The 144,179-nt window shown below is 36.7% G+C and overlaps 6 protein-coding genes across 37 annotated transcripts in view; 5 read left to right on the top strand and 1 right to left on the bottom strand.

Annotated features, from left to right (window-relative positions):
* LOC110447620 (F-actin-uncapping protein LRRC16A-like) overlaps positions 1-55,895 on the bottom strand; it is an 85,894-nt gene extending 29,999 nt beyond the window's left edge. For 20 of the 26 annotated variants that reach the window (XM_021493427.1, XM_021493430.1, XM_021493435.1 and 17 more), the window contains exons 1-27: positions 55,730-55,895; positions 53,571-53,668; positions 34,618-34,668; positions 33,508-33,567; positions 32,829-32,956; positions 32,508-32,673; positions 29,375-29,448; positions 28,383-28,458; positions 27,571-27,662; positions 26,506-26,600; positions 25,717-25,907; positions 23,759-23,836; positions 22,834-23,021; positions 20,526-20,677; positions 19,927-20,026; positions 18,837-18,891; positions 18,185-18,288; positions 17,331-17,468; positions 16,925-17,018; positions 16,495-16,593; positions 15,850-15,978; positions 10,007-10,123; positions 9,148-9,210; positions 7,294-7,403; positions 5,162-5,249; positions 4,185-4,355; positions 2,795-2,830 (exon numbers count right to left, since the gene is read on the bottom strand). In XM_021493427.1, coding sequence (XP_021349102.1) covers positions 2,795-2,830; positions 4,185-4,355; positions 5,162-5,249; positions 7,294-7,403; positions 9,148-9,210; positions 10,007-10,123; positions 15,850-15,978; positions 16,495-16,593; positions 16,925-17,018; positions 17,331-17,468; positions 18,185-18,288; positions 18,837-18,891; positions 19,927-20,026; positions 20,526-20,677; positions 22,834-23,021; positions 23,759-23,836; positions 25,717-25,907; positions 26,506-26,600; positions 27,571-27,662; positions 28,383-28,458; positions 29,375-29,448; positions 32,508-32,673; positions 32,829-32,956; positions 33,508-33,567; positions 34,618-34,668; positions 53,571-53,668; positions 55,730-55,763 — 2,787 coding nt within the window. In that variant the 5' untranslated portion in view covers positions 55,764-55,895. The remainder of the gene's footprint in view (positions 1-2,794; positions 2,831-4,184; positions 4,356-5,161; positions 5,250-7,293; positions 7,404-9,147; positions 9,211-10,006; positions 10,124-15,849; positions 15,979-16,494; positions 16,594-16,924; positions 17,019-17,330; positions 17,469-18,184; positions 18,289-18,836; positions 18,892-19,926; positions 20,027-20,525; positions 20,678-22,833; positions 23,022-23,758; positions 23,837-25,716; positions 25,908-26,505; positions 26,601-27,570; positions 27,663-28,382; positions 28,459-29,374; positions 29,449-32,507; positions 32,674-32,828; positions 32,957-33,507; positions 33,568-34,617; positions 34,669-53,570; positions 53,669-55,729) is intronic. The other 6 variants (XM_021493443.1, XM_021493447.1, XM_021493453.1 and 3 more) reach the window with 1 other exon arrangement.
* Positions 55,896-71,595: 15,700 nt separating this feature from the next.
* Positions 71,596-81,495, top strand: LOC110447623 (D-aspartate oxidase-like). 4 transcript variants are annotated; one of them, XM_021493455.1, is made up of 11 exons: positions 71,596-71,701; positions 75,297-75,509; positions 75,856-75,970; positions 76,380-76,462; positions 77,280-77,345; positions 77,793-77,847; positions 78,268-78,372; positions 78,628-78,689; positions 79,288-79,405; positions 79,751-79,849; positions 80,623-81,495. In XM_021493455.1, the coding sequence occupies exons 2-11, from the start codon at positions 75,313-75,315 to the stop codon at positions 80,737-80,739; spliced, it is 1,017 nt and encodes a 338-aa protein (XP_021349130.1). In that variant the 5' UTR covers positions 71,596-71,701; positions 75,297-75,312; the 3' UTR covers positions 80,740-81,495. The 4 variants fall into 4 exon arrangements, with proteins under 4 accessions (XP_021349130.1, XP_021349132.1, XP_021349131.1 ...); XM_021493457.1 differs by having other exon boundaries at positions 71,597-71,689; XM_021493456.1 differs by lacking the exon at positions 71,596-71,701 and adding an exon at positions 72,045-72,130.
* A 2,329-nt stretch (positions 81,496-83,824) lies between these two features.
* LOC110447624 (D-aspartate oxidase-like) lies at positions 83,825-90,244 on the top strand. Its single transcript, XM_021493459.1, has 10 exons — positions 83,825-84,055; positions 85,129-85,243; positions 85,392-85,477; positions 86,515-86,580; positions 87,628-87,682; positions 88,095-88,196; positions 88,594-88,655; positions 89,051-89,168; positions 89,695-89,793; positions 90,026-90,244. Exons 1-10 carry the CDS (start codon positions 83,862-83,864, stop codon positions 90,140-90,142), a joined length of 1,014 nt encoding a protein of 337 aa, XP_021349134.1. The 5' UTR covers positions 83,825-83,861; the 3' UTR covers positions 90,143-90,244.
* A 2,872-nt stretch (positions 90,245-93,116) lies between these two features.
* On the top strand, positions 93,117-107,228 carry LOC110447619 (D-aspartate oxidase-like). Of its 4 annotated transcripts, XM_021493425.1 has the most exons (13): positions 93,117-93,177; positions 98,587-98,653; positions 100,107-100,346; positions 102,262-102,376; positions 102,548-102,633; positions 103,254-103,319; positions 103,775-103,829; positions 104,464-104,565; positions 105,130-105,191; positions 105,703-105,820; positions 106,159-106,192; positions 106,543-106,641; positions 106,809-106,901. In XM_021493425.1, the coding sequence occupies exons 3-13, from the start codon at positions 100,153-100,155 to the stop codon at positions 106,817-106,819; spliced, it is 942 nt and encodes a 313-aa protein (XP_021349100.1). In that variant the 5' UTR covers positions 93,117-93,177; positions 98,587-98,653; positions 100,107-100,152; the 3' UTR covers positions 106,820-106,901. The 4 variants fall into 4 exon arrangements, with proteins under 4 accessions (XP_021349100.1, XP_021349098.1, XP_021349101.1 ...); XM_021493423.1 differs by lacking the exon at positions 106,159-106,192 and having other exon boundaries at positions 106,809-107,228; XM_021493424.1 differs by lacking the exons at positions 93,117-93,177; positions 106,159-106,192 and adding an exon at positions 95,784-98,263 and having other exon boundaries at positions 106,809-107,228.
* Positions 107,229-107,232: 4 nt separating this feature from the next.
* Positions 107,233-133,862, top strand: LOC110447632. Its single transcript, XM_021493472.1, has 21 exons — positions 107,233-109,011; positions 111,217-111,506; positions 113,062-113,176; positions 113,352-113,437; positions 113,827-113,892; positions 114,560-114,614; positions 114,923-115,024; positions 115,534-115,595; positions 115,862-115,979; positions 116,730-116,828; positions 122,818-122,965; positions 124,512-124,719; positions 128,176-128,290; positions 128,740-128,822; positions 129,195-129,260; positions 129,622-129,676; positions 129,969-130,070; positions 130,545-130,606; positions 130,752-130,869; positions 131,773-131,871; positions 132,219-133,862. The coding sequence occupies exons 2-21, from the start codon at positions 111,313-111,315 to the stop codon at positions 132,333-132,335; spliced, it is 2,070 nt and encodes a 689-aa protein (XP_021349147.1). The 5' UTR covers positions 107,233-109,011; positions 111,217-111,312; the 3' UTR covers positions 132,336-133,862.
* A 1,339-nt stretch (positions 133,863-135,201) lies between these two features.
* LOC110447609 (heat shock factor protein 5-like) lies at positions 135,202-140,955 on the top strand. Its single transcript, XM_021493405.1, has 3 exons — positions 135,202-135,710; positions 138,799-139,651; positions 140,135-140,955. The coding sequence occupies exons 1-3, from the start codon at positions 135,264-135,266 to the stop codon at positions 140,233-140,235; spliced, it is 1,401 nt and encodes a 466-aa protein (XP_021349080.1). The 5' UTR covers positions 135,202-135,263; the 3' UTR covers positions 140,236-140,955.
* Positions 140,956-144,179: the final 3,224 nt, after the last annotated feature.

Raw genomic sequence — 144,179 nt, 5'->3', positions numbered from 1 at the left:
ATGAAGGACTAGATACCAGATATCCTGATGAATGACTAGATGCCAAATATCCTGATGAATGACTAGAGACCGGATATCCTGATGAATGACTAGATACCAGATATCCTGATGAAGGACTAGATACCAGATATCCTGATGAATGACTAGCTACAAGATATCCTGATGAATGACTAGATACCAGGTATCCTGATGAATGACTAGATACCAGATATCCTGATGAATGACTAGATTCCAGATATCCTGATGAATGACTAGAGGACAAATATCCTGATGAATGACTAGATACCAGGTATCCTGATGAATGACTAGATACCAGATTCCCTGATGAATGACTAGATACCAGATATCCTGATGAATGACTAGATGCCAAATATCCTGATGAATGACTAGAGGCCGGATATCCTGATGAATGACTAGATACCAGATATCATGATGAATGAGTAGAGGCCGGATATCCTGATGGATGACTAGATACCAGATATCCTGATGAATGACTAGATACAAAATATCCTGATGAATGACTAGATACCAGATACCCTGATTAATGACTAGATACCAGATATCATGATGAATGACTAGATACCAGATACCCTGATTAATGACTAGATACCAGATATCATGATGAATGAGTAGAGGCCGGATATCCTGATGGATGACTAGATACCAGATATCCTGATGAATGACTAGATACCAGATACCCTGATGAATGACTAGATACCAGATATCATGATGAATGACTAGAGGAGTAGAGGCCGGATATCCTGATGGATACCAGATATCCTGATGAATGACTAGAGGCCAAATATCCTGACAAATGACTAGAGGCCAAATATCCTGATGAATGACTAGAGGCCAAATATCCTGATGAATGACTAGATACCAGATATCCTGATGAATGACTAGAGCCCAAATATCCTGATGAATGACTATAGCTCAGATATTCTGACACTTATAAGACTAGAGGGGCAGACAACTTGATGACATATTGTTATTGCTGCTGAATTAGCTATAGATGGTTGCTGAGTTGAATCCATATATTCAGTTTGTAAAGACAATTTCATTTTTTTTCTTTTATTGATTTTGATGAAAATAAGAAACAGAATGATATGGATCCTGAATGATATGGAACATGACTGAGATTATATCTGCAAACAAGAGGCCCATGGGCCTTAACGGTCACCTGAGTCTATAGTATTTATTTTTGTTGTTGAAATATGTACCAATTTGAGTAAAAAATAGTATAATGTTAACTTAACTTTGTCAGGACCATGAGCTGATCATTCCTAGACCAATTTTAAGTGAGATCGGCCTATTAGAACTTAGTAGCAAAATAGCGGCCATGGCAGCCAAATTGTATTTCTGATTGACCCGAAAAATAACAACACTTTGTCAGGACCATGATTCGATCATTCCTACAAAGTTTCAGTTCAATCGGCCAAGTAGATCTTTACTTTAAGTTTGAAATAGTTTTCCAAAATGGCAGCCGTGGTGGCCATATTGGATTTCTGATCGACCCGAAAAATAACAACACTTTGTCAGGACCATGAGGCGATCATTCCTACCAACTTTCAGTTCAATCGGCCCAGCAGAACTTGACTTTAAGTTTGAAATGTAAAATGTTAACGGACGACGGACGACGGACGACGGACGACGGACGACGTACGACGGACGACGGACGACGGACGACGACGGACGAAAACGGATAGCAATAGGTCACTTGAGCTAAAGCTCAGGTGACCTAAAAAGCATATATGGAATCATGTCAGCCGAGCATTTATCTCATGCTATACACTGTATATATTATACTTGACAACATGTAAATAAAGATACCATGAGACATACAGTAGCAACTTGTCAAAATGTCAATGAAAGAGCTGTACAATTCCAAGTGTTTGTATTAATAAAACTATTAAGTTTCTCTGTAAGGATTTTTTTTATACAACTCTATGCATGAAAGTTTGTTCAATTATTTTTATATATTTCTCTTAAATTTGAAATTTCATAGAATTCTTTTTTAGTTTTGTAGTATGTTTTTAAAAGAAATAAAACGTAGGAAAAAAGAGTTGTACACTCTTGAATTCAATAAGCGTCTGGCCAGGGTCAACCATGCACTGTATGACTATAGACATGTGTTTAATAGGGAAATATCTGTAAATTTTGTATACTCATATGCAGTACAAAGTGTGATTATAATCTAGTGGAAAATCGTCATCTAGAAACATCAATTCCTTAAAACATTTCCAGAAAAACACATTTTCCAGGATGCAGAAACAGGAACTGTAACAGAAAGTGTTTCTGTTATATAATGTAAGTGTCTGGACAGGGAGTGTTCTACCTTCAAGCACACTCTCTATACTGTACCCTGGCAACAATCTACAGGTGCAAATATACAATTGTGATACAAGCATGCCAGTTTATAGTATTGATAATGATATTATATTCATGGCACAATAAAATCTTAGTTATACAAAGTGTTTTAATTTTGCAGGGTCAAACTTTCTTGTAACAAATTTGAAGTGAATCAACCCAGTGGGACTTCATGTTGACTAAGCAGAGGAGAACAACACCAGAGGACGCTTGTCCAGGACGTGTACTTAGTCTTTAATATAGCAGGCCTCAAAATGGAATTAAATTACTGTAAAGCTGTCACTGGATCTCAATTTTAACAGCTGCTGTATTAGTAGTAGTATTAGCTTTTTCGCTGTCAGAGAGATGAATTATTTTTTCGCTGTCAGAGAGATGAATTATTTTCAGAGAAGAAAAAAAAGAAACGCTTGATGAATTTGATATCTACCCAGGTGTTTTCAGTTCCGTCACACCAGAACGTGAGCTACAGTACAATGTATATAGTTATTTATTGTTTTCTGAGCTACAGTACAATGTATACAGTTATTTATAGTTTTCCTCACAAACAGTACATCAACCAACATATACTGTATAACATGAAATGTTTGTTGTGTATAAACTTGCGTTGTTTTTGTGGTTGCTATGGATATATATACAACGAATATTTCTACTACTTGAAAGTATGTACACAACGGTAATGTGAAAATTATATGAACCTGAAGTAATTGTAGTTATAAAATGTACGCATTTTCGCGGCTTTACAATTCCGGATTTCATCAGAACGTGTTCCTATTCTAGTTTACATACCAATTTCACATTTCGTGTGATATTGACACAGCGATTTGATTTCACAGACGAATATTTTAAGATACTTGAACAATTCATTTAAAATAGTAAAATTATGTATTTACTAAAATTGACATGTGTTATCAATCTGTTTTATAAATGTCATTTATTATTGATTAAGTATGTGATCAATCAAGTGAAACGGTAGGCCTACAAAGCGTCGCGAGATCAGGTCAGGGTCCCACCGTAGTTATATTCACTTTACCTCTGTGATAATTATTTTATTTACTTGACATGAACAGAGAAGTATGATGAGTGTGACTCTTTGTCATTTTAAAATATACCGCAAATGTGTTATGGTGTTAGACCAATGATTCTCGGAAAGGTGGATATATTTCGTTGTACATGGCTAACCACGAAAATTAATACAGTTCTTACGGGTTAACTACGAAAGTTTGTACCCACAAAATAACTTGAAAGCTCCAAACCATGAAAGAAAGTACACACGAACATTCCATGTTATGCAGTATACCTAAAGAAAATTTAAAAAAATCTTACATTGTTCTGTTTAACTCATTCACCCCTGAAGACACATTTGAACTCTTCCAACTCAAACATTGGAATGGTATCATTATGAAACTTCAGGGGTGAATAAGCTAAAACACATTCAAGGAACAAGTCCCCTAAACAACTAGGTTTAAGGGGCTTTAATTATTCAATACTGGAGAGGTTATTTTAGCAAAAATATTTCAAAACAATTTGAACATTTTTTTCTGGGATATCTTTTTCCCGAAAACCAAAATACATGTATACCATACAAATGTCATTATATCTACACATTCTGTACAGGGCATGTCTATTACAGCCTTTACTACGTCTTGAAGAATTCGACTTTCAGTCTTAAATGAAATATCATATCCCTTGGGTTGATGAATCGCTGCATTGACATCAATAATGATCAATACTGTAGAGATTTGGGTCAGATATACGATGAAAAAACATTGAGTATTGGGCGAAGAGATGAAGAGACTGGGGCAGATATTGATATATACCATTGGGGAGGAGTCCACTTTGAGTGAGATCTTTTCTTGACTACCAGTATCTGGCTTCTCCTTGCCCTCGTCCAATTTCTCCTCCACATCCTTGCCTTCCAAATCTTCCTTCTTAGACTCACGTTGACTCTTCATAGATGTGCTGCTCTTCATCACATTTAGGTGGTTCGTCTGCAGACAAAGGTCATGGACAAAAAAAATCAATGTAAAGGTTATGGAATAGAAAAATTCAACATATAAATCATGGATAAAAAAAATCAATGTAAAGGTTATGGAATGGAAAAATTCAACATATAAATCATGTACTGAAAACTCTCAACGTTAAGGTCATGTACTGAAAACTCTCAACGTAAAGGTCACGTACTGAAAACTCTCAACGTAAAGGGCATGTACTGAAAACTCTCAACATAAAGGTCACGTACTGTAAACTCTCAACGTAAAGTTCACGTACTGAAAACTCTCAACGGAAAGGTCATGTACTGAAAACTCTCAACGTTAAGGTCATGTACTGAAAACTCTCAACGTTAAGGTCATGTACTGAAAACTCTCAACGTTAAGGTCATGTACTGAAAACTCTCAACGTTAAGGTCATGTACTGAAAACTCTCAACGTTAAGGTCATGTACTGAAAACTCTCAACGTTAAGGTCATGTACTGAAAACTCTCAACGTAAAGGTCACGTACTGAAAACTCTCAACATAAAGGTCACGTACTGAAAACTCTCAACGTAAAGTTCACGTACTGAAAACTCTCAACGTAAAGGTCATGTACTGAAAACTCTCAACGTAAAGGTCATGTACTGAAAACTCTCAACGTTAAGGTCATGTACTGAAAACTCTCAACGTAAAGGTCATGTACTGAAAACTCTCAACGTTAAGGTCATGTACTGAAAACTCTCAACGTAAAGGTCATGAATTGAAAACTCAACATAGAGGTCATGAATTAAAAACTCTCTTATGCAAAATTACAAATACATACCAGTGTTTTGTGACTTGATGACAGGGAGTCTATAACCTCATCCATCACTTTGTCAGAGACATGGGTAGCTACCACTAAATTCAGCTCGCTGTAACAGTAAAGTTTAAAGATGAGTCACTGTTAACTTTATCAGAGACGTGGGTAGCTACCACTAAATTTAGCTTGCTGTAAAAGTATTGTTTAAACATGAGTCACTGTAAACTTTGTATTTACTTGACATGTAGTCAGGGAACTCTACAGAGCCATTATATAATTATGTAAAATGAGTATAGGCCTAGACCCCAAGGTTAGAGAATATATGTCCTGTTAGTGATGACTACATTCCCGGGGCCTGTAAGAAATTGTCTACCAGGTCGGTTCATGTGTATGGTCTTTTTGGATAGTCTACAGAGTGTGGTCATGGTGGTGGTCAGATACTGAAGAAACATAACGTCAATTATTTATAGAAAAGTTGTGTTTATGTGGATTGTAAAACTATTTGGATCTAAGAGAAACTTCAAAAAGAAATGTTCTTTCCTTAAAATACCAAAGAAATATGAGACACAGTTTCCTTTCCCGTCTACACAAGACAGATCAAAACCTACCTTATCTTGTCACTACCTTTTAGAAATGTTTGACATATCAGAACCTATCTTAGTTTGTTAAATATCTCTGTTTCTACACTGTCTAAGATATGTTTGACAGATCAGACATCACTCACCTAAGTTTGTTAAATAGCTCTGTTTCTACACTAGTACTGTCTAGGATATGTTTGACACACATCACTCACCTTAGCTTGTTAAATATCTCTGTTTCTACACTGTCTAAGATATGTTTGACAGATCATGACATCACCCACCTTAATTAGCTTGTTAAATATCTCTGTTTCTGCACTGTCTCACATCGCTCACCTTAGTTTGTTAAATATCTCTGTTTCTACACTGTCTAAGATATGTTTGACAGATCATGACATCACCCACCTTAATTAGCTTGTTAAATATCTCTGTTTCTGCACTGTCTCACATCGCTCACCTTAGTTTGTTAAATATCTCTGTTTCTACACTGTCGAAGATATGTTTGACACACATCGCCCATCTTAGTTTGTTAAATATCTCTGTTTCTACACTGTCTAAGATATGTTTGACACACATCGCCCACCTTAGTTTGTTAAATATCTCTGTTTCTACACTGTCTATGATATGTTTGACAGATCAGACATCACCCACCTTAGCTTGTTAAATATCTCTGTTTCTACACTAAGATATGTTTGACAGATCATGACATCACCCACCTTAATTAGCTTCTTAAATATCTCTGTTTCTACACTGTCTCACATCACCCACCTTAGTTTGTTAAAGATCTCTGTTTCTACACTGTCTATGATATGTTTGACAGATCAGCCATCACCCACCTTAGCTTGTTAAATATCTCTGTTTCTACACTAAGATATGTTTGACAGATCATGACATCACCCACCTTAATTAGCTTGTTAAATATCTCTGTTTCTGCACTGTCTCACATCGCTCACCTTAGTTTGTTAAATATCTCTGTTTCTACACTGGCTAAGATATGTTTGACACACATCGCCCATCTTAGTTTGTTAAATATCTCTGTTTCTGCCCTGTCTAAGATATGTTTGACACACATCGCCCATCTTAGTTTGTTAAATATCTCTGTTTCTGCACTGTCTAAGATATGTTTGACACACATCGCCCACCTTAGTTTGGTAAATATCTCTGTTTCTACACTGTCGAAGATATGTTTGACAGATCAGACATCACCCACCTTACCTTGTTAAATATCTCTGTTTCTACACTGTCTAAGACATGTTTGACACACATCGCCCACCTTAGCTTGTTAAATATCTCTGTTTCTACTCTGTCTCACATCGCCCACCTTAGTTTGTTAAATATCTCTGTTTTTACACTGTCTAAGATATGTTTGACACACATCGCCCACCTTAGTTTGTTAAATATCTCTGTTTTTACACTGTCTAAGATATGTTTGACACACATCGCCCACCTTAGTTTGTTAAATATCTCTGTTTCTACACTGTCTATGATATGTTTGACACACATCGCCCACCTTAGCTTGTTAAATATCTGTGTTTCTACACTGTCTATGATATGTTTGACAGATCAGACATCACCTACCTTAGCTTGTTAAATATCTCTGTTTCCACACTGTCCAAGATATGTTTGGTAAAATCTTTAGGAAGTGAGCTTCTCTCTGCACAATTGGTTTCCAAGTCAGAAAGCAACTCCTTTGTAAAGAAAAAGAAGATAAATGAATGCTTATATTTCAGAAAAGATTGGATCTCATGCCATTTAACATACTTCATTTTGTGACATTTTTCTGACTTTTCATAAACAAGAGGCCAGATGAGCCTGTATCGCTCACCTGGTATTAATCTAAAACTTGTAAACTTAAAAGTGATCTAAAATAAAGCTACAGGCAAACTATTAGTATTTATGACTATAAGTCATTCAAAAGAACCTCTTCGGGCAATGTGAGCTAAAAACTAATAAAGCTTGTATTTATTATTTGTATATGATACCAACTTAAAACAAGAGATCCCAGAGGGATCTTGGCACCCACCATTGTACCATCTTCATTAGTTCTTTGTTAGTTTGATCTTTTCTCTAATCTGTTTGATCGAGTCATGTTAACAGTAAATGCACCTTGAGCTAACTTTTGATCTAAACTTAATACTGATGTGTATGAAAGCCAAACTTCAAAGTGAGTTTGTCATTTCACATATTTACTAGTACAGTACTTAATGTGAATGAAATAGAATCGATCATTGCAATATGATAAAGATCTGTTTAGTTCTTCCTTTAGCCATTTTGTTTTTATGATCAGTTTCAAAATATAACATGCACAACGAGGGATCAAGGGGAACCTACATATCAAATTTGAGAAATATCCCTCAATTTGTTCCTGAGAAATAGTACTAATTTAAAAAAATCGAAGATGGCTGTCGGTAGGCCATTTTGTTTAACTGATCAGTTTCAAAAGTAAACATGAACAATAAAGGATAGTGGGGAACCTGCATTGGCTGGCACCTAAAAAAATTGGGGGCGATTACAATTTTTGAAGCACTGGCCCAAATGACATATTGGTGGACCAAATAATTTTGGAAGAAATATTTCCACATCATTGAACACAAATGCTTCAGCACCATTCAGGTCTTCTCAAAAAGAAATAAACAAAACTTGCACCTCAAAGAAGACACCCTGGCAGTATTTATATAGAAAATCAGAAAAAAAATCATAACATTTTCTAAATCACGGACAGTTTGATTCAAATCGAAGTAATGACAACTGAAAAATGTACTGCCCCCTCCCCCCCCCCCAGCTAATGTGGAAGGGACTATAATTTCTTTTATTCATTAATTTTTCAACAGTAGCTCAAACAATTTTTGTTGGGCCAGTGACTACCTCACTTTTGACAACTTTTATTAACTCGAGCAAGACTTTAACCGCCATTGGGGAGCAAGCGACCGTCCATTTCAGGCACTGTTGCACAATAAGGGAACAAGGGGAACCTACATATAAAATTTGAGAAAGATCCTTCCCGTACTTCCCGAGAAATAGCAATAACAAACTTTCACTATCAAAATCCAAGATGGCTGCCTGTCGGCCATGTTGTTTATCTGATCAGTCTCAAAAGTTGCCCTGCACAGCTAAGGACCAAGGGGAACCTACATATAAAATTTGAGAAAGATCCCACTGGTACTTCTGGAGAAATACCGATAACAAGAATTGGACGGACCACGGACTGATTTGAATAGCCCACCATCATCTGATGGTGGGCTAAAAACAAAATTGACTTAACTTGATTGTTTTATGAATAAAAAGCATTTATTGTGTGATTGTATCAGACAATTAGAAAATGAATAGTGCTATAAAGATTGGTCAATTTCATATGTAGGAGTTTCTTTATTCTGAAATCAATTTTTATGACAAGAGTCAAGACAAAGACAAAACATTGAGTGCTTTACTTACCTTATTAGCCATGACAGAAGCACACTGGTTACTTGTACATTCAAACATGTCTTCAACAGTTTTCTGTTTCAACATAGAAACAATACATATATTGATGAAGATCTTTATACAAATCTTTGAACATTCATCAAAGACTTTGAATACAAAATTGAAATATCTGTTTTTAAAGATTATGCACTGACAAAAATAACCTTTCAATACAGACTAGCAGTTTCAGGTATTTTATGCATAGAATTAAAATAAAATGATCAAAATATAAAATCATATATTCCTTTAATGTATAGATTACCATTTGTCAATCTCACAATATTTTCTAACATGAAATCATTATCCATGGGAAAATCAACAAAACCTAAAACTAAAATCCTGAGACACAGTCAGATTTGTGCCTGTAGCCTGTATATGAGACACAGTCACATTTGTGCCTGTAGCCTGTGTATGAAACACAGTCAGATTTGTGCCTGTAGCCTGTGTATGAGACACAGTCAGATTTGTGCCTGTAGCCTGTATATGAGACACAGTCAGATTTGTGCCTGTAGCCTGTATATGAGACACAGTCAGATTTGTGCCTGTAGCCTGTATATGAGACACAGTCAGATTTGTGTCTGTAGCCTGTATATGAGACACAGTCAGATTTGTGCCTGTAGCCTGTATATGAGACACAGTCACATTTGTGCCTGTAGCCTGTGTATGAAACACAGTCAGATTTGTGCCTGTAGCCTGTGTATGAGACACAGTCAGATTTGTGTCTGTAGCCTGTATATGAGACACAGTCAGATTTGTGCATGTAGCCTGTATATGAGACTCATTAAGAGCCCCTCCTTCTCCCTACAAGAGACAGAGCATAGCAATGACATACCTTCATGTGTTTCTCCAGCACCTGCCTCAAAGTGTCGGACATCTCCTTCAGACATGCCTCCACCGGGTTGCCCGTTGACAGCGACTTGTTGGCAATTACTTGTAATTGTGGCAGCAACTGTACCAGAAATACAACACAAATGACATTTTTTAGGCAAATTATTTTTACTATTATCTCATTTACATTCATCATGTTTGTCTCTCCCCCTTTGTAAAGTGACATTAACATTTGCATTATGAAAATTACAAGATAAACATATTTTTTATTATAATTTCCAGAATTATACAATAATGAGCTTCATAAAATACACCATGGTTTTTAAAATTTAGTTCTACCGTTTTATCTTCCATATAACCTATGTAATTAAAGTGATTCCTTTTCATATCACTTACTTTGATTGACCTCTACATAATATCATGTTGTTCAAAAAGAAACCATCTATCCACTGTTTCATGCCATTGAGCAATTAAGGATTAAAGGTTAAAGTCATTGAAAAGCTGACTAATAAAACTATTAAGCTGACTGAAAATTTGATGTGCCTTGTATGTGTTTGGAGTAACCTTTGTTAACTACATGTGCCTGGTAATTCTGTAGAGTTTTTCTGCATGTAATGGATGTGCCCTACACCTATTTGTAATGTGAGACCCTTAACCTGACCTGTTTGGGGTGTGAGACCCTTAACCTGATGTGCCTGTACCTGTTTGGAGTGTCAGACCCTTAACCTGACCAGTTTGGGGTGTGAGACCCTTAAATATAACCTGATATGCATGTACCTGTTTGGAGTGTTAGACCCTTAACCTGATATGTGCCTGTACCTGTTTGGGGTGTGAGACCCCTAACCTGACCTGTTTGGGGTGTGTGACCCTTAACCTGATATGCCTGTAACTGGTTGGAGTGTGAGACCCTTAACCTGATATGCCTTTAAATGTTTGGAGTGTGAAACCCTTAACTGATATGCCTGTACCTGTTTGGAGTGTGAGACCTTTAACATGATATCCTTAACATGATATGCCTGTACCTGTTTGGAGTGTGAGACCCTTAACCTTATATGCCTGTACCTGTTTGGAGTGTGAGACCTTTAACATGATATGCCTGTTTGGAGTGTGAAACCCTTAACCTGATATGCCTGTACCTGTTTGGAGTGTGAGACCCTTAACCTTATATGCCTGTACCTGTTTGGAGTGTGAGACCCTTAACCTTATATGCCTGTACCTGTTTGGAGTGTGAGACCCTTAACCTGATATGCCTTTAAATGTTTGGAGTGTGAAACCCTTAACTGATATGCCTGTAACTGTTTGGAGTGTGAGACCCTTAACATGATATGCCTCTACCTGTTTGGAGTGTGAAACCCTTAACATGATATGCATGTACCTGTTTGGAGTGTGAAACTCTTAACATGATATGCCTATTTGGAGTGTGAAATCATTAACCTGATATACCTGTGCCTGTTTGGAGTGTGAGATCCTTAACCTGATATGCCTATACCTGTTTGGCGTGGGAGACCCTTAACATGATACGCCTGTACCTGTTTGGAGTGAGAGACCCTTAACATGATGCCTGTACCTGTGTGGAGTGTGAGACCCTTAGCATGATATGCCTATTTGGAGTGGGAAACCCTTAACAAGATATGCATGTTTGGAGTGTGAGACCCTTAACATGATGCCTGTACCTGTTTGGAGGGTGAGACCCTTAATCTGATATGCCTGTACCTGTTTGGAGTGTGAAACTCTTAACATGATATGCCTATTTGGAGTGTGAAACCCTTAACCTGATATACCTGTACCTGTTTGGAGTGTGAGACCTTTAACCTGATATACCTGTACCTGTTTGGAGTGTGAGACCCTTAACATGATATGTTTGGGGTGTGAGGTCCTTAACCTGATGTGCCTGTACCTGTTTGGAGTGTGAAACCCTTAACCTGACCAGTTTTGGGTGTGAGACCCTTAACATGATATGCCTGTACCTGTTTGGAGTGTGAGACCCTTAACATGATATACCTGTACCTGTTTGGAGTGTGAGACCCTTAACCTGATATACCTGTACCTGTTTGGAGTGTGTGACCCCTAACCTGACCTGTTTGGGGTGTGAGACCCTTAACATGATATGCCTGTACCTGTTTGGAGTGTGAAACCCTTAACCTGATATACCTGTACCTGTTTGGAGTGTGAGACCTTTCACCTGATATACCTGTACCTGTTTGGAGTGTGAGACCCTTAACATGATAAACCTGTACCTGTTTTGGGTGTGTGACCCTTAACCTGATATGCCTGTACCTGTTTGGAGTGTGAGACCCTTAACATGATATACCTGTACCTGTTTGGAGTGTGAGAACCTTAACATGATAAACCTGTACCTGTTTTGGGTGCGTGACCCTTAACCTGATATGCCTGTAACTGTTTGGAGTGTGAGACCCTTAACCTGATATGCCTGTAACTGTTTGGAGTGTGAGACCCTTAACCTGATATACCTGTTTGGAGTGTGAGACCTTTAACATGATATGCCTGTTTGGAGTGTGAGACCCTTAACCTGATATGCATGTACCTGTTTGGAGTGTGAGACCCTTAACCTGATATGCATGTACCTGTTTGGGGTGGGTGACCCTTAACCTGATATGCATGTACCTGTTTGGAGTGTGTGACCCTTAACCTGATATGCATGTACCTGTTTGGAGTGTGTGACCCTTAACATGATATTCATGTACCTGTTACGAGTGTGAGACCCTTAACATGATATGCATGTACCTGTTTGGGGTGTGTGACCCTTAACCTGATATGCATGTACCTGTTTGGCGTGTGTGACCCTTAACATGATATGCATGTACCTGTTTGGAGTGTGAAACCCTTAACCTGATATGCCTGTTTGGGGTGTGAGACCCTTAACCTGATATGCATGTACCTGTTTGGAGTGTGTGACCCTTAACATGATATGCATGTACCTGTTTGGAGTGTGAAACCCTTAACAAGATATGCATGTTTGGAGTGTGAGACCTTTAACATGATATGCCTGTTTGGAGTGTGAAACCCTGAACCTGATATGCCTGTACCTGTTTGGAGTGTGAGACCTTTGACATGATATGCCTGTACCTGTTTGGAGTGTGAGTCCCTTAACATGATATGCATGTACCTGTTTGGAGTGTGAAACCCTTAACATGATATGCACATGATATGCCTGTACCTGTTTGGAGTGTGAGTCCCTTAACATGATATGCATGTACCTGTTTGGAGTGTGTAACCCTTAACATGATATGCCTGTTTGGAGTGTGAAACCCTGAACCTGATATGCCTGTACCTGTTTGGAGTGTGATATGCATGTACCTGTTTTGGGTGTGTGACCCTTAACCTGATATGCCTGTAACTGTTTGGAGTGTGAGACCCTTAACATGATATGCCTGTTTGGAGTGTGAGACTTTTAACATGATATGCCTGTTTGGAGTGTGAAACCCTTACCCTGATATGCCTGTACCTGTTTGGAGTGTGACACCCTTAACATGATATGCATGTACCTGTTTGGAGTGTGAGACCCTTAACATGATATGCCTGTTTGGAGTGTGAAACCCTGAACCTGATATGCCTGTACCTGTTTGGAGTGTGAAACCCTTAACATGATATGCCTGTTTGGAGTGTGAAACCCTGAACCTGATATGCCTGTACCTGTTTGGAGTGTGAAGCCCTTAACCTGATATACCTGTTTGGAGTGTGAAACCCTTGTTTGGAGTGTGAGACCCTTAACCTGATATGCCTGTAACTGTTTGGAGTGTGAGACCCTTAACATGATATGCATGTACCTGTTTGGAGTGTGACACCCTTAACATGATATGCATGTACCTGTTTGGAGTGTGAAACCCTTATCCTGATGTGCCTGTTTGGGGTGTGAGACCCTTAACCTGATATGCATGTACCTGTTTGGAGCGTGTGACCCTTAACATGATATGCATGTACCTGTTTGGAGTGTGAAACCCTTAACATGATATGCACATGATATGCCTGTACCTGTTTGGAGTGTGAGTCCCTTAACATGATATGCATGTACCTGTTTGGAGTGTGAAACCCTTATCCTGATGTGCCTGTTTGGGGTGTGAGACCCTTAACCTGATATGCATGTACCTGTTTTGGGTGTGTGACCCTTAACCTGATATGCATGTACCTGTTTGGAGTGTGTGACCCTTAACATGATGAGTGTGAGACCTTTAACCTGATATACCTGTAATATGCCTGTACCTGTTTGGAGTGTGAGACCTTTGACATGATATGCCTGTACCTGTTTGGAGTGTGAGTCCCTTAACATGATATGCATGTACCTGTTTGGAGTGTGAAACCCTTAACAAGATATGCATGTTTGGAGTGTGAGACCTTTAACATATATACCTGACCTGTTTGGGGTGTGTGACCCTTAACCTGATATGCATGTACCTGTTTTGGGTGTGTGACCCTTAACCTGATATGCCTGTAACTGTTTGGAGTGTGAGACCCTTAACCTGATATACCTGTTTGGCGCGTGAGACCCTTAACCTGATATACCTGTTTGGAGTGTGAAACCCTAAACCTGATATATCTGTTTGGAGTGTGAAACCCTTAACCTGATATGCCTGTTTGGGGTGTGAGACCCTTAACCTGATATGCATGTACCTGTTTGGAGCGTGTGACCCTTAACATGATATGCATGTACCTGTTTGGAGTGTGTAACCCTTAACATGATATGCCTGTTTGGAGTGTGAAACCCTTACCCTGATATGCCTGTACCTGTTTGGAGTGTGACACCCTTAACATGATATGCATGTACCTGTTTGGAGTGTGAAACCCTTAACATGATATGCCTGTTTGGAGTGTGAGACCTTTAACATGATATGCCTGTTTGGAGTGTGAAACCCTTAACCTGATATGCCTGTACCTGTTGGGAGTGTGAAACCCTTAACCTGATATACCTGTACATGTTTGGAGTGTGAGACCCTTAACCTGATATGCCTGTAACTGTTTGGAGTGTGAGACCCTTAACCTGATATACCTGTACATGTTTGGAGTGTGAAACCCTCAACCTGATATACCTGTTTGAGTGTGAAACCTTTAACCTGATATGCCTGCACCTGTTTGGAGTGTGAAACCCTTAACCTGATATGACTGTACCTGTTTGGAGTGTGAAACCCTTAACATGATATGCCTGTTTAGAGTGTGAGACCTTTAACATGATATGCCTGTACCTGTTTGGAGTGTGAGACCTTTAACCTGATATGCCTGTACCTGTTTGGAGTGTGAAGCCCTTAACCTGATATGCCTGTACCTGTTTGGAGTGGGAAACCCTTAACCTGATATACCTGTACATGTTTGGAGTGTGAAACCCTTAACCTGATATCCCTGTACATGTTTGGAGTGTGAAACCCTTAACCTGATATGCCTGTTTGGAGTGTGTGACCCTTAACATGATATGCATGTACCTGTTTGGAGTGTGAAACCCTTAACCTGATATACCTGTACATGTTTGGAGTGTGAAACCCTTAACCTGATATACCTGTTTGAGTGTGAAACCTTTAACCTGATATGCCTGTACCTGTTTGGAGTGTGAAACCCTTAACCTGACATACCTGTTGGGAGTGTGAACCCCTTAACCTGACATACCTGTTTGGAGTGTGCAACCCTTAACCTGATATGCCTGGACCTGTTTGGAGTGTGAATCCCTTAACCTGCTATACCTGTACATGTTTGGAGAGTGAAACCCCTAACCTGATATACCTGTACCTGTTTGGAGTGTGAATCCCTTAACCTGCTATACCTGTACATGTTTGGAGAGTGAAACCCCTAACCTGATATACCTGTTCGGAGTGTGAAACCCTTAACCTGATATGCCTGTACCTGTTTGGAGTTGCCTGCATCCTTAATAAGGCTGTTGGCCATGTCCATGTCTGACTGGAAGTCTTCTGTGTTACCACGGTCTAGGGCATTCACTGTGTCCTGGTTCTGTACCACCAGTCTGTCCATCATCTGTAAAGGTCAAGGTCAATAAAAGGTCATCAGAGCAAAATCATCTTCTAAATAACTTTTACATCAACACAGATATAATACATGTTGATTGTGTTTCACATGTTATTGCATTTCACATGTTATTGTGCTTCACATGTTTTTGTGCTTCATATTATGTTATTGTGCTTCAGATGTTGATTGTGTTTCACATGCAGACTGTTCCGCATGTAAACTGTAGTTCTTCTCATGTTCATCGTCTCACAGGTACACTGCTATATATTATGTAGACTGTGATTTAAACATAGATTTGTAGAATTTGTGACTGCTTATCTCTTGAATCAATGCTAAGACATCTTGCAATAGGAAAGTGATCATGAAGATATCAAATTTGTAGAATTACAATTTGAAGAAGATAGTTACCTTAAACAATATATGATTGAACAATAACTAATTGAGAAAGATGTGGATATAACCATTATATGATTCTTAAATCTTACTTCTGATCACTTGTGGTTTGATGTTAAGAGATGACCATACCTGTTGGGTGGAACTGACCAGGAACCCCTGTTGCATCCTGAAGCCTTGGTCAGATGAATACTTCTGTGGACTGTGGTTTCGTTGTAGTAACATCTCAATCTGATAAACACAAAAAATAAATCCTAATTAGGTAAAAAACCTTAAACAGATCTCACACTAGTTGTTTCACACTTGCACTTAACAATTAGGAACAAATCAAATGAGATCAGCTTTTGAATCGGCCTGTTATTGATTTGCCGAGTGGAATAAAGTTAACATTGTTGACAGGCCTTGGCAGCACACCTGTGAAGACCATCATTTAATCTTCACAGTTCCATCAAAATGTTCCTGATGGTACGTAGCAGCAATTTAAGTCTATAGCTATGGGGTCAAGTCTCGAAGTCATACACTTTAAACCTGAAACACTGTAGAAAAATCTTTCTAAAAGTACCTTCTGTAGTGCCGACTCTGTTCTCTCTGGATGTTGCTTCAGGGCAGGACCTGCATCATTGATGGGGGTTGGCATCTTTTTCAGTGTGTAGTTTCTAATAACAGGTTGCAAAAACAAATTGATAACATATGTACATTTGTAAATTAAACAATGCACTGTCTTTAAAGATACACTTTAAGTAATGATACACTCAATCAATTTGCATACAATCAAATTTCATGCAAATCAAACCCACTAGATATCATTCATAAAACAAAACAAAAATACAACTTGCTTTATGTACTTTTTGTAATTTATCTTTTCCAAAGAGTTAGAAAAGAGACAAACACAGATCCTGATATGGCCAGGATAAAGATCTTTTGACAAGAGTCGAGGCAAAGGAATTACATATCAACACCATTCTTACTTTTCTAGAGCCCCAGCAATATCCTCAAAGCCTTGTACAGTGGTTGCATTCTTGTCCCACATAATTGTCCGTAGCTTGGTGTTTATTTGTAATGCCTTGGATAACATCCTTGCTCCAAAGTCTCCCATGTTGTTCCCACTGTACAAATAAAATCCATTCATAATGTCAACAGGTAAATGGTCACTATGGAAACCAACTGATGTAAATGGTTACAACTAGAATACTGACAGGTCAGCAAGGGCCCGCTGTATGCCTGACAGTGTATCTCCCGTATAGAATACTGACAGGTCAGCAAGGGCCCGCTGTATGCCTGCCTGACAGTGTATCTCCCGTATAAGCACCAAGCAAGAGCAAGTGATCATCGACTGTTCAGAAAGGACCATGCAGTAACAATACATTTTTGACAGTATATGCCCTGTTCTATTTTAAAGTAACAGCAACGTTGACCTTAAGACTTTCTAAAGCCCTTGAAAAATGTACCAACTTTTAAAATTTCAGAAAATTTGGTTTTGTGTAAGGAAGGGCCTTATATGATGTATTTTTCACAGTATATTCCCGTTTCCATTTTTTAGAAATAGCGACCTTGACTTTCAGAATTTTTCAAACCACTATTGCACATCTGCATATAATTACAGTGTATCATCATGAACAATTTCAGAAAGTTTGACCTTCTGTAAGCTAGGCCCTTATATTATCTGATGTATTTTTGACAGTATATTCCCGCTTCTATTATTGGTTCAACATACTTTACTGTAATCAACAGAGAACTGCTATTTCTTTGTTCAGATTAGCCCCCTTTACAGATTATACGCTAGCTTTACAGTATTAATTTCCCAGATTGTCCAATCACATACCTGATGTCTATTTCCACCAAAGTAAGGTTACTGCCGAGAGAATTGAGTATCGTAGCTATGCTACCCTTCAACTTGGAATCCGCTAACGATAAAGACGCCAAATGCTGTCAAATGTAAACAATTTAGCATTCAGATTTTATATTGATTTTATTATTTTCTTAATTTGCTTACATTGTAAATTCTGTCTGTACAATTAATTTGATCAGCTATGATACAAATACCTTACCAAATAAAGACTTACTGGATTGAACATCTGAAACTGTGGCCTGGAGTACTACAAAAGGTTCATGACAGTGAAAACATACTGCATTATTGTTGTAAACGAGTGTGACACTGAACATAGGTTAGACCGCAACGAATGTTGTAGCCAGTGAGACATGACAAAAACTGACACCATCACTGCACATTTGTACGGTAAAAACTGACATCATCACTGCACATTTGTACGGTAAAAACCGACATCATCGCTGCACATTTGTACAGTAAAAAATGACACCATCACTGTATATTTGTACGGTAAAAACTGACACAATCACTGCACATTTGTACGGTAAAATCTGACACAATCACTGCACATTTGTACGGTAAAAACTGACACAATCACTGCACATTTGTATTTTGCCCTCCTTATGGGAAAACATATGTCACTTACAGAGTCTTCATCCTGAATGAGTTGAACAATGGCATCAAGAACACCAGGCAGATTCCTGGGAACAGAAAGTGAAATATCATTATCATATCTATAGAACCTGGTTCAATCACACTTCATGTTTCCGATTTTATTTTATCAAATACTGTAATTTTGTGAATTAAACTATTGAAGTTTTTATTTATGGTACAACTTCTGTGCAACTCTGTTATACAATAACTCCTTTTTCCAAAAATCCATATAAGAAAAAAAGTTTAAAACAGGAATTTTTTGACTGATGCCCGTATTACTGCCAAAACAGTAACTTAGAATTGGAAATAGTTCCTTCCACCATGACAATTAGCTTTGATAAATCATCTCTGAAAGATAAACCATACATTTAGGGACTTTTATGAAAAAATATGTATGATATAAACAAAATATAATCATCAACCGTGTTCTTATTGTAATACAGCCGGGCTAGCTAGACTGGGATTCCAACCCTGGACTGCAGCTGTTATACTAACGCTCAAACGATTGAGCTATCTGGTCAATGGAAGTGTCCAGGCCAGACTGTGATACATTATTTTCATTAGAAGTTATGGGGGCTCTACTTTGAGCAACAGTGCAATGGGACAGGGATCAAATAATAACCCTTCACATCGCCGTTTTTATTGCCAAATTGAAAAAGAATAAAACGAAAATGTGTTAAAAAAACATTGCGCAAAAAAAATCCAGATTTGACTATTGGTTTCAAAAACGGTATCTCGTTCTCGCTTAAATGAAACGGCACAATTGACATCAAGCGTCTTGCTGACAATGGCATGGCCTGGCAGCTAATTTCAGTACAGTTCAACAGCGCTTTTACCATGAAATGTCATCGGTGGGTACAGTCATGCTATGGCTGTACCTTTGCCGATCTATACAAGAAAATGGTAAAAAAAAGTGCCTCCCTCATCACTTTCATGAGAGCTAAAAAAGCAAAATAAAATCCACCCTCCCACATCATTTTCTGAAAAGATTGGCCTGAGAAACTAATAAATAGTTTTGTATGGCCTGAACTACACTAGAATGCAAAGGGAAACAAATTCAATAGGTTATCTGTCAGCCGTACCTGGGTCTGATGTGGTCAAAGTTACGGCCAATGGCCAGGTGTTTAAGAGCTCTGTTGTTCCCGATCCAGTTGAGCAAGCTGATGAGACTCTGGTCCAGACCTGAAAACCAAACACATGGCAATTACATTTGTGTATAGTCTACTGCCAGTCCTAATGACAGACTAGTGCAAACAACTTCATTTGTCAATATTAAAAGTGCTTTATGATAAATTTGAAGTTTACTTTACGGTCAAACAGTATCAAACTTATCCGTGTCCTAATAGTGAAGGGTGTAATGGTCTGTGGCTCATCATCACAAGCAGACAACAAAACAACCATGTGCTTAATGGTGGTTTATTAAGGTGCAGTTTCCCACAATGCACTTCAGGTACATACTGAAAGCTGGAGCAGTATGTTAACATTCGGATATAACTGTAATACGCTTATACACAACAGAGGGCTAGTGATCCTAGACGGTCAGATACTTTAACAAATAGGCCACTGTGGCCCCTCCCTCATACAAGGGCAATCAATATATATCATTGGTGATGACAGAAAAATTGTCATTAATCTATGATACAATATAAAACTAAAAACAGAACTTTTTGAGAAGAATTACCGTTGTTGCTGAGGTCTAGACTTTTGAGACAGGCTATGTTACCGATACAGCTCTCCAGTACAGAAGCCCCCTGGGACATGAGCTCGTTACTGCTGAGGTCCAGGTGTACAGCACTCAAGTTTATATTACTGCCTATTCCTAACAGCAATTCCCTGAAATAAAGAGTCCATGCATGCATTTTAATCCTCATCTAGTTCTTGCTCCCCTTCACCACCTCCCATCTAATGTAATAAAGATATCCTGTTTAATTACATAGGCTGATTTTGATAAAGCCTTGCAAGGCCAACATTTGCAGGTCCGCCATGATTTATACCCAAAAATGTTATATTTAAAAACGGACAAATCAGTTGTTCCGCATGTGCTAGAAACAGAATTTGATCATAAAATGACAAGTGTAAGTCTAGGTTTGTTTGATGAACATGCATATGTCTGTGTGAGTAATATGTATGTACCGGATGTAAGACGACACGAGCAGTACAACAAATGGATTCAAATACAGCACTTGTCCAGTGATGAAATATCACAATATGGTGTCAGATTGAGGCAAGTGCAAGGACTTCCTGGTAGTAAAAAGGAACTGTAACATTGATTAGACCTGATGGCAGGCCAGGCCTCAGAGAAATTTGATTGCATTCGACTAGGCGGATGGAACGATTGGAATATGAGGTTCAAGCATTACAGGACCACAACCAAACTGCACAAGGATGAAGATTCAGTTCAGATAAGTGCATTGATTTATGTCATGGGCAATCAGGCAGATCATATAATTAAAACTTTGGTGTTCGATGTGGCCGGAGATGAGGAGGATTTCAAGAAAGTTATTGAAAAATCTAATAGCTATTTTATTCCGAAACGGACATTATACACGAACATGCATGCTTCTGCATAAGGAGCCAGGCTCCCGGTGAGTCTGTGGAGGTGTTCGTCAGGGCATTGCATGAAATTGCAGAAGGACAGGGTTGTTAAAAAGTCTTATGAAAAGGGAACTTGTTTGCGTTGTGGATGCAGTAAGGGACATGATAAATGCCCTGCTACAGGAAGGCGCTTTAGGTTGTGTAATAAGATGGATCACTTTGTGTGCTGCTGGTGGTCGAAAAAGGGCGTTGCTGTAAAAGAAGTGACAGAGCAGGAGGAATTCTTTCTCAGAGCCATAACCTCATGCTACAGTTATGAAACAGCATGGGAGGTGAAACTTAAAGTAGGTAACACACCCATAACATTCAAGATTGATACCGGGGCAGACATTACTGTTCTCTCTCAAGCGACAAACAACAAGCTTAAGCTTAATCAACAACCAGCGTTGAGTCCCATCGGTTCCATACTTCAGGGTCCAGGAGGAGGAGTCCTTCCATCCCTACGTAGATTTGAATGCCATGCTTAGCAGAAGGGGAGACAATTCAAATTCCCAATATGTGTGATTGGTGGAGCTAGCTCCAGTTACTTACTAGGAAGGAGTGTTACAAACCAAATGGGACTAGTAATGAGAGTTGAAGCTGTTACTGATGACCTGTTTGGACCAACAGGACTGCTGGCGTATGAGCCAGTCAGGATACAGTTAAAGGAGCACGCATCTCCTTATCGTATTAGCACCTCAAGGTGTGTTCCATTTCCCTTACTCAAAAGAGGAACTTAACCGGATGGAGCTAAGATGTTCTCCAAGTTAGATGCCAGCAGCGGATTTTATCAAATACCTCTGGATGAAGGTAGTACGGGCTCACGACCATCATCACTCTATTTGGATGATTTCCTTTCTGTGAGGCTATCATAGATGACACATTGATCTATGGGAAGACCAGGGAGGAACATGATGAAGGTCAAGGTCCTAGACAGAATACGAGCATCAGGCCTTAAGCTAAACAAGGACAAGTGCGAGTTTGGAAAGTCCAAACATGAGTACTTTGGTCATGTGGTGAGTGGGGACAGCATCGGTACAAATCCTGGACGCATGGAAGCAATAAGAGGATTGGACACTCCGAAAGATTTAACAGAGCTGAGAAGAGTTGTTGGTATGATCAACTACCTGGGAAAATTTATTCCCAGCTTTTAACAACCATCATGCATCCCATGACAGATGTACTTAAATCTGACATCGTGTGGCACTTGTCCATTGATGATTTAATGAAATATCACAACATCGCATAAACAAACAGGTTCATGATTTTTAAAATTCATATCCTGAAATAATATTACACCTAGAGTGAAACTTCGATTTTCTAGATTCCGATGATTTTTGAAATGAAGTTTCCATGTTGCCTTACTTTTTGATCGACTTAATTGAGTGTCTTAATTCAGTGGTTAAGAGTCTTACCTGAGCGGTTCGTTTGGAAGTTTGCAGCCAGACAGATTTAAGTGCTGCAGGTCGTACACACTAGCAAAGAACTGTTTCCATGATGGTGGAGGCGATACTTCCTTAACTTTCTTGGAGGTGAAGCTGTTCCTTGCCAGGCTGAGATGTGTTAGGGTGGCACAGCAACCCCGCAATAACGGCCCAAACAGCTGGAGAGACAAACAAGATCATCGTTATCTTCAATCAGATTCATCAGTTTAGAAATATGTAATATCACTGTTTTACTTTCTTCACAAGCAATGTACATATTAAATGTGTTGCAATATGTTTCAAGCCATAACTTGACAAAAGGACCAGTCGGTCTTGAAACGTGTATATTGTTTGCATAGAAAGTAAAACTGATATTAAGATCATTGTAATCTAATGGTTTTGGGATATTCAGTAAACCTAATTAGTTGTTAATTACCTTAGTATTTTAAGTTTCCTATGATACAATAAATTCAACACTAGACAATTTTGCATTTAAAACCCTAATGGCAAAAGTTTATCAGGGGAAGATATTAACAATATTTGTTTGAATGTGTTGTTCAAGTTGCTTTCATAAAGTGTCTTTCCAAATATTTTTAATATACCTGTATCCATATACAACAATAAATTTGGCACACACAATAACTCTGCTGACGGCTGAAATCGAAGAATAAACAATCCCTGTCTGGAGGTCTGAAATGAGTTGCACTGCACTGCAGGTGGTCTCTTATTACAGGTTTAGTTCAAAATGAAATAACTTCAACAAGAAGATTTAAAGTGGGGTCTTTACACAGATGGTCTGTTGGAGGTGGTCACATGTCAGAGCAATTTGGTCTGTTATTGTTTCATAGTAACACACAGCCACTAAAATGTGTCAGAAAGACAGGAATTATGAATGTAACCAAACCAAACCACCTACGTTTTCCAAGGCACAGTCTATACCCGACAAGTCCAAACGCGTGAGTGTGTTGGGACTGGCCAGAAAGTGGTACAGTTTCTGAAATACAAATATAAACATTAGCAATGTCAAGGGTTAACAAGTTAGTGTCAAAAAGATAATCGTAAAACTGACGGTAAACAGTCAAAGGTAAATAAACAGGAAGAAATTCATTGAATTCCAACATGTCTGATGAACAATAGGTGTGGAATTCACTATTGTGTGTCAAAGTTATCGATAAAAAAGACCTAGCTGAGGAAATATCAAATTAACAAGAGGCCCATGGGCCTTAACGTCACCTGATATATTTAAACAGAGAGTTGATTTTGTTTTTAACACGAACAGAAATATTATTCAGTGACAAAAAACAATAAAAACCACCTTATTCAATATCTAGCATACAGATTTAAGACTAAAAAGTCTTTGAAACTAGCACCTCTGATTCTAAACAAGGAAAATGAAGAAATTTTAGCACACTGACTCCTTTGGGCCCCACCCTACAGCGACTGGGGGTAGGGCTGGCTCAAAATTTTCAAAGTATCAAACTGTCAACTCAGGGTTATAATTCCAATCAAGTTATTAACATGTAATATTCAAAGTATCATTTGCCATTATAAACCNNNNGGGTCATAAACCTTAAGACTCTTCCATCTATGAAGAGTGTTTGATTCTACCATGTCTGGGTCTTTGAGAAGTTTTTGTTTTGAAATTTCAGTCAATTCAACCCTTTTTGGCCCTACCCATCAGCCCTGGGAGGTCAGTCAGGGCTTTTATGTGCATACCATCAAACTGCTATCCAATACTGATAATGCTAACCCAAATTTAATTATTTCCAATGAAAATTAAACAAATGTGTTGGTCCAAAATGTGATTTTCCCTATATAAACTATAGTAAAGTTTACCTTCTCTCCAGGGGTAAACGTGATACCCCAGGGTCATAAAATTCATAATTTTGGTAGAGCACCTTAAGACCCTTCCATCTATGAAGAGTGTTTGATTCTACCATTTCTGGGTCTTGAGAAGAAGATTTTTGAAATTTCAGGCAATTCAACCCTTTTTGGACCCACCCATCAGCCCCGGGGGGTCAGTAAAGGCTCATATGTGCATACCATCAAACTGCTACCCAATACTGATAATGCTAACCTAAATTTAATTACTTCCAATGGAAATTAAACAATTGTTGGTCCAAAATATGATTTCCCTATATAAACTATATTAAAGTTTACCACCTCCCCAGGGCGAAACGTGATACCCAAGGGTCATGAAATTCACAATTTTGGTAGAGCACCTTAAGACCCTTCCATCTATGAAGAGTGTTTGATTCTACCATTCTGGCTTTTTGTTGACCTTTGGCCATGGAAGGTTTCTACAAAATTTCATTGAAATTGGTTCAGGGGTTTTGGAGAAGAAGTCGAAAATGTAAATTGTTTACGGGCGGACGACGACGGACAAAAGGCAATCGCAATAGGTCACTTGAGACTTTGTCTCAGGTGACCTAAAAACCAAAATGTGAATAAAAATAGATGTGTTGTATGTTTTAACAAGATACTTTATTCCACTTGTTCCAGCTGTAAACGAGTATGTGGTTGGGCAGTGCTAGAATTGTTAACTGTTAGCTGTGAGTGCCAAAATGGCAGCACCGGCTGTTACATATATATATATATATATAATGTTCCCCAGGGAGTTCAGACAGATATTGGCTAGGTTGCAAAGGCCTAATTAATCACAGATAATGACTTGTGAACAGCTTTGAAATGGCCAACTAGCTGGGCTGTGATAACCTTAAATTATTATTATTATTTGTTGTTCATTTTAATTTTACTGGTTAAACTGTGAAGAGAGAGACTGTCTTGCCAGATGACTATTTTTACAATATTTATGTCAGTTGTTCAGACTACACATATGGAACCTGACTGAACCTGACTATGTAGGTTCCTCACCTGAAGATCCTCCCCTTTCGCCTGATTGTCAGCCATGTTGAGCTTCTGAAGTTTGCCTCCTACGACCGTGTTGTGTGTGAGGGTCTCCGCTACCTTATTCAGGCCCCTCCCGGTTATCTTGGCATGACTGATGTCGAACCTGATCAGACCTCTACACAAACTTCCCAGGGAACCAATCAAATGGGTGATGGCTGTTTTGAACAAATTTTATATTGCGACAAGGTTATACAATGTAACAACAAAACAACAAAACTCAAGAAAAAAAAACACTAAAAAACTCTTAAATAAACAATCTCCAGTCTACAAAGTCTAATACAGTGTGTTTCACACAGCCTGTCCAATCCAGCTTCTTCCTCCTGAATTCATTAGTATATTTAGATGTGGAATCACACATACTGATTATGTAGGTGTTTCAACACTGGTAAGGCTTGCTAACATCTCTTTCTGGGAGAACATAAACAAGTCTCTGTAGATTTCTTTCTGGTATTTTGTTTTTCAGAATATAACTGAAGAAAATTTGATTTTTAAAACAACCTTACCAGTTACATTATTTGAATTGAGACTGCTTATTCATGTAAAGTTTATAAAATGTTAAGTGTTCATGAGATGATGCTATGAAATATTTTAGCCTAGCCAGTACTTGAAAAGAACCAAAATTGGACTCCTAGAAAATATCACTTTACTCACTCCTGGCTAGCTAGATATTAACATGTTTTCCGTCATCAAATGAGTACACTTGTCATTAATTTGTACATGTATTGTTTTTGGAGTTTTTCAAATTCTACCTACCTTTGTCATCGATGGCATTTTTGGACAGATCTATACTATGTAGCGTTGTAGAACTGTTGGACAGTAAAGCCACTGAAAGTTTCTGTACAAAGTCTCTGTAACATAGAACAGTATTCCTCATTAACCAGATTCTAACCCATGATTGATAACTAACATGTTCACCTCAATGCTCTGAATCATTAACTTACATGTGAACTTTATGTGAGTCTTGTGTGACTGAGTCACTAATAAAGAATCTAATGTTAGAACACTCTCAGAGTCGAGAGTCAAAAACTTTCATGTAAATTTGGTTCCTGAGTCACTGAACCACTCAACGTATGTTACAGTCCACTCCCGAGTCACTCATTTTTTAACTGATGTGTTAATTTCTAGGTCAATAGACCCAAGATTTATGGATGACCAGCAGGGAGATTTAATGTAAATCCCTGAGTTACCTGAGTAACATTTTGAGTTTATATCTGAGTCACTAAACCGGTCAATTTACATGTAAATCCCTGAGGAACTAGACAGTAAACCTATGCATTAATCCTTGAGTCAGTAGACAGTAAACCTACGTTTTAATCCCTCAGTCACTAGATCAGTCAATCCCTAAGTCACTTGATCGGTCAACTAACGTGTTAATCCCCGAGTTACTAGACGGTAAACTTAAGTGTTGATCCCTGAGTCACTAGATCAGTCAACTTAGGTGTTAATCCCTAAGTCACTAGATCGGTCAACTAACATGTTAATCCCTGGGTCACTTGATCGGTCAAATTACACGTTAATCCCTGAGTCACTAGATTAATCAACTTAAGTGTTAATCCCTGAGTCACTTGATCGGTCAACTTACGTGTTAATCCCCGAGTTACTAGATAGTAAACTTCCGTGTTAATCCCCGAGTTAATTACTAGATGGTAAACTTATGTGTTAATCCCTGAGTCACTAGATTGGTCAACTTACATGTTTATCCCTGAGTCACTAGCGTTAATCCCCGAGTCGTTATATAGTAAACTTATGTGTTAATCCCTGAGTTACTAGACGGTAAACTTACTCGCTAATCCCTGAGTTACTAGACAGTAAACTTACGAGCTAATCCCTGAGTTACTTAGACACAATTCATTTATCACAGCATTTCTTCTCATCACCTTGAAAACCTCTGATTGTTGAGCTTCCAACGTCTGTAAATAAACAAAACATCATGATTATAAAACTTCTTTATCACCAGTACAAAATTGTACACATCACTACACTATAGTTCCAGTTTAAGGTAACACTCAACCATTCACTCACCAGTTTTAGGTAACACTGACGGCCATACACTCACCAGTTTTAGGTAACATTCGGCCATACACTCACCAGTTTTAGGTAACACTCGGCCATACACTCCCCAGTTTTAGGTAACACTCGGTCATACACTCACCAGTTTTAGGTAACACTCGGCCACACACTCACCAGTTTTAGGTAACACTCGGCCACACACTCACCAGTTTTAGGTAACACTCGGCCATACCCTCACCAGTTTTAGGTAACACTCGGCCATACCCTCACCAGTTTTAGGTAACACTCGGCCATACCCTCACCAGTTTTAGGTAACACTCGGTCATACACTAACCAGTTTTAGGTAACACTCGGTCATACATCACCAGTTTTAGGTAACACTCGGCCATACACTCACCAGTTTTAGGTAACACTCGGCCATCCACTCACCAGTTTTAGGTAACACTCGGCCATACCCTCACCAGTTTTAGGTAACACTCGGCCATACCCTCACCAGTTTTAGGTAACACTCGGCCATACCCTCACCAGTTTTAGGTAACACTCGGCCATACATCACCAGTGTTAGGTAACACTCGGTCATACACTCACCAGTTTTAGGTAACACTTGGTCATACACTCACCAGTTTGACATCATTAGCGTCTAGCTTTGTAAACCAGGTGTTGTGTTCTAAGGCTCCTATTATAGGCACAAGATCTCTGAAAAATATCAATAACATTGTTATAGTCATTATATATAGAGTAACTGATAAGGTGATTGAAGTTACTCCAGTTTCCTCCCACATTAAGACCCCTGCATGTTAATATTCCGGCCAACAACAGTGATGGAATACATGTAAGTAGATACAACTTCCTAATTTTTGTAAAAGAAATAATGTTTGTATTTTGATATATTTTTTAAGTTTCCTTTTAAATAACCTATAAGTACCATACTGTTTGTATATCATACTATGTCATGTAATATAAAACATTTCAAAGGAATTGATATTACATACAATTTTCATTCATGGAACTACTAAGCAAGACCTCTGAAAAACACTAAAATAATGTGCACGACTGTGAAGTTCACCTCGTTAAAGTCACAAACACATAGCTCACCTTAGTGGTCAAGTTCACCAAGAATGAGAACAAACAGTTGGGAGCAAATGAAACTGAGCTTGGTATTGAGTGGACTTGGTAGTGCACCTGTAACAAGATAGTGCATTAGACAAAACATTGTCGTGCACTCTAGTCTTCAGCTAACTTTTCTTGTTAACTCCAGCACACTAGGCTACCAAGTTAAGTTTGCTCCCAACTGTCAGACAGCTTGAATTGGTTCTAAGTGGTAAAACTCATCAAGTGTGAGGCAATACCTTACCTTGATCCTTAGTGGTCAAATTAACTGAGAGGTAAAACTCATCAAGTCTGAGGCAATACCTTACCTTGGTTCTTAGTGGTCAAATTACCTGAGAGATAAAACTCATCAAGTCTGAGGCAATATACCTTGCCTCGGTTCTTAGTGGTCAAATTACCTGAGAGGTAAAACTCATCAAGTCTGAGGCAATACCTTACCTTGGTTCTTAGTGGTCAAATTACCTGAGAGATAAAACTCATCAAGTGTGAGGCAACACCTTACCTTGCTTCTAAGTGGTCAAAGTCACGAAGTCGGAGTTCCCTCGAGTCTTGAGACAGGTAGATTGTATCAATGTCCTGAAGAAAAAAATGTCAATAATTCTCCATAAAATATCATATGTTAACTGGGTTTAATGACCCAGGTTGTCAATAGTCCTCTCTGATACCTCTGTACTTATCTTATTATATTACAAAATGTGTGTTACTTGAATGCCTTGCGGCACTCAATTTACCTGTGACCTTGGATTTAGGTCAAGGTCATTCATTTGAACAAAGTTGACAATTCTTTACCCCTGTAAGCTTCAAAGACAATGTCATGGCTCCAAATCTTGCAGTTGCTGGGGAGTCTCTTAGCTTTTAAACACTTTTGTCTCCTGCGTTTTGAATGCTAGTCAGAGTCATTTGTTCCTTTTTTTCTGCTAATTTCGTTTCTTTGAGCAAACTTAAAAGCTTTCACTTTAACAAGCTATGACATTAATCATAAAAGTTCTTAGGAAGACGCTGTAAAAAGAAAACTAGAAAATGTACCATATAGATAAGATACATCTTAGTTCTGATGTGGTGGACTGTTGACAATGAGTCTACTGACAAAATAGTTATAGTTGACCTATAAATAGCAATGGTGACCTTTGTGCTGACTATGGGATCCTAAAATATGAGCTCATCAAAGTTTTCTAAAACTTGACTTTTGTACAAACATTGATGAAATTCTATAAATCAGAAGAGTTTTAGCAATGAATCACAACAGGAAAGGATGTGGGGTAAAGTACAGAATGTGACGAACATGGATAACATTATATATATAGGTATACCTAATAATGCACTTAGATGACCTCTTCTCTGAAAGTTTAAATCGTAATGTACTCATGCATCTGACATCTGCCCTGAAGGTCACAAATACAAGTACGCAAAGTTTGGTATTATTTAACCTCTGCCCTGAAGGTAACAAATAAAAGTACGCAAAGTTTGGTATTATTTAACCTCTGCCCCGAAGGTCACACATACAAGTACGCAAAGTTTTGCATAATTTATCCTCGGCAATGAAGGTCACACATACAAGTACGCAACATTTGGTATCATTTAACCTCTGCCCTGAAGGTCACACATGCCAGTACATTAATACAAAGGACTATATCCATCTGACCTCTTCCCTGAAGGTCACACATTTAACCTCTGCCCTGAAGGTCACACATTTAACCTCTGCCCTGAAGGTCACACATGCCAGTACATTAATACAAAGTTCTATATCGATTTGACCTCTGCCCTGGAGGTCACATATTTAACCTCTGCCCTGAAGGTCACACATGCCAGTACATTTATTCAAAGTTCTATATCCATTTGACCTCTGCACTGAGTGTCACACATACAAGTATATAAATACACTGAGTGTCACACATACAAGTATATATATACATTGAGGGTCACACATACAAGTATAAATACACTGAGGGTCACACATACAAGTATATATACACTGAGGGCCACACATACAAGTATATATACACACACTGAGGGTTACACATACAAGTATAAATACACTGAGGGTCACACATACAAGTATAAATACACTGAGGGGCACACATACAAGTATATATACACTGGGGGTCACACATACAAGGATATATACACTGGTGGTCACACATACAAGTATATATACACTGAGGGTTACACATACAAGTATAAATACACTGAGGGTCACACATCCAAGTATATATACACTGAGGGCCACACATACAAGTATATATACACACACTGTGGGTCACACATACAAGTATAAATACACTGAGGGGCACACATACAAGTATATATACACTGAGGGTCAGACATACAAGTATAAATACACTGGGGGTCACACATACAAGTATATATACTCTGAGGGTCACACATACAAGTATATATACACCAAGGGTCACACATACAAGTCTAAATACACTGAGGGTCACACATACAAGTATATATACACCAAGGGTCACACATACAAGTATAAATACCCTGAGGGTCAAACATACAAGTATATATACACTGAGGGTCACACATAAAAGTATATATACACACTGAGGGTCACACATACAAGTATATATATACACTGAGGGTTACACATACAAGTATATATACACTGAGGGTCACACATAAAAGTATATATACACACTGAGGGTCACACATACAAGTATATATAGACTGAGGGTCACATATACAAGTATATATACATTGAGGGTCACACATACAAGTATAAATTCACTGAGGGTCACACATACAAGTATATATACTCTGGGGGTCACACATACAAGTATATATACACCAAGGGTCACACATACAAGTCTAAATACACTGAGGGTCACACATACAAGTATATATATACAGACTGAGGGTTACACATACAAGTATGAATACACTGAGGGCCACACATACAAGTATAAATACACTGAGGGCCACACATACAAGTATATATACACACACTGAGGGTTACACATACAAGTATAAATACACTGAGGGTCACACATCCAAGTATATATACACTGAGGGCCACACATACAAGTATAAATACAATGAGGGTCACACATACAAGTATATATACACCGAGGGTCACACATACAAGTATAAATACACTGGGGGCCACACATACAAGTATATATACACTGAGGGGCACACATACAAGTATAAATACACTGAGGGCCACACATACAAGTATATATACACTGCGGGTCACACATACAAGTATATATATACACTGAGGGTTACACATACAAGTATAAATACACTGAGGGTCACACATCCAAGTATATATACACTGAGGGCCACACATACAAGTATAAATACACTGAGGGTCACACATACAAGTATATATACACTGAGAGTCACATATACAAGTATATATACACTGAGGGGCACACATACAAGTATATATACACACTGAGGGTCACACGTACAAGTATATATACACTGAGGGTCACATATGCAAGTATATATACACTGAGGGTCACACATACACGTATATATACACTGAGGGTCACACATACAAGTATATATACACTGAGGGCCACACATACAAGTATAAATACACTGGGGGTCACACATACAAGTATATATATACAAAGTTAAAGGCTGCGCATACAAATACGAGTATAATTTTGACGTACCCATTCAACCTCTGCTCTGAAGGGAAGGCTGTGGTAGTCACACATACAAGCATACATCATTGTGAATCCTCCACAAGGACCAGTCTCCTTGGAAATATTTTTAGTCATATCTGTCATCATCTTTGTTCGTTCTGGTGGGCACACTTCTATTTTCTTTATTAATCTCCTGTAAGAAAGAAAACATACACAATTCAAATCATACATTACAAAAGTGTTGAATTCCTTAGTCATCTGGATTAATATCTTATAATAAGCCAGGCTAAATGTCATTATTTCAGATACAATCAAGTTATGACCGGAACTTTGCCTAACATTACATACTCTATGGTGAAGTCTGGAAAGATGTGGCGTAGAGATACAGCCAGGTGTGTGATCATGTGATTGACCTCCTCTGTCTCCGCTTCAAGGGTCACAAAATTGTACGTCTTACTATCTACCGTCACTGATAACTGTAACAAAAGCATAACGGACTTAATAGCGTCACACTCAACCAATCAGACTACTCTCTTTTGAATCAACTAAAGCATTGTAAGAATTAACCAATCAATACATTGTCTGACTTTACAAATCAAAACACTGTCAGGCTCAGCCAATCAAAACACTTCAGGACAAACAGGAGCACTGCAGCATCTTATCAAAACATGACCTCACCCCTTTAGTGCACCAAGAACAGTCCAGTGACATGGAAAGCTTGTTTGTCAACAAAACTTCTTTTCTGATTATCATGATATTGATCAGCGAGGTTTAACAGGAACTGTTAATGAATATGGACACACTTTAGAGAGATACAAGTTAGGTGTAAAATCTTAATCATTTGTATTTTGATGTTAATTGTGAGCACACAAATTCATACTTACGCCAGTATCACCTTACCAACTTCAGCATGTGTTAACACCTATTTTAGGCATTTAAAGTGAACAAATTGATAAGATAATCTGTGGTCAAACTGTACAAGGAAACAGGTACTGTACTATCAGGAGGGTTAAACAATATTACATACCTGGTTCTGTTTTTTACTTTCGATCGCTTGTATGTCCAGGTAATTGAAGTTGTTCTCCAGCTGTCAAAGAATATCTAGTTTTAATTTTAGATTTCACCACACAAAAACAGTCCTGTACAATAATAGTGACATGCATGTTGTATATAGATAACAGGTTTGGTACAAAATTAACCTACTGTAATTAACATTGAAATCTACTAGTAACAGTGCAATGTAGCTACACATCAGGAGTTCTGATATTGTAATCAATATATATCATTATGATACTAAAAACATAAAGATTATCATCAGAATTAGTAAATGTAATGCAATTTTAACATACATATACATATACCATTATATCAATACAGCATGTCTATACCCACAGGTTTGTACAAAATTACATGTAAATATAAGTATCATTTACACAGTCTATCTTCGTATAACTACCCAAGCATGTAACATCTCATTGATTGTTCTCTACATGTTCTAATTAACATTATAACCATTATATATCTCAGATTACCTGTTGTTATGTGTGCGTCTTGTCTTAGTAAAGCAGCATTAACTGGTGTCTGTAGGAAGTCTAGCCTTACACAATTACACAACAACAGCCATTCTATTCCCACATGTGCGACCCCTACACCACAACTTCCCGCACACAGTCAAGTTAAGCTCGTTATGAGCTAACAGGGACCCAGGGGTGTTTACAACCGATACAATTTGTCTAGATCTGGGTACTATCAAGGTGTTTCCCAGTAGATGTAAGAGGAGCCTATACTATTGTAACAAATAAACAAAGATCAACGGGGTGAATTGGCCACCCCGCTTTCAAGTGTGGCTGATTTGTGTGCCAATTAAATGAAGAAACATATATATTCATTCATACCCATGACCTTGACAATTGAGACACTCCAATACACTTTATATGGTTAAAGTACAATTTCTTGCAAAAACAATTCCTACAGCCTTGTTAACTTCAGATTTAAATAAGTAAATATAAACATGATTTTGACACCTCAATAATATACAACATGATATAATTACATGTGGACCATAGTTGGAGAACAGAAAACATATTTAGACTTAAAATATCAAATAATTTGAGGGAAAATAGATTGTAAGTCTTACCCTTGCTGGTGTCTTTGGAATGAATACAAACAGTCGACATCCTGAGAAAACCTATAAAAGAAAGAAATTAGAAAGTTTTCATATTTATATTTAGAACGTCTTTTATCATACATCAACATCACCATATTTAACTGCCTCTAGTCTGATATTTCCGAAAGTTCTTCTTAGGACTTTCCCTTTAAAAACAGCTTAATTATGGTCATATATAACAGTGTACAGTAACATGGTCATATCTGTATCAAATGTTAATATATAACAGTGTACAGTAACATGGTTATTTCTGTATCACATGTTAATATATAACAGTGTACAGTAACATGGTCATATCTGCATCAAATGTTAATATATAACAGTGTACAGCAACATGGTCATATCTGTATCACATGTTAATATATAACATAACAGTGTACAGATATGACCATGTTACTGTACACTGTGATATATTAACATTTGATACAGATATAACCATGTTACTGTACACTGTTATCTATTAACATTTCATACAGATATGACCATGTTACTGTACAATGTTATATATTAACATGTGATACAGATATGACCATGTTGCTGTACACTGTTATATATTAACATTTGAATCAGATATAACCCTGTTACTGTACACTGTGATATATTAACATTTGATACAGATATGAACATGTTACTGTACACTGTTATATATTATCATTTGATACAGATATGACCATGTTACTGTGCACTGTTATATATTAACATGTGATACAGATACGACCATGTTACTGTACACTGTTATATAGTAACATTTGATACAGATATATCCCTGTTACTGTACACTGTTATATATTAACATTTGATCCAGATCTAACCCTGTTACTGTTAACTTTTATATATTAACATTTGATACAGATATGAATATACATGTATATGTACAATTCACACTATATATATTATAGTCCATAAAGAGGATTATAGGATGCAATATTACCCTAATGGTACAAAATGCAGTTCAGCAATATATATTTAGTAATTGTATAACTATACTGGTAGTCTGACATATCACTAATTCCACTGATTATAAAACAAATAGTAACATGTGATACAGATATAACCCTGTTACTGTACGCTGTTATATATTAACATTTGATACAGATATGAACATGTTACTGTACACTGTTATATATTAATATTTGATACAGATATGACCAAGTTACTGTACACTGTTATATATTAACATTTGATTCAGATATGACCATGTTACTGTACACAGTTATATATTAACATTTGATACAGATAAGATATAACCCTGTTACTGTACACTGTGATATATTAACATTTGATACAGATATAACCCTATTACTGTACACTGTTATATATTAACATTTGTTTTATAATCAGTGGTATTAGTGATATGTCAGACTACCAGTATAGTTATACAATTACTAATACCACTGATTATAAAACAAATAGTAGCATGTGATACAGATATAACCCTGTTACTGTACACTGTGATATATTAACATTTGATACAGATATGAATATACATGTATATGTACAATTCACACTATATATATTATAGTCCATAAAGAGGATTATAGGATGCAATATTACCCTAATGGTACAAAATGCAGTTCAGCAATATATATTTAGTAATTGTATAACTATATTGGTAGTCTGACATATCACTAATACCACTGATTATAAAACAAATAGTAACATGTGATACAGACATAACCCTGTTACTGTACACTGTTATATAGTAACATTTGATACAGATATATCCCTGTTACTGTACACTGTTATATATTAACAGGTGATACAGATATGACCATGTTACTGTATACTGCTATATATTAACAATTGATACAGATATGACAATGTTACTGTACACTGTTATATATTAATATTTGATACAGATATGACCAAGTTACTGTACACTGTTATATATAAACATGTGATACAGAAATAACCATGTTCCTGTACACTGTTATATATTAACATTTGATTCAGATATGACCATGTTACTGTACACAGTTATATATTAACATTTGATACAGATAAGATATAACCCTGTTACTGTACACTGTGATATATTAACATTTGATACAGATATAACCCTATTACTGTACACTGTTATATATTAACATTTGAGACAGATATGACCATGTTACTGTATACTGCTATATATTAACAATTGATACAGATATGACAATGTTACTGTACACTGTTATATATTAATATTTGATACAGATATGACCAAGTTACTGTACACTGTTATATATAAACATGAGATACAGATATAACCCTGTTACTGTACGCTGTTATATATTAACATTTGATACAGATATGGCCATGTTACTGTACACTGTTATATATTAATATTTGATACAGATATGACCAAGTTACTGTACACTGTTATATATAAACATGAGATACAGATATAACCCTGTTACTGTACTCTGTTATATATTAACATTTGATGCAGATATGACCATGTTACTGTACACTGTGATATATTAACATTTGATACAGATATGAATATACATGTATATGTACAATTCACACTATATATATTATAGTCCATAAAGAGGATTATAGGATGCAATATTACCCTAATGGTACAAAATGCAGTTCAGCAATATATATTTAGTAATTGTATAACTATATTGGTAGTCTGACATATCACTAATACCACTGATTATAAAACAAATAGTAGCATGTGATACAGATATAACCCTGTTACTGCACACTGTTATATATTAACATTTGATACAGTGTACAGTAACATGGTCATATCTGTGACAAATGTTAATATATAGCAGTTTACAGTAACAGGGTTATATCTGTATCAAAAGTTAATATATAACAGTGTACAGTAACAGGGTTATATCTGTATCACATGTTACTATTTGTTTTATAATCAGTGGTATTAGTGATATGTCAGACTACCAGTATAGTTATACAATTACTAAATATATATTGCTGAACTGCATTTTGTACCATTAGGGTAATATTGCATCCTATAATCCTCTTTATGGACTATAATATATATAGTGTGAATTGTACATATACATGTATATGAACTTAGGTGAGTTTTCGTGGACCATTTCTCATGACATTTATCATGTGTCCTAAAAGTGTTTATATAGCAAGGCTTGTCTTGTGCCAAGCTAAAAGAACATTTTGAACTTTGGATGAGTTTCAAATGAAAATCAATAATATCTTAATCATAGCATTACTATTAATATACAGCAACAGCATATAATACCGGTACTAAATACTTTGGTATGAAATCTTTTGACAATTTTTGTACCCTAGTATGTTCTTTCAAAGGTAATAGTTAGTGACCCTGGGTATATTGGAAGCTATTGCAAAATTTCTGTACAGTAATAGGGTTTTAAAGATCCCTGTCCCACTAAAGTAAAATCATGAAGTATTCCTTTGTAGTGTTTTGTACATACCATACCTTCCCTTCAAATTTGTTATGGATATAACTGTCGTTGGACTGGGCCAGGGAGCTATGATTGACCAGAAAGCTCAGTGGATTAGAACAAGAGTACTGTATTGGGAGCGGAGGTCCAGAGTTCTAATTTCAGTCTGGCTCTGTAGCATTTTTACACTTAGAACACTGTTTTTCATTGTTTTTTGTTGAATTTATATCTATTAACTATTGTCATAAACAAGGTCATATCGGTAAAAAACAATTCAAATTCGAAACTACAGGTTTCGGCACAAGTATCATGGGAACCTTATATAAATTTTATACTCTTTTAATCTTAAAGTGAAATAAATATACAAAATATTATACTTCATACTGAGGAAAATTCATGATTTTAAGCAATTAACATATTATAAAATTATAAACTAAGTAACTGCAAAGTTACATTTTATCACTGAATCACATACATGTACTAGCCAACCCTCCCTATGTAGGAGGGAGACTCTGATTTTGGACCCTTACATTTAGTGTTTTCAACCAGTGAATTTGCTTAACTGTTCCTATATTCTAAGATCTGATGACTTCATCTGAAAAAATAACTCAGAGTGTTGTCATTTTAAAGGGTTATTTTGTCTCTAGGGGGTGTATGTATACACACATTTTATTTGTGTTTTAGTTTTGACCATGCAGAATCTCCCCAATGCAAATTTCAAAACGTTGGCAAGTATGGCATCACTTAATTATAACAAATGCTGTGTCTGTGTCACAAAGGTTTGAAGTATTATTTCAGTTACACAATTAACACTTGTATACAATGTCCATACAACCTTTAACTGATCATTTTTTTTTAATATGTTTAGAAATGTATACGCCTTATTATAATAGTTTAAAATTAATCGAGCATAGCAAGAATAGAAATACTGTACATGCATAACCTATAGAGACCTTTTCAAATGTTTTGTGCACGCATGCAGGGCTGAATTACTCTCCCGGTTTATAGACTTTTCAAAAGGAGACGATTTTTCAAAAGATAATTGACTATCTCCTTTTAGAAATATTTTGAAGGGCGGAGATAGAAAAAAAAATCAAAGGAAGATAGTCAGTTATTTTGGACTAGTGATAGCAGTACTAGTCCTACTTATAGGTAATTGTGTTGTAGCTTGGATTTCAGTTTATCAACAAGACTAGAATAGTTTATGCACTAACAGACTTTCCCACCATTTATATACAGAGGTTAGAGGATGAGATAAAAAGCTTTGATAGTGTGTAATGACTTGTGTTATTGTCAATGACGTCCATATAAGCCACAGGTAATCACTAACGAGGGTCCAGCTGTCCAGTACCTCAACAACCTTTACACCTGGGTGCACCTACGTTGCTCTGAGGCATACATGTGTAGTACTGCGTAACAAGTCATCAAAGCCAGGTGATCAGAGTTCTGGTGTAGACAATACACAATGCGTCTATGTCACAGGCAATGTTGTAATGGACGTATTGAATGAGCATCCACTATAGTACTAGTAGAGGTCAATTATACTGTAATGTCATCAAGACCGACCACTGTATATATGTAAATATTTATCAATAAAATATTTTGTAATATATATCCATGTACAACACTAAAAATAATGTTGTTTTTTGATATGACAGAAACACCATTTTTATCCCATAGCCATGTTTGTTTGTTTGTGTTTTACATCCTGATAACAACTATGGTCAAATAAGGATGTGCCAGGTTTTGGTGGTGAAGGAAAGGCGGAATTCCCAGAGAAAAAACAACCAACCTATGGCTACAGTGCCTGGCGACTGCCCCACGTAGGTCTCGAACCCGCGACCCAGGGGTGGAGGGCTAGTGGTAACAGAATGTTAGACGCTGGCCTTAACTATGTTGACACAGATTTATTAAGTCCATGATGAATTCATTTACTTGTGTATTAGATATAGACTAGTCATTAACTCAACAGCTTATGTACTGTAGTCATAAAACTGAATGGATCCGATTGAAAAGGAAATGGTATGTATACAGTCTTCACTGTTTCAGTACAAAGGTTGTATCTTAAGTGTTAACTTATCAAGCTTGTCAATTTATATATCCTAAAACAAGCTTATTGATATATCCTAAAACAAGCTTATTGATATATCCTAAAACAAGCTTATTGATATATCCTTAAACAAGCTTATTGATATATCCTAAAACAATGTACATTAAGGATGTGTGCTACCTTTGCTGTGATATGGGGACTTAAGGATGTATGCTACCTTGCTGTGATATGGGGACTTAAGGCTGTATGCTACCTTATAATCCTATCAATAAGGTACAAATCTCTGTGATGTTAACACATTTTGCCCCGAATCACAAAAAAATATCACTTATCACAATAATTTAACACATTGTACTGTACATTTCATCTTGGTTGTTCTAACACAGTTTAACCTATAAAATAACATAACACATAAGTCCTTATAAAAATATTTTGCAATTTGATATTTGTAACTGAATTATAAATGAAGGAAATGAACCAAATAACTTGAAGACAAGAATCTTTAGTATATCTCATTTTATTATCTCATTCAGCTAATAAAGCCCTGAGACAGTTAAGATAGATGTAAACTCGGGAAGTATTAATTACTGTAAGAACACGTTAAAGTTGTGTTACTGTGAATATTTACTGTGTATTTGTGTATAAGGTATATCTAGGACTAAGGAAATCGGTCCTCACTCACAACTTAACACAAGTACTACCTTCCTGTTCATCTAAGTAAATAAACTTATTTACTTTTGAGGCATGCAGGCATACATATGTACGAGGTGTAGTCCTTATAGTCTGTGGCAATTCTTCACGTAATATTTCTAGTTTATACAGTCATTGTAACCATCGTTGAAATGTAAAAATAGGGAAGTTCATCTCATTGGCTAAAAACTGCTTATTTATTGTAATAGCTATTCAAAAAGATGAGATAGGGAAGTTGATTTCATATAGGCTATTATATGACACAGGGGGCCTGTATTTATGCGGAACAACCCGATTGACCATTTATAAATGTAACAATTTTGGGTATAAATCCTAGCGGACCTGCAAATGTTTATGCAGGCCTTGCAAGGCTTTGTCAAGGCTTGCCTGAAAGCAGCATCAGATTACTAGGTCCGACCTTATTTAATAAACGAGCAACTGTGGTCCGGCCGGTTTGACCGTTAAAACGAAAACAGCCAGGGTCTACTTTCAAAATAAAGTAAATGTTTAAAGATGTACACTGAAGTATGCACGCCAAATTTAAACTCAACAGATTTGTTTTCCATCATCAATGAACAGCTGCCTTTCTGGGAAAACTGACAGATTCTGTGCGTGTATATATATACAAATATATGCATATTTGCCATTTCTCCCTTTTATGGATCATCATGGAGACCATCCTATTTTTTCACTTTTGAAATCAGCAGAATTTTCTGTATATTTTCCTTCCTCAAATTCAATTCTTTTTTGCATATACAAAAAAAAAGGTAGCAACTTAATATAAAATTACAGCACCATTAGTAGTACTTAGACAATTTTAGAATTTACCATAAAAATCTCAAAATGTTTTAAAGTTTGTTAACACAAGTCCTAACATTATGATGTCAATTTTAAACCTCTTGTACAATCTGTAATAGGACTTACACTTATACCACTTCACTTCACAAGCTTGTGCCAATATGGACCAACTGTTCGGAGATTATCTCAATTATCACCAGAGATTCACAAGCCATACATGTACCTTGTCCTTATTCTTACTCACGAGTCCTTCCAAGAAAACTTGAGACACTCAAACTAATTTTTTTCCTATCTTTTTATTACATCTACCAAAAAGAAGACATTTAAAGTCATCTTCCTTATTTACTATCTTTGTTGACCTTGTACATATATATATATTCACTAATGGTCCTAGATCTTTAGAGGATCTTTTATTAGAGCTGAATATTCTTTGAGTAATCATCAAACTCAAGTTGACAAGACCTGTACAACAGACTCCCCTAGAACTTAGTTACAACATATACAATACGATGGTAGAACACAGAAGTATATCGTTTTGTGGGTTTTATTACGATTACCAGCCAATAACTGAAAACGTTTATGGAGTTCAAGTATTGTCACCATTGGTCTTCAAATAAATGGTTAGTGACATTTTTTTATTTTGTTAAAATAATTTCAGTTGATTTTTTTCAGAATTTGAACACTCACGTGAAAAGCATGTCACTGTAATAACAACTTTGAAAAAGTAAATATCAATGACCGATTGCAGTTATAAGTGTGTATACATGTTTGCTATGAAAGAGTATGATTAAGATTTACTCTTCATTCAGGAAGTTATTCAAGACAGATTTTAAGGAAACATTATTAAAATTTAAAACTAGGTTAAACTGCAGCTATCTTTATAGTTTATGAAGTGTAATGTGTCTCTGACCTGAATTTTGTCTTTTAAATAATGGTTTTTATTCAATTTTGGATAGGGTATTTAATTCACAAATATTTCTGTGATTTCAACTTGATATATGTTCCCTTGATTTCTTAATATATAGGTACTTTTTATATTTTGAAGTATTTCATGTGGACATTTTTCTTTCAACTGTTGTTAAAGTGACAATGTACAAAGTTTCATATACAACCGGATCTTCGAATTCCAGTTCTATGTTAATATCACTCATAGATCACAAGCAAAATTACAGAACAATGCAAGTACAGAGCCAATATTATTGACCATATTCACGGTCAAAATCGCTGCTGAAAGGAAGGTACACCAGGACATTTTCGTCTTCCCCTGTAAAATTTAACTTTGCCCAGTGGTAGTTCGCCTTTCACAATTAATTCCTATGGAAATTATGTTGTTGACTAACGTTCGTTTTAGTGATATTTTCGCCCCTATTCCAGAGGGTGAGAAAGGTGAACATTAAACTGCAATGAAAATTTCACGGTATACAGTAAGCAACCTCCATAGCCTATACTCAGACATCTACAGGAAAGTTTTTTTACATGAAAGATTGGTTTGGTTTGGTTTGTTTCTATTGTACGTCCTTTAAACAGCTATGGTCATTTAAGGATGTGCCTGGTTTTGGTGATGGAGGAAAGCCAGAGTTCCTAGAGAAAAACCCCGACCTACGGCCAGTACCTGGCAACTGCCCCAAGTAGGTCTTGAACCCGTGACCCAGTGGTGGAGGGCTAGTGGTAGCAGAATGTCAGACGCCTTAACCACTTGAAATATAGACACGGTATACCTATGGTTTTAAGTCCTATCAGAAGGCCTAGGACTACCCTTTATTCTGGTAAACAGCCTTTTAGAGCTCTATGATAACGAAAATTACACGTTGGGGGAGGGGGGAGATCAAACTCAGCAGTCTGTGTGAGAGCCTGCTGTAGCTAATAACCACATGCACTAGTACCAATTTGCCTATATACCATTACCTAAATCTTATTACCCCCATCTCTCCCCAATAGAGCTCCCCAGCTATTTACCTTTACCCAGTAGGTGGCCTGTTAAGTTCGTCCTTGTTGATAGTTCAAGACAACATAGGCCTCATGCAATAACTTTACTTCCTGTTTCTATATTTTAAATAATGAAAATTTTCCAATCTATTTAAAGTTTCAATGATGTCATGAACACTTGACTGGAAATTAAATGTACAATTTGTGCATAATGGCTTCAAATTTTAAGTAGTGCTCATGACCGCGAATTATCACAATTATTTCTGATTGTATCAATCAGCCGGAGCTTGAGTTGCTGTGAATGATCAACTATATACATGTATGTAATGTTACTGATAATTGTGAAAGAAAAAGGAACAATCCCCTTTTTGGAACTCTTGTCTTATTTCTTTCCCATACAAAGTAAATTTATACATTGTATATTATTTATACAGCCCATACTTTTCTAGTTCTTTTTTTTTGCAGTTTGAATTTACGCTATAATGAATTTTACAATTCAGGATTTCTAAATATGGCTCCACTTCATAAGTGTTCCTAATTAAAGAAATTCTGAATTTTTACCATAGAACTAGTACTGCATTTTTGTTGTTCAGAAAAAATTAAGAACATTTTCCTTAACTTAAATAAAAATACTATCACATGTATATGGAGAATTTGAAGTTGAGGAATTTCCTTGTGTTCAGGAACATTAGTTAACCTGGCCCCTGTAGTGTTACTGGTTTAGTTATATTTACTGTCATGTTGAATAAGCAGTGAAGACTGAAATAGTTTTAAATCTTTTATATAGCCCTGCATAAACAAGAAACTATTTCATCAGAGGGACCCATGTTTCAATACATATATATGTGTCCCTGTGTTAATGGTAAAATCTTATCTAACAACAAACCTAAGTGCCTGCCTGAAGTATATACATGTATCAATCTGCCTTTAATTTTTTAATTTCTTTCACATGTAAAACAGACATTATAACAGTAAAAATCAACTTCGTACTGGGTCATCCTCAGGTCAGAGATGAAACTGATTGATGAAATTATGCCAAACTGCTGTCAATGTTAACAGAACATGTCAGGTTTACACAGCGTTGATGCATATGTGAACAGAACATGTCAGGTTTACACAGCGTTGATGTGAACATGTCAGGTTTACACAGCGTTGATGTGAACATGTCAGGTTTACACAGCGTTGATGTGAACAGAACATGTCAGGTTTACACAGCGTTGATGTGAACAGAACATGTCAGGTTTACACAGCGTTGATGTGAACAGAACATGTCAGGTTTACACAGCGTTGATGTGAACAGAACATGTCAGGTTTACACAGCGTTGATGTGAACAGAACATGTCAGGTTTACACAGCGTTGATGTGAACAGAACATGTCAGGTTTACACAGCGTTGATGTGAACAGAACATGTCAGGTTTACACAGCGTTGATGTGAACAGAACATGTCAGGTTTACACAGCGTTGATGTGAACAGAACATGTCAGGTTTACACAGCGTTGATGTGAACAGAACATGTCAGGTTTACACAGCGTTGATGTGAACAGAACATGTCAGGTTTACACAGCGTTGATGTGAACAGAACATGTCAGGTTTACACAGCGTTGATGTGAACAGAACATGTCAGGTTTACACAGCGTTGATGTGAACAGAACATGTCAGGTTTACACAGCGTTGATGTGAACAGAACATGTCAGGTTTACACAGCGTTGATGTGAACAGAACATGTCAGGTTTACACAGCGTTGATGTGAACAGAACATGTCAGGTTTACACAGCGTTGATGTGAACAGAACATGTCAGGTTTACACAGCGTTGATGTGAACAGAACATGTCAGGTTTACACAGCGTTGATGTGAACAGAACATGTCAGGTTTACACAGCGTTGATGTGAACAGAACATGTCAGGTTTACACAGCGTTGATGTGAACAGAACATGTCAGGTTTACACAGCGTTGATGTGAACAGAACATGTCAGGTTTACACAGCGTTGATGTGAACAGAACATGTCAGGTTTACACAGCGTTGATGTGAACAGAACATGTCAGGTTTACACAGCGTTGATGTGAACAGAACATGTCAGGTTTACACAGCGTTGATGTGAACAGAACATGTCAGGTTTACACAGCGTTGATGTGAACAGAACATGTCAGGTTTACACAGCGTTGATGTGAACAGAACATGTCAGGTTTACACAGCGTTGATGTGAACAGAACATGTCAGGTTTACACAGCGTTGATGTGAACAGAACATGTCAGGTTTACACAGCGTTGATGTGAACAGAACATGTCAGGTTTACACAGCGTTGATGTGAACAGAACATGTCAGGTTTACACAGCGTTGATGTGAACAGAACATGTCAGGTTTACACAGCGTTGATGTGAACAGAACATGTCAGGTTTACACAGCGTTGATGTGAACAGAACATGTCAGGTTTACACAGCGTTGATGTGAACAGAACATGTCAGGTTTACACAGCGTTGATGTGAACAGAACATGTCAGGTTTACACAGCGTTGATGTGAACAGAACATGTCAGGTTTACACAGCGTTGATGTGAACAGAACATGTCAGGTTTACACAGCGTTGATGTGAACAGAACATGTCAGGTTTACACAGCGTTGATGTGAACAGAACATGTCAGGTTTACACAGCGTTGATGTGAACAGAACATGTCAGGTTTACACAGCGTTGATGTGAACAGAACATGTCAGGTTTACACAGCGTTGATGTGAACAGAACATGTCAGGTTTACACAGCGTTGATGTGAACAGAACATGTCAGGTTTACACAGCGTTGATGTGAACAGAACATGTCAGGTTTACACAGCGTTGATGTGAACAGAACATGTCAGGTTTACACAGCGTTGATGTGAACAGAACATGTCAGGTTTACACAGCGTTGATGTGAACAGAACATGTCAGGTTTACACAGCGTTGATGTGAACAGAACATGTCAGGTTTACACAGCGTTGATGTGAACAGAACATGTCAGGTTTACACAGCGTTGATGTGAACAGAACATGTCAGGTTTACACAGCGTTGATGTGAACAGAACATGTCAGGTTTACACAGCGTTGATGTGAACAGAACATGTCAGGTTTACACAGCGTTGATGTGAACAGAACATGTCAGGTTTACACAGCGTTGATGTGAACAGAACATGTCAGGTTTACACAGCGTTGATGTGAACAGAACATGTCAGGTTTACACAGCGTTGATGTGAACAGAACATGTCAGGTTTACACGGCGTTGAAACTTGAAGAGTTACATATATACACGTAGATAATTATAACCATGCTGTTCTGGCAACAGACCTATACATCCATGCTAACAGAGTATGATCCTGACAATGTCACACATATTAAACTATATTGTTTAGTTATCCATTTAATTACCAAGGGCAAATTTTTGATTGACACCACAGTTTTCCTGTCAAGTGGTATGGTGGCATATATACTAAAGCCACTTCCCTGCTCTTGCTGCTAGCTAGCTATAGCTATAGGTACACAAGTTGTACATATGTATATTAGGGTTAGAGTTTAGCATCAGTCTGCTAGACCAATCAGCAAAAAGTAAATCATCTCAATGTAATTAATAGTCCTTTGATTTACTTATACAAATAATGTTGACAAATAGTTCCTTTCTAAAAACTGCTTTGATACAAATAGTGCATGTTATTAATGGTTTCCTTGGACCCTTTATTAACATTGCAACAGGAAGGTTTTTTATGTCGCTTACAATCAATCTGTTTTTTATTTTATATTTATTATTGTAAAAAGAGTGTTTTATGTCCTTTACAGTTAATATTTTTTTATATTTTATGCTCAGATGTTACCTTCAGGAAATCTCAGACAAACAGAGTCCGACCCTGTATATGAGACTGATTCCCTCAACATGCATGTACAAACCTGTAAAGATGGTTTTATCTGATAACATGATCAATTCAAGGCCATAATATATAGCTGATAAAAAAAAATAAAAAAAAATAATGTTAGTTGAAGGATCTATATTAGGTATCAACTGAGCAATTATTTCATTATGATGCAAAGCAAACATTATTTTCACCTTTCAGCAACACCACAATCAGCATTACTCGGCAGTAAGTCACAAGTATCCAGTATACATATTATTTCATTATTTACACAGTCATAACCTGTTTTTATTTCAGGACAAAGTTTAAGGACAGATATACCAGCTTTTTATCACACTGGACAATATCTGATATGAGTTTGTAATGTAAGATTGCATTGTCATGTACAGGATAATTGTCACACAGGTAAATTGATGAAACACTTCCTAGTATAAATTCCAAAGTGACAGAAATAGATAAGGATGAATCTGTGTTCTACCTGGTAACAACACGACCATTATGACACATAGACTCTGATTTCTCAAAACTATTCATATGTAACAAGTTTTTAACAAAAGATGTAATAAGACCAATGACATGTGTATTTAAGAAACTTACATATGTCACCAGAGGTGAACAATTCCACAAGCCCGATACCAGGGGCCTATAGATTTTAGATTTTATGTCAGATCTATAGTACGGTAGTGCTACACAAGCCTGATACATGGGGCCTATATATTTTAGATTTTATGTCAGATCTATAGTATTAGTGCTACACAAGCCCGATACCAGGGGCCTATAGATTTTATGTCGGATCTATAGTACTAGTGCTACGTACACAAGCCCGATATCAGGGGCCTATAGATTTTAGATTTTATGTCGGATCTATAGTATTAGTGCTACACAAACCTGATACCAGGGGCCTATAGATTTTAGATTTTGTGTTGGATCTATAGTACTAGTGCTACACAAGCCCGATACCAGGGGCCTATAGATTTTAGATTTTATGTCGGATCTATAGTATTAGTGCTACACAAACCTGATACCAGGGGCCTATAGATTTTAGATTTTGTGTTGGATCTATAGTACTAGTGCTACACAAGCCCGATACCAGGGGCCTATAGATTTTAGATTTTATGTCGGATCTATAGTATTAGTGCTACACAAACCTGATACCAGGGGCCTATAGATTTTAGATTTTGTGTTGGATCTATAGTACTAGTGCTACACAAGCCCGATACCAGGGGCCTATAGATTTTAGATTTTATGTCGGATCTATAGTATTAGTGCTACACAAACCTGATACCAGGGGCCTATAGATTTTAGATTTTGTGTTGGATCTATAGTACTAGTGCTACACAAGCCTGATACCAGGGGCCTATAGATTTAAGATTTTGTGTTGGATCTATAGTACTAGTGCTACACAAACCTGATACCAGGGGCCTATAGATTTTAAATTTTATGTCGGTTCTATAGTACTAGTGCTACACACAAGCCCAATACCAGGGGCCTATAGAGTTAAGATTTTATGTCGGATCTATAGTACTAGTGCTACACACAAACCTGATACCAGGGGCCTATAGAGTTAAGATTTTATGTCGGATCTATAGTACTAGTGCTACACCCAAGCCCAATACCAGGGGCCTATAGATTTTATGTCGGATCTATAGTATTAGTGCTACACAAACCTGATACCAGGGGCCTATAGATTTTAGATTTTATGTCAGATCTATAGTACTAGTGCTACACACAAGACCAATACCAGGGGCCTATAGATTTTAGATTTTATGTCGGATCTATAGTATTAGTGCTACACAAGCCCGATACCAGGGGCCTATAGATTTTATGTCAGATCTATAGTACTAGTGCTACACAAACCTGATACCAGGGGCCTATAGATTTCAGATTTTATGTCGGATCTATAGTACTAGTGCTACACAAGCCTAATACCAGGGGCCTATAGATTTTAGATTTTATGTCGGATCTATAGTACTAGTGCTACACAAACCTGATAACAGGGGCATATAGATTTTAGATTTTATGTCGGCTCTATAGTATTAGTGCCACACAAGACCGCTACCAGGGGCCTATGTTCTATAGTACTAGTGCTACACAAACCTGATAACAGGGGCATATAGATTTTAGATTTTATGTCGGCTCTATAGTATTAGTGCCACACAAGACCGCTACCAGGGGCCTATGTTCTATAGTACTAGTGCTACACAAACCTGATGCCAGGGGCCTATAGATTTTATGTCAGATCTATAATACTAGTGCCACACAAGCCCGATACCAGGGGCCTAAAGATTTTATGGCAGATCTATAGTTCTAGTGCTACACACGCCCGATACCAGGTGCCTACAGATTTTAGATTTTATGTCAGATCTATAGTGCTACACAAGCCCGATACCTGGGGCCTATAGATTTTAGATTTTATTTCAGATCTATAATACTAGTGCTACACAGGCCCGATACCAGGGGCCTATAGAGTTAAGATTTTATGTCGGATCTATAGTTCTAGTGCTACACACGCCCGATACCAGGTGCCTACAGATTTTAGATTTTATGTCAGATCTGTAGTACTAGTGCTACACAAGCCTGATACCTGGGACCTATATATTTTAGATTTTATGTCAGATCTCTAGTACTAGTGCTACACAAGCCTAATGCCAGGTGCCTATATATTTTAGATTTTATGTCAGATCTTTAGTACTAGTGCTACACAATCCCGATACCAGGGGCCTATAGATATGATGTCAGATCTATAATACTAGTGCTACGCAAGCCCGATACCAGGGACCTATAGATTTTATGGCAGATCTATGGTACTAGTGCTAGACATGCCCGATACCAGGGGCCTATAGATCTTAGATTTTATGTGGGATCTATAGTATTTGTGCTACACAAGCCCGATACCAGGGTAGTATTAGTGCTACACAAGCCCGATACCTGGGGCCTATAGATATTTTGTCAAATCTATAGTACTAGTGCTACACAATCCTGATACCAGGGGCCTATAGATTTCAGATTTTATGTCGTATCTATAGTACTAGTGCTACACAAGCACTATACCAGGGGCTTATAGATTTTATGGCAGATCTATGGTACTAGTGCTAGACATGCCCGATACCAGGGGCCTATAGATATGATGTCAGATCTATAATACTAGTGCCACACAAGCCCGATACCAGGGGCCTATGTTCTATAGTACTAGTGCTACACAAGCCGGATACCTGGGGCCTATATATTTTAGATTTGATGTCAGATCTATAGTACTAGTGCTGCACAAGCCTGATACCTGGGGCCTATATGTTTTACACATGCTACACAAGTCCGATATCAGGGGCCTATAGATTTTATGGCAGATCTATGGTACTAGTGCTACACATGCCCGATACCAGGGGACTATAGATTTTAGATTTTATGTCTGATCTATAGTACTAGTGCTACACAAGCACTATACCAGGGGCTTATAGATTTTATGGCAGATCTATAATACTAGTGCTACGCAAGCCCGATACCAGGGGCCTATAGTTTTTATGTCAGATCTATAGTACTAGGGCTACACAAGCCTGATACCTGGGACCTATATATTTTAGATTTTATGTCAGATCTGTAGTACTAGTGCTACACAAGCCTAATACCAGGGGCGTATAGATTTTAGATTTTATGTCGGATCAATAGTACTAGTGCTACACAACCCCGATACCAGGGGCCTATAGATCTTAGATTTTATGTGGGATCTATAGTATTTGTGCTACACAAGCCCGATACCAGGGGAGATTTTATGTCGGATCTATAGTATTAGTGCTCCACAAGCCCGATACCAGGGGCCTAAAGATTTTATGGCAGATCTATAGTACGAGTGCTACACAAGCCCGATACCAGGGTAGTATTAGTGCTACACAAGCCCGATTCCAGGGGCCTATAGATTTTAGATTTTATGTGGGATCTATAGTATTAGTGCTACACAAGCCAGATACCAGGGGCCTATAGATTTTCCATTTTATCTCGGATCTATAGTATTAGTGCTACACAAGCCAGATACCAGGGGCCTATAGATTTTACATTTTATGTCAGATCTATAGTACTAGTGCTACACAAACACGATACCAGGGGCCTATAGATTTCAGATTTTATGTCGTATCTATAGTACTAGTGCTACACAACCCCGATACCAGGGGCCTATAGATTTCAGATTTTATGTCGTATCTATAGTACTAGTGCTACACATGCCCGCTACCAGGGGCCTATAGATATTATGTCGGATCTATAATACTAGTGCTACACAAGCCCGATACCTGGGGCCTATAGATTTTAGATTTTATTTCAGATCTATAATACTAGTGCTACGCAAGCCCGATACCAGGGGCCTATAGTTTTTATGTCAGATCTATAGTACTAGTGCTACACATGCCCGCTACCAGGGGCCTATAGATATTATGTCGGATCTATAATACTAGTGCTACACCAGCCCGATACCAGGGGCCTATAGATATTATGTCATATCTATAATACTATTGCTACACAAGCCCGATACCAGGGTAGTATTAGTGCTACACAAGCCCGATTCCAGGGGCCTATAGATTTTATGTCAGATCTATAGTGCTACACAAGCCCGATACCTGGGACCTATATATTTTAGATTTTATGTCAGATCTCTAGTACTAGTGCTACACAAGCCTGATACCTGGGGCCTATATATTTTACACATGCTACACAAGTCCGATATCAGGGGCCTATAGATTTTAGGTTGGATCTATAGTACTAGTGCTACACAAGCCCGATACCTGGGACCTATATATTTTAGATTTTATGTCAGATCTATAGTACTAGTGCTACACAAGCCCGATACCAGGGGCCTATAGATATTATGTCAGATCTATAATACTAGTGCTACACAAGCCCGATACCAGGGGCCTATAGATTTTAGGTTGGATCTATTGTGCTACCAACAGCTTTCAACTACTGTATAACATGAAATGTTCGTCCTGTATAAACATTTGTGGTTGCTATTGAACCAAGAAAAAAAAATTCAACGACTTTGAATGATATACGTGTCTACTGTTTGTTAATATAGGATATTCATGAAAGTTTGTACCACGAAACGATCTAAATTAAAGCTTTAAACCACGAAGGAAAGTACCCACGAACATTTCCTGTTATACGGTATAACTATGAAAATGTATGTTTGGCTTGTAGAACTTTTTCAAAAACAAATTGTGGGCTAGCACTCTACATGTTCATATATACAATTGTATGTATATAATTTTATTCACTACTGTTTATATTTCATTCATATATTTCATGGATGTTTTCCTTGCAATGCATTGATATAAATTTGTAGATGAAAAAAAACAGCCTAATTATTCTTTTGCAGAGTTTAGTTTTATTATTGACAATATATTAATGATGTTGCAATATTCTATAACAGTAAATCTGTTTATTTCAAATATACATATTCAATGAAAAATGGACAATTAATCATTTTGCCATTGCTAGCCAAGAGATAACCGATTTCAAATATCTGAAAATTAATCATTGTAAAACCCAGTTTACAAAATGTATATAGTTAGATTAACCCTTTCACCACTGTAGACCATAATGGACTCATCTAGTTGAAAGTATGGTAGAGACGTCTAATAAAGACACCTAGGGGTGAAGGGTTAAGAGACATATATTGCCTCTGGCACCAGATATGTACCAGTATTTAACACGACTGGATGTAATGATCTTGATTCACATGGCCTAGCTAGCTACTATATCAAGTTTACACTCAGTAATTACTACTGTATAATACATGTACAATATGCAGTCTCATGAGAACATGCTGCATATTAGAACGTACAAAAAGAATCTTTTAGAGTTGGTATAAAATTATTACATATTTGGTAAGTCAAAGAGGGGGAAAGTATCATAATTGCTTTTAAATCTTGCAAAGCTGTATACATCCATTTCACATGACATGGACTTCATCTGCTAAGTAATAACATATACAGGTATATAAATGATATGATGTTTATCTTGTGATTAAAGCAGTGGTTCTTGTGTTTACATTTCAACTACTTAACCAACTGTTTTAAGATATACATCGTACTAGTGTCTCTACTTTTTTTACACACATATATTCACGATATCCAATTTGTAGTCTGGGTAGCTGATTAGTTGTCATGTGTATAATCTTACTTAGAAAATAGTAGTGCATGGAATAGCCATCCACATTTAAAGTGTACTGACCAATACTCTTTGTTCCCATTTCTCAAGTTTGACTTCTTGCTTCACCATACGTTTGATGAACAGCTTGACCCTTTTCCCCAGAGCCTCACGTATGCTGTCTGTGAAGGTGAAAATAAGGGAAAACTATTAATGACATGTAAAACTTAGTTTGAATCAAGGATTATCATGGTTATTATCACTACATGTCAAAAAATAGTTTAAGATGCGTACCATTATGTTTTAACCAATTATTGTTTTCACATTCCTTAATAAGTGTACATAGCATGTGCTAGAATAGGAAATAATATTCACAAAAATGTTATTAGTTGAAAACACATTTTTTTTTTTAATTCCCTGGCAAATGAAGAAATTTAGTCAAGAACTCTTCTTTGTAACATCCATAATAATTTGTTATTGGAAGTAACAGGTTCTTTTATCTTTTTATAAGAGTGCTGTTAGTTACACATGAAAGGGGCTATTTAGTCAAAGGACAACCTGAAAATAGTGTTGATACTCAAAGTATATATCTCCTAACGCAGTTGATAGTGACATGACCTGAAGCCAACGTCCAGTGTGGTCAGTTTGATCTTTTGGGAAACCCTGTGATAAAAATCGCTACGACCAAAATAACGCAATATCCAGGCCTTTCAGAGCAAAGTAAATATGTACAGCACTACGCTGTCGACCTACAGCTAATTGTCAGTTAGGAATCTGAGTTCACACATAACACATTCTTGAATTTACACCTGTAGTGCATCACAAATAAGAATAATAAGTATCAAAATATTTACCTTTAATCAGATATTTCTGTTCACTTTTGGATTTGAATAAAAAACGATTAGGTTCAATTTGAGCATGAGCGCACTGAGAGGGTGCCGCAGGGAGAATTTTAAACCGCAGAGAGTACATATGATATCAATAGCTTTAAATGTAAAATAGATAACTCATTCATAACGATGTTTGAGATGCTGTTGGAAGATGATTATGATTCAGAATAAACGCATGTACTAGTATTCCAAAGAGGCTAGGTGAATAAAGTGAGAATTTACCCTCCCCTCGGCTGGAAAGACATTTGTTAGCTGGAATTCACCAACAGCTGCCGCTAAAACGTACTGCTGTACATACAGTTAAGGGTTTTCTCCATTACTGATTAAAAATGCCAAAATAACATTGTCTCTTAATTAGTAATTGTCGATTTCTGGACGATAATTGTTCATAAGGAGTTTCAAACTATGTATATATTATCATGAAGAATATTTTGTGACAAGGTTATAATAAAAACTTTCTTCACTAAATTGTCCCTTTAATTGTGTAACAGGAAAGAGAATAGTGGGCTTCCATTGGGGAACGAACCCTCGATCTTCAGGTTCCTAGTCAGACGCTCTACCACTGTGAGCTAAAGGGAAATTTCCTCTAGCTGGAAGCTGGAAGGCGACCTTAAACCTATGTTCAATTAAAACCTGCCACACTACTCCCTCCTTTTTAAATGTATTCGCCCTCGAACACCACAACCCAGGTTCTTACTCGATCCCTGTCACCACAGGCAGGGCCACGGACACCATTTGTAACAGGAAAGAGAATAGTGTGCTTCCACTTGGGATCTAACCCGCGATCCCCAGGTTTCTAGTTGGACTCTGTACTCTGAGCTAAAGGGAAATTCCCTCTAGCTCGAACCTAGAAGGCGACCTTAAACCAATGTACAATTAAAACCTGCTACAATTGTATGTCTTAACGCATCTTTATTCTCACAATACACATGAATCCATTTAAGTCTTAATGCAATACAATAATAACATACCTATCACAAATATTTAACACTTGCATTTGTTAAACTAGCGTAATCAGCTAAGCATTATTTTATTTACGGCATTTCATATATGGATGCATAAAGTGACAATGTGTCATTCATGCATGAATGCATACTACACATCAAAAAACAGTCAATCACCAAACATGTATCCCTCCTTGAACTGAAGTACCACGACACCGTCTAATAATAGCACTAGTATCACTTCACATCTTTAGAAACATATCTAAGAGTAACTAAGCATTGACCACTAATTTTGCCAAAAAAATCGTCCTATATCAGACGATTTCAGCGTAATCGCTGAATGTAAACATCACGGAAGTGTGCCTGAAGGCCTCTCACTCCTCGTATCAAGTAGGCGTGTCGTTTTTACCTTGTATGTCACGGGGCACATTGACGGATGCCATTTTGACAAACTGATGTTAGTGTCTATCAGCAACAGGGATAATCCCCAAACCAGACGAATCTGGAGAGGATTGCAACACCAATTGATTTAAAATCACAACACGGAAGCTGTCCTGCGAGCCTCACGTCGCCATGTTTTATGAGGAAGTGACGTATGGAGCGCGAGAGATTGATTATTTTCATGCTATTTTTAGAAACAATAACAAACCCACGTGGACGCAATACACAGATGCTGCTTTCCCGCCATTATTTCAACACTTCGGCAAAATTAAAGCTGTAATACTCGTCCGACTTTGCTTTGTTTTTAATAAATGGCTCGTTTATGTAAAGAAACACCCGGTCATACTTTTGTTGAGACATAACGAAAGCACTTGTATTTATGTCGAGTGCAAAGAGGTAATACCGGTTCGCTAGCTGCTGTGGAGGTCACGCCCTTAAGTCACGAATCAAAAGTAAATATAGAGATTTGTGAGATCTGAATGATGTCACACAAACACAGGAATGTAGTCAGGTTGCTAAATACTATAGGCTAGCTTTGTATCAACATAGCATGACATACATGGAGGTGGATGACTGGCAATTTTTCAGTCACTCACAGATTAAAACATTTCAATAAACGATGATTGTATATTTCTGAAAATTTAAGCCATACCACTGAAAGAAAGCTAGTGTTGAATACGTTTACGATAGATCATCTGGAATAAATCATTAATCGAAATTTCAAAAATTAGTTTTCATTAACTGTAGCTGATATCTCTATACATATTTACGTATGTACATCCTTGAGGAATATTTTGAAATGCAATATATTAAGTTCATTATCAGTTGATGTCATGTACAACATGGAAGAAATTAAAGAAATCTTTCACCAAGTGATTTTATTCTTACGGAAAATAAAATGAATCAATATATTATAGATGTGTCCAATTTCATTCTTTTTAATTTTATATAAATGTGGCTGGTGATGTTAGGGATGATCGCATCACGGCTGATGATTTCATCATTTCCAATTAAAAAAACCTGCCCAACATTGGAAAGAAGCATGAACGTTTATCACTTAGCACTTGACGTAAAAAGTCAACTGGTATCTACGGTAGATATGGTATCTTGTCTAAGCTATATACTGGCCTGTACCTAGTAATTAACAGGAGGAGTTAGCCTCTATGTGAGATAAAAAAAAAATCATTTTCTCTAATACCACAGACATAAATCGAATTCCATGGCTATACATGGCCAGCACTTAGTAACAGGAAGTGATAGCCATAGATAAGCTGCAGACCTCCGTGTCTGTAAGAAGTTTACCAAATAATCTCCAATCTTTAGAAACAGCAATGAGTGACCAAGTTGTTCAGGATTTTAACAATTTAATTTTAGCAGCATCCAAAGTGTGTTTTACCTGTCAGATCACTTTGTTGAGATTAGTTAAGGACTCGAACAGGACCTTGGACAAGTCTAAGGTATTTGATTTCGTCATGATAATTTACAAAGCTGGCTACATATGGGCATTATACATATACTGTGTCTAGGAATTGGGGTAATAGATAAACTACTGCAGGCTAAACTTGGTTTGAAACTCGTCGACTGGTTGGAAGTGCTTAAAAATGGTTCTCATGAGCTCAATAATGGGGCCATTGTGTTTACCTATCTTTATATATGACATCTTCCATGATACAGTAAGATCTTCCATATACAGCTCTTATATTTTTCTTCAAACAACCGTTGAATTCATGTAGCAATTAAGTTAATAGGTTTCACAAACATCACTCGAAAGTCAATCAAGATAAACTTCAGCTTTTAAGTATACTCAGAGGTAATACATTTGCTGAATTTAAAACGTTTAGGGATGTTTGATAATTCTATTTATAACTAGCTATTATAAAGGGTCTATTCGTTAAGCCTTAAAAGTGATACCATTGTTGTCCAGACATATTCTCTTTAAAATTTTGATGCGTTTGTCACTACGTGTTCATATTTTAGTCAGCTTTTCAAGTCCTCCAATACAGCACAGCCTTACATGTTCAGAGATTAAAATATCTGGAATGTGATTTTCATTTCACAAAAATAACATAAAAATTTCATATAATTTCAGTAATGAAACTCAATTTAACGTTTTAGCAGTAAACTTTAAGTATGTGATTTATAGACAAAATAAATTATCTTTTGAGGTAGTCGGGATGTGAAACAATCTCCTGAATGAATTTCGGAAACGTGGCACACTCGAGTTTATCCCAATTCTGATTGCTGTCTTTGTTTTAAAATGTCTGTTTAATGATTTGTTCTGTCAACTGCCTGTGTTTTAAAAGATACCTTAGTTTGTATATACTTGGTGTTTTTTCTGAGTGTTTTACCTCTATTTGCATACATTGTTTCGCTGTAAATATCTGTTACATACTCTCATTACTTCAGTATTGGCCAAAGGAATAGAATGGTATGGGTTGTCGAGTAGTCTGTGTGCTCTGATATATGGACCTATTATAAATAACGTGTTGTGAAGTATTTGTAATATATCTGTTCACTCTATTGTACATGTTTCACTGGATAACTTTTGATAAATATGACATGTGTAAAACTGTAGGGCCAGAGAGGTAGGGTTAACCTGACCACCAGGGAGGTAGGGTTAACCTGTACCACCAGAGAGCTAGGGTTAACATGTACCACCAGAGAGGTAGGGTTAACATGTACCACCAGAGAGGAAGGGTTAACATGTACCACCAGAGAGCTAGGGTTAACATGCACCACCAGAGAGGTAGGGTTAACCTGTACCACCAGAGAGCTAGGGTTAACATGTACCACCAGAGAGGTAGGGTTAACATGTATCACCAGAGAGGAAGGGTTAGCATGTACCACCAGAGAGCTAGGGTTAACATGTACCACCAGAGAGGTAGGGTTAACATGTACCACCAGAGAGCTAGGGTTAGCATGTACCACCAGGGAGGAAGGGTTAACCTGTACCACCAGGGAGGAAGGGTTAACATGTACCACCAGGGAGGAAGGGTTAACATGTACCACCAGAGAGCTAGGGTTAACCTGTACCACCATAGAGCTAGGGTTAACATGTACCACCAGAGAGCTAGGGTTAACCTGTACCACCAGAGAGCTAGGGTTAACATGTACTACCAGAGAGCTAGGGTTAACATGTACCACCAGAGAGCTAGGGTTAGCATGTACCACCAGAGAGGAAGGGTTAACCTGTACCACCAGGGAGGAAGGGTTAACCTGTACCACCAGAGAGGAAGGGTTAACATGTACCCCCAGAGAGGTAGGGTTAACCTGACCACCCGGGAGGAAGGGTTAACCTGCACCACCAGGGAGGAAGGGTTAACATGTACCACCAGGGAGGAAGGGTTAACCTGACCACCAGGGAGAAAGGGTTAACATGCACCACCAGAGAGGAAGGGTTAACATGCACCACCAGAGAGCTAGGGTTAACATGTACCACCAGGGATGAAGGGTTAACATGTACCACCAGGGATGACGGGTTAACCTGTACCACCAGGGAGGTAGGGTTAACACGTACCACCAGGGATGAAGGGTTAACCTGTACCACCAGGGATGACGGGTTAACCTGTACCACCAGGGAGGTAGGGTTAACATGTACCACCAGGGATGACGGGTTAACCTGTACCACCAGGGAGGTAGGGTTAACACGTACCACCAGGGATGAAGGGTTAACCTGTACCACCAGGGATGACGGGTTAACCTGTACCACCAGGGAGGTAGGGTTAACATGTACCACCAGGGATGACGGGTTAACCTGTACCACCAGGGAGGTAGGGTTAACACGTACCACCAGGGATGAAGGGTTAACCTGTACCACCAGAGAGGTAGGTTTAACATGTACCATCAGGGATGAAGGGTTAACCTGTACCACCAGGGAGGTAGGATTAACATGTACCAACAGGGATGAAGGGTTAACCTGTACCACCAGAGAGGTAGGGTTAACATGTACCACCAGGGAGGTAGGGTTAACCTGTACTACCAGAGAGGAAGGGTTAACATGTACAACCAGAGAGGTAGGGTTAACCTGTACCACCAGGGAGGAAGGGTTGACCTGTACCACCAAAGAGGTAGGGTCAACCTGTACCACCAGGGAGGTAGGGTTAACATGTACCACCAGGGAGGTAGGGTTAACATGCACCACCAGAGAGGTAGGGTTAACCTGCACCATTCAGAGAGGTAGGGTTAACATGCACTAGCAGGGAGGAAGGGTTAACATGCACCAGCAGGGAGGTAGGTTTAACATGTATTACAGGGAGGTAGGGTTAACCTGTACCACCAGAGAGGTAGGGTTAACCTGTACCACCAGAGAGGTAGGTTAACCTGACCACCCGGGAGGTAGGATTAATCTAGCCACCAGGGAGGTAGGGTTAACCTGACCACCAGGGAGGTAGGGTTAACCTGTACCACCAGGGTGGAAGGGTTAACCTGTACCACCAGGGAGGAAGGGTTAACATGCACCACCAGAGAGGTAGGGTTAACCAGACCTGCCGGGAGGAAGGGTTAACCTGTACCACCAGGGAGGAAGGGTTAACCTGTACCACCAGGGAGGAAGGGTTAACCTGTACCACCAGGGAGGAAGGGTTAACCTGTACCACCAGGGAGGAAGGGTTAACCTGTACCACCAGGGAGGAAGGGTTAACCTGTACCACCAGGGAGGAAGGGTTAACCTGTACCACCAGGGAGGAAGGGTTAACCTGTACCACCAGGGAGGAAGGGTTAACCTGCACCACCAGGGAGGAAGGGTTAACATGTACCACCAGGGAGGTAGGGTTAACATGCACCACCAGAGAGGTAGGGTTAACCTGTACCACCAGAGAGGTAGGGTTAACATGTACCACCAGGGAGGAAGGGTTAACATGTACCACCAGGGAGGAAGGGTTAACATGCCCAGCAGGGAGGAAGGGTTAACATGCACCACCAGGGAGGAAGGGTTAACATGCACCACCAGAGAGGTAGGGTTAACCAGACCTGCCGGGAGGAAGGGTTAACCTGACCACCAGGGAGGTAGGGTTAACCTGTACCACCAGGGAGGAAGGGTTAACCTATTCCACCTGGGAGGAAGGGTTAACCTGTACCACCAGGGAGGAAGGGTTAACCTGCACCACCAGGGAGGAAGGGTTAACCTTCACCACCAGGGAGGAAGGGTTAACCTGTACCACCAAGGAGGAAGGGTTAGCCTGTACCACCAAGGAGGTAGGGTTAGCCTGTACCACCAAGGAGGTAGGGTTAACCTGTACCACCAAGGAGTTAGGGTTAACCTGTACCACCAGGGAGGTAGGGTTAGCCTGTACCACCAAGGAGGTAGGGTTAGTCTGTAGCACCAGGGAGGTAGGGTTAATCTGTACCACCAGGGAGGAAGGGTTAACCTGTACCACCAGGGAGGAAGGGTTCACATGCACCACCAGTGAGGTAGGGTTAGCCTGCACCACCAGGGAGTTAGGGTTAGCCTGTACCACCAGGGAGTTAGGGTTAACATGTACCATTACGGAGGTAGGGTTAACCTGTACCACCAGGGAGGAAGGGTTAACATGCACCACCAGGGAGTTAGGGTTAGCCTGTACCACCAGGGAGTTAGGGTTAGCCTGTACCACCCGGGAGGTAGGGTTAACCTAACCACCAGGGAGGTAGGGTTAACCTGACCACCAGGGAGGAAGGGTTAACCTGTACCACCAGGGAGGAAGGGTTAACATGCACCACCAGTGAGGAAGGGTTAGCCTGCACCACCAGGGAGTTAGGGTTAACCTGTACCACCAGGGATGAAGGGTTAACCTGTACCACCAGAGATGAAGGGTTAACCTGCATCATCAGTGGTTTCAGTCTTTTATCAAAGAGCAGTTTCTAGCTCAAGTTATACGAATGTTTTATATGATCAGCAAGTGCTGTTACCTAGGATTTCACTTGAAGCATTGCTAGAGCTAAAAGGAAATCTTAAGCTTATGTAGAAAATGAAGTTAAAGAGATTCCCAAAGTTAGTTTAAACAATACATAGTGAAAAAGGGATTTGACAGCAAGCCTATATAAGTCATCTCCCTTTGTTTGGTCAGCATGCATTTAAATGAATGATATTTTAAACATTGCAAACGTGAATCATATCAATAAAACATAAAATAAAACAAGTAAATAAATTATTAAATATGATTAACCGAATGTTGCACATTGATAAACTTCAGTTTTATTCATTATATATATCAAATATACAAAGTATAGTTATATTTGAATGATTCTCAAATTAAGGAACGTTCGTGAGCTAGGAACAAGTAAAGTATCTATATAAAACGTGTTTTTTCTGATGTTTTTGGTATGTTGTTTTTATTTCTCAACATGCTCCTGATGTAATGATATTGCTTTAGTCGGTACAATATCAGTGCTTCTTATGTATTATGGTGGCCTATATGTAAATCTGCATAGTACTTCTTATGTATTATGGTGACCTATATCTAAATCTGCATAGTACTTCTTATGATTCTGTTTTGTTGCACGCGTTTTTCTGTTTAGAGCATATTTGTTAGAATATTATAACTATGGTAATTTGCATATGTTCAGTCATAATAATAGGTCTTCAAAGGTAATATTTCCTTAAATAAATAAATTTATGTAATAATTTATGTTGCAAAGGTATCATTAGCTAGGAGAATACAGTGAATATACAGACATCGGTTGACTTGTTCAATAACTTGACTTGTTGAAAAACTGTATATTTCATTGTAATTGATAGACCGATTTCACCATCCGTTATCTAAAGAATAATGGAGGTTCTCAGGTATATCGGTCTGTACATTGAAACACCTTTAAACCTTCTTTCTGATTGATATAGAGAGAAAGTCAACATATATATTAAATCAAGTAGGACTGATACTATCCCGCTGTTTAACTCCTTTTGAAAATGCAAAAGTAGTCTTTTCTAAGAACCCATTGGTTTCTTTTCTAAGAATACGATTTACTTTATCAGATAACTTACTTTCTTTTTTTTTCTTTTTTTAATAGAGGTGTAAAATCTTTCCTTAAGAAAGAGATGAATATTATTGTCCAATAGATATCCAGATCATTTACGTCTCCCTTGTTTTTATGTGTTGGCTTAATTGGACCATCAAGCCATAAATTGCAAGTTTTAACCGTGTCCAATGATAATGCATGTATACTGAATAACTGGACCGATACAGGAATGCAAAAATATCGATCTTCTATAGGAAGTATTCGTTCAGGATATCGTCATTGCCACAAGGTTTAACTATTGACAAGAAATATTAATGATTTTATGTACAGTTTGTTGCCTTTGTACCATCTTTTAATTCAAGTTTTCCCTAAAACCCCTTGAGATCGAACTTTGATTGATTTCCTATCTCACGTTCATTTTTCTGGAGAGTTTGAGAGCTTTTTCGTAGTGTCATCGTATTTTTACTCTGTGACGTCAGCTTTCTTTTTATTTTAACCTCATTTAAATGATGTATTTGTATCGTTCTCTAGCTGTGTTAAGCAATATTTAACCATCAATTAAATAATAATTTAACGATTTATTTATTTATTTACTAGCGACGTGACACGTGATGTTGGTGTCACCGCTTCAAAACACACTTGGCGCTTTTTAAAAGAATCGCTGTTATTTAATTTCCGATACTTGATGGCATACTTTATATCAGAGGAAAGGGTTTTTTCAAGATTTTTTAACCGGTGAAAATCATGGAAAGTGTTACACAACATAAACAATTGTTTCGTCTAAACAACCTCGAAAATGTGAAAAAAACGCATGTAACGCGTAACACAGACGGGGACAGTCGCTTGAAAGAAAGCTGTGTAACCGCGGTAAACCGTGCACATACCTAAATATTTACATGTCTCCCTTCTATACTTAGTAATCTCTGACTGCGTATAAATTAGCGTATACGACATCTAGTTACATAGAACATATTCGGGATCCATTATGTCTAATTATACAACAAAAGAATGCTGACAAACTTCTTATTTCATGGATGCACATTCAAATTTCTTTGGCGGTACCGTCAACAATGGCGGCTTCGCAGACTCGTCGGATAATTCGCAGCAGAGAACCAGACTAACATGACGATCCTTGTAAATGAAAAAAAAAGTTCGAAAAGTTCGAAGGGCTTCTCACATTGCTTAATTTAAACTCTAAAAACCATAAAAGGAAAAATAAAAGTGCTGTTCACTGCGTATTTTCTAAATTTACTCATATCTCGATGCAGATTCACTGGAACTATATTGTCCTAGCAACCACGGCTACCGTAGTTACCAATGTGGTAACCCGCTTCGACTTTGTTTTTGCGTAATGTAGCATTGAAACATTTTTTGAAAGTTAACGCGCACCAGAGAATATTTCCGTTGTCAACTGCGTTCATACTGCCGTAAACGTATACGCCGTCAAAATGAAGGTCAATCCTTAAGAACAAGAATTACGGAAGTCGAAATGACGTGACAAATGACGTCATAGCTTTCATCGAGATCGATGATAGGAAAACTGACCAAAAATATTCTCCGAATCCTTATATGCAGGATGTGATGTGTATCAAGCAAGAAGCCAGGTGTGAATCTAAAGTTTTATCAGGAGGAAATGATAAGATAATTGAGGTAACTGTTATGTAAAATTATACTTTTAATGTGTCTTTCTTGAGCGCGTGTGTGTAACTTTAAAATTACTGGGTAGAGTTGTACCTTGAACTCCGTACAGTGGAGGTAAAATAGGTTTGATTGTCAAACAGGAATTCACAAAGAACTGTTCTATTGAAGACATTGGCGACTGTGACATGGTGATGTTTTCCATACATTGGACTGACAATTCTTGTTACTACATCCTAACCTGTACCATCTGGGTGCCTCCGCTCAGCTGTTCGTGCTTTCTCTAAAACTAATCACGACCATTCGTTAATGTGTATATTAACGCAACATTCACCAGTATTGAAGAATAGTGAATATTCTACCATTAGTTCCATATTTGTCGAAGAGGAACTCTTAAGTGACCGTAATTTACCAATTAAGACAATTATTTTACCAAATAAATACAATTATAATTTGGGATTTCTCTCCTTCCTTGTCCCCATAGCGTTTCCCTTTATCTCCCAAACTCTCTCTCACTGCCCCCTCCCCCCTCCCTGTATGCCTCAATGTTTTGTTTCTTTACAAGACCCATAGTTGAATAAATTTAAAAACAACAAAAAAACACAAAAAACGATATTTCGATAGGATTGTGTCCATCCATTCGTGAGATCTGGAGCAATGACCTATAGCAGCACCGTTCAGTTGTTGTGCAACATATCTGTCAGTCTCTAAAACTAAAATGTCAATCAGAATTTCTCTTTCTTCGGTTGTTGTCAAAATATCGCAAAGGAGAAGAACCGCATGGAAGTGGATTGACCGGGCTGTAATGTTGCTGAAACTCGATGACTTGGTGCGGTCGGAAGTAATGTCTCGTGTCCGACACTTTGATCCAAATCCTTGGATAAAACCCCTCAGGCTCCTGTTGAAGATCATCACTGTTCCTGTAGTGAAAATCAATCTCGCCTTCAGTTTCGGAATCCATATCACAGTTTTGCATTTCAAAATAATCTACCAAGGACTGATATGGCGCCACTTTGTTGCATATTTGTTATGATGTCATTATGTACGAAAATGACGTGGAAATATTGCGCGGAAATATGACGTCGCTTGCAGCGCGAAGTGTCTGTAAGCAGTCGGATATTTTAGCCACCGCAAATGATATACATAAATACACGTTTGTTTCTACGTTAACTCGTACATATTTCATTACATATTACATTTATGTTCATGACTTTGCATATTTACCAAGTTTTATCAATTAAACGTGCCATAATATGGCTCATCTGGCAGTCAACCGATAGAAGCCATATATGGCCCTTCTGTCGCTCAAAGGGTTAATACCATGTTATGACTGGTTTTTTTTTATTTGACACTTTTTTATTTTCCTTTTTGCATAATATAATGACAATGACAACACAATTTTACAATCGGGTACATAAATGTGAGAGAAAGTTTTGTAAATTACCTGTTCTATCCGAATGTAGTCTTCCATGTCTTTTTTAAAGTAAGCAATTTTAGGTCTACTAGTTTTTAGTTTTTGCTTATAAATGTGGTGCTTAGCAATCAGCAAAATACTGTTTAGAGCATTAATATCCTGTTTATGTGTTGCTTTTCCAAATATGACATCATTATTGCTCAGTTCTATGATTTTATTGGTTTTTGTGTACATCCATTGCTCGAGATCATTCTAGAAACTAGCGATTACTCTACATTTATTAAATAAATGTATCCTTGTTTCTATGTTATTATTACAGAAGGAGCAAAGTGGAGAGTCTTTTATTTTTATCATGTGGAGATATTTATTTGTACTGATGATTCTATGTGTTATTCTGTACTGGAGCCATCTAAGTTTTATGTCTTTAGTATTTTTTAAAATAGACATATTTACTTTCCTCCACTGAAAGTCATTCATTATTGAGTCTAGGTCTTCAGCCCATTTCAGTTTATAATTTGTATTAACTTTCAATTCTTTGACCAATACATTATTTATTGATTTTCCCCTTATTTTGTTTGTTATGATGTTGTAAATAAACTTTGGGCAGTGAGGCAGAACTATAGTGGACGCTCTAACATGTATTATATTCCAAAAAGTTATTGTACAATTTAGAAGTTTGCCTTGCTAATTAAAAAAAGAAAAAATACTTTTAAATTTGCTGTCTCTTTGTGAGCCAGGGCATAAATCATAGAAACGAGCGAATAAGCATGTTTTATAAAGTTCTAGACACATATTTCCTATATTGTCTTGTAGTAAGCGAATTAGTCCTGAGGATTTGTTATTGACCCAAATAAAGATTTAGAGTTCACTGGAAAATGGACACGTCACACGATCTGTATCATCACATTTTGAGACACATATTACCTATATTGCATTGAAGTAAACGAGTTAGTCCTTAGGATTTGCTATAGCCCCAAATAAAAGATTTAGAGTTCACTGGATAATGGACACGTCACACGATCTGTAACATCACAATTTGAGCATGTACTTCTGCCACGACGCGTTTTTGTTTTGCTTGAGTTCCAGCCACACGTCAGACATCGTTTCCTTGATCCTTGTTGAATTTCCTTCTCTTCTTAAGTTATACGCTATCTTCGCCAAATTTGACCGTTTCTTTTTCAGCTCCGTTGGTAAGTCCGTTCTCACTGTTATTCTACAGCCCCTCTCAAGATGTTTTGCTGCCTCGAGAACTCTATCCCGATCTTTTAGTCTCACAAACTTAACAATAATAGCCTTGGGGCGCTGCATGTCATCACTGAAAGATGAAAACTTAGGTAAACGGTGCGTGTTCGCCAAGAGAATTCTGGCCTCCTCGTCCGCCATTTTGAGATTTTCCTTCATAAACTTTCTTGTCACGGGTTCTGTGTCTTCTCTAGTCTGTTCCTGAACCCCGTAAATCAGAAGGTTGTATTTCCTGCAACTTTGTCTTTTTCCTCCTGCAGTTCATCTACCTGACCACTGACAAACTCCACACTTTTTTTAAGTCATCGTTTTCCCGAGTGAGTACCGTGAGTTTTCCGTTGAAAGACACGAGTTTATTTTCCATGTCGATAATCTTTTTTTCCACATTTTTGACTGAAGATGTAATGCTGTCTATGTTTTGGCCAGGCTATCCGTTGACTTCAATTTTAAGTCCTTCAAATCCTCTATGGCTTCTGTACTGACATTAACACCTGTCGCCATCTTTGAGTGGAATTTCGGCACGTGCTGCTCTTCCAATGCTTTACCCGCCACTTTGCTGGTAGTTTCGAACTCGCTTGTTGATTTGCTGCATAGGAAATAGTTTGAGATTTGGTTAGGATGGTCTTCAGTTTCCTTTTTGTTCCTTTTTTTTCTACCCCGGACATTCCAACATGAATTTTTGTTAACCGTGATGTGAGAACCAACTAGCCATCTTCGTGCCGGAACCGGAAGCCCCCATGTTATGACTGTTAACTGTGTAAGTGTCTAGTGATTTTTTTCAAAAAGTGCAGACATTATAAGATACTTTCACACTGATTAAGAAAACGTACATAATTGTACCAGAAAATAAATTACTTCTCGATCACTTAGCTTGATGTCGACCGCTTTGTTTTAGAGACCGGAGGAGCCTCGGCATTTTCAGAAGAAGTTTTTTTTCTGATATATATATCATTCATATCGAATGTCTATAATTATAAAACATTGATCGGCATATTCATAATAAGTTTGATCAATGTTGTTCTCAGAAATAAACACGGCATTGAACTGTCTACACGTTGGCAAAAAGCAGATACCCGAACGCGTAAACCGATGACGTCATACACAGAAAAAATAGTGGATACCCCAGCTACACGTACACATATTGTTGCTAAACACGTACACATATTGTTGCTAAACACGTACATATATTGTTATTTAACCTCTCTTATGACTTATCTTTCAACAATTCATTGTAAATCATACATAAAAAAAATGTTATGAAATTTAACGAGGGCTGGCTCTCTGCAGTCAAAAAACAGATTTGTTACTGATTGTGGATTGTGTAATAAATGGTTTGGGAATATTTTCATTAAAGTATTGAACAGAAGATTTTGATGCATGGGTTGTGGCTCGAGCAAAAAAACGATATACAGTAACGCGTTAAAACGTTACGCGTTAGAAGTTACTTTTAACGCGTTGGAACTAACTTTTAACGCGTTAAAGGTCACTTCGAACGCATTAGAATGGTAAATGCACTGGCCAATCAGAGAAATCGTTTCATAGTTGATGCTTTTGATAAAACCGCCAACAGTTTTGCAGACTCTGATGGAATTTTATTGCGAATATGGCGGCTGAACAAAATCAATTTTTAAGACAGATGTTATATCAGATGTATGGTTAAAAGCCAAATTCTACCATACATGTTCCCCCTAGTCATTGCACCATTCCGTGGTGGTGGGATTGAGTACCTCAATGACATGGATAGCTATACTGACTGGGACTTTGTGCTCTTAGTAGGGTCACCCAAGCCAGACAGGTTGAAAGGTAGATGTCAGACCAAGCAGCTCCGTCCTTTGGCCGGGATGCAAATGATAGGTTTGTACCGTTGTGGTTTCCTTCCTGGAGGGTTGTTACATAGGTGTCCGCCTTCGGGCCAGCTCTTTGTGCATTTCTCTGGAATGGTCGGGCCGTGGTTAATCCTCAGAGTCCTATGTTTATAGTGTAGATTTCGCTTCTGTCCTTTCTCTTGTCTTTTTTTCCTTTTTGTTCTTTCTCTTTTTTCACACTTTTCCTCCTCTATACATGACCTTAGCTGTTGATCGATGTCAAACACTAATTCACTCACTCTACCATACATGTAATGCCCCATCTTCATGATCTTGAAGGAAAGTAGGATACTGTAAAGCTGTGTTTCCATTATTCGATCGCTCCATGTAGCGATTCGAGCCTCACCGCAAGACAGCCGCATGCAAATTATAAGGACAATGGCCATACAAACATGTATAATTTTCAAGAAATAGGTACATTTTTCGTACACAAACACTTAAATAGGCATCATGCCACCCAATGTAATAGGATTTATATTATTATACCTTATGTAAAATTCTCGAAATCTGAATGAGAAACATGTGAATTGTTTTAATGTTATCTTTCATTTTACAAAGATATAAGGTAAAATTCCTAAAAATGTTACATGAGCAAAATGAAGCGCGCACGGTTCGTTTCACCGCCAGGGTGATATTATTTATGAAGTTGTCGCATGCGCGGACATTATGCGCGTACAGTTCGTTTCAATACCAATGTGTTAATTTTTAAAATGTATTTAAATGTGACATTAATATTGAGCTACATGTATGATGAAGTGACAGAACATTATCAACAATTAAGACATTCTGTAATCTAAGACAACGTTGCCCTCTCATGAATGTTATTAGTCCGAATTATTCTGACGTTTTATCGACTTTTTTCATATCGGTCTGTCGTCGATTAACGTCAGAACTCCGGCCCTCTATAATATGCGGGAAATATGCGACCCGCGCCCGGAGCGCACTTCAAACTGATATTTTAGAAACAAATCGTCACTTTCACACACATGTCGCACATGGATCGAAAGATCTATTCTTTATGCACTAGGTGGTTTCAATAACATGTTTCAAAGATCATTACGAAAAATATTTTCCAACGTTTTCTATACCAACCCATGTTTTTTATAGAAATTAGGCCATGAGAAATGTCACATGACTTGACGAGATCTCGCGTTACCGAAGGTATTTTCCCAAGTTATGACGTAGGCCGGCGAGATTTTAGTCACGTGGCATTGGAAGGCGGGGCTATCAAAAAACTAGCGTAAAACAGAGTAAGTTTGAAAAAATGTGTTTTTAGTGATTGTATTAGTTGTTTGAGGCATGTTATGTTTGTTCATCTTGTGCATAAAGAATAGATCTTTCGATCCATGTGCAACATGTGTGTGAAAGTGACGATTTGTTTCTAAAATATCAGTTTGAAGTGCGCTCCGGGCGCGGGTTGCATATTTCCCGCATATTATAGAGGGCCGGAGTTCTGACGTTAATCGACGACAGACCGATATGAAAAAAGTTGATAAAACGTCAGAATAATTCGGACTAGAATGTTATATGAGACTGCTTAAAAAAATTGATGGAGCTGCAAGCTGCCTGTATATAGTGTAATTATCGCGATACACAAAGAAAGATTAATCAGAATTATATGCTAATGGACCTAAACATGCGAAAGGATTAGCGATTCTACCTGTACACGTCATCCGAATCCCCTTCATCTAAATATAGCTACATTGTATCTTTGTAACATTCTTTGAAACAACACCTCTGATTGGCCAATGTATTAACGATTCTAACGCGTTAGATGTGTATTTTAACACATTCTAACGCGTTACTTTTGCAAAAGCAACGCGCTTGTAGTGACCTTAAACGCGTTAAATGCACTTCGAATGCGTTAAAAGTCAGTTTAACGCGTTAAAAGTCGGTTCTAACGCATTACTTTTTAACGCGTTATTGTATATCGTTTTGGCCCGAACCGCCACCCAGGTTATAGAGGACCTGTATCCATCGCAACATCATCTACCACATTACCACCAGAATTGTTATAAGATGTAAAATTACCTTATAAATATCAACTAAACGTGTGTCAAAAATCGTTCCCAAGGTTGCGGAGGTGCAAAAAATCATAGCGGGGAGTCCCGGACAGTTTACTTAGCAACAGTTGACGAGATGCTCCGGCATATCGTCATCATTGTTGAGGACTGGACATTCCAGCTGTGGGTCTTACATTGAACACTCTCCTAGAAAATGGTTTTTCAAATACAACATCCAAACACCCCTGTCCCATCCTTGCTACGTCATGGGTTATCATTTCTACAAATACATCGTTTGAACCCTTCCTTTTAAAAGGATCTTTGGATTAGGATACATTTATAAACGTGTCTCTTTATACGTAAGATTCTCTTTTGACTTTTATATATGATATTGTGGCAGATTTTAATTGAACATAAGATTACGGTCGCCTTCTAGCTTCAAGCTAGAAGGAATTTCCCTTTAACTCAGTGGTAGAGCGTCGGACTAGGATCTTGGAAATCGAGGGTTCGATCCGCGGTTGAAGCACACTTCTCACTTTCTTGTTACTGTATTGTACTGTTATTGTATAATAAATGTATAACTGTAGTTACGGCTCTACTGGCCTTTAATAGATTTGTAGCTGTATTTAGCTTAACCCTCTCCACCCATCTGGGGCAATACAGAAGAAATGCTGAAAATAACCTCCCGAGACGACCACTTTATACAATACTCGCCATGAGCGCCATTCACCAAAATTGCTCCAATGACTAGCTAAGGAGCTCATACATATTAATTATTTGTTTATGTCGCCATTTTTACAGACGCTATGGAGGATATGTGATATTGTAGAGAGGTAAAATTCCTGGTAAGAGCTACTATTCTATGATGTTATTGTAATGTGCCAGGCACGGTGTGCTAGAAGTGTAGTAAGTAATCAAGGCTGCTTTCCATGTGTCAGGCTATTTATAATCAGCTGGCTCAATGACCTCGTGTATTGTGTGTGTTTATGTAGCCATACTAAGGTATACAATACACGGTTTACGTCTTGTGTATCGGTAATATCTACACATGTATAGTATAAGTACATGTACTATTGATTCATGATCGATATCGCACGTCTATATTGATTATCTATTACTTTCACTATTGCTGTACGTGCTGTATTGCAATGACCTTTAGCTCAATGTCACTATTTAGGCTATAAATAGTTACATATCTTATGTACGTGTTACCATACGCATAGCCCTATTTACAACTCCTTTACCACATTTCTACGGAGTAGCAAGGTTGTACGGTTAGTGCCATTTTTGTATAATACTTCGATGATCAATATTGTCATATAAGTAAGAATAATTGAGCAATCGAGTGCCATATATTTGTTTATTTTTGCATAGTCAAAACGGTGATTGTAAATATGTACCATTTTCGTTGACGTACATGGGTACTTTGGATGCGGGTAGATATATTAATTGTATGTTTAAACATGTTCATGTATGAAATGCTGACATTTTCATGAATGTATTTAGAAATGCTTTTACTATTCATAAATGACACTATTATCGTATTGATAACACATGTCTATTGTGAAGTAGAATTATTCCTCTGCACGTGCATGGTTATATTATACATATTATCGATTTGGAAGCATTATATTGAAACTTGTATTTTGTTATGCATTAATATACAAATATTATAGTAATACATTGCGTTTTGAATACCCTACAGAGGGACTATAATCTACTTTCAATTACAAGAACGTAGTTTCATCGTGTGATGAGCGAGTCTACTTTCAAATCTCGACGTGAGCAGTCAATATTCTTCATTTTCCTAAAATAGCATGAAAAGTTGATAATGGTTTGAAAAAAACATAACAACATAATATAGTCCGATCCTAATTATTAAACTACTTATTATCATGATTATAGTCATTAAACTTTAGTTTAGAATAACCGCTTTCTTTGCCAATAGATATGGAAAGTTCAGAACGTGTTTCTTTCTTTCTGGAAAATAACTATCGCTTTATAAAATTATTCATATAGTGAAACATTATCGCAAATCATCTTATATATATTTGAATGTTTAATGTGTCTTTTTATGGCGGGGATAACCATTTTACAAAAATGTTATCAACACCACACACATTTAAATCAATTAGCTTCATTTCCCTAACATATTTCTCGAACTTTAGCAAGTCTACTACGTTAATATTTAAAGTAACCTACCTATATTTAATAAGGAAAATATACATTTATCGATTTTCTCTGGATATTCGCTGTATGGGATCATGATATAATATACAATGTATATACCTATGTCACATATGTATCTGGAATATGTCTATTTCAAAGGGATGCTTTTAGATTTGATCTACTCTTCGTTATTGCATATGTTCAAATTCCCATGGCAACATATGTTTGTACCGTAACACCAACACATCTGATTAGATTGATATTTAAATGCTACCATGTCAGCTAATCAAGGGGGAAATGAATATTCAAATAGCAAAAAACAATAAAATATATAGCATATTGATTTAGTAATGCTTACTATATTTTATCTATATTTTCTTTTAACAGCTAAGGTCATTTAAGGACGTACCTCCTTGTGTGTTGAGTAAGTGTGCCGGCGACAGGGTATGTTTGTATATATGCCTCCTGGTGAAAGCACGGATCTGACGCTGGCGTTATAGTGTTAGATCACTGAAATAATATGCTGAAGGCACCCAGCACAGCATTCCGCCCGCTCACATTATACTGACAACGGGTGAATCAGTTGTTGTTATTACCCCAAATTCTGAACGCTAAGCAGGGAATAACAGCTACAATTTTTAAGTACCTTGATATGTCTCGGCTTGGGAATAGAACCCCATTAGCACCACTTTTGCTTCCGAGACGACCTTTCTACCAATATGCCAAATACCGAAACTAGTTATGATTAAACCCGAGTACATTATTTTGAAAGTTTTACACTTACAGCCAGTGATCGATGAAGGGAGACCAAACGACAATTATGGAGGATTAGTAACATTAGAAACAGGTGTTAACTAACATTGTAAAATTGTATTATTTTATGAACATTTTTATCAATATACAACTGATTTTTTTAACTCTTCCAATAGTTTGATTCTTTGGTTTGGTTTGGTTTAGTATTGTTTAACGTCCTATCAACAGTTATGGTCATTTAAGGACGGTCTCCCCTGTGTGCAAGATGCATGCGTGTAGTGTATGCGTGTGTGTTTTGGGAGGCTGCGATATGTTCGTGTTTGTCTCCTTGTGATATCGTGGAACTGATGCCGACTTTATAGTGCTACCTCACTGAAACATACTACCGGAGACACCCAGTAGAACACCCCACCGGTCACATTATACTGACAACGGGCGAACCTGTCTTTACACTATTAAATTACTGAGCGTTAAGCAGGAGTAGAAACTACCATTTTTACAGACTGGTATGTCTCGGCCAGGGGATAGAACCCAAAGCCTTCCTCACAGGGGCGAACGCTCAACTAAAGGCCAAAAGTGAGGTACTGTCAAGGGAGACACTAGGAAGAAGAAAGTTGTTAAGAAAGAAGAGAAAAGATAATATCCCAAATTTAGTCGCCTCTTACGATCATGCAATGGGGGCAGCAGGTACAATTCTTACGCCCTACCTGCAGGGACAGTTTGATTGTGTTATATTATGCTGGTACATAATACATTACACAAAATATTAACTCTTTATCGATTATATATATTAATTTTATTCAACACATTTTTGTCGTTATTATGACATGCTAATCGTTACATATTATGAGTCTGAATGAACCAATGTATACACACATAAACACATATGTCGAGAGGTTTTAATAATATCATGCTGGGTTTGGAAAATACCGCACCAAATGAGTTATGTTCGGTACTGTTCTACTGTCTATATATTTTGACAGTGTTGTCGGAAATGGAAACGGTAACACTGTGCTAAAGGCAGTCGTTTTATTTTGTTTTGTTTGGAAAATACGTAACGTTATCATCTATTGATATCGTCGATAAGTAATACGACTGTTTATTTAATGTAACTATGAGGTATTTATAGAAACTTGTAAGGACTTCAACGTGTTTTAAGTGCAGATGAATATTACTTTTAAAAGCATTATTTATTCATCGACATCTTGTGGTCCTCAATACTTCACAATTACATCACCCATGTAGGAGACAGTTCGTTAGATATTCGCTCAAATCTGAAAGCAAGCCTGTACAAAAAGGAATAAATAAAGACAGTTTTCCTTTAAATGTTTATATAATATATTCAAATAAATGTGACATTTAAGCTATACATAACAGAAGTTGTGTCTAATTCAACATTACACGCTACAGTAAATATGTAGACGTAGCACTTGGTATAAACGGCTGGTATAATTCAAAATTAAGTCAGCGGCACTATTGATAGATATTATATACGTGTCTTTTTATCAATTTATACAGGTGAATACTTAACAAAATGAAGCCGAAGATCGCTGTTATAGGCGCGGGAGTTATAGGCCTGTCGACTGCCATCAACATCGAAAACCTCATTCCCGGATGTGACATAACGATTATCGCCGACAAATTTGAAAAGGACACCACTAGTATAGGAGCGGGTGGTATTTTCAGGCCTACAGAGAAAGCCATACCAGGGGTACCTGCTGATGTTATACGGTGAGGGAAAATAGGGTCGAATAAGGAATTCCTTCACAACTCTTTTAGAGATATGATGCACCTGGAACATAATTCATACTTAAATATTTGGGTTGAAAATTAAACAACTTGATTGGTCCTTTGTTATAAGCAATGAAAGCACTACACGTGATTAGTTTAAACAGTCATTTGTTTGTTTTTCAAATAATTTATTACATACATATGCATTCAGAGGAATGGGAAACAAGCCCGAGAACTCAAATATATGTAATACATCAGTGAGATGTTTTACAGATTTATTACGCGTTTTGTGAGGTTTGAGAGATTTGGTAATCACAATTATATTGTTTCTTTTTTATTTCTTAAGACGATGGTCTCAAGACACGTGGGATTTTTTCTCCAAACTTGCCCTGTCTGACCTCGGCAGTACTACTGGCCACATCGTGATGCCTGGCTATATATTCAGCCAGGAGAAGATAGAGGTGGGTAACGGTCGTAGCGTCAGAAATGATTATGTTTGTAACAGAAGTTACAGGTAGACTTATATTACAAGATTGTGATTCTAACGACCTATTGTCGAGAAAGAATAAAAAACGATGTTACAATCAGATTGCCTGTAAGTGGTTTGATTCACTGAATATGTTGCTTTGCGCTATTTGCTGTAAAACAAAATTTCAAAAGTGAAACAAGGTATCAACCGATAAGAAATATGTTTTTATCTAGTTTCATACGATAATGACAGCATTGAGTGGAGTTATAGATACGTATCGCCAGATTTTGCATCCCAAAATATTCGGGTTTGACCATCGAAAATTGCTACATGTAAGTTAGACATACACAATGTCATGATTTTTTAGTTAGCGTGAATTATTAGTCCATTTCCTATTCCAGAATCCTATTTACGAGGACGTCATATTTAGCTGTAGAGAGCTGTCTCAAAAAGAGCTCACAAAACTCAACATGGCACAATACAGGTAAGTCGGATCAAAGGATCTGTTCAGTCCAGGTAACCTTTAAAGCTATTCTGTGTGAGATTGTTTATTAATTTATTTTTTTAAACTAGAAACAAAATCATGAATTATAATATTCATTTTCAGATGAAAGAAATGTTCATGTTGGCAATTCCTCTGCAGTAGATGATTGATAATCTGTCAGAATTTCCACAATAGCATATTTTCGCGCTTAATTAGCTACAATATCCACATCTAACCTGTGTATAGTGTAAACTTCTGCCGTCGGTGTCGAAAAGATCTGTTCACATTTAAAAAAAAAGAAAAATCATAATAATAATCAAAGTTTCTCTCTCTCTCTCTCTCTCTCTCTCTCTCTCTCTCTCTCTCTCTCTATCTATCCTCTCTCTCTCGTTTATTTTGAAAAATGATGTATATATATGTCATCTTGTATTCTCTTATTGTTAAATTCTATTGGGAAAGGGCTTTATATAAGTTAGAAAACTTGTGCCCAATCCCAATGTATATATTTTGATACAAATAAAATATGTTTAAATCAAAATATAACCTTACAGAATGGATATTTTCTCAAAACAAAATGAAGTGATTCAGAAATTGAGGTATTACAGTACTACCTCACGAAAAAATCAGTTTTTATGATTAACCTATGTCATATAAATGTTCCATTGAACATGGCGGAACAAGGAACGAAAAAGCTTACCATTTGCAGGCAGACAAGACATGTATATATTGAATGTGTTTAACCATGATAATCAAACGCTACACAGATTTGATTGCCCACGATTTTAGATATGTATATGATTCCTATGTTCGATTTCAGACACGGGTACCAATTAACGAGCATAATAGTACAGATGTCAAAATACCTTCCTTGGTTAATGGAAAAGTAAGTTTGCATAACGACTGAAGCAAAACGCTTTCAAATCTAAAGAAATGGTACAGCCTAAAAGTCAGTTTGCATGTGTGTTACATGTTGGGTTACACACTTAATTTATATTTAGTGATTATATTTATGTCGATGTTATATATAAAATATATGGTACATCAATTCGACACAGTTAAATTATCCGATGTTAGCTGTTTCATTTGCCCATAAAATTGACCACATTCACTTTGGCTGTGCGTAAGAATCGATGTCTAGTTTTGTTCCGTTTAGCCGGTATTAAGCTACCGCAACAGAAGAAAATATTTATTGTATTTCTCAAAATTAAAAAAAGGTGCTTTTTAATAATATGATTTTGTGCAATTAAAATGTTGTTTTCGGAATAATTTGTTTCTGACAGGATTCATAATATCGGTAAACTTAAATGATAATATGTAATTCTCATTCTAGATTTGTAAGGAACGGAGGGAAAATACTTAAAAGAAAAGTAAACGATTTGAAAGTGGTAAGTTAGGTATTTTTGATATATTCCTAACATATATTTCGATTAAGTTATTTGTTGATGATTATGTTTCAATCTTACGGATTGTTTTAGTACATGTAGGTTACTCTTTTTCATCACTGATACGAGCTACTTATGCCGTCATCATTACCTTCGTATTTTGTCATGACAACCTTTCTATGGTGTCATTATTAAACAAGTATAATGTCGATACCTCATTCGTATGATGTCATGAATATTTGCTTTTGCTGTTAATGATGTCATAATCACTCATGTACGACTTACCTTCTACTCATGATGTCTATTACTACCTACTCTCGGCGGCATTTCCAATGATTATACACACGTTGTGGGAAGCCAGTACGAATTTGTCTCCTTGTCAATTTCTGTCAGTTCTACAAATATTGACTTCTTATTTTTCAGTTTGCAGGAGGCCCATATGATGTGGTCGTCAACTGTACGGGGTTGGGTAGTAAGGAGCTAGTGCAGGACAAAAATATACATCCCGTTCGAGGGCAGCTTATCAGGGTACGTATTTTATTATCTTTTTAGTTCGATTTACGAGTTACATTACGAAATTAAACTACATCAATCATATGTTGATGAAAATATAGGTACTGAAGGGGGAAAACCTTGTCAATAAAGAGAATGATGGTGAATCCAAAAAAAAAAATCCTTTTTAAAAAAGCACGGCGTTGCTTATGACCTGACAGTGTGTATACACTTATCTGCTACTAGTCTGATTTGAATCTGTGTAAAGATCTTCATTCATCCCCATTACAGTTGGAGGCTCCTTGGATAAACTTCTGGATATACACGGACCATGGTGCATACGTTTTACCAAAGTAAGTTACACCATATTTACAGAAAACAAATATAATTAACTGCCTCCAGTTATATTTCATAAGGCGAAGGGTTATACCTTCTGCCCGGGAAACCCATAATACTAAATAATGGCTTTGCTTTTCTCTGCTTGACGTTCGGCTTTGAATGTGTTGCTGTTAGGACAGGTTAACCCTTTTTCATTTTAATGTAATCGGGTAGAGAGTCATGTAATGTGTCCAGATCATGACATTTTAGTGAGATGGGACTGGAGTGGCCCTACTATCCGTGGACATAAGACCTTCGTTTTGCGAGAACATAAAACCAAAAAACACTTAGCAGAGGACATTCAATGTATGATTTCTTTGATAATTTACTGTATGATATGTGTTATTTCTTGTGTGATTTCTCTGATTATTTACTGTATGATATGTGTTATTTCTTGTGTGATTTCTTTGATAATTTACTGTATGATATGTGTTATTTCAATGATAATTTGCGGCATTATATGTGCGATTTCTATTTAAAATTGATTCATCTTTCCTTTAAAACTTTATGAGCATAGGAAACTGCTTAAGTAATAAAGAAACTAAATTTTAACTTTGATCTAAACTTTGACAGTGCTGAGTTCGTTGCTATAGGAGGAGTAAGACAAGACGGGAGGTCAGATCTGGCTGTGGATGCAGAGGACAGGAAGGGGATACTGGAGAGGTGCTATAACCTGTGGCCACCCCTTAAGGTAGGATATCCACACTATGTACGATTCACTTGATCTGGTGTACATCCATTGCAGCATTTTTGTTTGTTTGTTTGTATGTTCGTGTCGCCTGCTAAGATGAACAAAATTGAATATGCATCTATGGTATTTCGTTTGACATTTGTCATTTCCCTTGTAACCATTTATTCTGCAACTTTTTAAAATATGCACTTCTTTTCTATTGTTAGCCCTGCATATATGTATTAACAAAATACGTCTTAAGATCTCTGTAAAATAAAAGTAAAAATATATACACAATACGGTTGTGACAAATTTTTCGTTATTGTCGATTGCTTATCATTTTTCACTTGCACGCTTGTGTTGTAGGGTGGTAAAATAATTGGTGAATGGGTAGGACTAAGACCGTCCCGAACTCCTCTGAGACTAGAAAAGGAATCGATACCGTTACCAGGTGGCGTTCTGAAGGCAAGTATCACATTTTGTCTTTATATTATTCCATAAAATGCTGTCGGAAATGTTCATACAATGATTTTTGGAGGAAAAAAAAGTGTGTTTTTTTTTCAGAAATATTAACCCGCTGAAAAATGTATTTATTCTGCAGTACCTATTAAAAAAGCCATTCAGAAAGATAATTACAAACATTTGAACCTCAGTCTGCTTACTGTTCTGAAGTCATATTTAGAAGTCAGAAATTAAGTTATGAAAGTGTTATTAATCAAACTGTTTCATAATTATATGATTTGCATAGACATTTCGCAACTTTATATCAGGTATATTAGTAAGTTTTTCTTAATTTAACCAAAAGTTATTACAAAAAAGGTACCCATGCATTTTACAGGTATTTCTGTTCAACACTTTCTCTAATAAACGTGCTATAGGAACATAAATGTATAGCACATGAATGTTCTTTAATATCATTATTATATGTAGTCATGAACAAAACAGTGATTTATCGAATCCAAATCTATCACAATGCAATGAATTGGAATACATACTCAAGTAAGAACAAAACAATAGGTTGAAAAAACGTCAACTATATGAAGAAAAACAGTAATGTTAATGAATTTATTGACGTGCTAGGATAGAATCCTAGAGCTTTGTATTTCATTCAACTATTTCAGCAAAATATTTTCCCGACATTTGGTTTTTTACTCTTTTTTATGACGTGTCATTTTACATTGCAAACTAAAATATCAGCTTTTAAGTAAAAGTTTTGTTTTTAACATTTAACATTTCAGATTGTCCACAACTATGGTCATGGAGCACACGGCATTACGTTAAGTTGGGGCACCAGCTTGGAGGCTGCCAGACTAGTCAAGGAAATGCTGTATGGATCCGTTCATGCTAAACTCTGAGAAGATGAAGTCATGAAATAATGTTTTAATGTACAAGTGTGTATATCTGAAATGTTCAATGCTGTTGAACGTTCGTCTTTTTCCTCATCAGAAATGAGGTTATATGGATAATAGCAACAAATATTAATATAAAAGGCACTCTAAAAAAGAAAAAAATATTCTGATTTCCTGTTGAATGTGGGCGCGTGTGAAACTATTGAGATAGTTTGCCAAACGAATGAATTAAATCTAATACACTCTACGGGAAAACATATACAATCCTGTTTATGTTATTTTTAGACCTTTGACATGATAACTGCCTTGTCACCAACAGTGGCAGTGCTTCGAAACTTCAAAGTCATTTAACACTATGTGACGGTATTCAGTATTCATTGGTTTTGTATTTTATGGAAAAATAGGTAATACATTTTATTCTTAATGTGAAAGAACTAAATAAGCAATGGGAGAATATGAGCTTTATCAGAAAATCTCTTGTCAAGAAATCCCTTGTTTTTATATACAAGTACCTAACTGCATCAGTTAGTTGTAGGTATAGAGCATTTTCTTTGTACTACTTGTACCTTGGCGGACTGACTGCTTGCTGAAAACAGTAAATTTATCTTTCACAGGAAATTAATTAAATTTTTTATAAATATGTATGCATGAATCTGTTCAAAACTATCAACCAAATATTAATAGTTTTAAAGATCTGGTTTTTATTATATGTTTCTTTTCGTATGTAATAATGTTATGCTTTGTTTTATTAAAATAGTCCAACGATGGCCTTGTTGTTAATTGTTTTTCATGTAAGACATCATTCGTTTTGTATCTTAGACACTTACAACATATACGGAGATCTGGACACTAAGGTCGATACTGTCATGTTGTAACGTTTGTTGTGATTAAGTCGCCTTACAAAACGGAGTACAAGACATTAACTCCGTCTTTGTCGGGTAATGGTTGTTGTGATAAATTAAGTCCCTATACGACGGAGTACTACACACTAACTACGCCTCTGTACTGTTATTATGTTTGTTGTAATTCAATGTCGTTTTCACTCGGTAAGCAGCATTACACAGTGGATGGTCTCTGTAATAATTACTGACAAGGTCAACGTTTTATAAACATTCACTTTAAAACGTAATTTATCAAACAGTTACGTTTTTACCATTAAACAGACCATCGCAAATCACAATGTCAACCGTTATCAATGAATGAGGTTAAGTAAAAGTTGTGCCGAGCGACATATAAACTTGCTGTTGCAACATGTATGTTTTTATAGGTCACCGTCAGATTAAGGATGAGTTCAGGACAAAACACATGGGATTGTACTTATAACAATGAATACACTGCATCATACAGCTGTTTTTCCGGGACTCATCGGTAATGCTTGGGGTAAAAGTGGTACAGTTCGAAATGGGTCATAACAACTGTTGAAAAAAGAGAGAGGTGCGTAGAACCCTTCAATTCCACATGGATTTCAGTAATTAAAAGAGAATGGGTTGATTTCGAATTGACAATAGTTAAAGTGTGTATATTATGAACCATGCTACTACTCAAAAGAAATAATTGTGGCCATCCGAATTACCACCAGCGGAGCCTACCATCTTGTATGATGAACGGAAAACACGCATGTGATGGCGCATATAAAATCTGGTAATATATACAGGTTGCCGAAATGAATACACTGCGCTATGCAGCGGTTTCGTCCTTCGAGAAAAGTTAGAAATCCAAATTGGTTTAAAGTACTGCTGAAACAAAAGGGGAGGTTAATCCCGTTAGTAAATGACGGTCAAACTATTGTTCTTCTACACATTGAATTGACAAGTGCAAAGTCTTAACTGAAGTGTATAATTTATGTCACATCATTCGTCCCACAAATTCGCGAAACCAGTGTGAACATATCTATCTGAGATGACTACGCATCCTTATACTTATATTAAATGTATATGTTAAGTCTGGCGTATTGGACATTTTAAAATACAAACAAACGTAATATTTCCCTGCTTAATTAAGCTGTCATTTAAAGGTTTAATTAGAATCTACATTGTTTCGTGTCCTCGACGAATTGTTTATTTATAGTATAAAGTAATGAAGCGTACCTAGTCTTCGACCGCTAACTACCACCTGACTGGAAAAACTATTGATTTATAGTTACATCTTGCAATGAATGTATTTTTATGATATTTAGTTGAAATTTTCTGAATTTATACCATCTGTATTTGTACATTGTATTATAACAGTAGAAACAGATTCAGAACAGTGATATCAGATTCTAGATGTTAAATGCAGGTTTGCTTTAAGATATATATAGTGTATGGTCAAATGTTCTGATTGAAAATTCTGTTCTGATTAAAAAATCGTTTTTAAGGAGAGAATTTTAAGGATTGATCAAAAGTTTTGATTGATCTAGAATTCACATTCCAATAATTCCACTTCAGCAGTACACACTATAATAATAGTACTTATAAAAGTAGTAAAGAGGTTAGATAATAACTTGTTCGAGCAACAAGTTGAGCCAGCGTTATAATATTGTTTATAAGAATTGTTATAAAATTTCCGAATCTATTTATCTCGATACTTTGGAGTTTCAGAATCCATTTCAAAATAGGTCGATCTGTAAACTTCAGCGAGCTGATTTATTTCATTTCATTTTTTTTGTAGCGGCCCAGATGTCATCAAATCGTCCAAAGATAGCTAATCATATGAGATAGTATGAAAACATATGATATCAAAATTATGAAATTCAGGAGCGTTATATCTCCTCGAAAAATATCAATTTGATTGCCATAAAATACAATACAAAATCACGCTTATTCAAGACTTATCTGTTTTGTATGGTTGACTGTAGTAGAATAGGAAATGTTATGTGTAACTGAATATAGGCATTTTTGCCGGTAAATTAGATTGCTTCTTTAATATGCATAAATATGTTAAAGTTATATTATATCCCGTACAGTGCAGACACATGTATTCCGAATGAAACGTCACGCGCTGATAGCGGACAGCAGATCCTACACATTACGTTATTATCGTTATCAAATATCAACATAACGCGGTTTATGCTGATAATAACATGACATTTTAACGACATATCCTACGAAGGCAAGTGAGACTCCTTGACTCTCCTTGGTTCGTGGATAATGGTGAACATCATAGTGATTGGTGCCGGAGTGGTAGGCCTCTCTACAGCGGTTAATATCCAAAGGGTTCTGCCAGGGGTAAAGGTTAAGGTCGTTGCTGACAGGTTCTATGACAAAACGACAAGCATTGGAGCTGGAGGAATATTCCTCCCTACAGCAAAAGCCATCCCTGGGATACCTGTTGATACACTAAAGTAACCACAATCTTATTATTTATATACATATATATATGTGCATGTTCATGTACTAATAACCGGCTATTGATGAACATAAAATTGAAATGTCGTCTTTATATATATATATATTTATATGTCACTATCTGCATCACTAGCACACGGATCAAATCAAGAGGCCACCGTGAGTTTTTATCAACGTGTGACCGTTCAAAAACAATTCTCTGGACAAATCCTGAAAACATAGTGCGATAAACTGTTTATAATATTATACTTCTACCTTATATATCTCACCAATCACAAAAAGTCGATTTTATACTGACTGACTTGAGAATCTTGTTTCATTATTTTCTAATCATTTGCTTATGACGGACACATTTCCTAAGAGAAACACTTTTAATTGGATACCTTTTCCGGTTCATAACGTTACCTGGCGCGATCAGGCATTTTTTTAGACAAAAATACCATACATAAATGAGAAAATCTATAACCAAGTCCTTATCATCCTTTTTCGAGTATTACTGACAACCCGTGATAATGTTGTTTTTTCCATGCCACTGATACGTTGTACAAAGTATAGTATGTAGTTGATAAAGCACTATCTTACAAGTGACGTAAACAATGACGTAAGAAACAACGAAATAGTCATGCTGCCCAATAAAATGTAATTTTTTTTCTGAATTGACGTACTTGATTCTTTTGTCGTATTTCTTGTTATTATTTACCATTTATCATTTTCAAGATCAAAGGGGTCAAATATGTAAAAACACCGTCTTCTGAGCAACAAGGAGGGATACGGCATACTGAAAGCAGTTCAATGCCTAAATGTCTTTCACATAAAATATTTAGCGGAATCTGAAAGGCTGGTACAAATTTGACTTCATTGCTATTTTTAAAAGTATAATCAGACAATTAGATAGCATATAACCGACCACTGATACGCAGGCGACCTGCCATGGCCTCTTTTAAATATGTTACTTATTCTGAAACACGAATATTTTGAATTTGTTTTATACCCAATAGGATATAGTGCTTTATGGCGAACAGTCAATTACTCCATAAAACAATTATTCACTTAATAAATAATCTTCCAGACGATGGTGCGAGAAGTCTTGGAATGTATACTCCCAGTTGGCAACCTCAGACCTCGCCAGTACCACTGGACATACAGTATCACATGGATACAAGTTTGTCAAAACTGAGGAAAAGGTATAGATTCATATACAAAGCAACATTTTTAATATTTGATCGGGGTGTAGCGTCATTGTATTCCGACATTTTTGGTAAAATTAGCGATATAACAATTTTATAAAAAGCTTTAATTGCAATTTCTCATTTCTGATTTACGTTTCGACAGACACCCTTGTATGCCAGTATGGTGTACTCCTACAGAAAAATGCTGCCAGACGAACTTACCAGGCTAGGAGTCAACAGCAAATTTCGGTAAATAAACACACAACTCATTCATACATTTCTTTAATTAGTTAAAGATAAATAAAATAATCAATGCCATGACATTTACAAAACTATAAATGCTGACAAATACGACTAAAATAATCATCATCGTCAGGTTAGGGTAGAAATAGTGCAGATTAATATCCAAAAGAATGGTTTACACCCACATGTAAATACTGTACCACTGCCATGATTTGTGTGATAGAGAAAACATTATGTGGAGTTGAATATTTCGAAAAGTAACTCGACCCCTGATCATATATAAGCGCCAGTAACATGGAACTCTCGTGTGTGTTCTCTGTTTGGTCATCGGCCTTAACTACTGTTGCGACAAAACAGGAGATGTGCGTAATATAATACTCCTTAATTAAAAGAGACGTCAAAATAATCTTCTACAACTAAATAGAAAAATTGTAAAACTTGCAGTGTAAAAATTTGCTCATATCATTGAGCATTTCGTCTCGTAAGTTCCCGAAACGTGTGTGAACATATCCGTGAAGATATTAAACCTATATGTTAAGTCTGATATAGTGGAGGTTTTAAAAATATTAATAGAACACAAATAACAAACATAACATCTACTATATTGATTGTCATGTAACGTATTTATAAGAATCTACACTATTTATTTTAATCACACCTGGTGCTTTTCTCATGATAATACATTTTTGTGATCGTTTTCTGTGTCTACGTTTGCATGTCGTCTCACTTGAAACCAGCCGCCGTACCAAGGCGATCTCTTTCATACCTGTCGTCATACGACCTATATGCTTACACTAGATATCATGTAACCTTAGTCGTGTTCCTCCAATCTTAGCTATCATTTCAGTGTATTTCAATTGACAACCGTCGTCATATGATCTAAGTGTTGTAACAAAACGTAAAACCACAAACAAATATAGAAAGGGATATTAGACGGATTACCTTATGTAACTTAACTGTTGGCGAGTTGGCATGTTTGACATATTTTCTAAATAATTTGATAGACATGATGTAGTTTTTTCTATAATCATTTATCATTGCAGATTCGGATACGAGGTAACAACTATTATCACAAACATGAGGAAGTATCTGTTCTGGCTCATGAAACAGTAAGTTTTTATCAATCGTTACTAAATAAGATCGGAAATATGTTTTTCACTGTTATACTGACTAGTGTAAATACGTTCATAAACAGTATTCAAATTTAAGAATTATAAAGTAATTCTGCATGCGTCAAACAATGGTGCACATAGGGGTACAAGCTGGGGTTTTCCAAAGTTAAAGCAGTATTAATAGGGAAAACTTTATTAAACGACACCTAGCAGTCGTCAGTGATTAAAATACGTAGATGTTTAGTGTGTAAGTTTATTATCATTTTTGTTTCGCCGCCACGAAATAGCGGAAGCGAGACTAATGTGTTGCATTTTACGGTGATGGCGGCAACGACGGCGGTGTCAACTTAAGTTTTTGCGTTTAAGTTAGTTTCACTGAAAGTATAAGTGCTAAACCAACCAAACTTGGACCATATATGCATCTTAGGTAGTACATTGTACATCCTAACCCATGAATCAAATGCTGGATGCGGCCTACCTTTCATGATCCATTGACTTTGTCAGCATCTCCATCAACATTACGTTTTGCATTTAAGCTAGTTTCTTAGAAACTATGAGCGCTAGACCAACCAAACTTACCATGTGCATTGATGGTCAAAGCAGGACACACGCGAAACATATCAATTCGAATGGCTTGTTATTTGAAATAATATTTATTTCGAATTAAGCATATAGAACTATCATCTGCCAGCGAGGGTCAGTGTTATAATAACACAAAGCATTAAGAGACGATATCAATTGTAAATAATTATATCTATTTCTGGCTTCACTTCATTTTAGCGTATACAATTCGACAAAAGCTGCATTTCTATTTACAAAATATATATTCGTTGCATTGTCTTGTCTTTTTGAAAGATTGTGAAAGGAGTACCGGTATATGTATCTTGATCATAAAAATGTGATCCATCAATAAAGTCGCGAAATTTACTCCCGTTCAAATTAAAATGCTATACAGTATTGAGAATAGCATGTTATTTCTAACTTTCAAAGCATTGCTGTTATTGGTCAGTTATTGATATACATGTGCATACTTAAATTTTTCAGATTCACAGATAATGGTGGCAAGGTGGAGAAAAGGACAATAGAAAGCTTAAGTGAAGTATGCTTATACACGAAATATTTATTTGTATAATTAAATATTTTCTACATATGATAAGATCGAACAAATTATCAAATCAATTTTTGATTGTTTAAATACATTATAACGTTCGGGAGTTTCCGTTTACCACATGTCCATGTGGAAAGGTGCAAATCTTTCATTCCGAACAAATGTCCATTGGACATTATAACAGTTCTCCCCTTATATACTTCGTCCACCTCTTACCTCACTCCCTATTCTGTCTCCTTCCTGTATTGTCAAAAGAAGGTTTAGTTAGTTGCCAGAAATTTTTTTCCGATCCCTTTGATTTTTTTATAAGTACGTTTGAATGATGAACTGTCATCATAAAATGATTATGAAAGGGAGCTAATCCCTTTATCTGTTCCTACTAAACCAAGTTGTTTAATTACAGTTATACGGTCAGTGTGACATAGTGGTCAACTGTTCCGGACTGGGCAGTCAGCAGCTTTGTGGAGACAAGATTATATACCCGCTAAATGGACAGGTCATCAGGGTAGGTTGTAGAAACCTTATGTACATTTCAACGTAACATGATGCCGACGTCATTTATTGTGCCGAAATTGGTGTTGACATCCGTATTTGTGTTTTGCAAAATAATGTTACGGCGGCCGGCTGACATGAAAGTGTTTGTCAACATTTCAAATAAAGAACAAATGACTTATTTTCATATTCAATTATTGTACGTCATTGTTCATTTTGTAATTATTTGATTCATATAATCTAATAATTTGACGATACAAGGTGTTATGTGGAGGAGGTACAATAATATATGTCATCTATTTCTTATGTAACAAATTGGTTGTAAGATTAGATACCTGCATCACGTGACTAGTATCACACCACAAGACTTTGTTTGGATGATAATTGACTAATACCATTGTTCTGTACAGGTCGAGGCCCCCTGGGTTAAGGACTGGGTCTTTACTGACACAAGTACATACATTCTACCAAGGTAAATCAATCCGGCATTTCTCAAGTCTCGAGGAGGCGCGTTATCAAAGCATATTTTCTGTTTTAAACAGTTTTGAAATAATACATTAGCTTAAACCAGTTCATGGTAGCTTCAGAATCTTCTCGATACGTCAGTTCTAAACGATAAAAACTGTTTACCATTTATGATAAAATTCAATACGACAGTGCATCTTTGGAATTAGATAACATGAAATACTTAATGATTTCGCACATTGCACTTTGTGTAATGTTGATTGATCCCTCAACTGTATCTTTCTTACTATCAATCAACCTTTGAAACGGTGTTGGAAATGTTTTTTTGTAAACTGTATACCCTTCGTACTGTGGCCGGCCAATACTAGCGTACATAACGTTCTATAAATTGATTCTTTACAGCGATGACTTTACTGTGCTTGGCGGAATTAAGGATAAAGATAACTATTCCATGACGCCAGACCCTTCCGTCAAACAAGGAATCCTTGACAGATGTCTCGATGTATGGCCTGCATTAAAGATAGACTTACTTAACCTCTGGTATATATATGGTCAGTATGTATTCAAGGTTTCCTACCAAAAATAGTTACTTCTGTTGTTACGTAAATCCGCAATGACCTTTAAATCAATCTCGCTGTCTTCTTTTATCATTATTAGTGGTACAGCATTATACAATACTATTATCATTAGTCTTCAAATAGTACAATAAGGCCATACAATTTCAAAAGTAATACCGATATGTCAATTTATCAAAAATACAAATCACTGGAACATTAATTGATTGATAGACCAGATACATTTTGAATACTCAATTTTTATCTTATCTGTAGATGAACCAGGTAAGTGACTTCAAACTTTTACGCCGGTCCATATTTTCAAGTAAAATGTAAGTGATGCGTACTACGACAAAATGACTTACAATTTTAACATAAGCTTACACTATTTTTCACATCAATAAAAGGTAAGGCAAGCGTTTAAAGACCATCACTGTTGTTCATCGACTTGTCCGTTCTGTATGTATTTCATTATTGTTCTGTCCGATACAGGGAGCGAGGGTTATAGGAGACTGGGTAGGTCTAAGACCCATGCGAGACCCTATCAGACTGGAGAAGGAGATTGTGCGGCTGCCAGACGGAATATTGAAGGTACATATCTGATAATGTATTTACGTGTAATGTGTAATGCTTTAAGTTATTAAATCCTCGTTTTTACACGACAAAGCTGTCTGGTGTAATTTATACAGTATAATATCCCCAGAATTAGATAAAAGATACATTGAAAATGTTTATTGGTAGTTCAAACAAAAGATATTGGAAATCATTCGTTGTGTTCTGTATTCTATTTCGTTTTGTTTATTTATTTGTTTTGCTATTTCAGGTTGTACATAATTATGGTCATGGGTCCGATGGTGTGGCTCTTAGCTGGGGAACCGCTGTTGAAGCGACAGAAATGGTTAAAGAGCTTATATCTGGAATGACATCGTCGAAACTCTGAAGCGTTAATAGTATTGTTCAAAAATTTATGAAAAGTCGTTTTATCTGTTTGTATTGATAGTATTGTATAAGGAAGGAAATCCAGCTGAAAAAAATAAAATATTGTGCAGCATGAAACACATCAGCATTTCTTCTTTCTGTTACGTAAAATGGGTCTGATGAATTTTTGAAGAATTGACGTAATAACATTTCCTAATTTCGGTTTCTGTTTTACATTTATGGTTATATTTATGTGAGGATTTCTGAACAACATACACAAATTTATATTTCTATGTTTCGTTTGCTTTGGTTTTATTTTGATTAATGTACTCATATTAATAGCTAAGGTAATTTAAGTACGTGTCTCCACGTGTGTTGTGCATGCATTGGATGTGTGTATGTGTGCTGGAGATAGGTTATGTATGGTGTAATTGCCTCCTTGTGATAGCGCGGATCTGATGCCGACTTTATAGTGATACATCACTGAAAAAAACATGCACTAGTTGCCCTTACCCTAAATGCTGAACGATAAGCAGTGAATAACAACTACTAATTCTTACGGAGTTTGGTATGGCCCGGCCTTGGAACAGAACCCACTGCCTTCCTCACCTGGGCGAACGTTCAACATTAAAGCCACAAGTGAAGTGTTGCCAAGCAAGGCACTAGGAAATAAAGGGTAGCTAGAAGTAGAAAAAAATATAAATATCCCAAATATTGCAATTGGTGCAGCAGATTCATTTTGATCCCTTTTGTTTCTCCAAGTTTTGGGCACAAAAGCAAATCTCCAATTCTGCAGAGGGTTCTAACATTAGTCTCCTCTTAGGATACATGCAGTGAGTAAAAGCACCTAGTCAAAATGCTCCCTAATCAACCAGCATAGTTAGCCTTTTCCCCCCGACAAGATAAAACATGTTCTCAAAATGTAGTAAAAAAAATACAAATCTACAATTATTACTTGTATATGTTATCCCTTATTAAATGCTTTCCCATAAATCTGGCACAAACAAACCGTAAATAGAAAAAGATCTGGCAAACGGTTAGCAAACATGAATTTCATAGAGTGTTTTGAAGTAAACGCAAAGAATTCGCATAGATGCTCTCTGTTGTTTTGGTAGCAGCAAAGAGTTTGCAAGGAGTATCTTAGAAAATGTGTATAAATGTAAGAAAGATATAATGAGAAGACAGAGGTTGCGGTTTTCAAGTTTGACAATAATTGCTGACCAGACAAGACTGAAGACTGTGAGGATTCAGTGGCCTGTTACTGTTACATAAGTGTAAACATCAAGTTTTCTGACGTCGAGGAACTAATTTTGGCGCTCAGACAAGTGCAAAATGAAGTTTAAATGATTGGTGTCTTAAACACGATTTTGCTTGTGTTTGCCCCCCTTCTCTAAACCTCAGATGGCGTAGTATAGTTGGGAATAAACCATAAAGGGAATACCAAACAAACAATCAAGTTCATAGCAAAACATTTTCATTTTGCTGTAAAATGGACGAACGGGTTTTCAACCAATGTAGACGATATTTTCAGACTTTTTTTTTTTTAGATTTGTTATATGCTACAAGTGTACTTTTACTAGAAAGCATTTTATTCCTATTTCTTTTTTTCTTGATATCTGTTTGAATCTCTCATACTTTATAAATTTTACTAAAAACATATATTAAAGAAAGAAAGAGGGAAACAGATAGATGCTAAGTTCAATATAACGCTTCAGACACAAGTATTTCTATAATGTCCTAAAAACTCATTCATGTTTCTTACCGAATATGCACAATATTTGACAATAACAGGAGAGAAAGAGAAATTAGATCCGAGTGTATCTAAGCACTTCCTGCTGGTTTATCTATAATATATATATGTAAATATATTGCTTTCGTATAAACAACTGTTCCATTTCATTTATGTCCTTTCATTACTCCCCTATTAAATTACCATCTATAGAGCCCCTCATTTTTTTTCTGGCACACACGGGACGTTTCGCTGTCGTATGTTATTCACCGGCAATAGAAGACGCTGACCAATAGTGAGTATTCATGTAGTATAAGATAATCTGAGGCACGGACAAGAGGACTCGTACAATAAAAATGTACAGTTGGACTGTTTGTTTGAGAAAGGAAAGGTTGCGAATCCACTATCTACGACGTCGATACTAATACATTGTTGAGAGGGTAAGGCTCATCATCAAAAGGTCTTGTCACAGCACGGAGACGGTTCATGCTATGGCAAGTTGAGGGAATTTTGGCAGACTCGAAGAATATACGTATATTATTCGCATGTTAGTTCAGGTGAGTAAAAAAAATAACCAGGATGGTTGGTAAATATATATGAGTCTATCCACACTAATGAGTACCAGAAGGGGTACATTGAAAAAAAACCTTTTTCCTTGAAAATCAACCTGTATCAACTGTTGAAAGGATTTTTATTTTATTGTAGATATAATGAAGAAATTAAAAAAAAAAAATGACCTGATCACTGCTGTATTTTTATTTTATGTTGGTTACAGTGAAGAAAATGTTAATTATTATTAACAGCTTTAGTGACATGGAAGTGATAGCGTCAAACAAATAAAGAAAACATTTACTTGTGGGCCAATTTTAATTTGCTCAGTTGACCCAATTTGAGGAAAATACATGTCATTTGTATACTATGACTTTAATTTGTTTTTAAATTCGTCACAATTTGTGATATATGATCATTGGATGTGTGCCATTCCGCCAAAAAAATGTACTTTTATGTGGCGTCTGAATATTATGCTGTTGAATTTAACATTTGCAGGATGTGTATTATTTTTATTTTTATTTTATATAATTTCAGATTAGTCAGTGTTAAAAATTTGATTCATTAGTGAAAACTAACCGACTCTACCAGTCAAGTGAAATAATAACCGATTCCGTCAACATAACGCTCATCACGCCCATAACGAAATAGTGTCGTGTGTGAGGAAATAGTCCGGTTTCGTTCCGTTTCCGATACACGTTTCAATTTTAGATCGACCCAGAAAACGAAAGTACACATATGCAGTCAGTGTACGTCGTCAACATGGATGGTGAGTTGAGGTAAGTGATTGTCCGTCAATAAGATGGGGAGTTTATCACGTACATAACGCTGATCACATCCATTACATATACATTTGAATGACATCCAAACAATGTTACATTCATACATGTAAGTAATGATTGGAAAAGCAACTGGATCGGAAACATCTTTCAGAAAACAAAACATAGCGCACCGATATCCCGCCAAAGTGCTGTTCACATAACGGTCATTATCATGGATGTGATGTTGGAAACACATTCGTTCTGGTCATACATTGTCCATAGTGACATCCATGCATATTGATCGTGGATATTGCTTATTATTTACGCAATGCATATACGAAGAAACGTTTCACAGCTGATAATCATAAATTATAGAGACCTACAGATTTTTAAACGTGAGGTTCGACATGTGTACTATCGTTAGAGATTATTCGTAGGTCTACTGTAATGGATGTGACGTTTGATGCAGATTTTATCTTGTCATTGTCCAAAGTGACATCCATGGTGCTTGATGGTGGATGTTGTTAATGCATATATCAAATGAATTGAAAAATAAAGGGAATTGCAGGAATAATCAGTAAAACTAACTTAGCGATTATACACACAATACTGCAAGAAGTTACGTTGCTACAGAATAAAACGCTGTAATGGTCGTGATGATTGACATCTGTTGATTTCCTGAATGAAGTTGAAATTCTCAATTTCTTTGCTCGATCTCTTGCTTAACGTGATCTAAATAAAATTGCATAGATGCCTCATGTTCAAATTATGTTGATTAAATTTTGACACTGGTAAAAGTTAAATACTTGTTTGGGATATTTTTCTTGACTTCCCCAATGAATAGTTTAAGTCAATAATTACGTCCGTAACACCATTTGAAAGTACAATTATTTGGGGAAGGCTTTATATAAGTTTCATTTTGTTTATTACTTTATGACAAAGCTGTAAATAGTTAAAGGGATATGAAGTTGTACTCCAATTACTACAACTGGTAGAACTTTATAAGCTATGAATGCCATCGCCTGTTTGTTGAGGTCATCATCATTATGACGCCATGATGGTAACGTTAGGATACCACTTGCCCTCCCTGGAAGCTGTTTTATTCATTGAAGAATCATGCACAGTACATACACTATATTTGAACCAAAAAACGAACTTCAAACGACAAATAAAATTTTTCTTTGAGATTAAAATACTCTAAGATGGTAAAAATAAGTATTTAACTGCTTCCAGTTGTGATTCATAGCCAATGTGAATGCCAACTGGAAATGGCAAATTCAACATAAAGCGCGCTCTTCATGGAATTTGTCATTTCCAGCTGGCATTCATATTGGCTCTGAATGCCAACTAAAAGCACTACAATGCTTAGATTTTATAAACTTTATACATAAAACTTTATGGTGTTTATGAGGTTATTACAAAAGTAAATGACATTGACACTCTTTATTCTGCTTTAGAAGTCTCATAAACTTAATTTCTTAATTTCAATAATGTTAGGCTGTAAATATATTTGGTACAGCCAGTGTCAAAGTTGATGTTGATCTTTAACGTTGCAGTTACACTTTCATTGTCCTATGACGCTACAAAAGAGAAAATGTTTTTTTAACAATAAAAAAATGCAATTTGGGTTGAAATATAGTGAAGTTCATTGTGACCTTAAATGTGCATCTGAATAATTTGAAAACTGTTCATTCATTCATTCATATCTTTATTCCTCAAAACATGAAGAGTTATATGAAATACATATTTTAAATACACAATAGATATAAGAAAAGTAATACAGTTACAAAATAATGTATAATGACTGAAAAATAAGCTGATTGAATGATGCAAACTTACATTTAACGATTGCATAGCCTTTAACCAGTATAATACAAAAAAGTTATTTACAGGAACACATGTATTATTGGAAGGTAAGAGCAGAGGCTTTTTGCAAAATTGCAACAGTCTCGTACAAAAGAGAAGAAAAGATCGTCGTCTTCTCCAAAAAGATCTTGAAAAAGATTAGGAGGAGAGCCAATAAACGTTGCTATTTGAATGTCCCGACTCGCCTGGTCCAGAGCAACGTAAGCATGAACAGGATAGTCGTTGACAATTTTGGAGAAGATGTTATCGCGTAAAGCTAACACTTCTTCGCCAGAGCAGTCCAAGATACAATGTGCAACTGCATCGGCTACAAGCACATGGCAGTGTGCACATGCTAATTCACAATCTTGAGAAATAATCCAGAGCTTTGCAACATTAGCGCATGTTCTACAAAAGTAAGGAAAACGTTTAGATAAAGACCAAATAGTCGAAGGACAGATATCATATTGCAAATACCTAAAATCTAGGAAAGTCTCCACTCATAAGTGTAATTACGAATTAGAACACCCTTCGTTAGACGTTTCCATGATTGTTTAGGAGGAAACAATCCATTTTGTAAGAAGGCCAACAATACATCATGTAATTCATATTTATGAAAGATTTTCCCACCATCTGAAACAAAACCTTTTCCACCTTGAAAAAATCTAAAATATGTGTGAAAAAGACGAAACATAAAAAATCTCTTTACAGTAAATCGTGCATCTAGTCTACATAAAGCAGCAAAAAAAGTTTGGCTAACTCAGCCTCGAGGTGTACTGAGGTAAGGCCTAACATACTGAGAGCGAAATCTGATCGTGTGCGACGGGGAAAACTTTGAATGAGCTTTGCACATAAGTGATGTACAGTTTCAATACGAGACAAATCAGTTTCTGTTAGAGAAAACCAAATAGGCTTCTATAACTTTGCACCTGTCATTGGATTGATCTCAGTACCGAAAAGGTTACAATGGAGTGGGGCAAAACATTGACTACGTAGCTTGTTAACAATCACATTGATATCTGGACAGCCAGGTTTGAATTTGTTTAAGAAGATGCCGACGTGTTTTGTCCCAACAGCCTCTGAGACAACTTTATTGCCGAGAGACCAGCTCCGCATCGTCTTTGAGAAAGCATTTTTACCTTAATTAAAGACAATCACAACAGACTTAGACGCGTTGTATTTGAATCTCCATTGACAGCTGTAAGTGTAGCAGATATCCTTGAGATTGTCCAGACCACGTTTACAAAGCGATAACAACGTAATATCGTCAGCTTGTGTTGGATAAGTTACATTAACGTCTTGAATGAGAAATGAATACTTTGCAGCGCACGAATCATTTAACAAATCATTAATAAAAAGTGTATAGAACCAAGGGGAGATAATGCTTCCTTGACGCGTACCTTGGCAGACTTTGAAAAAATCAGAAACGAAGCCTTCGTGCAAAACAGCACTAAACCTATTTTCATATAAAGAAGCAATAATATGAATATACTCTGATTTAAAGCCGATGCTGGCGAGTTTAAAAAATAGGCCATTATGCCATAAGCAGTCAAATGCTTTGGCGGCAGCTAGGAAGCAAGCAAACAATTTACTGTTATTGTCACAAGCATACGAAACAGACTCGTGGACTAAGTAAGACCTGTGGAATTCGTTAAATAAAACACATAAACAGTTGTAACATCAAAATCTTCACCTGAGGTTTCGGAATATATATCTGCAAAATCGTAAGCTGAACTATCTTTGCAGTGTCATTTCTGTATTCTAGGGTAATAAAGGATTACAAATATGCAAAAGAAACTATAATTATAAAAACTGAAACATTTAATGTGGAATTCATACTTTCAGGCCCAATACTGGAAACTGGCTTACAGAGCATAGCAACATACGTACACTTATTTAATTTGAATACAATGTAATGTTGATAAGATACTGGGAAGTAGACGTTTGAAAAGACAATTTGCTATGATGTCAATAATGCGAAGGTAACTGTAAATACCGCAAATGCTGTAAATTTTCATATTAATTAACAGTTAATCAACCAAATTCTGCTTAAAAACATCCCTTTATAACACCTTTTTTATTTTCTGTAGCATAAAATAAGCTCATGAACTTGTCCACATCACATCCATAACAATATGCATAGCATCACTTTGAAGGCGTTTCATTGATACCACTTTGTAAAAGTTATCTCGAAAGATTTACTGATGGAAACTAGAATGTTACATGTATTTATTTCACACACAAAAAAGTTAAATGGTAGTGTTCTAGTTTCCTCCCTCATGTCACACTTCTGGTACTCATTAGTGTGGATAGACTCATATATATAACATATGATATATCCTTGTTCACGTCGTACCTTCACACACCCAAGGATATCTATTATAGCTTAGGTTGTTGCCCAAACGTTGGCTGACGTCATTTTAGAAAATAAATATGCGCCTCTGAGTTTTATGATCTTGTTGGGCGATGTAGGTACCGTTTATTCATGTGTTTTCCGGGCATTATTCACATGGGTAAGTATTTCTGTAGGCTCGTGACATTAGTGTATTAGAGTTCTTTCCCTTCGTACATGTTCGTTGTCTACAAAACCATGGGTAGGTAGGAAAAAGACCCGAGTTGATACAAGAGGTAGAAAAAACATTGAAAATGTGTACAAGTACGGAAAATCTTATTACACAATTGCAAGGCGAGGAAGTTCATTAAATTGGAGACGATGTGGGCGACCAAAATTGTCAACAAATCGGGAACAACTCGGCGGCTGATTTTGCGGGACCTGACTGCACGATTCAACATTCGGGTAGGATACATGTAGGATACATTTATTATCCGATTACCGGGAACCGTATGAGGAGAGTTGGTTTCTGTCAACAGAACATTGTGTGGAATGTCCGGCAAAACAACCGGTCAAAATTGTTATTTTAGTGACGAAACCAAAATGATTAATGGTGAAAAACAGAAAGTGTTCGTTCGGAGTAAAGCAGTCAAACGTTTGGATAATCTTTTGTGGCCAGTTATAGCTAGATATTTTCCAAATTGACTCTGGATTTTAAAAAAAATAGGAAAGAGTATTCTTAAATCTTCCGTCGCCAGCACAAAGTCCGGATCTCAATCTAATTGAAAACGTGTGGCGAGTGCTGAAAATACGACTCAAGAGACGAGTAAACGAAGTCCGGAACGCAGAGGACTTTAAACGGGTAGTAAATGACGTCTGGTTCAGCCTTCCAATTCAGTTCACAATACATCTTCAGCACACACGCAGGTATGCAGGCATAGGGAGATATTAGCCAGGTGGCATAGGACTAGTTGGTACTTCCTCAAAATTGTATTGATTAATATAAATGCTAATTGTATTGATTGTATCAATTGTATAATTATGTACTGTTAATCGCTTTAGAGTGGTTTATTCTAGCTCAAGCAATCTCGATACAGACCAGGAAGTAATAAGGCTGACGTTCTAAAACTTGACATCTCATGTTTGATTGTATAGCTATGTACTGTGAAGCGCTTTGAGTGGCTTATGTTACATGTAGCTAGATAAGGCGCTATAGCTAATGTTATATAGTATTATTATCATTATTAAAGCTTGCCGGGCAGTATACGTCATGTGTAAAGAGCTAGGGGACATATAAACAAGTACTAAATTTTTAAGGTAAGTAAAACTTTATTTTTATGTTTATGTTTATTACATTTTAATGTTGACATATTATGGCGCACTTAATTTCACGGCGGCCATTTTGCGAAATTACTTATTGCAAACCACTGTACTTAAGTTCAAATGGTACAATGGTAACGTAACGGTGAGGACCTCGATCGACACCATTCACTTATTATCATGTTCGTTCACTCAATTATTATCAAGTTCGTTCACTCAATAATTATCAAGTTCGTTCACTCAATAATTATAATGTTCGTTCACTCAATTATTATCATGTTCGTTCACTCAATTATTATCATGTTCGTTCACTTAATTATTATCATGTTCGTTCACTCAATAATTATAATGTTTGTTCACTCAATTATTATCATGTTCGTTCACTCATTTATTATCATGTTCGTTCACTCAATTATTATCATGTTCGTTCACTCAATTAGTATCATGTTCACTCAATTATTATCATATTCGTTCACTCAATTATTATCATGTTCGTTCACTCAATTATTATCATGTCTGTTCCCTCAATTATTATCATGTTCGTTCACTCAATTATTATCATGTTCGTTCGTTCACCCAATTATTATCATGTACGTTCACTCAATAATCAATTATTCACCTCACCTGTAGATGTTTGATTCCTTCTGTTGTTCATTTGCTTCCTTGATGATTTTTGTGACATCTTTTGTGAATTTGGGATGAGAGTTGGGATGGAGAGAGAACGTCATAATCAACATATGAAAACGCCAAACACACGCTTCATGGTTTTCGAGTGGTTATTTGATTCATTGTTGTTGTGTTCTGCATTTTATTTTCGCTTAAATCCGAAAGAGTATTATTTTTATAGGTTTTAACATTCGTTCGGTATTTCTAATTGCGGCATACATGATTAAATCTGTATATTTTTGTAAGGCTGAACCCGAACTGATTCGGTTGAATTCAGAACAGATACATGCATGATACATCTTTTTTAAAATACATATAAATTTAATACCCCTAAATTTTAACAAAGATTTGTTATAGATAAAAGTGAAAAGTAATACTACACAAATTATAATTATAAACATGTGTCCCAATTCATTTCTGTTTTCGACCAGTAAGGCTCTCTTTTGTATATAGAAAGTATATCAATCGGAAAAAGTTTTGTGACATAGAAAGTCTTTTTCGAACGTTTCAAAACTTCCAAAGTAATGCTAAATATTTACAGTTCTTGAATAGCCGCTCTAGTGAAGTGTTAGGTCGCATTGGAAAGGTACCGAGCTCGACCATTAGAAATAAATGGTTAACTATTTGAAGCCAATTGTCGGAGTAAACCGTTGCAAACTCTCACTATACACTTTTATAGTTTAACCCACTGATAACACGAAAGAGAGCTACATGTTGATCAGATTCAGTATTTACACGGGCTGATACGGACCTTTATATAACTTTCACTTGATATCATACGAAGGAAAGTGTGGCATTCTGACTGGGAAGGACAACATTATTCGTACATAATGGTAAACATCATTGTGATTGGTGCCGGAGTTGTTGGTCTCTCTACAGCGGTCAATTTACAGAGGGTTCTGCCAGGAGTAAAGGTCAAGGTCGTTGCTGACAGGTTCTATGACGAAACGACAAGCATTGGAGCTGGAGGAATCTTCTTACCTACAACAACAAATATCCCCGGGATACCTTCTGACACACTGAAGTAATCATAATCACATTATATATGTGCACGTATAATAATTCGTAATTGAAAAATATAAGTTATAAAGGGCATTATAATCAATTTATTATCATTATAGACAATTGATACACGTATTCTATGTGAAATAGTTCTATGCATAATAGATAATGCTTTCTCTTACCCCGGACATGTGTATTCACACTTTTACCGGCGTGAGATATTCTCTGTCACAACCTCAAGGTAGGGGGATTTTCAATTATTATTGCACCTCAGACAAAGATATCAAACGCCATACCACATGGTTTTTTTTTTGTTTTTCGAACGATCTGTCTGGTACCTTTACGTGACATTTCGCGTGACTAATAGGTGCGCGAAAAAAATACATTAGCTGTAACTGAGCAAAATCAGTTAATCTCAGTCAGTCTCGGGCTAAGATTTTGTATCCTCCAAATCTCAGTTTGGATTACGTTACCGAATCTTAAGCCTCGACAGGTAATATATTTTATTAGTCTTACCCAAGGTTGGGTGGGGGAGGGAGGACGTCACGTTACGCATGAATTTAGCCTGTACCGTTAACATCACATTATGTCTGATACACAATGGGAGAATAGGGTGAGAAAAAAAGAACCATTCACACCCTTGAGGTGAGACTGGGAATCTCAATCCTCCGGGAAAGATTCTTAAATGCCAAACGCCCGGCAAAGCCTTGTGTTTGACTTAAGACACGTCCCCCTCGGGACGAGAGATTCTATTAATCTGGCAAAGGCGTTAACGGTGACCTCCTGTTTTACATATTAACATCATGACCAAAAAGTACATAAAGATATAGTTCGAGTTAATAATGTTAAATATGTTAAATATGTCTTCTTTATACGTTCCCATCTCATAGAATTGATTGTCATTTTTATGTTATAAGAGAAGGAATATCTACCAACCACACATTCTGCATAAGACGTCACAACTATTATTAAACATGATCGAGCTGCGCAGTATACATTAACTTTGAACTCGTAGTGTATGGAGTGTCTGTAATTTTTCTAAAATCTGATTGGTACATGTATGTATCGATCGTATAGAGGGCAATATACAAATGTAGCTCTATTAATTAAAGTTTATTTTTGACTCATCGATTTCAAGTATGATATGTACTTTATCATCTTCATCTAGACATACGTATGTACACAAAGGGGTAATATATGTATGAGGAAGTAATAATGAAATAGACGCTGAATCGACAAATCGATTCGGTTACGCTCTAGCTGATGCCTGGCTATAGATATGAAAGAGTCTATGTGCTTCAACGTCTCCAATTGAACACGGAGTATAAACGTTTTGTCAGATCATAGAGTTGATAAATCTACCCATATAATCATATATAAAATTGCAGGGCATAAAGAGGTGAATACAGTTCTGTTATCAGAATTGGACTTTGGACTCCACCCTTCCTGGGTACTTAAACCCGAAATCATAACATGGACACTGTTGAGATCTCCATTCCATCACCATATGTATACAATTGTTAAGGTGAAAAGATGAACACAATCATGCTATCATAATTGACCCGAGGTCTGGCCCTACCCAGGCAATTTAGTCCCTAAAACAAACCAGCATTCAATATCCCTAACCTATCATCATACCATTACCAAGTAAAAACAGGCAAATATGCACATGATTGCTCTTTAGATACGATTGAAGTCACTATCCAATGCCCATGTATGTGCTTACTTTTCATAAATTATGATGTTTTGTTTTGTTTTTTCTCTCCCATCCAGGGATGTTTGATATTTCTAGCATTATAAAAGGATGAAATGAATTGATTGCAATATACAAAATCGTTGGTTTTATGAGTATCGATTAATCAACAGAACAACAAAAAATAGCAGGGTCAAAATAAGGCACGAACACTTTTATAAATATAGTCTTTAACAATTTACAGGCGATGGTGTGAGACGTCTTGGAGTGCCTACTCCAAAATGGCAACCTCCGACCTAGCAAATACCACTGGACACATAGTATCGCATGGGTACCTGTTCAAGAAAACTAAGACAAAGGTATACTTTACTGTTCATTTGAAGAATTTGGTTGATATTCAGTGACACTCCTGGTTAATGTTTCTGGTAAATCGTCATTGCATTCAAAATTTCTTTCAAAATATTGGCGAAGTTATAATGCAAAAGGAAGCTACAATTACAATACTGTATTTGTGTTGTGTGTTTTTACAGACGCCGTTGTATGCCAGTATTGTGTTCTCATACCGGGAAATGCTGCCAGACGAACTCATCCGACTAGGAGTCAACAGCAGCTTTATGTAAATAAAGCATGGGATATTTATTCAGTAACATACCTATCTACAGCTATGTACAAGAATTGATTCATAATACAGTTAGTGTAATTTACAGTTATTATTTATTTGGAGTGGCGTACACAAGTTAAGTATCATCCTCAAGAAAAGTCTGTAAAAATCCAAATCACTGGCTCAAAAACCAAATGTAAATCCCACTACCGGGCCGAGTTCGTATGTTTGAAGGAAGCTGCTGTGATATATTATAGCCCTTTCAAACCTGTTTCCGATAAGTAACCTCATTCTGGATCGTATAAAAGCATTGAACTATTATTTTCACGTATGTCCTATTTTCATTTAATACTTTCTGTCGCTCTTTTCATAAGTTTTTCTGGTGATTGTTGCTTTGGCGTGATCTGATCTATATGTAATTGTTGTTTCTTTACTTGATTGTTGAAATTGCCGTGGTGTCTTATAATTACTTCAGGTCATATGCAGAGAGCGCGGCTTCCTAACATACTTTCTTAGAACTGTGTTATAGTAAAAGTTCAATCCCCTGCGTGTGCCTTTGGTTCACCTTAAGATGACCTGACTATTATGATAGGTATGATGTTGTAGTTGTTTACTGTTATAATTTATTGTTGCAGATTCGGATATGAGATAACAACAATAATCACTAATATGAGGAAATATCTGTCCTGGCTGATGAAACAGTAAGTTATATGAAGAGATTGTGAATAATGTCAAAAAACATAATAATGAACCTGTAAAACATTTGCGCAAAATGTGCATGTTATATGAATAGTATTCAAGCAAAACGATTGCAATAAATGCACATAGAGATGAAGGCTGGATTTTTCATGTAGTATGTAAGTAAATATATAATATGTATTAATATATATTATATTGTTTGTGGTAATGGTTCAAATAAAACATACATAACTGTATAATTCGTTGCCCGAACGCAATATTAGTATTAGACTAAACCATGTTAAATAGTTGTTCTTTTGATAGAGAGTAAGTAAACATCTACATTCTCGAAAATGCGATCGGGACAACAAACCAGTCCCATTTAATAAAAGTTTTACACTACATTTAGAAAGTGTTAAGCCAATTTCGACTTTTAAAACAATTTTTGCGTAGTCATCAGTTAATAAACATTTTTCAGATTCACAGATAACGGTGGCATGGTGGAAAAGAGGAAAATCGGAAGTTTAAGTGAAGTACGCATATAGATCATATATCTATTTGTATACAGAAATGTTGTCTACAGATGTCCAATGGAATATTTCTTTTTAAAAATCGGACGCAAAAGAGAAAAGTCCATATTTTTGACGACAAAAACGTATTCATTAATTTGTTTTATTTGATTTGGTTTAATTTTGTGTAACGTCCTATTAACAGCTAAGGTCTTTTAAGGACGTGCCTTCATATGTGTAGTGTAAGCATGCTTTATAGTGCTATCTCACTGAAATGCCATGCCGAAGGAACTCAGCACAGCATTCCGCCCGGTCACAGTATACTGACAACGGGCGAACCAGTTGTTGCCATTCCCCTTAATGCTGAACGTTAAGGTGAGGTAATAATAACTACCAATTCTAAGGACTTCGGTATGTCCCGACCTGGAAACAGAGCTTAACATTAAAGCCAAAAGTGAGGTATTGTCAAGCAAGGCGCTAGGAAATAAAAGATTATTAGACGTAGAGAGGAATAAAAAGATCCCATCTATTGGTGCAGCAGATTAGTTTTGATCGCTTTTGCGTCCCCATGTAGAGGGCACAAAAGCAAGCAAATCCTCTATCCATAAATACACCCACGTGAACATCTGTTTGTATTACACTACGTGGTTTATTACAGTTGTACGGTCATTGTGATGTAGTGGTCAACTGTTCCGGACTGGGCAGTCAGCAGCTCTGTGGAGACAAACTCATATATCCAGTGCGTGGACAGGTTATAAGGGTAAGGTGTTTAAACTAAATATATACGTCAAGGTAATATGTATATTGTATCGACGTGAAAGTGATTGCCAACTTTTTACAATGAACGTGTATGATTTATTCACATGATCAATTCATGTACATGTACGTAAGAAACTTGCTACTCTGAAAGGATAAATTATTTCACTTTAAGTGAGAAAATACTTTAGATCTGACAAATATTCATACTGTCAATTTTAAACTCATACATTATGTTTTACTACTCTATAACAGCATGCGATTGCTTTTAATTTCGTTAATCTAGTATTTTGACTTATATAATGCACTTTAATGTCTGATGATATGATATCATGAAGAAAATAAGAAAATACAATTGCAACCACTAGGGAAATATGATGTATATATACACATAAATTTGAATTTAATTACTCGCACTCAAAGATAAAGGAGGTATATTTGTATCTGTCGTTATTGCTTACATTCTTAATTTATTCCCAAATAGATAGATGAAAAATAAGACTTGTAGAATACATCACGGTTTAACTTTGATTATAGTTGACCTTATTAATGATACCACACTGTACAGGTGGATGCTCCCTGGGTGAAGGACTGGATCTATACTGACACAATGACACATATACTTCCGAGGTAAATAACGTGGGCGTGTCTCAAAGTACATGCTTGCGTATCATAAACTACATATTATCTTACCTTAATATATTTACTCATGATAGCTTGATATTCTTGTTACTACATGATAAAATTATATATGCTGCAGTGACACTTTTTGCGATTTTCGCCTTATTGTTAACTTTAATGCGACAGTGTGGTTGTAATTAAACAATATTGACGATATATCCACCACCGATAAATGTCTCGTCTGATTATAGATAATTTTCAAAACAATGATACCGAGTAGGTGTCATACTTACAGGTCGTATATATACCTTAAACAGTCCCGCACAATAACAACCAAACATTCAATATATTTGTTAATTGATTGAGCGAACAATTTAGCACATATTGAACTATATTTTTTAAGCAATTAAACGTATATTACTGCTATAAATATATCGGGTAAGATAAAACCTGTTTACCCAACTTATGATGGGTATATTGCACAAGACTTCATGACGTCCTACAAATAATGTCTTTCCAGCGATGATTATACTTTGCTCGGGGGAGTGAAAGATAGAGAAAACTCTTCCATGATGCCAGATCAGTCTATCAAACAAGGAATTCTGGACAGGTGCCACGAAGTATGGCCTGCGATAAAGGTAGGCAACCTTTCCCAAAGGAGGTACACATCATAGTTATGACAAAAGAAGTCTCTTTTTATTCTAAGCGAATCCATCTTAGATTTATAATCGACTTTGCTGACTGATAGTAATTGGTAGTACTATCATGCACATGCAATCTTACTACTACTAGAGACTTGCGGTAGAAGAATTCAAAGAAGGTCACACAGGGTTACAAGGTAGATCAATAGGTCCGGTAAATGTACTTGTTCCAAGTGAGACATAAGTAGCTGAATATGAAAAGGAAACAGAAATATTAAGAGCTCGGCTCCTGCGGCTGGTAACGCAAGTACCTTTAATATTTCTCCATTGTTTAGACCACAACTAATCCGCTCCTCTACAAGAGTGCAAGTAAGTCGCCTCATGCTGTTTAGCAGGTATTTTTTTTTCATCCTGTGCAGGAAATCTCGTCAGCGGCAAAATAATGGCTTGTATTTAATGACACATATCATTTTTCACCTTCATATAAGAAACAGTGTCGAAAGCAATTTAACCAATAACATACATTGTATATGCTTTAATAACAACTGAACAACAATTGCACAATTTTCTTTTTGATGAATCGTGTCCTCCCTCGTGACCGTTTGCGTAAATGCCGTCTTATTTATATTTCTTGTTTTATTATTGTGACATAGCCTACCATATTTGTTGATGAACACACTTATTATCTTTGCATTACTTTGTTGTCCTGACCTGCATAGGGAGCGCGGATAATAGGAGATTGGGTAGGTCTGAGGCCAATGAGAAACCCTATCAGACTAGAAAAGGAAACTATACGACTACCAAACGGAATGTTGAGGGTAAATAAGTTTATGTATTTTATATTGATTTTATTGTAAGTGGTTGAATCTTCATGTCAACAATGTTCAAAAAGGTTAAACAGAAATGTTAAATGTTTGTATTTAGAAGTTCAAAGGTTGATAGTTGATACCTTGTTATATTTTGTAATGTATATATAATGTTACAGGTTGTGCATAACTATGGCCATGGGTCCAATGGTGTGGCTCTAGGCTGGGGAACCGCTGTTGACGCGACAGAAATGGTTAAAGAGCTAATATCTGGGATAACGTCGTCGAAACTCTAAAGTTGTCTTAGCATTGTTAAAAATGGAATAACAAGTTGTGGCTTCAATTTGTACGGATACCATTATATAAGAAAGGCGATCCTGCTAAAGCGACAGAAAAATAGTATACAGTATGAAACACATCACCATTCATTGGTTATGTAATGCAAAAAATGTTAGCTGATTTTTTGGATTTTGACGACAATGTTTATTTTACATTTTCCTGGCTTCGATTTACTCATGCAAAGTATAATGTATGTACAATATTTCTTAATTACTTTTGTACGTTTGTTAATTTTTTTTATTATATAACGAATAAAAGCATATATGTAAAAATCGTATTCATATAAAAATTAATTGAAGACAAATACAAAAAAATACTGAGGTGTCAAAAATATATATTGGCCACATATTACAACCTTTGTTTCATATATCATTTCATTTCCATTACTACCTGGTCGGTATGGCTTTATCTTTATCATAAGGAAGGGGGATATTACCTAAATTAATGATGAACAATTTGCATTAGAAATGGCTGTATGGAATAGTATTATTCAAAGAACTGGGAGTCTGCAAGTTCACTTACATTTTAGATTATGAATGTCATGTATCAATAAAATTTTGAAATTGAATTGCTTTCTCAAGATCTATTTTTAGTAACGTATCATACTAGTGAAATACTCTGGAATAAGTTTTCGGCATCATGTATTATTTAAAAGATACGAATCAGCCAAACTAAAAATTACTCCGATTCCTCACCGTTTTTGTCAAGGTTTTACCTCTGTAAGTAGTAGCCCGTTCCCTATACCTTACATTTGACACAACACACATCATATGGCACAATGAGGTGCAGCCTTCAACAGCAGGGCCTGCTTAGGGATAAATCGTCTGTAATAGGATGCAAGACCATGGAAACGTGCATGGTGTCCAATGAACACCACACTCTCTCGTAACAACTGACGCCTTGATAGCTTTAACTTCAAACCTGACTCAAGACGATTTGTTGCAGCACATGGAGATGAGAGGCAAACTTGTGAAATAGGCAGTCCTATCGTCCAAACACACCAGACTGTCTTTCTATCAATGCCGCTAACACCAAGGACATAAAACGCTGGAATGTGACAGAAGCATTGACTAAATGACATCACTAAGAACTAATATAATCATCCACAGGCAGTGAGTGCATTCTGATCCGATGGAGCATTCCATTTCTTATGGCTTTCTCTCTCTCTCCTTCCTGAGAATTATCTTTTCAAAATCCCGTATGCTGTTTTGGGTCGATATAAAATAGAGATCCGATAAATTATATGTCATTGATTATCTTATTACCATATCTGTTTTCCCTTTCAAGGGAAATTCCATCCAATGAGTTTTCATTTGAAGTAAAAACCCTGGGCATGAGGAATTTTTCTTTTATTTCAATCACCAGAAGTAAAAAGAAAAACACCCCTTTCTTACTTCGTCGAACATTTCTTTCGTATACTCGAAGAAATGAGATAATACGGCAGTTTTGTCTGCTACAAGTAATTGTGATATTTTGTAAGATTTGTTTTAGTTATGATGTAACTTTATTCCATGCATGATTTGGTTACTTCTTATTATTAATGTCAGAACTTCTGCTGCCATGATAAATAATAGTGCCGATGCAGGGCATCTGTGTTTTATTCCACGTGATATTTTTAAAGGATTTGAGATCCACCCGTTATTACGTACTACAAATGATATTTTGTTATATTTTTATCCACTTTTGAAATGATTAATTGATATTTTGAATTTATTTAATTCTATATATAAATAAAATCCTTTTGTATGTACTGCAGTCCCGTTAGATATGTTATTTTCCTCCATTTACTGTATTTAATCCTTACTATAATTATCCTTATCGTGCCCCTCAACTGTCCGGAACACACAGGAAGTAATCGCCGTCGTATGCTATGTACGGACATGCCAACAATAGCACCCTGTACAATATGTGCAAACTCGGCCAAGGTGTTTTGGAAAAGGAAGAACCTCCATTACATACGGCAAAAGAAACATCGACAAATATACAACGACGAGAGAGCTAGACTTGTGTTCCTAGATCCGGCACGAGTCGGTTGAGGATATAGTAAGTTGACGGAATTTAGTCATAACCGAAAAATACATTAGAGTTACTGATTGTCAGTGCAGTTTAGTAAAATGTTATAGCAAGAAGTGTGTTAACGTATATGATATTTACCTCTATCTCCATGTCGTATCTCTGTCTGCCTGCTCTAGACTTTCCCTTACCCCAGGATATAAAGCTGCTGTTGATATAAAGGTTCAAATAGCACGACCCGAAGATGGAAATAGATCGACACCACTCAGTAATTTTCAAGTTCGTTCACTCAATAATTATTTTCATTCTTCAGTTTTAATATAAATGCATACATGGTTTAATTCTTTTTACTGTTGAGTTGATTTTGTTTCCATGTGCAGTTGTCTGTCATGTTTTGATAGATATTTTCACATATACTGGTATGGTTTTATATTCACTGATGTGGTAGGATCTATATAGAATGTATCCAATCAGTTTACATATCTGGTATTAGGCGTGTTAAATACAGATGTATATTTGATATTGCCAGTGTCTTCCACACTACCCGGTTATATGTATTTTGTTAAGGCCCGATTACATGTGTCAGAGTAGAAACAATATATTTAACTCCGCTTGCTTGTGTTACACATGTGTTTGATGTTTGACCAGGTAAGACTAATTATCCGTCATTCCCCATTATCATACGTGTCGGATAGCCCAGTATTACCTGGGACGATTACAGATAAAGACATTATAAGGAATGCGTCACTGCACACGATAGTCCATTACAGGTAGACTGACGAGCAGCGTGAATAAATTGACGACATTGTTACGCAACATTCGTTTTTTTTAATTATTTAATTATTAATAACACATTGCACAACGCAGATTTAAATATACATAGAAACATTTTAACATACCAACATACGTTCATCTACATTTAAATTCATGTACCAATGCTTACTTACATTGTATGTTAATAAAAACATTATGACACTGATATACAGGAACAAGAACACTTTGTAAGATAACAGATAAAAAAAGTAAGAGGAAAGGAGAAGAGACAGAAAAGTATAGAAAGGCCATTGTCAGCTAGGATTTAAGTGATTTAAGCATTCATGCATTCATATCAAATGAAAATGTTAAGTGTAAAAAATCAATGATTTTCAGGATTTATAACGAGGTATCAATTAATTAAAGCCATTTTCTCCTTCGTTGTTGGAATCTAGATTTAAGATCATCGTCTTTTCAATTTGCTTTGTATCTCTGGACATTATAGTGTTCTTAATTGTGTGTGATAAATTATTATCTAAATTACTACATATAATGTTTTATAATAGGGACATTTTCGTAATCTTTAAAAAGAACAGTCTCCATTTTGTTCATCAGATATCAGGTTTTTTTTTTATTATAGCTAAAAAGAATAAGTCATCTTATAGGTACATCTTTAACTGAATGAGTCGAAATAACATTTGTCCTTTTTTACATTCCAAGAAAGTGTGCCTTTTGCTCCGTTTCGTTTTTTTGTTTTTGTATGAAACATGAAAAACAGTGCAATGTTCCTACTAAACCAGGTTACATAACAGTTTGTTGTAACTGCTGAAATCTTGTGTTCTGAGTTGACATGGAAAGTTAGTTTTCCATAATTTATTATCCAAATTGAACTCTTCTTTCTATTTTTCTGCCTGTTGACATTTTGTTTTCATATACATTTGAAGTATATTGTTGTTAAAATATCTTGACCAACGTTTGCTTTAACATCTGTGTATATAGAAAGGTTTAAATTGATTGCTTAAGGTTTAGTTTTCAAAAGTCTTACTGAGATATGTATGTCCTTATTATGTCACAATATTCCAAGGAACTGACAAAAACTGTTTCTACATTCCGGACAACACCGGAAATAATCGCTGTCGTATTCTGTGTACCGGCATGTCAACAGTAGCAATGTTTTACAATCTGTGTATATTCGAAGTCAGGTGGTATCATATATCTTGCTCACACACTTGGGAATCTTACAGATGAACTGTCATCTTAAATCAAGTCATTATGACAGATTGGCATTTTTCACATAGAATCGGGTTTTCTATAAGAAGTGATTTTTAAAGCGTTATTGTTTTATTAAATTTTTATGAATGAACACGTTCGAAATCCCGTTCTGTCATTTTAATATTTACCTGTTCATATATGAAATATGTATCTTGAACGCAGTATGTGTTACATAATTTTTAAGTATGTCGTATATTTGATCAAATATAGGTTTGGATTGACCATTGTATGATAATTGCTATATATCATACGAAGGCAAGTGTGACCTATTGACTGGATAAAACAACGAAAAAACTAACTTGGATAATGGTAAACATCATTGTGATTGGTGCCGGAGTGGTGGGTCTCTCTACAGCGGTCAATATCCAGCGAGTCCTACCAGGGGTAAAGGTCAAGGTCGTGGCTGACAGGTTATATGACGAAACGACAAGCATTGGAGCTGGAGGACTATTTCTTCCTTCAGCAACAACAATTCCCGAAATACCTACTGACACACTAAAGTAATCATTATTACAAATGTTTATACCAGGTATTTGTGCATGTACTAATTTTTAAAAATGGGCGTCTAGTGACTAGCCTGATTTCGACCAATTTTTATTGTCAGATGGGTTAAATAATTATATAAAACCCATTTAGGCAAAGTCCTCTGAATATCAAAGAGAGACACGGTCATTATACTTGGAACGTAGCATACTATGGCAAAAGATTGGTTAACATGAGCAATTAAGTAACCACCTTCTGGGTCACCGGGGACGATTTTTCAAATTCTGCAAAGACATAAACTCTTTGGAGTAATCAAGTAGACTCTTTTTGAAATGTTGACAGTAGTCTGTTGGTATGAAGGTCTAATAAGTGTGTTCACTAGAATGACTTTGAAACGGTTCAGATGAAAATCGTAAAACCAACTATGTTCTTAGTGGGTGTAGATATTAACATGATATCATTATATTCTCCGATGTTATCGCTAAACCTATGAAGTCAAAGCACTAACTCTCTGTCACGACATGGAAACAGTTGGGGAACCCACTCTATAACTATAACTTCGTCCCTGGGTCATACTATAAATATTGTTGAGATACCGATTCCATAACCATATATCCTATAGAAGGTATCATAATTTTCCAAGCTGAGTAAGACCAGCGATTGAGGTCAATATTCTTATAATCATATAATTGTAGGGCATGGAGAGACGAATATACTTGGCATGATTGTCCCTTGTAATTAAGTTCTTGGCTCATGACTTGAACGAACTAGCTCTCATGTCAACTATTCATATATGTTATAAGTCACATGCTAGGGTTAGTTGCAATGTTAAGTATATGACAATGCTTTGCCGTGAGCAGTTTTTCCTTAAAAAATAGATTCAGCAACATACAATGTAAATATGGTAACATAAAAAAATAGTTGTACTTGGCATTTCCAAGTATCTAAATATCTCTGAATCAGGCAGTTACATATTCCCATGTGTCACAGATATAGAATTTCCCAACACACAACGTATACAAATGTTTCACGTCTGCATCCCATGCACCTTTGCAAATACTACCTTGTATTTTTATAAATCAATCCTGTCCAAGTAACGTATGAACGATCTTTTTCATTCTTAGTAAATCTAGTCCTCACCTAGATCCTTAAGCGTTATAAAATACCAGAGCGCTCTCTGCCAGGGAAAGACGAGACCTTTCTATTGCTATTACCTAAAAGTCCTACTCCAACCATAGAGTAGCGATCCATTTATCTTACTATCCAATGTAAGTCTTCTCCTAGGTGATCCTGATTTTATTGTTATTAAATAATAGTCCTCTCCCAGCCATGGAAGATCAATCTCTTTCTGGCGCTATAGAGGGCGAAACATGAATATCGGTTTTAAGCCAAAAATTGAGATATCAACATACAAGTCTTTCACAGCACTAAAATGTCTGCATAACTTTGTCTTTATTAATATTATCGCATCTATACTAGAATAAGCAAGAGTTATACGTCATGATGACTGTTTATTTGTATCAATCAAAGAAAGAAGGATATAAACTATTCATTAACGATGTATCGATCCAGGCGATGGTGTGAGACGTCTTGGAATGCCTACTCCCAAATGGCAACCTCCGACCTAGCGGGTACCACTGGACACATAATATCGCATGGATACCTGTTCAATAAAACTAAGACAAAGGTATAAATTAATGTTCACCTGAAAAAAGACATGTTGATATTCAGTGCAGCTCAAATTGAATGTTCGGTCGCTGAAATTACGAGGCTTTCCAAAATTCCTTCAAATGAATGCTGATATTACAAAGTAAATTGAAACTACAATTGTACTTTTATATTTCTGATGCATGTTGTTACAGACACCTTTGTATGCCGGCATTGTGTACTCATACCGGGAAATGTTGCCAGAGGAACTAAACCAACTAGGAGTAAACAACAGATTTAGGTAAACAAACAACGGAATATGTATGTATAATAATTATTTCAGCGTCATTTGAACAACAGATGCAAAGTAATTTAGATCAGTGTAAATAAAGATCATCTTCAAGTATCCCGAATGTTTTCTTACGTGTTTATTTAAAGTTATCAATTGCTTTTCTTTTTGGAGTAGATTATTATGCATATTTTTTCCCTTCTTTGTTCTATCCTCAGTGGAAGTAATTTTTACATTTTCTCATATCGTTATTCGTATGTTTTGTCTGAATAGTTTGGCGTATACATAAAGTGAGTCGATTCGTAGATTATTAACCTACTAAAACTGTTTTACATTGGATAAGCTGACTTTTAGTAAGGAATTTTGCACCGGTTGTTTTCTATTATCATTTATTGTTGCAGATTTGGATATGAGATAACAACTATAATTACAAATATGAGGAAATATCTGTTCTGGTTGATGAAACAGTAAGTTATATAAACGGTTTCTAATACTTTCGTAAAACAAACAGTATACCAATAAATAGACACGCGTAATAAGTTTGTGCGATACATGTATGAACAGTAAAAGAAAATAACAGAGTGAATAGGTTCTGCATTGAGTCAAATAATAAGGCACGCAGAAATTGAAGCTGAAATTTTGCAAACTCCATGCACTATGAACGGTAAAAGTTAATTAACGGTACCTAGCTGACGTCACGATTTAAAGACCACTCATGTTAAGTGTGTAGATGAATATATTTTTTTTTGAAATAGTATTCATTTTTTTTTACAGATTTCTTATTAAGAGACGATGACACAGAAATAAATTGCTACATTTTAGCGCATCCAGTTTGTAAAGGCATATTTTTGCTATTTGGATTTGTTGCCTGAACAAAACTACCTGATTATAAACCCCGCTAGTTCGTTATCCTTTTATAAATAGTATATTTTTGCAAAGTTAATTTGGACACAATTATTTAATCTATGTATCTGGATCTCGATATGGGATGCAGCAACATTGCACGAATCTGACATCCTGTTAAGTGTATGTGGGTATACAATATTTGAAATAAGTTATGTTATTTCCGACATTTTATACACCGCTATAAGTAGTCATCAGTTTATTTACTTATATACATATCTTTTTTTCCAGATTCACAGAACACGGTGGCAAAGTAGAGAAAAGAAACATAAGAAGTTTAAGTGAGGTACGCAAAAAGATAATAACTTTATTAGCATGAATGGCAGTTTAGAGATGGAATTCACCCCTAATTTCCCTTAAATACAATTGATCTGTGTAAATGGATTGAGGAAACTTTTCCTTTGTGTATATTATTAAGAAAGTCATGGTTCTATTATAAATTTACAGAAATAACACAAATGAATATTTCCCAATATTAGTTATAACAGCTAAGGTAATTTATTTCATAAATCCTGATAAAGCTGCTAAGACACACTGAAATATAAGAGACACACGTAAACATCTGTTCTAATAACACCACGTGTTTTATTACAGATGTACGGTCAGTGTGACGTAGTGGTCAACTGTTCCGGTCTGGGCAGTCAGCAGCTTTGTGGAGACAAGCTTTTATATCCGCTACGTGGACAGGTCGTCAGGGTGAGACGTAAACATAGATGTGAATTTCAACGTAATCCGATTTCATTTTGGTGGTATCGTGTCAAAATTGATTTTGGTTTACATCCGAAATTGTGTTTTCGCAAACCATGGTTACAATGCCTAGCTGACGTAATAGTTCTTACTTGATCTGTTAGATGGACATTTTCATGTTTCTTTATAACATGGAAATATTTTATATGATATATCAGATATTCTGGTTGCTTTTGGTAATAATGTGACATTGTTTTCCTGATTAAGTTCGTGTTTTACAGATATCGTTTGTCTAATGCTTAATCACATAACAGCGTAACGTAAATACGATTTCGAGGGAAAATGAAGGATATTTGTTAGTTAAAAAAATGACGTTATCAACTTCTTACCATTGTTAGATGGAAGATTTATATCGTTATTCATATCCTGAATATATTGCAAGATAGATAGATGAGCTTCTAGTAAAACACATTACCGTTTCGTTTGGATGATTATTTATTATATAAATTGTATCACAGGTGGAGGCTCCCTGGGTAAAGGACTGGGTCTGTACCGACGCCATGACACATATACTTCCGAGGTAGATCATGTAAACATTTATAAAAGTTCACGAATCATCATCATCCAAATGCATACCTTTTACAGTTGCGTATACTCACAATAAATCCATTTATCTATGAATCAAATATCAACAAATGAATAAACACACTGATAGAGCAAACGATTTTCAGCAAAGAATCGAAAAAAGCTGATATAACACATAACGTAAAATACAAGCTTTATTCATTATATCTGATGGACGGATTATACGTGAGTATATGGTGTCCTAAAATTGCTACTTTCCAGCGATGATTTTACTCTGCTCGGGGGAACGAGGGATGAGAATAACGTTTCCTTGACGCCGGATCCATCTATTGAAAAAGGAATTTTGGACAGTTGTCTCGAGCTATGGCCGGCGTTAAAGGTAAAAACTAATTAGAGAGGAAATTGAACTTGGATGTTATCTATTCCAATAAAAGTAATTTCTCATGTTGAGCAAACGTATATTGAATTTATAATTAACTTCGATGTATGCTACGATGATGATTGTTAGTAGTAATGTATATATTATTTATAATGCTGGGAATGTTACTGTCCAACAATAAACAAAGGTCATACAGGGTCACAAGGTGAAACAATAGGTATCTGGTAGATTTGCATGTACCAAGAAAGATATTGAATTGTAAGAAGTTAAAGAAAAACAAAAAATTAAAAATATAGAGCTCAACTACTGCGAGTGGTACAGAAGGTACATTTAATATCTTCAATACAACAGACGTTACTATGAATCTACGAGGGACGCACGCTTTACGTCTAATACTGTTGAGCTGGTATTCTTTTTATATCCTAATGCCTTCAGCGTCGCCAAAATATCGCCACTAATGTATCGTGATATATAGTATTTTACAATAAATACAGGGACATAACCGGTTGCGAATTCAACTAGTTTGTGAATGTGTATTTGAGCAATTTATACAAATATATCTGCTTTAATTCCTACTGCAAATATGCTCTTTACAAAATATGTCAACCCTCGTGAATAGGTCTAATGGTGCATATGCAATTTTGTTAATGTTTTTTATAGTCTATATTTTTACAACAATGTTTAAACGTATAACGTTAACATCTTCACACCTATTGGCTATGTATTACCTTGTTGTTCTGTCCGGTACAGGGAGCGAGGGTGATAGGAGACTGGGTAGGTATAAGGCCCATGCGAGCTTCTATCAGACTGGAGAAGGAGATTGTACGGCTGCCAGACGGAAGGTTGAAGGTAAATATCTAGTTATTCGTGTTTACATGTATTTTTGTAAGTGATTGAATCCCCGTGGTTACACGACAAAAGCTGTCAGGAAAGATAAAACAAACAAAAATCATGGGAATCTGTCATAGTTTGTAATGTATCTGTTCGTTACAGGTTGTACATAACTATGGCCATGGACCCGATGGAGTATCTCTTAGCTGGGGAACCGCTGTTGAAGCGACAGAAATGGTTAAAGAGCTTATATCTGGAACAACTTCGTCGAAACTCTAAAGTTAAATTAATATTGTTAAAAAAAATTGATTAACAGTTGTTGCATTTATTTGTGTTAATCACATTGTTGTTTGAAGGCAATCCAGTCTAAAATAATCTTGTTATTGTACGGCATGACACAACACTACATCACCCCTCTTATGTTTAGCAGATTCGACGTATAACATTTCCTAATTTTCTTTTATATCTTTTTGCACACCATTGGTATATGTAAATTATGTATAACGTATTCAGATGTACAGCTTATTTTTAAATTATACGTATATGGTATATAAAAGGATAACAGAAAAAATATCTTTAAAAGAAAGGTGAAGTAATACATACACAGCTTTCCTTTTTTCCGAAACTTTCCAATTGGCATAAGAATACTTCAGCAAAACAGTGCAGGATATAGACCATTTTACAAATTGTTTTCTTATTGTTAATTTGAAGTATCTGATTGAAATAAACATACATTTTTTTTTTATGTTATATTAATTAAATTTCTAATTATATAAAACAGATATTTATCTTACCAGTATGACATGTCACAGAGAGTGGCGATATCACAATTTCGGGACATTCCATGTTATTGAACTTGCACAAGTAAGACATTTCAGAAATTATCAAAATATTATCAAAGTTGCACTTTGATTGTTAATATAATGACAGGAACGAAAACTCCAACTTTCCGTAATATTTCTATTATTTCATTCAAATGTGTTTAAATCATACAACAAATTAAAGGTGCACATCTAATCTATTCTGCGCATTTAACGCTAGCCGTCATTACTTTGACAAGGAATATAAAGATTGAAAAGATGGGTGATGAATTGAGTTGGTCTTGTGTTTAAATATGTCAATAGGTATATCCTTTCGCAAAATGATTGAATATGTATTCATACGCACAGGCAATGTTAATCTGGTCAATTTTATCGGCAAATGAAACGGGCAACATTAGGTAGTTACAGTGAGTCCAACTTGAGTAGAAATTAAAGTATTAATGAAAACACCGATTTAGCATAGCAAAGTAATTAGCTAGCATTTGTTCTAGGGTGTTCTGCAAATCACTTGTCTCATGAAGGATAGAAAACTATTTGATTTGTGCGTTCCAATGCATCGATCGGACATGTAATATTGGCAAGAGATCAGAAAAATATTGGGCTACAAACCAGAGTCTGCTGCATGTCACGCCATATATGTCACCGAGTATTGTCTTGTTGAGCACTAAGCTGTAGTGTCCGACACACTTCATGATGATAGGTTGGATAACAAGGCTAATCCACTGTTGATCTCTGAAATTGTCTTCAGTGACGACCAAGTGTGTTTTGCAGCCACTATAGATCGACACCAACCCACACCACAATTCATTATAGTAGGCCACATCAGAAGATATGTTGTTTGCATGGCCATATTTCACCTATGTATACAATTTCAGTTCAATATGTGTAAAATTGACCAAATTATTATAATAAGATCTTTTATCTTGTACGAAGCTTTACGACTTGTCACATCTGTACATGTATGTATTTGCATTAATGAGTGTATTGCTGTATAGACATCATTATACGGGTTTGATTTGATTGCATTATCAAAGAAATCCTGTTAATGATATTGGTATTTTAGTATTGTATGGAGATCATTAAATGTTGATTGTAATCTTTACATCTTTTTATTATCAAAACGCATTATAAAATTGTGTTCAAAATATTGAAATTAGAGATGTTTCATTAGAATCCTGGGTGGATGAAATGATTTTACTGTGTTGTATGATACATGACAACGTCGTTCCTTGCATCCAAAAGGGGATTATCTTTACAGCTTGCAAAAAAAAGAATGAACATACTAATGAGATGATCATGTATGCAAAATAATATGTATTGGAATTTTGATAATTCAGAGACTAAGAGTGCATGCAATTGTCTATTAATTACATTACCCATTTGGAATTTGAAGTCGATTGTCGGTGTTAACCCTCGCATACCCTAGACACGCGCTAATATGACGATGTCATGTGCCGATAACGCATGACATAGACAGCCTACATGTTATATTTTCGTTATCAATATACAGCGGGTCCTGCCAGGGGTAAAGGTCAATGTCGTGGCCGACAGTTAAAAGAACATCTGGAGCACGTGGATTGTATGTTAATTAAACAAAGTTATGGACTATGCTTTTCCTACCTCTACATTTACAAGATACACGTGTCCCATATGGGGTAAACCGTGTGACATAAATCTATTTATCATAGGTGTACCAAGTGACTTCCAGTTCAGGGATCTCATCATCCTCGATCCACACCAGGAGGTACTTAGAAACAAAAAGCTCCAGTTAGGCTGACGTTCTAAAACTTGACATCGCATACTGATACTATAGTTTTATTTACACAAGTTCACGATGAGGCTTTTCTTGTCTGCTTTAAATTTTAGCATGCTCGGTATGAACGGCTTGTGAGTTTGGAGATTACGTGACGTCTGTCATCTATCGGCCTGTCCGGCTGGCTCAACTACCAAGAAACATAGGGCCAAGAGCTTGCTGAGATTAAGGATTGTGGTTCGCGAAAATGAATTACGTAATATGCATCGAACAACTTCCAAATGCACAGGGGCTGTATCTTCCTGAAGAAGCAAGATGCATTGAGTTATCATATTTGGAACGTAGCGAACTGATGTACACGGATATTATATCTTTGTCAAAATGAATGGCATAGTCCAAAACTCCAAGGGCAATGGCATACGTTATCATAATCTTCAAAAAACATCTTGTGAATAATCAAGAGGCATTTTTGGCTAGTAGTCTAATAAAACCAAGGGCAATCAATTTCTTTTCAAAAACGATCTTGATGCATTTTTTAAGGTCGTGGGACGATATCAAATTAAAAGATATACTGGATTCTTTTAAAGGTCTGTGATATCTAGTTTAATGAATTATGTTTAATTTACCTTAAAATATTATTCTAAGCATTTGCTTCAGATGTATTGGTCTTTGGAACATCAAATAGATCATATATTCAAAAAAGGTCTTGGAATTTCACAAAAGCATGTCTTTCCGTTCGTAATCAAATTAAGGCACAAATACCCATCTTAAAGTATTAATTTCTCTACAAAATCAGCGAAAACATAAGCTTGCGAACATGCCAAGTTATTACAAAACGCCGACCATCGAGAAAGACCGTTACAGCTAATACACATAAAATCTGTCGGACTTAGTACTCTAAGAAATTGACTAAAAGATAAAGCCACCAATAAAGCAAATGTGAAAATTCTTGAATATATGGAGATGTTACTGCCGTTATTATGTCGGTACGTTTTGTTTATATTCGTGTTTTCACCTAGCCTTTTAAGTAAAACTATAAATTGTATAAGGTTATATCCTGATGTATTAAAATCCATATCGAACAAACAACAACATGAATTCTTTACTAATGATTTACATACCAGGCGGTGGTGAATGATGTCTTGGAGTGTTTACTCCCGACTGGCAGCCTCCGACCTAGCCATGTACTACTAGACACACACTATCACAGGAATACGAGCTATTTAACGAACCTATGACGGATATATAAACATAACAGCTATATGCAGTTCCTCTAAATTGGAAGAATACGTTCGAGATTGGGTTTATTCGTCTGAACTTCAGTGCAACTCCTGTATTCGTTTTAAGTCTAAAACATTACACTCCAAAAAAGGATGAAAATCCTCCAAGGACAGATATCCTCGAACAGTATATGTATGCATATACATAATGAATGGCATACATATATTAATCAAATAGTACAGTCAATTTCTGTTTCATAACAGTTTTATTTACAAAGCATTGTCAGAAATTCGCTGTTCACTTACTTTTGCATTTATCGCAAGTGCATTCTAAAAAGCAGTCTCTTTTTAAGATGAGTTTATTTTCAAACCAATCGGGAATAATTTCAAGTACCAAGTTATTTCCATTGAACAAGGTAGTATATAGACATATCTATTTGTTACATGTCAACACCTTTAGTATTGGTTAAACATTATTTTATGTGCTCAGTTATGTTCTAAAATTGGCATACCACCATAGAATAATGGAACAATTTGTACAAATATGCACATGACCCTCATCTACAAATAAAATACTTTCATAAGGGTGAAGATGAATGTTCAACTCAATCAAGAAAACCTTTGTTTGTTATCTTTTATAGCCTTGAGAGAGAGAAAAAAATAATAATATTGTTTTGTTTTTCAGAAGATCTTTTTGGGACATAATTGACATTGATGTTACACTTCGTTAATTTCTTTCAAATTATTTACTGTCGTTATTGTACATTTTTCAAATCGGAACAGTCATGTAAACCACAGATTTATCAACAGTAACCGTGCCTGCTGCTCTGACAACACTGACAGAACAAGAATATGTTCTTCTTAACCCAGCATATCAAACAACTTGAAAGTACAAAAGTTCTATTTTTAGTATCGCTGTATTGACAAGTACGTAGTATAACGTGAGACAACTGTATCATAACAAATCTTAACTCTACATACATGTAAAAACAAAGTCAAAACATGTTATACATGTAAGTCAGGTACAAATAAAACATTTTCACAGTAGAGGGCATCTGCGATTTTGCAGCGGTCTAATAATAGAATGAGTAACGCGTGCTTGAAAATTCATTCAATAATATAAAAAAAAAAACGTTTTCAGTCAGAAAAAAAGATTTTAATGGAAAATACTAATAGACAAAGGATGGGTCCCGTTTAAATGCTTGACTGGGCCATAACTGATAAGCATTATTTTTTGCAGAAATAAAATCTTGGGTAAGGTCATCATCAAATGGGGTTTCGCTTTTGTATCAATCAGTTCCTTCATAGAAAAATGAACGATTGAAGTTGAAGAAGGGGCGAGAATATGGTGCTTTGCTGAGTTGATTATAGAAAAACTGGGACCGAAATATTTGGAAAACCGTATCAGCGAGTATACCATATTCTGGTATGATGTAGAGAATGCAAGTGCTTATATTTTTCTCAGGAAACAATTTTGTGTCAAAGGTTAACTTTCGGTTACCGGTAGGGGTCAAAGTTAAACTACACTATTTTGAGTTACAAGCTTTAAACATCTTTTTAAGTTTTACGAAGTCTAGTGTCTTGATATTTTATCTGTTGGATGCTAAGATGTTTGGCACTCAGAGAGTAAAGACCATGAGGTTTAAACAGGTTTGTGATATAAAGACCAAATCAGTCCTAACGGTGAAAAGGCCGTCAAATAAGTAAGCCAAAACGTTCTAGTTTAACATTTTATTATAAGAAATCTTACGGTCAAACAACATAAATAGGTCATACAGAGTGACAGGGTAGAAACAGAGTCACAGGGTAGAACAAAGAGTAGCTGATAAGTGTTCCATGGCAGACACATACAAAAGACAGTAGGTGGAAAAGGGACTAGAGGACGATAATGGGCTCAAACCTTGCAATTGGTACAAATACTTATTGGGGTGGGGTTGGGGGTTGATGTAAAAACGAGTGTAATCCTGCTGATCTGAAGGGAGCCCACGTTAGTCGCTTTATATTATATGCAAGTCTTATATTCCCACCTACCTTGAAATAGGTCAAGAATACATATCAAAACCATTTTAGTAAGGTAGATATACATGTTTTAGTACAATCACTAACTATATTTCCTTCAAGAAATATGTCATTTCTCATGTTTAGACAGGTTGTGAAGATGTAGACAATCTTGGTTTAAGCCATTATTTGTGTTTGTTCTCTCCTGTATATAGGGAGTGAAGGTGGTAGAAGACTGGGTAGGTCTAAGGCCCATGAAAATCCCTATCAGATTGGAGAAGGAATCCGTAAGGCTGCCAGACGGAATGTTGAAGGTTGTACATAACTATGGCCATGGGTCCTTTGGAGTGGTTCTAAGCTGGGGTACTGCTGTTGAAGGTTGTACATAGCTATGGACATGGGTCCTTTGGAGTGGTTCTAAGCTGGGATACTGCTGTTGAAGGTGTACATAACTATGGCCATGGGTCCTTTGGAGCGGTTCAAAGCTGGGATATTGCTGTTGAAGGTTGTACATAACTATGGCCATGGTTCATTTGGAGTGGTTTTAAGCTGGGGTACTGCTGTTGAAGGTTGTACATAACTATGGCCATGGTTCATTTGGAGTGGTTCTATGCTGGGGTACTGCTGTTGAAGCGACAGAAATGGTTATAGAATTTGTTTCTGAAATAACCTCATCAAACATATGGAAATGTATTAATATTTTTTAAAAAGGAAGATATTTCATATTTTGTATTTAAAAACATTACATTCTGCTGAAACATTATTTACACTAATGTGAAACATTTTGCTAAAATGTTCTATTCCACGGGATCTATTCTTCGAAGATATTAGGTGTAGTGACCACAGGACAATGTGGTAAGGTGAGGCTGGACTATTTTGCTATGAATTCTACGGTTTTGACCTTTTCCAGAAAAACAATATTCGAAAAAACCGGAAATAAGATCCGAGCAAAAAAAGAAATAAATCTTTGCAGTATCGTATAGCAAGAAGCAACCCCATTCCTTTGTTATGATATTCGGTTTCATTATCTGATTTATGCATACAACGTTATTACTTCAAACACTCTTTATTATATATATGCATAGATATTTTATGACTAATTATAAAATGTAACCTATTGAATTCGGTATCAGTTGAAGAGCGTTATTTTCTTGTGTGATGTCTTGAAATTTGATCTTTATTAGATTGTTTAGGATCAATTGCAAACACGTACTCCCTAATATCACTCGCATCATTTTCTTTAGACAACGACAAAATGATGTCGTCTACAGATCTTGTCGTACTGTTAAACATTTTATAAAACGTTATTTGAATGGCTGTAGCACACCGCCGTCGTCCAATAAGAGATTGGCTAACATAAGTCAAAACTATTAACCATTGGCCGTGTGTGCTGATGTCAGCGCATCAGAACCTGTCAGGCAAAAGTAAAAACATAAACCAAGCAATGTATTTCTGTGTCTCGAGGAAAGATAAATGGGAGCAAATCCATCTGATGATCATTGGCGTCTGCGCCAACCCCTTAGGTAGTACTTTCGACTGTTGACTGATATATACGTATGGATCCTCTGTTTATTATAATACATCTTTCTTATTCCTGTGCGTGTTTCCCTACCTCGTCAATATATAATAGAGATCTCGTAAAATCTTCCGTGCTCTCAAATTGAAACGCAATTGGTATTTAATGCCTCATTTTTATTAAATAGTTTTCAGACTTCTATGCATTAAGTAGGGCTTAAACACCACCTTAACAGTCGTGTCTATATTTAGATCATAGGTAACAGATAACAGTCTTGGAGCACACCATCTACAGTCGCCAGTCGTTGACTTGACTCGAACTATTTGTCAAACAACAAGTTTCACGTGTACATACATACACATCCATAGACCAGTCGAGCTGCCTGTCAGTGAAAAGTTACTCAGAAAATGGCACGCGTTTGTGTAGTAGGAGCAGGCGTGGTCGGCCTATCTACCGCTATCAACATACAGAAACTAATCCCGGATGTGATTGTCCAGATAATCGCCGACAAGTTCGAGGTGAACACGACAAGTATCGGCGCAGGGGGACTTTTCCGACCTAATGCTTCTCACACCAAGGGGGTTCCTGAGGATGTCGCCAGGTATATATGATAAATAGTATAAAGAATCTGATAACACAGGTGTCATCGTATGTGATAATCGATAGACAAAGCAAGAGGTATACAAGCCTCCTCATTTCATAACCTAGCTGCGATAACGTAGCTTCTGACGACGAGATAACGACGAGATAATTTTCATATATATATCCGGCCGGGGCAGAGGAGGTCGGTGAATTATCAATATTAGTTCTAGTCATAACTAGGTCAGTATTAGATGATAGCTAAAGGTAATATGGCTATAAGATGTCGATACACTGCACTAGTACTGTGGGTAGCCTAGTAGCTATCTCGCTAGGGAGCAGTAAAATGACGACATTGCACTACATTGAACACTCCATCTACACGCGTACATCGTGCTGTAACCTCGATATTCATATCGCACACACGCAAGACGTATAACTCGTGCTAACCACTACACTTCACGGTATTCTCAATACGTAGCTTATATAGGGTATTATATCATACTGATTTAGTATAAACACATTTATTACAAGATCATACCTTTCACAACTAAATTGTCAGAAGTCAGTTAATAGTTGTTATTAACATTATCATTATGCATAATACAAACAATACGTGTCGTACACACGTAACCCTAAATCGGATATAATGTACATGTATGATTCAGAGCCGCGTGATAAACACAGATCACTCTGACCTTCAGAGTGGGTACGTTTTAAAATATATAAACAGTTAAAGCCTTCCTTAACAGATTTAAATTGCATTTAGTAAATTTCGTTACAGTTAAAATACCTAAGTGCAAATAAATTAACATTTTATTTTTCCTTTCCATTTTCTCGAATCAACATGCCGTCTTTTAAAATCAGCTTTCAAATATAATTTTATATAACCCTATATTAATACAGGTAAATACTTTTTCATTAACTCTTTAATGGATACGTTACAAAATGATTCATCTATTACGGATCTATATACAAAATGTCAAAGTTTAACTCTGTCATTACACTATTTTTTTCCTGGCAACATCAAATAACTGACTGACCACACACAGATTCCCGCCAAGTTGACCATGTTCAAGTTCACATATCAGCTATATACACATCGTTAGTTGTGTATTTATTCAGTGCAACAGGAAAAATACAAATTAACAACAACTTCACACACACACACACACACACACACACACAGTGTTTCCGCCACAATGCCTAGCAGCGGACGGCTTATAAATATTATACAGAGTAATATGTATACATCATTTTGCACTTGATTTAAAATACAATATGTAACGTTATTGCTTGACTTACAACTAACGAAATTGACTTGGATCATTATAGACAGTCATCTTACGTTGCTGTTCATTATACATTTCGGACAAAAAAAAACTTTTTCGATTTTATGTAGACTCAACTGAATCTATTTATAAGCACTTGCTTGTCTGATATAATATTTTTATATGCGATCTGCGTAAATCAACAAAAGTGGACTTTTAAGAACAAAATGAAATCCTGCATTATACATCGGTCAACGAACATAGTATTTTCTGTGATATTTCAACAGTTCAAATACGGAATTAGTGATTAGAAATCATAATCATTACTATTAATATTGTCACCTAGAATGATTGTTGTTTCCTTTCCCTTATGATCCAGCCCGCTGTATGCACGGTTGTGTTCATCCTCGATATCCAGGGGTTACGCTCACTTTCGCTCTCTGCACCCCTGGGATATGTCATAGCAAAATTGAAGGCACGCGACAAGCTATTTGATTGGTGTCGGGTATAAACCTGACCAATCAGTAGGCTGATACTTGTCCTTTGCAGATTACAGAGGGGCGACACCCGACTTCAAAGCCAAAAGGTTTAACCGTTACGCGACCGCGGGATTCTGGTGATGTACATCAAAGGATCAAACTAGCCTTCTCGTTTCATACACAAGGCGGTACACACAGAACCTTCGATTTTGCTATGACATATTCCAGGGCATCCTCGATATCCAGGGGTTACGCTCACTTTCGCTCTCTGCACCCCTGGAATATGTCATAGCAAAATTGAAGGCTCGCTGTGCGCCACCTTGTTGGTAAAAAAAAAACCTGACCAATCGCTAGGCTGATGCCTGTTCTTTGAAGATTACAAAGGAGAAACGCCCGACTTCAAAGCCTGTCAGTTTTTAATGTTACGTGACAGCGAGATTCTTTTGATGTATATCGGAGGATCGAACTAGTCAACAAGGTGGCGCAAACCGAGCCTTCAGTTTTTCTATGAGATATGCCAGAGGTGTAGAGAGCGAAAGTGAGCGTAACCCCTGGATATCGAGGATGATTACAGGGGTGCAGAGAGCGAAAGTGAACGTAACCCCTGGATATCGCGGATGATTCCAGGGGTGCAGAGAGCGAAACTTAGTGTTACCCCTGGATATCGAGGATGGAGTGTGTTAGTAAAGAGAGACACTACGTCTTTTAACAAGTCTTTTCCTTCTATGATGCTAGCGACATCCGTAGAAAAGTCGTTTGAGTTTTTCACCTGGTATTTTGAGAGAATGGCGACCACATTTCTTGTTTTTGAGATAGTGTCGAACTTTTGTGCAGCATCTCGTACCCTTATCATATTCTATTCCATCCCTTACATCTTCCCTCTTCATTGTTTGATTGTTTTCTGTTGTAGGTCTTTGCTAATTGTAATAGTGCTTGGCCTTCTTGGATGTCTCGAGTAGTCCATGATTTTTTAGCAAGGCTGGCTGTTACGTTTGTTCTTAAAACAGTCAATGACATTATTAACAGTTATACCTTTCATCCGTAGAAACCGCTTTTGAATACAAGAAACATGATGATTTCCATGTCTAAAGAGTTTATTAGTGACCCTTTCAGCTTGCCCATGTGTATTGACTGAGGCCTTGTCTCTATGGCAATCATCTAATAAAAGGAGAAATAAGTAAGCATGGTGTCCTTTGGTTACGAACTTGACTGTTGACTCCATCGACTTGGCACACGATTGTGTTTTCTTATGTAAACCATCGCACCAGTCTTTTAGACTTTAGGAATGGTGTGTTTACGGAAGTAATATTTGTTGTCAAATATAGATTGTGAACAAAATGTATAATACACGCACAAAACTGACGATTTAACCCTTAAATCCAGTGAGCAATACTCAATACGTATGTACATTTTGTGACACACGTTCCATTATCTGTTAGTTAACATGACCCCTTTGTATATTTGTTAAGTCGGAATGCCGTTTAATAAGTCATAGCGTCTAATGAAAGAAACAGCGAAGGAGCAGAGAGCATTTAGAACACAACTGCTGTAATTGATGCACCATATCAATTTTGGTTTCTGAAGATAATAATAGAATCCACGATTTTTAAATTAGTTGACTCGTTGATCATCGAGCAGTTTGATACAGGTTTGTTCTCTTCCAGAACCTGCTAGGAAGAGGTTAACATGATATCAATGCTATAGGATCGACCATGTTTCTCTTTACAGGAGATGGGCGAGAGATTCATGGAAGTTCTACTCCGAGATGGCTACCTCCGATATGGCCTGCGAGACTGGACACAGCGTATCGTCAGGGTACATCTTCAGCAAGGAGAAGATTGTGGTAAATATACACGAAAATCGGCAGGGAACTGTCGATCAAAAGTACAATCTCGTCTATCCGTTACGTAGGGCACGCCTGATGCAAAACACCCGGGTGACCTAATTAGGATATCTTTATATTGAGATAGTATTGTATTTTTATTTATTTTACGTTATTACAAGCGTCAATACAATACAATATGATGTGAGAAAATGTAGAGGTCCAAATATATGTATCCGTTTTGAACACTTGGTATTATATCTTAATGATAAATGTATCCCCTTATTCTACTTATAAATAGCCATTATTTCATGCTTGTTAAAATGATATACACGTACTTACAAAATTGTTGAAAGATCATTTCAGTTTGAGTATAAATCCTCAGTTCCTTATAAATCACGACAGTAATTTTGTATGCGACTGAATATAGAAATTATTATTACAAAAATATATTTCGTTTATTTTGACAGAACCCAATATACGAGAGCATTGTATTTAACTGTCGGGAGATGTCTCAGTGTGAACTGACCAGCCTCGGGATCACACAGTACCAGTATGTATGACATATTGACATTTAATCTGTAAGGAAACAGTAAGGAACATGTCAGTCATTTCTCTGTGTATGAAGCTTAGACACATGTAACAAAAGATTCACAAACCCAAAGCCTTTGCCAGTATACACACGTCTTGTTGAAAAATAAACTACTTAACCAAGGACTTCTGTACAACACTTTTTAACTTCTGAAATTATTTTCACCAGGGCCTGCTTTCTATCTAAGATACTTCAGCGTCTTCCATTGCTATAGACTAGTATTCTATAAGTTATATCTTTTTTACGATTTGACGTCAGTATTGCATGCATTTCGGATGCATTTGTATACAGTAAACAGAATGAAGATGAGTTTTGTATTTGATTTCACTATAGGTACGGCTACCACATTACTACAGTACTGACGGAGATGAGGAGATACATGCCTTGGCTAATGAACAAGTATGTGTAATGACGTCACTGTTAACACTAATGTGGGTCTGCACTTCAGTTCGGAATCATTTCACAAACAAGAAGGAGATTTACAATTATAAGTTATTTCAATAGTTTTTAGAGGGTGTGTTAGCAGCATGATATTTGTTTTCAGGCAAGCCGTGGTTCTATTTCATTGTCAAAGTTTAATATGGCAACACTTCTGGTTCTTGTCTTTACAATGGAAAATACATCGGGACAACTATAGTGACATTTTTCTTTAGAATCATAATTTGTTTTTCGTGAAGCAGTCAGATACCCGATACTATAAAACATATATAGGATGGCCGTCTAAAACTATAGAATTGACTCCTGTTGCGTTTCTAATTAGATTCAAAGCAAACGGTGGAAAAGTTGAGAAACGAAAAATTGAAAATCTGTCAGAGGTACGTATATCTATATCATGATTGGATTGAAATGACATTATTTTCTCGAGAAGTTAATTTCTGTTCTGACATTTGTGTTTCTAAGATATATAGACATTGATTTGTCTATGAATGCTAATATTCTTTTGAATACTAGCTTTATAATATATTATTTCCTTATATCCCTGCAAAATGTTCAGGAGACAGACTTTCAAGTTTCCAAATTCATTTTGTATTGAATATTGTAAAAAAAGAATAATTTCGATAAACAAAATTGCTTCAGCTAAAACAAATATAAACAAATTTCTTTTAGCTTTATGGTCAATTTGATGTAGTAGTCAACTGTACTGGTCTTGGAAGCCGAGACCTCCTTGATGATCAGGAAATCTATCCCGTCCGAGGACACATTATACGGGTAATATACTAAAAAACATTACTTACAAAATAGTGTTGTTACTAAGGAGAATTTCCGACCAGCGACACCATATTCGGGTACATTGAATAGCATTCTTTATAAGTGCTAGTTGGGGAATTCACAAGCCGAGTATAACTTGTTCAGATACATTGTAAACGTTCCTCGTGTGTATTCATTCGAGTTATCAAAATGGGGACAGCTTGTTAGGGTACATTGAGTATCATTCATTACGTATGTGTTGGTAAAGTATTAAAGCCGCGTTTTGTTTCACTTTTAAGTTTGGTTTTTCGGAGCAGAGGATCCAGTGCCTCGGTAATGTTGTTGCAGCTTTGTACCTTGATTATAAACGATTATAAACGATTGATTGCACAATAACAGCTCCGCGTAAAGTTACCTGCTGTGATAATTGAATAACAATCGTTGCATTGTAACAGACATAATAATGATCACCATTGTTTGTTGTTTTTTGTTTAGGTCAAAGCCCCCTGGATAAAGCAATGGGTATTCACAGAGGACGATACATACTTCATACCAAAGTAGGTTACATTACTCAACAATAACAGTCTAACTTATAACATTTACCAGAGAGATCATTTAATTTAATACCAGTTAACTACACTGGTATTTCATACCATACCTACTTTGAAAACACTCAATTCCATTTATTTCCGTCGTTTATAGTGGCGAGTATGTACTTCTCGGAGGGTGTAAACAGAAGGGGAATTATAGTCTCGGGTTTGACCATCGAGACAGAGCGGGAATCCTTGAAAGGTGTCATACACTTTGGCCATCCTTACAGGTATGTAGTGACTGTCGACAGTTAATGATTGTGGTACATTTTTTTGTCTCATAAATTGTATCTATCTTTTTTAATACAAATAAAAGCTTACCGCGTGCCTTTGATTTGGTCATGACATATTCATGTTCATATGTCATGACAAATTAACCGGATGATATGTTATGTAGAATTATTTTGATAACTGAGAATTGAGATATCTAAATGTACATGTAATCAACGTCAGTGTGAAAAATCAGCAGGACAAGACTGGAACTCAAAATCTGGACTTCAGATTGTTATACTATCGCTCTTATCGACTGAGCTGCCTGCTGGTCATCTTTGATATCCTGGGGTTAGACAATTTGAGTCTTGGACCAAGTTAGCTAAACTACAGCATGGAAGTTTGCAATTGTGTATAGAGACTAGTCTTGCCGCTATATTAAACCTGCAGTACAATTATGTGATAGACTTTGTATATATTGTAATTCTAACTCTGTTGAATCCAAAAATCATTTTTATGTGATTGTGATTGTTATGATGAAATCTGGCAATCTCTTTTTATAAATGCTGATATGTCATCAAATTAAGATAAAGTTCGAAGGATAAGTTTATCTTTTTAATTAGTGAAGCATCTTTGCAGTGTTTTATAGCTCTCATGTATTATTTTACTTAGTCAGCATTATAATGGATGTATTTTAAAATGTGTGACACGTTAATAAAATATGTATTATTATATATTTCTGAAAATATTGAAAACCAGAATTGGATGCATGACGTACATGGAGGTTCTGTTAACATACGAGGTCACAATGTAAGGGTGAGGTTGTTTACGGAGCTATCTGTCTTACTATCCATTTTATATACTACTTCCTGGTTACTTAATCCGGACAATGTTTGGACTAATGCTCTATATACCATGTACAGGGAGCCAAGGTCGTGGACGAATGGGTGGGTCTTAGGCCGACCCGATACCCAGTCAGGCTGGAGAGGGAAACCCTGAAACTGCCGCAGGGAGAAATGAAGGTGAGGCTGAAAAAATCTCAAAGGGTCAGAAATCGGCTACAGTGTTAGGGACGGGATCCGTAGCATAATTTCAGCTCAACGCTTTCCCCCTTCCAACCTAGCTTTAGATACGAATACAGGCAAAATAGGGGGAAAGGAGGAATCTCTTCCTAATTTCAATGAAAAAAATACTGTACTTTCTCAATTCATATATGAACAGGATGATAAAAAAAAAAGTTTTAGAAAAAAATGTGACCATGTAAATGCGAGTATAACTTAGAATACACTGATAAGAGCCGACCCACGTCAGATTACAACCTTCACTCAAGTTCACTGGGTATGCTTGCGTTTTCTGTTGTTTGTTTCAGATTATTCATAATTACGGTCACGGGGGCAGCGGGGTTACATTGAGCTGGGGTACGGCTGTGGAGGCGGCACAACTCGTCAACGAGGCCATAGTGGACTCACTTATGGCCAAAATGTAGAGAGAGAAAATACAGTAATAAATGATTTAAACAATTTAATTACATGTATTATTATTAGGATTTAGAATTTTAAAAAAATCACAAAACAATATTAAGAAATACCTTGCATGTAAATATATAACGAACTTCCAAACTGATGTTGAAATGGCAAATTCTTATAGTTATATCAAGAATAAACAATCTGCTGATTATATTGTGTGTAATAATTTCAGTAATTAGGCATTGAAGAACATTATAAATATTTGAACTTCTAACCTCTATAGTCAGGGAACACACTAATTATAATGTGATCTTCTTACCTCTATAACCAGGGTACACTAAACAAAATGTGACCTTCTTACCTCTATAACCAGGGTACACACTTATTAAAATGTGACCTTCTTACCTCTATAGCCAGGGTACACACTAATTAAAATGTGACCTTCTTACCTCTATAGTCAGGGAACACACTTATTAAAATGTGATCTTCTTACCTCTATAACCAGGGTACACACTAATTTAAATGTGACCTTCTTACCTCTATAGCCAGGGTACACACTAAGTAAAATGTGATCTTCTTACCTCTATAGCCAGGGTACACACTAATTAAAATGTGATCTTCCTACCTCTATAGCCAGGGTCCGGTACACACTAATTAAAATGTGACCTTCTTACCTCTATAGCCAGGTTACACACTAATTAAAATGTGATCTTCCTACCTCTATAGCCAGGGTACACACTAATTAAAATGTGATCTACCTACCTCTATAGCCAGGTTACACACTAATTAAAATGTGATCTTCCTACCTCTATAGCCAGGGTACACACTAATTAAAATGTGATCTACCTACCTCTATAGCCAGGTTACACACTAATTAAAATGTGATCTTCCTACCTCTATAGCCAGGGTACACACTAATTAAAATGTGATCTACCTACCTCTATAGCCAGGTTACACACTAATTAAAATGTGATCTTCCTACCTCTATAGCCAGGGTACACACTAATTAAAATGTGATCTACCTACCTCTATAGCCAGGTTACACACTAATTAAAATGTGATCTTCCTACCTCTATAGCCAGGGTACACACTAATTAAAATGTGATCTTCCTACCTCTATAGCCAGGTTACACACTAATTAAAATGTGACCTTCTTACCTCTATAGTCAGGGTACACACTAATTAAAATGTGATCTTCGCATCGCATCTGATCAATATTTCGCGCGGAAGCAATAAGCGGATGCGATACGGAGATCTAATTTTGACTAGACTGTCAACTGTACTTAAACTTTTTTTTCTACTTTTAGACCATATGTCTCTTTTTGTCTGTCCATTTTTCTTCCCTTTCCTCCGGCCATGCTGCTCCTTTTTTCTCTCGTGTTTCGTTTTCATTCGGCTCTCTCTTTCAAACAAAATTACACTTGATGGACCACCCTCGAGAACAGTAATATGTAAAAGCGTGAACAGGGTGTCTAAGTGTTTTCTTTATACTACGTTTTTATTGAAATATAAAAAATACTCTGAAAATAAACATACGTAAAAACGTTTTCGGGCATTTGGTTAGTGTTTTTATTTGATATTTCTTTGGGTCAGATTGAGTATACGTGATGATGGAGGACTAGGTTTCAGGTGAAACGTTATTTATTTGATACCACGCATTTGAATACGGCTCAACAAACATGTGGCCGGATACCTGATGTCGCCTTTTACATTCCAAAAGCAGAACAATATGTATAGAATATGTGACGTCACCTTTTATATAAAAAATTGTACATAAGTCGGCACATAATCCAGCTCTTTGTAACAGCCACACATGAATCAATTGCATCGAGTTATTTCCCTTTCATCACCAAGAAAACAAAATCTCTCGGAACACAAAGCAGGCTGAAGTCGATATTCTGTGACTAACTGTAGACAACAGAACTTGGTATTCCGAAAGAATATATGTTGGTCCTGTTCACAGCAATACTATCAAATTCACTCTATTGTATCAAACAAGAAGACCTGTAAATAATGGACGTCTGACGAACGGATACATTATTGTTAAAAAAAGAACAGAACATAATAGACCCCCTTACTGTTATTTTTCTATACGTCAATAACTAAAGGGGTATCTGGTTAAAATGGATACATGATTATAACAAACATAATCTATGATAGACACCGGTATAAATGGACACCTGGCCTTGATGAACACCCTTATATCTGTCCGATTCCTATGCCGGGATATTGAATAGTTACAGTCCTACTCTATGCCTACTCAACGCCGATCTATCAGCCCGACACCCGAATTTAATGGACAACTGTCTATTATATGTAAAATTTTACTCCTGGTGGTCAATGTTGCACCTCATGTTATACATTCAATGTAGTCTTGTTTTACGTGGGAGGAGGGATTTGCAAACTGAACCATATGTAGTATACTTCATTTTGACATTAAACATGTAGCTCTTTTTCTGATGATATATCGGCTGTATAATACTATATGCATCGACGCATCGTTCTAGTAACATATTCATATAGCATTTTTATATATAAGTAACTGTCCAGGGAAAGTAGTTTTGATTTTTAATTTGATCATGTTACCAGTTTGTTAGTGGAATAGAACAACTCTACAATTATTGTTTCTTTCCCCAAAAAATGTTTCTTTCGTGATAACAAATATTTACATGTAGCATAGCCTGTTAATATTACCATTTTACCGTAGTGTTACGCTTACTAATATCGAAATTATGTTTAGGAACGATAACTTTGGGCAGATTGACAGGATTTTAGCTATGAATCAAGGGAGATAAATGTGTTCATCTACGCAAAAAGTGTTGACGTCATATTGCGATACCTAATGACGTAACATTTTTTTGCACATTTTCTTTCGTTTCTAACCACGCAAGACGTGCCACTGTTCGAGAACAACACCACTCGCGATTTCCAGGTAAAAAGAACATAATATGGAGGAAATTGAGGAAAACATTTTGGATAAACTCTTAATGCCACCTGTGTCACAAATACGCTTTCCTCTGAAGCTTTGGAAGCTTTTAAATACATGTGACAGTGGGGCAATTTCGTGGAGCATCGACGGGAAGTCTTTCATCATAAATAGAAAAATATTTCAGACGGAGTTTTTAAGCAGAAAATCTGATACATTCAAAACTCAAAACATAAGCAGTCTTGTGCGTCAATTAAATTTGTATGGTTTCCAAAAAGTTCAAAGACGACCCTTTGCGGGAATATCAAGGAAAAACTGGCCTGACCTGTTGGAGTATCGTCACACCCATTTTCGGAGGGGCTATCCTGAACTTGTGAACGTTGTTCAGCGGCGATCAAAAGAAGAGGAGGAAGACCGGATAGCTAGCAATAATCTCGCCATGTATCGGACTCCAGACCCAATCTCTAAGGTAAGTAAATGAAACAACGTTGAATCTGTACTACCCAGTAAAACCTGAAGTAATCAGCAATTCTCCCTTTTTAAGAAAATAAATCCTGCACCTTGGAATAAATCTAGAAAATGATGGTTAATTCACTTTCAGTACACAAAAAAACCCACCGAAATCCATCCTATTAAATTAAATAACAATGTCAATATCTTTAAAACTTTTTTTAGGGATTAAAAATATTCATATGTTATATTTGTAAAAGAAATACATTCAACAATTTACGTAAATGCATTTTTTAATATTGAACTGGAGTTTGATATTGAGCGTCCATTTTTGTATTTGTTAAAATTGTTTTATATTGGCACATATACATGTACATCACACACATACATGTACATCACACGCATACATGTACGTCATACACATACATGTTCATCACACTTACACTTCTCGGTCAAGTTATGTTTTCGTAATTTTAGCAAAAATTCATACCAATCAATTGCTTTGTATGAAAAAATCATAACGGAAATTCAGTATTTAATCCTGTTAAATTTAAATATTTAATGTATCTACGAAAACGACAAAGAAATTCCATGTCGCCATTTTTTAAACGTTGCAATACAAAAAAAATGCAATCAAGCTGATTGTGATAACAAGATTTAGTATATATCACACTTTAATTTCTAGGATCATGATATCATCATGTGTTCCATATAGTACAGTCTCGTTTGTCCTTTACTATACCCTCATACGGAACTCAGTTTTAAGTGGCGTAAACACCAGCAGAAGGCCGATGAAGTGTTACTATTTCTTGTTTATTATTCTTACAGTGCGTTTCGTTTGTTTATAAAACAAGTGTCTACAGAAGTTGTTGATTTCTATTTATTATGTTCCAATTTTTCAATAGCACTTAGTACTTCTCAATCTAGTATAGCCCTTTCTCTCCGGAACAGTTCTCTAATAGTGTTGTCTGGAGAGTGGAGAGGAGTTCTCGCATGATTGATCAGGCACTATGAACGTTTTTTAGTTTAAACATATTTATTGCCAAAATTAGACAAGGGATTAGGCACAAGTTATAACAACTTATCAACGCCTTCTCCCAATATACATTTGAAATGACATTACAATAATGACAATAAATATATACAATTGTTATTACAATTTGAACTCTAAATCTCTTGCTGGATTTAATAAAGTTTTGCACAGATCTAAAAATGTTTGAGTTAAGGTCCACGGATAATTGTGAATTGACTAACAAAAGAATTTCTAAATTTAACGCAACATTCAAATTAATCAAACTTTGAACCAAAATACGTCTTTCGTTTGTAAAAAGTTGACATTCCATAAAATTGTGAAAGACATTCTCACAAGGATGACCACAATTACAAGATGCACTCTCAACAAGGTTAACTCTGAAAAGGGCATTTACGATTTCCGATTTTAAAGTAAATAGGTGGACTTGACTGAATATTTGATGTGAAACAGGATTTGAATGAATTAATAGAGGGTAGGGATCGAACCGAATTGTCTAAGTTATTTCAATAGTGAAGAGTAGAAGGCAGAAAAGAAGAATTAGTAAGAGATAATCTGAAAGGAGGAATCCTATAGTTATTATTGTTACGTAAAGCGTAACAATTATTTTCTCCAGATAAAGGCGGCAAAAGATGATTGAAGTAATCAGGAGTTAATTTATTATGCATCTTATACAATAGTTGAAGTTTCCTCCTTTTTCTGCGATTAGGTCAAGTTTCAAGACTAGTTTCGTAATATAAAGTATTAATAGGAGTATATGAAGGAAGTCCTAATATAATGCGAGCAGCTTCACGTTGGGCTTTTTCTAACTTTTCAGATTCAAAAACAGTGCAACCGTCCCACAACTCACAAGCATATTCTAAAACGTGTAAAATAAAAGTCTTGTAAATTATTAAAAGAGCATCCCTACTTAAAAAGAGTTTCAGTTTCCGTAAGACATTAATTTTCTTCATAACAGAAGTGTTAATTCCATTTACATGATCCCCCAAATTTGCATTCGAATTAAAAGTTACCCATAAATGTTTATGACAATCTGTAAAATTTAAGACTTTCCCATCCAATTCTCCTGTCAAAGAACTGATCCCGCGGGAAAGGGCCATGATAGTGTGGCAGGTTTTAATTGCATATAGGATTACGGTCGCCTTCTAGCGTCGAGCTAGAGGGAATTTCCCTTTGGCTCAGTGGAAGAGCGTCCGACTAGGAACCTGGAGATCGAGGGTTCGATCCCCGATGGAAGCACACTATTGTCTTCCCTGTTACAAATGGTGTCCGTGTCCCTCCCTGTGGTGACGAGCTTGGAACCTGGGTTGTGGTGTTCGAGGGCGAACATTTTAAAAAGGGGGATTAGTGTAGCATGTTTTAATTGTATACAAGATTACTGTCACCTTCTAGCTTCGAGCTAGGGGGAATTTCCCTATAGCTCAGTGGTAGAGCGTCCGACTAGGAACCTGGAGATCGAGGTTTCGATCCCCGGTGGAAGCACACTATTCGTTTCCTGTTACAATAGAATAAGATAAAACAAGAAAAACATGTGGATTGTATGGAGAAAGTACTTTATAGAGATTTCACCCTCTGTAACGGGTATACATGATAATTTGAACGCAGTTACATACATTATAACATACAATAGGACTCCATGCCACACGAAATCGAGTTACTTCTAGCATGAGACGGAAAAGGGCGAAGTGATCCAATTTGTGTGGCTCTTTAATGAAACGGAACACGCATTTGATCCAAAGCTGTTAAGTGTTAACCGTGTTATTTTAGGGGCACTGTCTATCTATAACTTTAAAATGGCATCACGACCAATAATGGAATACCCTTTGTTGTCGTAGTGATTGTTTGGGAAGAGTTTCCCACAACAATATCAACGTACTCTTTAGGGTAAAAAAAATATTGGTAGGAAATAGTAAATCATTGGAAGCGCAGAGACATGCCTTCTTGTCTACCACAACAAACCTCTTTTTCCATACTAAGTGTAAAATAAGCTTTGTGCAGCATTATCATTATGCTTTGCAATAAACAGGGTACATGACTCTTTACAATGTCTACAAAGAATGTTTTTTAATGATTTCAGACACAACCCTTGCAGAACCAGGACGGAGTCTACTCGATAGCACGAAAAGAAGGAAACAGTGAGATTTTGGAGCCGTTTTGCCATCAGGGACAAGGACATGCACATGGCCAGTCTTCTTTTCAGCCAATGAAGCTACCTTTGAAACGTCTAAACAAAGCGCCGGTTCGCTCAAAAAACACACTGCAGACTATATCACTATCAAACCAAGCGGGCGTTTTCCAGTTCCCTATAACCATACCGGAGAATTCTCTGCAGCCAATAACGTTACCTTTCAAAAGTCACAACTTATCTTCCATGAGCGCTGACAAACAAGACGCCAATTTTCAGACCATACCAATGGTCTGCGGAAGCTTGTACGGACAGGAAAGCATTCTGAAGCCCATAACGTCGCCATTCGGTATACAGCTTTTGAGAAATAGCGTTCAGATCTCGCAGTCTGGCCTACCACAGGGACAGGCTACTCAAATACTCCAAATGGACCACTCACAGGAGCTAGCTTATCAAACCCTTCGGACGGAGCACTTCCAGGGGCCAGGCGTTCAGACTCTGCCAACAGATCACATATATGAACAGGACGATCAGACTCTACAGACGGACGAAAACTCACAGGGACAGGGAACACAAATTATCCAGATGGACCACTTACAGGAACCCGGCGTTCAGATTCTCCAGATGGAAGAAATGCAAGAAAAGGAAGTTCATACTCTCACGATAGAACAAATACCAGAACAGGGTGTTCAGGCTCTCGAGATGGAACACACACAGGGGCAGAGGAACACATTCACCCTGGGTGCGGTTGAATCTCCCGTTGTCTTGACGGAAAGTGAGACTGCTTTCACCTCGAACCAGCCAGGTACTTATTCCAACCAGCTACTAGCATCTTGCCTAATACCCGAAAAACAAAAAAAATATTAGGTTCACCTTTCTTAGAAAACTAACTGTTCACGGCAAAGATAATAGAGTGAGGAACCTCGGCGTTCGGCTATATCTGTCGAAATGGGACCTTTTGTTCCAAACATAATGGTTGAGTGTAAACAAAATATCTTGAAATGTTTCTAGTATGATGATAAAGAGACAGAATTTTGGGTTTGTTAAGATTAAGGTTCATGACCCTGACTGCATTTTTGTTTGAGCCAGTTCAAATCGAAAATAAAGTAAATTATATCAGTTCGCTATCAAATTTGCTTACAATGTTAACACATAATTCCATATGATCTATAGCGCTCTCGGGTTACAACTACAAACGGTCACAAATGAACCATCGAAAAAGTGTGTATATTACTAGAATACCAAAACATAAATTGCCCGTACTTAGCGTTGCTAATTTCTTTTGCAGAAACAACTTATGCCGTACCCAGCCAGTTCAGGACCGTAGATGCAAATGACATTCTCGCTACATTCTATATACCCAAACATGCTGATCCATCTAGCTCATAGACCGAGAGACACCGTACAGATACAGCCATCCCATTTGTCGGCTTCACATTCACCTTGCATCTTTAAGTTCAAAACTCTCCTGCACCGTCGGGTTCACAGCCATACCACACCGTTGGGTTCATAGCCATCCAGCACAGTCAGGTCCATAGCCATCCCGCCCACCGTGGGGTTAAAGCCATCCCGCACCGTCGGGCTTACTTTCATCCCGCACCGTCGGGCTTACTGCCATTCCACTACGTCGGGCTCACAGGTCCTCTGCACCATCAGGTTTACGGCCATCCTGGACCGTCGGGCTCACAGGTCCTCTGTACCATCAGGTTTACAGTCATCCTGGACCGTCGGGCTCACAGGTCCTCTGCACCATCAGGTTTACGGCCATCCTGCACCGTTGGGCTCACAGGTCCTCTGTACCATCAGGTTTACAGCAATTCTGCACCATCGGTCTCACAGGTCCTTTGCATACAGCCATCATGCAACGTCGATTTTACAGTCAGGTGTCAGCAATCCCGCATCGCGAGATTCACATCTTTCTATAAGTGTCAGCTTCAAAGCCATCCCCTTCACAGTTTCACAGACCGACATGGATCCTCCAGAATTCATCTTTTCTTTTTGTGCATGTACAAATATGTTATGGCTTATTTCGTGCAGTTTTCGAACATAATTTCACTGAAACTTTGCGTTTACCAAGTATCTTTTGGTTTGTTTAGTCCCTGGACGGAAACACGCTTTATTCGAAATAAATATATTTTTTAATGAATGGTTTGTTACTTGTGTATTTCAGTAGACGTGTATGTTAAGCATTGAGTTTTTTGTGGTGCTTTAATTTCGAAAAGTAAAATAGTCGTAGCACTATCATGTGAATTGCTTAGTTCCTGCATACTTTATCAGTATTCTGAAGTCCCAGTCCCTTATCACAAGAAAGTGGAACACATTCCATGCCAGTACTGGTACAACGGGTTAACAACAGGTGTTATATCGCAACAATAAAAACGGATAAACAATTTGACCAGACACATTTTGAAATTATAAAATTAGAGTCAATCTTTAGTTTACATGAAACAATAGATATAGTGTCTGCGATCAGATCACGATGTACGTTTTAGGTTTGTAAATGACTGTATACAGCTGTAAACCATGGTTGCCACCTGCATATCTACCGTTTGATAGTGGATATTTATATTAGAACTAGTGTACATGTATATATACATACATTTTTACTGAATACATTAGTCAAGTGGCGAATGCTGTTTCTAAATCATGCACTAAACGATAACATGGATCAAGAACACTTTGTTTCGTACATTCTAATTAGTTATTGGTGACTGACGTATTTAATGTTATGTTTTCCTTTGCTTAGTTTTTCGTCCTCCAACAACTAAAGGTCACATGATCATGTAAAAACCGTTGCCAAACATAGGGAATACCGTCGAATAAAATGATGACCACTACTGTACCCTAACTCTCTATGTAATGTTACCATGACCACCACTGTACCCTACCTAACCATGTAATGTAACCATGACCATCACTGTACCCCAATTCTCTATGCTATGTTACCATGACAACCACTGTACCCCACCTAACCATGTAATGTAACCATGACCACCACTGTACCCCACCTCAATATGTAATGTAACCACGACAAACACTGTACCCCAATTATCTGTGTAATGTTACCATGACCACATATCTACCCAACCACACCATGTAAAGTAACCATGACCACCAATGTACCTCACCTAACCATGTAATGTAACCACGACCACCAATGCACCCCAATTATCTGTGTAATGTTACCATGACCACATCTGTACCCCACCTAACCATGTAATGTAACCATGACAAACACTGTACCCCGTCTAAACATGTAATGTAACCATGACCATCACTGCACCCCACCTAACCATGTAATGTAACCATGACCATGGTAACATTACATGGGACAGTGGGGGGGGACAGGGATGGTCATGGTAACATCACAAGTTTAGACGGGGTACAGGGTTTGTCATCGTTACTTTTCATAGAGAATTGGGGAACAGTTTTTGTCATGGTTACAATACATGGTTAGGTGGGGTGAAGTGGTTGTCATGGTAACATTACACAGAGGGTACAGTGGTGGTAATGGTAACATAACATGTATAGACGTGTTACAGTGTTTGTCGTGGTTACATTACATGCTGAGGGGGGGTACAGTGATGGCCATGGTTACATTACAAGTTTAGACGGGGTACAGAGGTCGTCATGGTTACTTTACATGGAGAATTGGGATACAGCGTTTGTCATGGTTACAATACATGGTTAGGTGGGGTGCAGGGATGGTCATGGTTACATAACATGGTACGGGGGGGGACAGTGGTGGTCATGGGAACATAACATGTTTAGTCGGGTTTCCGTGTTTGTCATAGTTACCTTACATATAGAATTGTGGTACAGTGTTTGTCGGGTACAGTGGTGGGCATGGTAACATTACACAGAGGGTACAGTGGTGGTCTTGGTAACATTACATGGGTAGGTGGGGTACAGTGTTGGTCATGGTTACATTTCATGGTACGGTGGGGGACAGATGTGGTCATGGTAACATCACATGTTTAGACGGGGTACAGAGGTCGTCATGGTTACATTAATGTTTAGATGGGGTACAGTGGTGGTCTTGGTAACATTACATTGTTACGTGGAGTGAAGTGATGGTCATGGTTACGGTCATGGTTACATTACTTGGTACGGTGGGGTAGAGTGGTGGTCATGGTAACGTTACATGGTTAGGTGAGGTACATTGGTTGGTGGTCATGGTAACATAACACGTTTAGACGGGTTACAGCGTTTGTCATGGTTACAATACATGGTTAGGTGGAGTACAGTGGTCGTCATGGTAAAATAACATGTTTAGACAGGTTACAGTGTTTGTCGGGCACAGTGGTGGTCATGCTAACATAACATGTTTAGACTGGTTACAGTGGTTGTCATGGTTACACATTACATGGTTAGTTGGGGTACAGTGGTGGGCATGGTAACATAACACGTTTAGACGGGTTACATTGTTTGTCATAGTTACCTTACATATAGAATTGGGGTACAGCGTTTGTCATAAACATTACATAGGGAGGTGGGGTGCATTGGAGGTCATGGTTACATTTCATGGTACGGTGGGGTACAGTTGTTGTTATGGTAACATTACATGTGTTTGTCATGGTTACTCTACATAGAGAATTGGGGTAAAGTGTTTGTCATAAACATTACATAGGGAGGTGGGGTGCATTGGTGGGCATGGTTACTTTACATGGTTAGGGGGGGTAAAGTGGTTGTCATTGTAACATAACATTTTTAGACGGGTTACAGCGTTTGTCATAAACATTACATAGTGAGTTGGGGTGCATTGGTGGTCATGGGTACATTACATGGTTACTTGGGGTGCATTGGTGGTGATGGTTACATTACATATTGAGGTGGGGTAAAGTGGTTGTCATTGTAACATAACATTTTTAGACGGGTTACAGCGTTTGTCATAGTTACCTTACATAGAGGATTGGGATGCAGTGTTTGTCATGGTTACTCTACATAGAGAATTGGGTTACAGTGTTTGTCAAAGTTACTTTACATAGGGAATTGGGGTACAGTTTTTGTCATAGTTGCTTTACATAGAGAATTCGGGTACAGTGTTTGTCGGTTACAGTGGTGGTCATGTTAACATAACATGGTTAGGTGGGGGACAGATGTGGTCATGGTTACATGACATGGTACGGGTGGTGATGGTAACATAACATCGAGAATTGGGGTACAGCGTTTGTCATGGTTACAATACATGGTCTCTATGTAAAGTAGCTATGACAAACACTGCAACCCGTCTAAACATGCTATGTTACCATGACCATCACTGTACCTCACCGTACCATGTAAGGGTACCATGACAAGAACTGTACCCCATTTCTCTATGAAAAGTAACTATG

This window comes from Mizuhopecten yessoensis, unplaced genomic scaffold (genome assembly GCF_002113885.1).
Source record: "Mizuhopecten yessoensis strain PY_sf001 unplaced genomic scaffold, ASM211388v2 scaffold3537, whole genome shotgun sequence".
In the NCBI taxonomy this organism is placed as follows: domain Eukaryota; kingdom Metazoa; phylum Mollusca; class Bivalvia; order Pectinida; family Pectinidae; genus Mizuhopecten; species Mizuhopecten yessoensis.
This window is presented reverse-complemented; position numbering and strand designations above follow the sequence as displayed.

What these genes read in the sequence shown, in the direction of transcription:
- LOC110447623 (XM_021493455.1), top strand. Translation starts at nt 75,313, where the DNA reads ATGAAGCCGAAGATCGCTGTTATAGGCGCGGGAGTTATAGGCCTGTCG. An exon ending in TTCGAGGGCAGCTTATCAGG is followed by an intron (nt 78,373 to 78,627) that starts GTACGTATTTTA and finishes TCCCCATTACAG; the next exon opens with TTGGAGGCTCCTTGGATAAA. An exon ending in GGTGCATACGTTTTACCAAA is followed by an intron (nt 78,690 to 79,287) that starts GTAAGTTACACC and finishes AAACTTTGACAG; the next exon opens with TGCTGAGTTCGTTGCTATAG.
- LOC110447624 (XM_021493459.1), top strand. Translation starts at nt 83,862, where the DNA reads ATGGTGAACATCATAGTGATTGGTGCCGGAGTGGTAGGCCTCTCTACA. An exon ending in ATACCTGTTGATACACTAAA is followed by an intron (nt 84,056 to 85,128) that starts GTAACCACAATC and finishes ATAATCTTCCAG; the next exon opens with ACGATGGTGCGAGAAGTCTT. An exon ending in TGCCAGACGGAATATTGAAG is followed by an intron (nt 89,794 to 90,025) that starts GTACATATCTGA and finishes TTGCTATTTCAG; the next exon opens with GTTGTACATAATTATGGTCA.
- LOC110447619 (XM_021493423.1), top strand. Translation starts at nt 100,153, where the DNA reads ATGGTAAACATCATTGTGATTGGTGCCGGAGTTGTTGGTCTCTCTACA. An exon ending in ATGACACATATACTTCCGAG is followed by an intron (nt 105,192 to 105,702) that starts GTAAATAACGTG and finishes ATGTCTTTCCAG; the next exon opens with CGATGATTATACTTTGCTCG. An exon ending in TACCAAACGGAATGTTGAGG is followed by an intron (nt 106,642 to 106,808) that starts GTAAATAAGTTT and finishes ATAATGTTACAG; the next exon opens with GTTGTGCATAACTATGGCCA.
- LOC110447632 (XM_021493472.1), top strand. Translation starts at nt 111,313, where the DNA reads ATGGTAAACATCATTGTGATTGGTGCCGGAGTGGTGGGTCTCTCTACA. An exon ending in TCCGAGGACACATTATACGG is followed by an intron (nt 130,071 to 130,544) that starts GTAATATACTAA and finishes TTTTTTGTTTAG; the next exon opens with GTCAAAGCCCCCTGGATAAA. An exon ending in TGCCGCAGGGAGAAATGAAG is followed by an intron (nt 131,872 to 132,218) that starts GTGAGGCTGAAA and finishes TGTTTGTTTCAG; the next exon opens with ATTATTCATAATTACGGTCA.
- LOC110447609 (XM_021493405.1), top strand. Translation starts at nt 135,264, where the DNA reads ATGGAGGAAATTGAGGAAAACATTTTGGATAAACTCTTAATGCCACCT. An exon ending in CTCCAGACCCAATCTCTAAG is followed by an intron (nt 135,711 to 138,798) that starts GTAAGTAAATGA and finishes TAATGATTTCAG; the next exon opens with ACACAACCCTTGCAGAACCA. An exon ending in TTTCACCTCGAACCAGCCAG is followed by an intron (nt 139,652 to 140,134) that starts GTACTTATTCCA and finishes TTTCTTTTGCAG; the next exon opens with AAACAACTTATGCCGTACCC.